The sequence below is a fragment of the Antennarius striatus genome, chromosome 1 (assembly GCF_040054535.1).
Source record: "Antennarius striatus isolate MH-2024 chromosome 1, ASM4005453v1, whole genome shotgun sequence".
Lineage (NCBI taxonomy): Eukaryota > Metazoa > Chordata > Actinopteri > Lophiiformes > Antennariidae > Antennarius > Antennarius striatus.
In genome coordinates this window covers 28650025-28771920 of record NC_090776.1, presented here as the reverse complement: position 1 = coordinate 28771920, position 121896 = coordinate 28650025, and the positions used below count along the sequence as shown (strand labels likewise).

Here is a 121896-nt window from a genome sequence, read left to right as displayed (position 1 = left end):
ATACATTTCGAAACATCCTTTTACTATTTTAACTTTACAGATTTTGGCAGCTTTTAACTTCCATAAATACAAACATCAAAATTATCAAACTTACTTTTAAAATGAATCTCCTTTAAAATGCACATTTTTTAACTTTTCATCCACATAGTATTAAATAAATAACATTTTACCTTGCACTTTTACCAAATGACTTTTTCAATACATTAATACATGCACTAGCATTCACGACGTTTTTTTTTTATTTAATTATCTGGAAAGACTGGGAAAAAATGTCAGGAAATGCAAGGTTTTTGTGAGACATGAAAGTATGGAAAGAAATACTAAACTTTTAAGGCAGCTAAAATGATTGAAATGACAATGAAAGTTGTTTTTTTGTTTTGTTTGCCGCAGCCATACCAGAAGTATGGATGGTGTGTTTTTTTCCAGGGCTTTGAACCAGAACTTTTTGCCAATCGGTTCGTTCCGATCAGAAACGGAATTATAACGTTTCCGGTTTTGCGTTCCACCCATAAACTGACGTTCCTGAACCGGTTAGAACACACACAAAAAATAAAGTTCCTGAACCGGTTAATAACGTTCCTTGTAAATATAAACATGTAGGTTGTAGTGGGGGTACATATTTCACCAGGTCCTTTGGGGGTTCGTAGACAGTCCTCGTCTGCAGGACTCGTCTCCGGCCAGCCGCTGAGAGTTCCCGGGGGCTTTCATCCCGGACGCCACCACCCCGTGGTCCGCAGCCAAGCAGCGCCCCCCAACTTCCGGGTGCCCCCCGGCCTACAGGGGGCCGAGTTGGTGTTCGTTCGCCTCGACGCCCACCGTGCTAGAGGACTTCTTCCTTGCTTGTCTCTCGCACCCCCGGGGAACTTCCTCGAACCCCCGTCAAGCACCCTAACATGTAAACGGAAATGCAAATTTCCGCATTTCCAAAATAAAAGTATAAACTTCCCTTACAGAAAATTTCAAAATATAGGCTGTCCCGGTTTCATCATACAGCGCAACAACATACTACAGCTACATTCACCCCCACTGTTCTGCGCTGCATGATGAACAAGGCTCACAATCTAAACCCCAAGAAACATACAACACATTAACAAAAAAAAAAAATATATATATAGTGTCCCAGATATAAGTGCAACTAAGTAATTCCCCCCACTATAACAGTTATTAGCCCATCCAGTCAACACAACTATCCAATTAAGGATCAGGAAAAGAATGAGGTGATCAAACTCACACTTCACCATGGGAAAATGTGCCATATACACATTTATAAAAGCTCCGGAATACAGTTATTAAAATGAACCCTTCTTATACCATACACCTGTACAAAATTAAAGAAAATGAAAGCACGGCAGAACAAAACAATATGAACCCCCAGAGGAAAACCTACTTCCTAATTCACAAACTGAACCCTCTGCATAGACATAGACTGAATGAGTCTATTAACAGGTCTCACCAACCTGCCCAATCTAGTGCGGAGTCCCCCCTTGTAAAGAACCCCCAGCGCCCTCCCCATGAACATTAGACACAGGCCGAACATCACTCACAGCCACAGATCCCGTGAAGTTCCAACCGTATCTGCAGAAACACCAACCACAGTCCCAACACTACCGGGTCACTGAACCGACTCATCAACTGGCAGTCACCTGAGCACGACCCCGCAGACCTTGTGTCCCCATTCCCGGAACTTTCACCCCCCCCACCTTGGAACACCCATCGCCTGCAGTGACACACTGCAGTGTTCACCTGTAATGATTAAATAGTGACTGGGACACCTCCCTGTTCTTTACTGCTGCTGATAGCCTCTACTTCTCTCTGCTACAGTCCCGGTACCTCCCCCTATACCGGTACCTACCGGAGGTGTGCCGGACGGAGCCTCGCGTCCTGTTCTCTGATTGGTCCATCGCTGCCGGCGTACGTAGTGACGTCATACGTCCTGTGTCGGTGGACAATGGTCGGTCTGGAGGAGCGCTGACTAAAATCACACAAAAACATTTCTACACATTTCTGAACTCAGTGAACACATGAGACGCTTCATGATAAAAGTTGATTTCTGAGAAATTTTAAGGCTTTTAAGCGCGTCTTATGGTGTGGAAAATACGGAACCTACATATTTATATTTTCAAGGAACGTTATTAACCGGTTCAGGAACTTTATTTTTTTGTTCTAACCGGTTCAGGAACGTCAGTTTATGGGTGGAACACAACACCGGAAACGTTATAATTCCGTTTTTGATCGGAACGAAACGATTGGCAAAAAATTCTGGTTCAAATCCCTGGTTTTTTTTAAAAAAACAAACTGCTCTGACACACAACCAGAATAAAGCGAGTCTCTGATCCTGAACTTTTAGGTTTTTAAAAAGATGTCATGAAACAGCGGGGCAGTGTAGTTTTTAGTCAGCCTAATGCCGACAGCAGCAAACAGGATTTATTTCTGATGGAGACGAGTTAATCAGTGTTTTTGGTCAAAGACAATTCCATTACCAAGAGACTGTTGGATTAGTCTGTGGACAAGATTATTTTCTGTCGCTTATGGACTGAAACAATGAAAAGCACACTTTGGCCTTTAAGGTCTCTGGATTTCATTTTGTAGGATTTGGAGATTTGTTCTTATCTCTGCTCCATAAAAAAAAAACAACAGATTTATCTGCCTCCACATCAGGAAGTTTTTAGATGCTCTTGTCCATTGTTTCTACATTTTATGGTGAACACCACAAAATCTGAAGTGCAACATGTCAGGTTCATCAGCACTGCTGTTGATTTCTTTAGCGGTATGAACGGTCTTCTCCGGTTTTAAGGATTTTTTAAAAATGTGTTGGTAAAACCCAGACAGATTTATCTCCATCATAACATGTTTTAACAAGTCAGATTATCCTGATGTCACACAAATTGTGAATTTATTCATTTCTGGACTACATCCAAGATACAATACAGTTTAGTTAAAATTTGGTAGCTACCTCAGCATTAAAAAGCGCCATGAGTTCTAGATCCTCTCGTTTCTTGTCAAGTGCCAAATTAATTCTCAAGACGCTCCATGCACGCAGCGCAACATGATCACTGAACTGGTGTGAGGACAGGAGACATCTTTTATTTATGACCACGGACGTGGATATGAGACAACTTGTGACCTGCAGATGACAAATTCATGTTAAAAGATGAAGGGATTTAAGCTGAAAGGCAAAACAATACTTGAACGCACTCAATAAGACTCAAACTCTGTGATTAATTATTTTATTAAAAAAAGTGACAAATAAATAGAACAAAATGCAAAAATATGTTTTGAAGATCTGTGGGGGGAAATTGTCGTCACAAAGGTTCCTGCTCATAGCAACATGTTTGAAGTCAGATTGGTCCCTGGTTTTGTTTGTCATTAGAGAAACATTTCACAACATATAGCACCATTGAAAGGTCATCAGGTCTGGTCAAGCTCCCTGGACCCATATAGTATCACACACTGTTCACATGAATGTAGGACAGACCTGAAAACAATTAGAGAACTGAACTGGTTGTTAGAAAAGGGGCCACTGCTTACAGCTTCATTTTATATAAATATAATATATTAATTTGTACATTGTACACTAGAAATGGCTCTATACCACATACACAACTCAGGTAAACGCATGAATAGAGGCAGCTGGCAATTTTAAACTCAACCAGAAGCTGTGGAAAAAAGTTGAAATGAAGTTTTGTAGCTGCACACCTGAAAATACAAACTTCAAAATAAAAGCATTCTGTGCAGAAACCTGTGCTTTAGTAATTCTGGTCTAAGATATGCACACCGATGCCACCTACTCCAAAACATCTGAAGGCATTGAAGTCGTTTTTACAATCTTAAGGAGTAAGTGACGAAATATCAGTATTAATGTATGTGTGTTTGTTTGCATGAGTGTGGGGGGTTGGAGTATGTGCAAACATTCAGTTGATTTGCAATTAAAACCCTGAATTCACTACAGATTATGCTCATTTTTGCAGCATCTTTGTTAGAATTTTAATGTCTACTTAATTATGTCAAATGAAAGGAGAACATGGACGATGGATGATGAGTGGATGATGAAGGCGAGCTAGCGCACTAGGAGGAGGGTGAGTCCAGCAAGGCCCACGCCAGCAGCAGCAGCAAACAGCGCCGTCTTTATGGACGAGTCCTGATTATCTCCTCTGGTGCTGCAGGAGAACTTGCAGAACCCCTCCTGTGAGGAGAGAGAGGAAAGAGATTAGCTTGTTTACTAGCAATAGAATACATTTACTGTGAGTTTTTAGCAGTATTTACTACACTTCCCAAAGCATTAGCTCACAGAGGAACTTCTTTATAAATCATTTGGTTTTTACACCACAGCCACTGACAGCCCAGGGTCTCTCCAGAACATAAAAATAATGTTAGCCACTTTGTCTGCAGATAACACAGAAGTTATTCAATTGCTTCAACAGCTTCTGCTCTATTAGTAATAGAACAATGAAGAGGCAGATGCTCTTCAGCCCCCCCCCAGCAGCTGTATTTCCCCTTCATGTTTTCAAGCGAAAGCACAGACAGCAGAAAGACGAGTGCACCTGCCCCCAGCGCCAGGTGTTCTGTTCCTTTACAGCTGCTTGTTTTTCTAGTCATGCCACGTACGGCCAAACTCAACGCTTCTTAACCGTTATGTTTACGTCCATCTGGACGAGCAGGTCCCGTGTCTGTTGAAAGCAGCTGCCAGCTGAAGAAACGAGGGGCATGTGTGTGTGTTTTTAAGTGGGTCTTTATTTTTCTGGGAGGGGGGGTGCTGGGCAAGCCTCTTCACAAAGCAGACATTCATCTTAAGCTGTGCTCACTTTCTTGAGGCTTCTGGAACCTGATAATCATAGCTGTGCCTTTACATGCATTTCCGGTCAAACAGACCACAGCAAGCAGTTTAAATATGTCACTCTAACTTCCTGCACACACAACCTGACAACACAGCTTTTTTTCCTGCCCTTTAAAAGAAAAGATCTGACAGTCCAAAATGGTTCATCATGGCTCTGTATTTACACAGCTGAGGGATGTCCTGTTGCAGCACACAACCTTCAGATGTGACCCATGGCTACTCTACAATTCACTTTATCAGAGCAGCCACATAAGAAGTCCAAGCACTTCTGATCTGCATTTACACCAAACAGGAGAAGCCCAGGCAATATTTACTGGTAAATACACATGAATCTTGATATGTGTTTTAGCTGGGAAAAAAATATCTTGTCAAACACGTGGCTTCCAATGTTAAAAACCTCAAAACTTCACATATCACATGTCACAACTTACCCAGCCATCATTCTGCAGCAGCCAGTCTTTCTTCTCCTCCCCCAGGTAGTCTGCTATGGTCTCCGCTAGTCCCCTGCAGTTTCCAGGCCCCTGCGCCAGCTCCTGTCCAGGTTCCAGCCCTGGTTTCTTGTCCTTCTGCTCCTGCAGCTTCCTGGCCAGCACTCCAGTAAAAGTAAAAAGGGAAACGATCCTCCCCCAATTCAAGTGTCCGTCTCCTACCAGTTCCTCCATCACCTTCCTGAGGCTGGAGCAGGGATCCGGCCCGCACTGGTTCAGGAAGGTCTGAACGAGGGAGTGAAAGCGAGCCTGGTGCTGCAGCTCCAAATCATGGGCCAGACGCCTCATGGCAGCAGCTGACTCGCTGGGAGGTGGGGGGGCTGGCCGTGGGCTTGTGCAGCACTGGGACAGGTAGTCCTCTGCCAGAGCCAGGGTCTCTTTCCACAGCCCACACGACATTTTCTATGAGGAAAAAAAAAAAGGGGGGGGGGGTACAATTTACTTCACCTGATACACGAAGACATCTGCCCACAAATAAGGATAAACAATTTGCTAATGCACATTATTTTATAAACCAATCATTAAATCGACAATACAGTCAAGGGAATTCAACATGAATCACTCAATTTACACTACAGTCATGATTTATTTTCTAAAACTGAAGGGGCCATATCTATTTTTGGAGAAGCAGTCATGATGCCTTTGTCCAAGTAATCCCATTCGACCTCTCCTTTGTTGAACTAGACAGACTACAGCATCTGGAGGCTGTCAATCCATGTAGAGCTTAATGGTTGTTGGGGTCAATGCTGATGGCAAATACAAAATTTAAGTGATTATTTAAATCTGTTAATGTTAATAACTCAAGTCAGATAGCCAATTTTCGTTAAAAACGAATAAAATGAGGTTTGCCTGTTTTCATGACAAACTAGCAGGGAGTCAGATGCGTTTGTAAACCCTGTCAGTTCATATTTAATGAGCACAAAACCTCAAGATCACATTGTCCCAACAATATATTCACTTTCAAATGACATAAAACAAATTTTCTTGACACTACATACTTGACCATTTTCTATTTCAATATAGCTAACGGATAATTAATTAGCTTTTCCAATTTTTGCAAAACGAAAAGAAAAAAAACAAACAAACATTGGTGGATTGTTGAAATCAATTCTGTGTCACCAACTCGAGCTAACGACACAGCTAACGTTACCACCTGCTAGCTTCACCGCTAGCTCGGTTAACGCCGCCGGTCGATCACTGAAGCCGACTAAAACACTTCAGAGGTGGGTTACAGCGATAAACAACCTCCCGTTGAGGAGTTCAACCGAACTTTCAGCGGGTTAGCCGGCTCCTTCCTCTGCTAACAAGCCGTTCATCTGTCACCAGAGCAATGGAGGACACAAAGAACCACCTCCTCCCGGCTGGGTGAGAGCTAGCTTCATCCATGACACGTCTACACGACATTTAAAACCGTTTCCACCGGGGATGGAAACATTTTTATCAGCCGCGGGTCTTAGAATTTCTAAATAAATGCACAGAAACGGCTAAAACACGTTCACACACACGCATAAAACGGATAAAATCCTACCCTCCCAGCGGTACCAGACAGCTCTCTGCGCGGACAGACAGCGGAAGGAGAACCTCGTCACGCTCGCAGCTTCCCCTCAGCACGCGCCTCATTTATGCCGTGGCTCCGCCCCCCCCCCCGACTCGCTTTGATCTCTCCCCCAAAAATCCCGCAACACCCCCCCCCGCCTCCATTCACCGGAAACGACACCTGAAAGCAAGAAAGCCCCCCCCCCGCACCAAACGTCACAGATTTTTATCACATAAAGTTTGATGTATATGAAAATATATGTGTGAGTACTTTTTTTTTTTTTAATACGAGTTTGAATTGAATTGTTATCGATTCATGTGACGTCATCTCTCCGCCGCATGTATAAATATTTAGTGAGACAAGTCAAACGCGCTCTCAGCCTGAAACCTTGTTAATGGTTAATAGTTCCTGTTTGATAAATTACTAAATTTGGTAAGAACCTTTTTTGTCTGTGAGCTTTTTATTTACAGACTGCCACCACATTTCTCAAGAAAATATCAATTCATCAATAGTTATAATAAGTCAGCTGTTGCCCTGGTCAAGGATCAGGGTGTTTCATAAGTATTGCGAGCTAAAGATAAAGCAATATTTATCACTTTCTCACATTTACTTAATTAAACTGAGTTACTTGTTTCATAAATACTGTTTTCATGACATGAAGACGTGGCTGTTATGAGCTCCAGAGGCATGAGGTGATGTAATTCAAATAACTGGAGTCATGCAACACATTTATAACATGGTAAAGTCATATATTCCATGTTCAGTATGACTTGTCTAAATCGTTGTGTTCACGCAGGATTCCCCTCATAAATGAAAATTCTGATTTACGGTCTAGTTTCATTCATCACTGGTCTGACTCCTTTCACTCTCACAATGTGATGGTCACACTTTCTAAATACAGATCGGTTCAGTGATCAGTTTAAGGAACTGAAAAATGCAGTAACTATTTGCACATGAATGAATGAATGACAGTAACAAAGGGTTCAGGGGTTTTTTTTTGTAGATATTTTGGGTTTCTATGCATGCCTTTACCAATCCTATCTTTAACTTGGCACTTCCCTCTGGTGCTTTCCATCTTTAATTTCTTTTCATTTACCCTGGCATGGAATTAATATGTTCTGTTTCCAGGACATTTTTGTGGTGCTTTTTACCTCAGTTTATATTGTATACAGTGGTGTATCATTGTGTACTAGGTAAAGTGATCATGTGGATAAAGATTTCTGACCTTTGAGCAGTGATAGAAAAAAAGTCAAGACGTGTATCATGGGGACATTTTGATCAATACTGCCCAGAGAAAACACAAACAGCTAGAAAAAAATCATGAAAATAGGGAATATCATCTCAATTGTTGTTCACCTGAGATAACTAGATAGATAGATAGACTAAAGGCCTGACTTGTAATAGAAACACTTTTAACTCATTACTGTGGGCAACACTACATCTCCATGATTTGAAACTCAAATGAGGCATACTTTCAATTACCGTACACAATATTTTTTTTCTCAAAATAAACCATTCATACAAACTTAATGATTATTAAGATCTGTGACTTAAGTGATTGATTTCTAAAACATTTAGTTTGCTGTCATTTAATATATAATTTGCAATAGTGTTGAACAGAATAATCAATGGCATGATACCTGAAGGCTAACATCTCTCTTACATTTTAAATGAACTGATCTAATCTTAAAAACATGAAATATGCTTTCTCAACATGTCCTAGGGGAGTACAGGCGTTCCTTTTTGAAGGCTGATGCTTTAGAGCGCCCCCTGGTGGTGGAGGTAATAATGACGCTACTGCTTCAAGTTTCAACTGTGGGCACTTGAACCCAGGCAGTGGTTTTAAGAGAGAAAATGTAGGACAAGTGAAATAATCCGAAACCTTTAAAAAATGATTAAGGCAGATGAACACATTTGGACACCCACACATGTACTGAAATTATCTTTATTCTCCTCATAATAAATATATCTAATCATTTGAAGTTAATGAACATTGAAAAAGGAAACACGGTGTTACATTTACATGTGTAACATCTATAATAGAGAGCCACATCCACAGTAACACACCTTTGTGCACATCTACAGATTTGATTCTGGACACGTGTGGTTCTCACAGGACAGCTGAAGCACATCATTCACAAGACATACTGGTTCTGTCTGCTTGGCCAACATATGGGAGCAGTCACGTGCTGCTGATTTTCTTCCATTCACTTTGGATTTCGAGAGTCACAATCACGTCAGGCTATGTGAGAAATAACAACATATAATGTATAATAATTACATGACAATCAATCGTCAAGCTAATGATAATGATTAGGAATCCAGACGTGAATACCCTAAACTTATGACACGACGATATATTCTCATATATATTCTTCAAAAGAAGGTTATTGTTGTCTGTGTGTCAGACTGAATGTTTGAACAGTCATGCAACAGTGTTGATTTCAGGTAGAGTCTTGCAGTGTTAGTAGTAACATGATACATGGTGCAGGGTTTCCTGGATCACAAAACGGATGAGAATGCTAGGCCCATATCTGCATGAGAAGAGTGTGAAGAATCATCAGAGCTCAAACATTAATCTAGTATTTTTCAGTATCACTCATGAACTCTAACAATCACTGGTGTAGGAAAACACCTGCTCACCCGTAAGGTGTTGTCCCAGGAGGCAGAGCAGAGTGCTGTGCCGTCAGGCGACACTCTGACTCTGCTGATGCGGTTCTCATGACCAAACAGGACAGAGGTACGAGTTCCCTTTAGAACATCCCACACATTGATGGTGTAGTCGTTATAGCCAGCGAATAGCAGGCGACCTGGGGACGGGAGGAAGTGATTCACACAAACAGGAAGTGGGGAATTTGGAATAACATGAAGTTGAGTCAGATAAAGGACTGGCTGAAATTGAGAGACGTAATTTCACTTCAAAGCAAAGCAAACTCATTGAAACTCCTCACCGCTCATAGAAAAGTCCACAGACGAAGCACCAAATATGATGCTGTCCTTCTGGTAGACGGCTACCTCACGGTCCGCTCGCAGATCATAGAAACGGCACTGAGAAACAACAAGAAACATGAAAGAAAAACACAAACTGGACCCATGTTCATTTGACATTGGTAAGTTTAGCTTTTGAGAAGGTTTACAGTCAGTGTGACAACATATCAGCAATACGGTCAGTCTTAGGTTGTTAGAACACATAACTGGAGCAGGAAAATGGAGCAGCAAAAACACACGTTTAGGAATATCCCCATCCCCCTGATGATCTGATGAAACTTACTGTGGCATCATCAGACGCAGAAGCAAATGCGTCTCCACTGGGGTGGTACCTGCACACAATGACCAAGGGAGAAGTAAATGTATGGTTGTACCAGTCAGATTTCTATACAGGAGAAACTGATTCAGTTCATCACAGGATTGAAGATTTGCCTTTGTTGTTTTGATTTATAGTTGAAGACTTTGAGTATTATCCCTTAGATAATTCAGTAGTTGGCCCTAAACTGCAAACAGATCCTCAGATCTAGAGGATTGTAAAGCTGGGTTGAAATTGTTTTAGAAAAGATTACGAGTCTTTGTGCTGCTATTAAAATAATAACACTCTAAATTGATTTTTACTTTTCCCCACTAGCATGTTTAAGCCTTTCACTGAGCAGGGCAGAGCACATATATACAGGCTAGGCTATTGATCTGATATTTTTGAGAATGTTGCGATTGGGAAATGTATTTAAAAAAACAAACAAAACCAAAGTGGATCTTTAATAACAGTGGAGCCCTGATCTAAAAAAAAAGTACAAAAGTCAGTCATTTGCTGGGTCCCATTTATTAGAGACAAAACAATTGAATGAGAGCAAAGCGCCGATGTTAAACATGAATAGACGAGAGTGACTGCAAGGTTTTTGTTCATGTTTAGGTTGTAGTAAAACAAATTAAGTCTCCATTTGTAAGATATCTGTAAAGGAGGTACAGATAAAACTACTGTTGCCTCTTCAATTGTCCCCTTCAAGTGTAGAGTTCAATCCAACACTTCCTTAAATATGATTTTCTATAAAAGTAGTACTTACTTAACGCAATTGACGTCCGACACATGGCTTTCAAAAGACTGAATGTTCTGTCCAGATCGCATGTCCCACACATTGGCTTTCTTATCACAGCCCTGATAAAGCACACACAAACACACACACAGGGGCATTTAGAAGTTTAACAAAGAAAATATTGTTTTTCTGATCTGATGAAGTGGATCATACAGATAACAAACACAGAGACACTACATGTCTCTCACCCCAGAGACAAATGTGTTTCCGGTCTCAGATGGGGCGAGGTCAAGGGATAAGACATCAGCTGTGTGACCATGGAAGCTCTGCAGCAGCTGCCCACTCTCCACATCCCATAAAGCACACGTGCCATCGCCGCTAGAAGTCAGGATCTGAAATATGCAAACAAATACAGTCACAATTTGCTATCAGATTTTTTTTATAACCCAAATGAGGTTAATGTCATCTTGCGAGGATGAATGCTTTTTATTTAAATGTGCAAAGATGTCTTGAGGAAGATGTGGAGATTAACTGAAAACATTGGCGCTTTGACACTACAGCGAAGTCAACTTTAAAAACAGAAAAAACAGACATGTGACTCTGATGGGTGATTCCTGTCAATGAAGATTATACTAAAGGGGGAAAGTAGGCTGAGTCAGTTTTTCTGACACTTTTGTGATCAAAGAAAGATCACAGTTTTAAAAAAGGTGGTAATGAAAAATAAAGCGATGAATTTGATCTAAAGAATGTATGAATGTTACCAATACTGACACAGTACACATGAATGACTTCTTATTTTTTGAAGCTTTTGTTCCCTTCTAGTTGAAATACTTCAGTGACGGGCTTTGCTTTCATTTCTTAATTTTTACACAACACTGATAAATGAAACTGCTAAAAATTGATGGGAAAGAACTTTATTCAAATAAACTGACAAGGGAAAAGTTTAAGTTTATCGAAACTAAATGACAGGGTCTGACACTACAAGAAATAGGACAGCATCATGAGGACGAGAGTCAGGACCTCTCATTAAACAATGAAGATTTTCACTGTACATCAAATATACACACACACAAAAATACACACACAATTTTAAAATGTCAAATGATTATAGGAATTTAGACATGCCTGCAGACATGACAGATCCCTGCTGTCTGGTGGATTAAAGAGCTCCTGCTGGATGACCTCAGGCACAAACACACACCACATCCTGCCTGCACTGTAAGCAAGCTCCAGTTTCAACATGAATGCAATTATCAGAAAGCCACAATTACTGACACCATCACGCAGATGGCCACCATTGATCTTAAAGAGAGCCTTTGCATCCCTGGTTTAGCTCACCAACACCTGGTTACCTGATATTGAATAACTGCAGGGAGGTTCATTCAACTGCCTTCTAATCCCACATGTACACAAAAGGAATAAAATAAAACTCACAACTGTATGTCATCCAACTCTCCTGTTTACAGGCTTTAAAACTTCATTGGTTTAAAGGCTGTGAGTGTTTTAATGTCCTTCGTGTGAGTGCATGAATTGCCGTGTAACAGAGTGTGTGAGAGACATGTGTCACGGAGAAAGAGAGAACTCATGCATGTGCGTGTCTATGTGTTAAATGTTCTACCCTCAGGTCAGGCTGCTCCACTCTTCTCCAGATAAAAGCCACTCAGTGTCTATTAATACACCAAGGATAGAAGACCATCACCCCCCCCCCCCTCCCACTGTCTCTTTCGCCCTCTTCTCAGCCCCATCATCCCCTCTTCCTCCCTGTTATTGTGTTTTTCTGCTTTCCTGAGGGCCAGAGTGGAGAGTAAATTTTGAAAGCTGAAAATGTCAACACTATCTAAAGCTTTTAAATTAGTTCCCTAACTTCAATCTATCTTGTGGGATCGTCACATGCACATCCAAAAAACATGTAGTTGATGGTGACATATTGACAATAACATGTAAATAATATAAATAGAATGACACTCTGCAGAATGGATACCTCTGCCACAGTCACACCATTCTTCACTTGCCCACTGAGTTTGCCTCATGTATAAAAACTGTCACTTTACCCTGAACTACAACATCTTTCAGCTCATGCTGAAACCATCCTTGTATCAAGCACAGTAAATATATGAAATACAAATATTTTTGTAAGATTATACCAATGGTTGTGATTTAGAGTAAAGTATGGTCCAGAGACATGCATCATGTTGGTCTCAGGATATGCAAAACAAAGTTCTCTGAGTAAAATGATCAATTCACTTGCTAATCCTGCAAATAGTAATGATCAATTATTGAATTATTTTTAATCCTAAGGTAATATTTCTAATGGCTAAACAGCCACAACATTCCAGTGCAAGGAATGGAGGATTAGGAAATAACACAGCGCTACCTGTGGACAGAGGATGCCATTACACATTGTTGGTAATCATTGACTGTCAACTTCAGTCAGGAGACACCTGAGCTCAACATCCTGTCCCCACTCAGAGCCAAGACTGGACATTTACTGTATCTGTTTCAAATTAAAATCCCTCTATAGTCCCAGTGTGAAGACCCTTTATTTTTTAAATTGTCTTTTTATTGTGGAAAATTGTAAATATCTTGTTGGAAACCCCCTCAACTCCAAGGGTCCAGCACTTGCATTGTAGATAGAAATAATAGTAGTCCTCAATTTATGAACATTTGACTTGCAAACATTTGACTTACAAACATTTGTTGTTTTTTGCTGTCTCTGTGAGCATCTCAGAACGTAAGCTTCCGGACCTCGGATACTTTACCGTTTATCATGGATGTTTAAGTGAAGGCTAGTGATGATAGTGATGAAAGTGGTCACGATCTTTCTGATAACTCTGCCTCTCACCAACAATTATTCCCCCTCCTCATCCTCTTCCTTCACTCCAAAAGTAGGCTACTTGCTACGTGCTATAGTACACCAATTGTGTTTGTATGTTGAGGACTACCTGCATGCCTTCTTTTCTCAAACTGCATCAAGGGATTCCCTATTTTATGATTTAATAACAATGTTTATCTTTAGAAAAATAAAAATGTAACTCAAACCCATTTTCAGTTAATCTAGTTTGTGGTGTGTGGAATGACAATCCATGCTTCCGTTTCTTTTGCGTCACCCCGGACAGGAGCTTACCTGCATGTCAGAGTTGATGAAGGTGCATCCTGATACATAGTTGGTGTGCATGGCCACGGACTTCTTCTTTGCAGCCAAGTTCTCATTTTTGTCCAGCGAAAGTGGGAAGACTGAGCATTTGTTATCCAATCCTCTTTGGAAGTAGAAGAGAATATCTGCAGTTAACCAAGGGGGTTTAATACTAGTGGAAGGAATGATTAATTTTCAATCACTATTTAACAATAAACACCACCATTATTATATAGGATTATAATTTCTATTATGTGGCAGCTTAATTTATCAAATAAAAAGGATTCCCAAGAGGAATCTTTTACTACTCTGGTGTTACTACAAGTCATAAAATTCAAAATGAGTCTACTGTGCAGTCATTTTAAAAACCACATAACTGAGATAGAGGCAGAAAAATAACCAATCTGTCATTAATAATCAAAGAATACATGACTAAGTGAATATCTTCAGAATATGCATAATTTATTTTAAGTAACAAACCTGCTAATTGGTGGTTATTGTGACAGTGAAGACATTCTTTAAATCCCATTACTCACCCACATGCGACAGCACAGCCTGAGGGAGCGTAAGCACACGCCATGACCCATGTGCACGGCAGTGCCACTCCATGTTCCTGCAACATAAAGACATACACATAAACACAAATGCATGAAAAAGAAAGGAAAATAGAAGCAATTTATTACCGCGGGAAAATGCATAAACCAGCTTCAGTCGTAGACATATATAGAAATACACAGCTGCTGGATGAGTACTAATAGGGATTATATTCTATGAGGATAATCTATGTGGATATGTCTGCTCCATTAGCAGGCATGAAAGTTCAAACAGACTGACATTTAAGTGCACTCAGGCACAAACACTCAAAGAGTCATTACAGGAGACAGATGGCTGTATAATCTTAAAACTCATATCAATATGAACCTGTTGTGTCTCAGAGGAGCCTAGCAGTAAAGGATGACCCACCCACCCACTCTACACTAGTGCATATGGTGGAGAACATGGGACTTAGAAGATGCAAAGGAAGCAGTAAACTATAAGCTTTACATGGCATAACAGTAGATAATAAACATTTAAACATTAAACATAAAAAAAGTCCTTAATTTTCAAATTTCCAATAAGTTATTAAGAAATGCGTAATTTCTCTTACATTGGCACAAAATCACTCCAACTCACCTTGTTAAGAGTGAATGCATCCCACACAATCACATGTCCATCCTAGAAAGAAAAAAAACCTTAATTACAATCAGGTTACATCCAAGAAAGATGAGAAATGTTCTTAATCCACTCTCTATTTACGTTTGTATGGTATGTTTAAGAGGCAGCTAAATGCAGTTAAGGCAACGCTAAGAAAAATGAAAGATTATAGTCCAGATCTGAATATAGTGTCATAAAATATCGCAATCTATGAATATAATTTGAATGTAATGTGGTGTGTTGTTCATGTAGCAGCTGTGTACCTGTGAGGAGCTGACCAGACGCCGTTTGTCTTTACACCAGTCCATACACAACACCTTGTTCCCATGACCCTTCAGCACACGCTTGGTTTTTATAGACAGACCACCCAACACATCGATCTTCTCAGCCACCTGATGCACTGATGTACACACACACACACACACACACACACACACACACACACACACACACACACACACACACACACACACACACACACACAGGGTTGACTTTTTATTTTTTTTAAATGACCTCTAGCATTGGTGGAGGATGTCATCAGATCCATCATTTAAGTCCCAGTAAAACCAGTTTTACATTTAAACCCATGTTGAATTTCCAGCCAGTATCCGTTGTACTTTCCAGACTGCTCCAAAAACTTATGACAGTAAAATAACACGACAAGTTTCAAAAGAATAAACAATTAAAACGCGACAACAGTAGTCGTAACAGGGCCGGATACACACGTCACAAACGTCCTTAGAGGGTTTGTATGTCAGCTTCCGTCCGTCACACGGACACTCACGCTCCACGTCGGTCAGCTTCTTCCGCTCCTGGTCCAGCTTCTTCTTCAGCGTCTCGCTCTCCAGCTTCAGGGAGGCCAGCGTCTCCCCGCCCTGGAGCCCCTGACAGGCCATCTGTGACGGGGCAGAACGGGACAGTGAGGGCAGGAAGGTGGGCAGCGGTCACTTCATCCGCCGCCAGCAGTTTGAAATCACTCGTCGCGCGCCAGACTGGGATGCCGCGCGCGCCAGACTGAGGTGCCGCGCGCGCACCAGACTGGGATGCCGCGCGCGCGCCAGACTAGGCTCGAGCTCCTGCTCTGCCCCCGCCCCCCTCCCCCCCTCCCAGCAGGTTGGCTCACAGACGCCAGTGGAGCGTTAGGAGTGAAGAGGCAGTGACGTCAGACACTGACTTCATCATAATCAGATGAAGATGTTTACCCACAGTGTTGCTGATTCACCGTTTAATAAGCAACAGTGGGTGGGTTATTTATATTAAACAGTAACACACAAATATGCACATTTGATTAAAAAAAAAACCCAAAAACCTTGTTGTTACCAACACGTTTTTTTAAATGTTATTTTTACTTATAAATGAAGTCCATGCGCCGCTACTTCTGAACAAAAGCATCGAAAAAATTTCGACTTGACATGTCATCCTCCATCTTTATAGTAAGGCAAGGCGAGTGGAAAACAAATGAACGGCAGCACTCGACGCGCTGACTATACTGTATAGTACTGTAGTTTGCTGTCACTTCTTCTGTGACCGACCGAGGAAGACGAACCCTCTACCGAATCTCTGGGATCACCAGCGCCCCCTACCATGAGGCACGAGAACTGCGCGCCTCACTTTGGTGCCTTTCCAAGCGGTTCCAGGACCGCTCAACTCAAGAAAGACGTTACACACATACAGTTGTTGACAAAAAACAATGTACATTATATACATTAGCTAAATTATGGAAATTTAGTTCATAGAGCAAACATGTTTGAACATTTTAATAGCTCATATAGAGAGATACGTAACATTAAGGTTTCACTGTATAACAGGTCTCAGTATTCCAGTAAGTATGAAAATTCAGCAATTTTGAGTAAAAATAACCCAAAATTGGTGACGATAAATGGAAAATAACTATATAATTCACATCACTGGATAAATATAACCATTTAATTTATTTTTTCCATTTTCCATTTTTGTCTTTTGTGAAGGCAGGTGAGGCACGGCCTCACTTGCCTCCCCTGACTGCACGTCACTGAGTAGAGGTAAGCCTTTAAACACTTTTTTTGGACCATCTTTTTTCTGACAACTTAACATGACCCTAAAGCAATTGAACTTTATGAATAATATTTTTCTACACACACTGTGAACATTCTCAATGTTTTATAACAACAAAGTCAAACCCCTCTTGAGTAAATGACACCAAACATGACAAATTCATATTATTTCATTTTCTACAAAATTAATAAAAAAAATTTCAGACCAAAATAATTTGACAAACAATTGATCGTTTATGACATTAGTTAATAATTTCTAGCATAGCATAAACATGTAACGTAAACATAACCAGAGTGTTCTGCAGCAGATACAAATAGCACGTATTATGGTTTTTATCCTGCACAGACCTGTGCATCTCCCCAGGACCATTATTTAATGGAATGTATTTGTGTCCTTTGAGTTGATAATGTGTTGTGTTTGCAAAGACAAAAAACCCCACACAACTTATGTCATCTCATGAAAAAACGCCTGACTGCTTCATTGCAGATAATCATCCTGCAGTTTCAAACAGTATTTGGATAAGATGGATGGATGGATTTAATTGCTAGTGTTGTTAGTCGGTGTGCAAGTCCCAATAAGTAAAGACAAATGTAAGGAATAATTTTGTTTGTGCTTGTGTTCACGCTACTCCACTCAAATAATCCCATATATGTTCAGCTGCTGCTAACAGTCTGTAATAATGTAAAGGCTGCCTTATAGTGACTGAGACCAAAAGGAGAACCTCACATACCATTTCCACACAGAAGGAGCAGTAGTTGATGGGCTCCGTCTTAATGTAGATGTTCATGAGGGGACTGGCATTCCCACAACTCTCACAGGGGCCAAAAGTAGCTGCCACAAACGTCTGGTCACACATGGCTGCAGATAATCACAACGCACACGCTGTGGAAAACACAAACATTAAGTTTTTCAGACAGCTCATTTCACGTTTCTGTGACCAGTTGTAATTTCTTGGTGTATGTGTGTGTGTGTGAGAGTGTGTGTGTAAGAGAGAGAGAGAGAGAGCAGATAAGCAGTTGGTAATCTAGACTGATCCATCACTGAGCTCCGGAGGAGAGAACGGTGAAGATATTCTGGGAACTGCACCAGAATAGTCCGTCTATACATAAAGACTTATGACGAACTTTCCATTCCAAAAACACACATTTTATTCAGACAGTACATTAAACTGTACATGCGTCACACCATTTGAACTATTGTCTGTCTTGTAATAGTTATTTCTACCTGATGAAAACAATAATCTGTTAATTGCATTGTCTTTTCATGTGGCTCAAGTTGTAAAAATATTAAAAATCAGAAACATATAATCTCATTTCGATACTAAAGTTAATTGTGAATACAACTTTATTTCTTCAATTCATAACAGTGCTATATACAGTATACTGTATATATATATTTATATATATATGTATATATATACATTATATATATGTCTCATTCAGGATGTACATGAGAGAAATTGTGTAATAATGTGAGTCATATCACTGGAACCTGGATATTTATCGTACATTAAATATACAGTATTTTGTACTTGTGTAATGATTTCAAAGGATCCATAACTTTAATCTACAATTTAATATTAAACACATCAACATCCAGGCGTTTCTTCCACATTAGCAGCCATATGAATAATAAAATCTTACCTCTGAAGAAAATACTTTCCTCTCAGGTATTCGTCCTTGGAAACTGTTGAGTTTTCCCAGGGAAGAGGATTGAGACGACGAACAGAGAGGGAGCACTAAGCTTCTTAGTGTTTAAGCTGTGACTCTGCTCTGCGTTTACCTCCACACTTCATTCCTCCTTACCTGCAAGGCCCACAGGAAAGTAGTCATGTTCAGGCTAACACAATTCAGTGTTGACTTAATAATAAGAAATCCCAGGATTGTCTTTCGATGGTAGTGTAGGTTATTTCTCTTTTTAATATAGTGACTATTACACAGTGAGCATTTTAGCCATTATAACAAAAAAATCTCATAGCACAATAGTGCATGTGTTGTAATTATTTTTTTCATGAAATCTTATTTAATGTAACATCTAGAGCTGATTACCGTCAGTCTCCCAAGTGTTGCTGATGATGAAACAGCAGTAAATGGTTTCCTTTTGCAGCTTCTCCAGTACAGATCAGCGCTGTAGCCTCACTTTTACTTATCCCACATAACACTTCATTTGCACACACATGCAAGCATACATTCACTCATAAACACACACACACACACACACACACACACACACACACACACACACATTACTTCTGCCCTGCTAATGATAGTTGATCTATTAATTCTCACATGTAAATGATAGCTGATCCATTTGTACTTTTTAATACAGGACCTCTTCATCAGGTCATGTTTGAAAATGAGATTGGTTGTCAAAATTTCACCTGATAAAAGTAAAAAAAAAAAGTTCATGGTCAGACATATGGATTTTTAAAAAATTATTTTTAGTTACATGGGTAAAATTGACCTAAATTGACAGAATAATAAAAATGGAGGGCAAAAAAAAAAAAAAAAATCTCCCACAGAAAACCAGAGTGTTGAATTCTTTTATTTTACAGATCTGACAATTTATGTCAAGTTTGTTAGTTTCTTAACAGTGATCACATTCACTAAGCACAGCTACCAGAAACAGTCCAGTTTATCCAACGTATACAACCGTCAGAGAAGAGATGTTCGGTACCGCCTTCAGTGCGTTCACACCAGTACCACTAAGCTGGGGTGAAGAAATATCTTTTTACTTGTTTACAGTTCTTAAAATGTCACAATCAACATTAATGCTAATGATGAGAACAATGATCATTTATAATGACTATGCCACATGATACAGCCAACTCTCTCTTCCATGTAAAAACTGCAGAGAGAAGGAATGACATTTCCTCCTGACTGGACATCTCAAGAGAAATCCAGGGGAACAACAAACACAGCTCTGCTCAACAATATGAAGCCATGAACAAACGGGTTCTTTTCTTCCTTTGAAATTGTGCCGCTCTTCCTGCCCTGTACTCTGAATACATCAGGCATAAGGAAGATCCCACAGAATCAACTCTTTACCTGTGATATGCATGACCTGAAAGCAAAACAGTACAAAATATAGCCATTTAAGAAAGTAAAGCTCCCGCACGCACCTTAGAAATGTGGAAGAGGACGTTTAACGGATCACAGTTCAGTAAAAAGGTGATCCGTCATTCCATCACTTTTCTGACTCAGTGGCTTCTTAAGTCTAAAAAGTGCAGTTTGAGTGATGGCTAACCAGTGAAACCCATCTGTGATGCTAACTGCAGGCCAAAAAGGATCATATTGAACAATTTAGATTCACTTTACAATGGGAAAAAACACTGACAAGAACAAAACAATGCCACAATATTGATCCTGTGTTAGCAAATAATTCAGATAAGGCTTTGTCCACAATAAAAATCTTACAATTTCACATTTTAAACATTCATGTGTTACTTTATTCCTTCACTTACTGTACTTTCTTGCCACAACTTATATATGTATATATGTTCTCTTTACACAAACAATAGTACCTAGTCAATCAACACATAACACAAAATGCAGATTGAAACGTGTGGTCCCCAAATTCCTTTACAAGTGGAAAATAAAATTTAACATAGCAACTTGTTTAATCCACCAAGTCAAATTCCTGTTTGAGTGGAAGCAGACTGCTTAGTGTGGCTTTAATGAGATATTTCACTTTGACAGAATGTTTCTTGATCAGTGTCTTGATCTTTGCTTCCGTACTCGTTTGGCTGCCTCAGAAGGATGATCAATCAAATTTCAAACAAGTAAAGCACAGAGTCAAAACATTTTGAAAACCTACACTGGGGAAAATATTCTTTCAAAAGTGAAATATCTTTTTTTTTTTTTTGACAAGGTAAGGTCGTGAAGCAAAAAAATAAGGTTCAGGTGAGGGCAAGAGGCAAGTCTGGTTGACTGTTCATACTAATGGCACAGCAGGAGGCAAATAGGCAAAAACTCCCAACATGAGGCAGTGACTATAATTTAAATGCAGAGGAAAGAAAGTTATTTTGGCAAATCCCCTGAGACTCAATCAATGAGTCCCAACACCCAGGACCTGATAAAGATATCTGAACCAAAATGTTTTGTGCACCAAACAAAAGAACAAAAGGCTGATGTAGCTGGTGCTGTTGAGAGCTGGATGTTTAGTGTTTATTGGTACTAAAATCCTCTGGTTTATTTGCCGTAAAACAGGAAGGCATAGAGAGAAAGCATTGAAGAGGGATGAAGAGGAACTGGTCCACAAAATCGCGAAACTTCTGTTAGTGGGGAATAAAGCGGACAACAGTTCTGTAAAAGCTGGACAGGTTGGAGGCAACTTCACAGAAACACTCCCCTCAGTGATGCACGGTTTGACAAAACGCAGGCCTGTGAAATGATACCACACTCATGAGAGTAAAAACACACGCAAAGTTCTACCAGAAAGGACAGCGAAAGATCCTGGTGATACAGCGGTAAACAACATTTAGTGATGGGGAGTCAGAAAGTCTTTTTGTACTAGCAGCCACAGCTATAAACAGAAGAGTTTGAATCTCACACCTTCTAAAGCTCTCCTCCTCCTCCTTAACGTCTATAACGTCTATGCTACACACGACGAACTGACATCTCCTTAAGACACTAACACTGTGCTGGCAGTCTTTAAACTATTCTCCATCATTTGCCTCGTATTGACATAAATAGCATTCAATGGAGCTAAACTAAAGGCAGCCACTACGGAGTTATTGAACATGTGCTCTGCAAAGAGAAGGCTGATCCTAACTTGGGATTGGATGTGAATGCAATAAATAAAATACATGATATATATTAGGAATATTTATATTTATTTATATATGTATAAATAATATAGTACAGACAATAAGCTTTGTCATGGCTTGACTGTGTTCAGAGCGAAATGACAGCATACAGAATGAAGCCTTGCCCACATGAACTCAAATGGGGTGGAGAGAGTTAAACTGATCACACATCTGGCTTCACACCAGGACTAAAAATTCATTTTGACTTTCCAATAGGGAGCCTAAATATCAAGCTAAGTGTCAGTGCCTTCATTGGACGATGCCTCTGCGTGTCAGTAAATATATTCTCACCGGAGAAAGAGACGACGACGCGAGGCTCTACCTTAACGACTAGTTTATACACAGAGGAGTGGGACGAGGTGACCGGGGGTGGAGACCACTGGGACAGACCCAGCTGTCAGCGGAGAGCAGCTACTGGACATGTCGGTCTAGACCTGCGGCATCTCTAAGACGAAGAGGTTTATACAAGCGGGGGCTCTGCAGCTAGACTGAGATGGGTTTGTGTTTGTGCATTTTGTCAGAGAGGAGGTGCATGTGAGTGTCGACGTGCACGTGAGCATGATCTATCATACAGATGGTTGTTGACGGTTCAGCACGTGTTTGGATGTATAATTTTGCATTTGATGTGATGTCAGGTGAAGGATAATGTAAAGCGAGCTGGACGCTGTGTTTCAAATCAGCAGCTCTTTAAAACATATCATGACATTTTACTGCACATAATCGCTTAATCAAGTTAATAGAAATGTATTGTTGGAGTGTTTAGACACGGGTGAGGAACCCCAGGTTGAGTGAGCTGGGGATCTGGATGGTCTCCAGGGCCAGGGAGGAAGGGTTGAAGGGGAAAGTGACCGGATAAATCATCTTTGTGTCCATCAATAACTGGGGACTCTCACAGCGGTCTCGCAAACGTGTCTGAGGGGAGAAAGAAGAGAGTAAATGGAATGGGAATTTTTGACATCTTTAACATTAATTTTGGAAGAAAAAACAAATACCTAAAATTGGTATATGGTTCATAAACGGACATTCTTCATGACTAAAATAACTTAAAAAGATTGAAAGTTTTTTTATGCATTAACTGAATATTATCAATTTAAGTCATTATAAAATTAAAACGAAAGAAAAATTCAATCCACGCAATCGTTTGTAGGGCGTAACGTCTGCACTTTTTTCTACAAGTTTTCTAATCTTTAGACTGTAGAGGTGCAATTAAAAGAAGAGAGTATCAACACACATGGGATGAATTACCTGTATAGTTCGTATGAATGCGACTGAAACTCTTTCCTCAAACTCGTTGACTGGAGTGTAGAGGTTCAGGACCTTCACAATCTGAGAGACACAACCCGGTGCTGTTACTCCAACAAAACAAATACTGTCCGCATGGAGGCTGTGGGTCCTTAGCTTAGAATCAGACCGAGTGGTATTCGGGTGAACGTGATGTTTAACGTGACGGCTTACCTGAGCAGTGGTGAGAGCCTGGCACATGGAGCAGATGGCCTCAGCATCCTCATCGGTCTTTTTCTTCACCTGCAGTAGTTGAGCAGCTTGGATCAGAGGCTCCAGCGTCTCTTTGGCTCCGCATGTCATGAGACCTTTATCTCTGAGCCACTCCTCCAGTTGGCTCACATTGTACCTGGACACACACATCAACAGTTACTACTGAAAGAATGCTATTATGAAGGTTAACCTTTAGCAGGGATGTCTCCTACCTGATCTGCATGCCTTTGCTCCAGGAGCACATGTCCTTGCGCAGCAGCAGGTTGTTGAGGGTGACGGCTCCGATGATGTAGAACTGTTGCTTCACCACTTGCTTGATGAGCTCAGGGTCGGTGCCGTGCTGGCACATGGTGGAATGGAAGGCATTAAGCTGCCGCAGGATGGAGTCCAGGGTGTCGGTGCCCTCATCTGCGATGCTAGATGTACGTTTGCGGAGACCTGTGGGCTTAACCCCCGACACGCCCTGGATGGTCTCGTGTTCCAGCATTCCAGAGACTGTGATGAAAACAAACGCATGCTTAGTACTTACTCGTGTTACGTTCACAAGCAAACATAAATCCATACGTGCACAAACCTATCATGGGCTGGAGGATGTTCTCCATGCATTTGATCAGCTGTTGGTAGATCTGGATGGCCAGGTCACTGATCACCTGTCTGTACTCGGCCAGGTCGAAGTTGGTCAGACAGTGTTCATTCTGCCTGCTTGTGTTGTGCTTCATGAAGGCCTGTGACACACAACATACAGGTCATTCACTCTTTTGTCCACAAGCTTAAATCAGAACACTATCCCAGCTAGTATTTTCTTCTTTTCTAAAATATATAAATGTTTCTCAGTTTTATTTATATGGAGTCCTTGCTGCAAAGGGAAACAATGGCTCCTTTTAGAAAATTTGAAAACGCCTGGTCGTCTGACACGCCGATAGCCCTCTTCATGACTATCCGTGTCAGTGCGTTGGGAGTGTGGTCTCACCTCGTCTCCGCTGTATTGTTTGAGACAGTGCAAAAAGCGACAGGTGTTGGCGAGCCAGAAGGAGACCGTCTCAAAGTCGTCTCCTCGTTTCTGATGGAAAAAAAAAAAAGAACAGAGCAAACTGGGATCAGTACACCTCGTGGACTCAGACACCCGTGACATGGACAAACAGAAACACACAGACAGTATCCACACCTTCAGGATCTTTTTAATACTGTTGATGGTTGACGTCAGCAGAGTGCGGACCTTCTGATCATCGTTGAGATAGTCTGCGTGTCTCAAACACATGAACAGGATGTAGGATGGCAGACCTGGGATCAGATTGACGGCTACGCCACGGGGCTTCAGCTCTGCGGAGGTAACATGCTTTTTCAGTGATAGACTGAGCAGAAACTTAGTCATACAAAAGTTTGTGCTTGTCTGTGTCAAACCTTCCTAAATCTGCTACCATACAGGGACCATAAAAAGGTCCTCTCATAACCTCTTGGTATTCTGCATCTTATTTCATAAGAATTTCTTACCCAGGATGAGATTCTTGACCAGTTTGAGCTCATCCTCCTTTTTGTACTCCAGCATCCCCTGGAAGTCTTTCTCCCGGCGTGGAATGTTGACGGGGTGGATCGGCTCGTCCACCATCTGTCCTGGAGATGTCTGGCCTTCGGTTTGACCGGCTGCCAGAAAACACATGATGGGACAGTCTCAAGCATTACATCCAAATGTAGCACCAAAACTCACAAAGATAGATTCTCAAGCCTGGTTTTTTCTACTTGAAAAGTTTGTTATTTACCTCCCAACTCTCCAATCCTCTTGGAGTAAACCTTCAGCTGCTTCTTGAGTTTGCGTATGGTTCGGTCCTGTTTCTCTAGTTGCTCCATTAGATCCTTACAAAAGCCAAACATTGGAGGTTCGGGGTCAAGAGACAGACAATAAGAGAAAGAGAAAGAGAAAGAGAAAGGTGACTTCTTGCACAATCACCCACCAGTGGTAAAAGGCGACACTTTTGTGAATATCACTCAGCTCAGAAAATGTGAGTCTGGGAAACGAGGTGGAGGAGTGGGTTTTAAATCAGCGTGAAAGCTGCTCTGGTGGTTTGTATCAAAGGAAGAGATGTTAAAGGACTTCTAACATTTAGGAAAAGAGAAGAGGATGCTGAGCTGCTTCGACTTGTAGGACTAGAGCTGTGGATTAGAGCGACGCAGTTTCAATCCAAAAAACACAACCTCAGTTAGTTCCAACACATGCAGATAACCGTGTAGACACACACACACACACACACACACACACTGTTTCTACATACAACCATCCGTCGTAAAATGATGACTCGAGCCTCTCGGGATGCTGTGGGGTCATCAGGTACCTGTCAGGTGACACCATCCACACTAATGAGTGTGTGTGTGTGTTTCATCCATGTGTGTGTGGCTGTTTCATCCATTTATTGTTTGGCCAGGCAGGAAGAAGATCCCAAAAAGCTAACTAGTTTTTATTTTTCAGCAAAACATAAATGTTTTTTTTTTTAAATTTGGGTGTTAAGAGTGGAAAAAAAAACTTTCACTGATCTTAATCAGCGTACCAGGTTTTCGTTGGTGAGTCGAGTGATCTCGTGCTGCAGACTGGCTTCGATTCGGGCCTCCGGAGGCAGCTGGAGGTTTTGGGCCAGGAGTTGCTGCTGACGGTTGTTCTCTTCCTTCAAATTCTGCAGCTCACTGCGCAGCGCCTCCACCTCGCCGTCATAAGACCTCCGTTGAGTCTGCAGCTGGTGTTCCAGCAACCTAAGGACGGGAAGACACATGAGCAAAGAAGAGAGAGAGCCACACAGACAAGAGAAAACGGAAGTGGTGCACGGTAGGGAGGGGAAGAAACAGGAGGGGAAATAAAGTGAATGTTAGAGTGTGAGAAAAAGACTCTTTACAGTGAGACAGAAGCCAGGGTTTTTATCACAGGACAGCAGCATGCTGAACCCAGGCTCTCTGAACACTTTCACAGCTGGAAATGAAGCCGCCTTGAAGTGAATAATACCTTGTTTTAATATGATTTCACTGTGTTTTTGGCTATTTTGAAGCAAGAAAAAGAATCTTGGGTTTAATGAAGGTCTACCATTCATCATGCAGTCAGAGGAACGATGTTAGTGACAGATTCCGTTGCACAATGTTGGCAGTAAAATTGGAAAATCAAAGCAAAGACGATAAAAAATCTGAAGACGACATTTTACTCAAACATCCCTCCAATCACTGCACAACATTTTCACTTGGGATATATGTTATGGAGAAGATGTCTGACCTTCAGAGTTATCAAAAAAAAATTCAAAGATTCAAGAAAAACATACTTGTTATTAAAACGAACAACTTCATATCATGATTGGTGAACGTTTGGCAACGCTAGACTGCAGTTTGCCAAATATTCTCTGGATAAGATGATCACCATTAAGACTCATCTTAAAAAATTGAGTTTCCATGGAAACAAGAAAAAAAATAAGTTAGTATAAATATTGAAATATCAAAAGGCACATCCATAGATGGATCAGTAAATTGACAAATGGATTACTGATGAATGGCCATTCAGATCATCATATAGAAAATTCTGAGAGTGAGAGAGAGCGAAGATGAGAACAGGACTCAACCCTTCCTGTAAAAAAAAAAAAAAAGCCCAAAAAAATCATGCTCAAAATTCACACTTCAATTAAACCTGGTGGTCTCCTTTAAGCCCTGATTAACCAGCCACAGCTCTCCATCTTCATTCAGCTTATGGAAATCTGGAGCAGCAGATCTGACCGACACACAACACAAAGGGGACATAAACAACACAAAGACAGAAGGGGGAAAAAATGTAGGATGGCAAAGACAAGAATGACTTTATCTGGTTAGGGGCAAAGGAGCGTGGGCTTGTGAGGGAGGTTGAGAGGTACCGACTAGATACAGTCGGCTCTCCTCCACCCACAGTTTGGGCTCTGGAACCCAAACCCCTTGCAAAGCAGGGGGCTGGTGTGGGCTTGCTTATAGCCCCACAAACCATCGAGGGTTCGCAGCCGAGTGTGACGTAAGTGGGGTGAGGGCGAGCGCCTCCGAATGGTTTGAAATTAGCGGAAACTTTAAACCTGACAAGGACAAGACAGCAAGAAATGAATGAATAAATAAATAAACAAACAATTTCTGTGCACCGATGTTAATTTCCTTAAAAGTGTTCCATACATCTCTGGATGGATGCATCTGAACTTTCATGCAGGATATAAGCCCAACTTATTCCACAAAGCTGAAAGCAGAGGCGTCCTGTCACAGCGACACACTTGGCTGCTGAGCAGACTGGATCCTTTTGTAAATGTAATAACAGAGGTTGAAAACACACGTTTACGTCTACACATTTTTAGCTCATGCTTTCATGCTGTACATGAAGTTTTCCAGTATCTCCGAAAAAACGGAAACACTTTTAAATTCAGCTTTCTTGTTCATGCTGAACTCGACTCCAAAGCCAAACACATATTTTTTTTATTTCAAAGTCTATGAGAGCGTAATGAAGACCTGTAGTGTGGCCAAAAAGCAGCTCCATCGTTCTGCATGCTGTTAGGCCGGAGAAGGCAGAGCTTTCATCAGCGCTAACATGTAGCCATCTGCTTCAGTAATATCAGCTAAGTCAAACTTTTCCCCCACAGTGTTTGGTGGCAGCATGGCCATGCATGGTGTTGTCCATGATGCATGAGGCCACGTGTCATTGGTTACCTCAGCCTACTCAGGAGATCACTGACTTCCAGCGGCTTATGCATGAACCTAGGAGATCTGCACAGGATAAAGCAGCGTTCATGATGGAGCTGGGATTGGAGGGAATTTAACTGTGATGAATGAAGGACTGGGCTGGGTACCGGTGGGGAACAAAAGTACCTGTTGGTGTCTTTGAGGCAAATGCAAGCCTGTTTGAGTTCATCAGCATCCTTCAGCTTGGACACGTCCGCAGCATAGACGGAAGGATCAGTCATGGTCTCCTGGAGACAGGAAAAAGACAGACACATGAGAGAAAGTAACGTCGCAATTTGAATTTTTATGTGAACAGCTGCTCAAGGTGGTGCATCGTGGATCTTATTTCCATAGTTTAGGTGTCTGCATGAAGACAAGCAGTGGTTTTATAAGTTCACCCTGCTGTGAGCAGTCAGCATCTCCTGCTGACTCCCTGCGTTCACCAGCGTAGCTGCTGGCTGCCGCCGTCCTTTGACTCTGACAATCATCAGCTGGTTGGAGCCTCAGGCACAAACGGTGACAAGCCGTCAAAGCGTGTCTTAGCAACAGTCGTCTATCAACTGATCACATCACCGAACAGCAGCGCCGGCGTGGAGAACAGCTGCTCCGTGATGTGAGGCTGGTTGTGATCATGTGTTTGAATGAGGAGGGTTCATGTGACCAGCGGCTGACAATTTTATGAGAAGATGGGGCTTAGTTTCTTCGCTACATCGTATCTGATACTATAATATAATGCAGCAGAGGATTCATTCATTCATTCATTCATTCATTCATTCATTCATCAATGTGAACTCAGTCTCTATGGTGTTAGACTCAAATACCCTAATGAGTCATGTTCCGACGTTTTTTGTTTTTGTTAATTCAAGTATGTTCAAGTATGATTTTTGTTTTACCGTCGTCTGCAAGATGAATGAATGAATGAATGAATAAATGAACGAATGAATGAAAGTTTATAAACCCGAGCCTGCCATTTCAATCGATCGTACAGAGGGTTTTCGGTTTTCTGTAACATCAGTGCTCTGAGGTTTGAATGACAGCTTTTGCTTTTTAATGCTGTTCTTTTTTGACTGTGTTTATTCCATCTGTGCTCAAGAGCTTTTTTTTTTTTACATGACAACATTCTGACATTGGCTGCTCTCACAACTGTACACTTCAGATTTTCCCTTTCACTGCATTGGTCATTTAATTGAGTTAATGTCCCACCTAAATGCATTGAGATGAGCTGGAACAGAAAGTTAAGACTAGGACCTAAAAAAAGATGAATACTTTCACTTTGCATGGCACAAATGTGAGTGATGTTAAACATGAAACCTGCCCTCCTGCTGATTCCCCCTTGAAACTTTACATACAAGACACACGGTAGAAACGTTTACTGAATGTTGATGCGTGATGGGATGTTTCAAACCATACCTTCTCTTCCTGTGGAAAAGCATGGATTGAGGAGAGAATGTGAAGACAGGAGAGTTAGACACACTGAGGGTACAGTGGAAACATTAATGTTAATTAATTAATGTTCATTAGCTATCTGTGACATATCAAAAACAAATCATGTTGGGTGTGAGGATCCAAAGTGGCCTTTAGCCAATACAGACTTTGGTTTTGTTCCTGCATTACTTGTGGTATTGCACGAACAAATAGACAAACAGACAAAGGTCAAAACACTCAAATGGAAGAAGTTGGACGTAAGCAATCAGTGTGACCTCCACAAACAGTATATGGTGATTCAAAATAACCAGCGGCACCACAGATGGGATCACATGTTCAGCTGTACGTGGATAACGATGGACAACCAGGTTGTAAAGTCTTCCTTTACCCTGTGGTGCATGGCCTCCTTCTGGCTGACAAGCTGGGAGCGCAGGATCAGCACCTCCTCCTTCCGAACCTCCAGCTCCTCAGAGGAGGCGCTGAGCTGCTCCAGGAGCACCTTGTAGGCTGGAGAGCCCGGTGCTCCAGCGTTTGCAGCGGCGTCCTTCAGGAGGCTCTGCCTCATCTCTGTCAGGTCATGTTTCAGCTTCTTGTTCTCAGACTCCAGCTCCTGACGCTGGGAAGAGTAAGAGTTACTTATTGGGGTATCCTGGTAATGTCAACAAGTAGGATGTGTTCCTGAAGCCGTGGCGTAAATCACTGTACAGAACAACTGAATCTGGATCAAGTAACTCTCTGGTGAAAGAAAATGCACAGGACTTTTTCTTGTTTCTACCTCTTCTCCCCCGACTGCTCACCTTCAGGGACTCGTACTCCAGCTCAGCGCCACGGGCCTTTTTAAGCTCTGCGTCGCTCTAGAGCGAAATGAGGGGAAGAAAAGGACTTTAGGAAATAAAAAAAATAAAAAAATCAACTACAAGCAGCACTATGTATTCTGACAAAGTGACAAAATACCAACCAGAATCTGTTAAACTCCTTAATTACTGTAATTAATAACTCTTCAATCGATCGAAACTATGAACTCTTTCCACTATATAATCACAACATATAATCACAACATCACAACTGTTTAAACACTTAAACTATGAGCACAATGATAAAAAGGAGTCATTATATTATTATTATAATAATAATAATTGTGCTTACAGCATTATCTATTGTGGGTTTTTTTTAAAAACCTTTAACCCACTAGAGGAAGCCTTGCGGCACCCGTTGTTTCATAATGAAGTGGCTGTTAGAATTACCCTCGCTCTGGCCCGCTGTAACTGCTCATCTTTGTTTTCTAGCTCGTTGTGCAGCGACTGATTTTCTTGCTCCAGCTGCGTGATTCGCTTCTGCTGCTTGAGGGTCAGCGTGGTGTCTATGCCTCGGGTCACATCCTGCGGGACAGGAAGGAATGTTGGGATTCAGTAACATGAAAACTGTTTGTGAAAAGCTGTAAAAGCTCTGACCTCCATCACAATCAATAATATCATTCAGTTGAATTACAGCAAAAATTTTGCAACAGTCAAAACCTAAGAATATGACTTCACTCCCCGTCCTTAGTCTTACTTCTGCGGCCCTGGAACCTTCTTCCAATTCGGCGTACTCTGAGTTGTAGGTGTATTCGGATTCGTTGCTGCTGTGGGTGGAATCTGTTCTCCTGTGGCCAGGCTTGGAAATGTTCTGCAGAAGAGAGAGAAAATCAGCCTTTTTACTTTTGAAAAACAACAATTTCTTATTAGCATCTTTACATTTCAAGTGTGTTGACTGTCAACCATCTGCTTTCTGCTTTTGATGATGCAAAACGCTGAGGAATGGATTAAATTAATTGAAGCATTAACTTGAAATCCAAATACAGCTCCAAATTCTTTCATCATTATTGTGTCAGTCGTGTCGCTCACCGAAGACGCCATCACTTCTTTCAGGTCGTCGTACTTCTCCTCCAGGCGTAAGTGTTCCGTCAGGAGATTCTGGTAGCGGGATCGCTCCTCGTTCAGATCCGTCTCCAGCTGCTGAGTCTCCTGAGCGATCGCACGGACCATTTTCTCTGCCCGGACAAAGAGAGGAAGTAGTTAGAAGTAGACACCTTGTGTCCAAGGACACAGATGTCACTGATCCCACATGGATATCTGGATAGACCATAAACTAACGGATGTGAAAATGAGCAAAACAACATCATTTGTGACAGAGTCAAGCTGTATGCCCCCTTTGGCACACATAAAATTTTTTGTATGACTACATGGACGTGTTATCACCGACCACCATAAATAATGGTGATGTTTCCATACCTGTCATCTGCTGACTCTGTTCCTGAATCAACCGGTTCAAGTCGTCCTTCTCTTTCTTCAGTGAGCCATTCTGATCCTTGAGGTCCGCGACCATCTAAAATACACAAAATATACACAAGACAAATGGAGCACAAACAAAATTTAGTGGCTACCTTCCTAAACACTAGTCTGATGCCTGTGCTCACCTTCCTGAGGGCAATACTGCCCTCTGAGCCCACCATGTGCCCCTTTCCCACTGGTTCTCTTTGGCTCCTAAATCAGGGAAAAATTGTTTTCCTCTGAAGCCAAAATGCATATTAACTATGGAAAAAAAAGCTATTTGATGATCTAGATTTCTAGGAAACTAAAAAGGGGACTAGTTGGGATTACTTTGGATTAAAATTCATCTTTAAAAGTCAAAAACGACTTCTGATGGTCAAACAGCAAATAGATAAGATAGAGGATAAAAGATGAGAGACGGGGTTTTAAATTAACTACATATTCTACTTGTTTCATAAAAATCTCACCACAGTGAAAAGTACAAATGCGCCGTGTTCCACCAAAACCTAACAACCTAAGAAAAGTCTAAAAAAGAAGTTTTGAATTTGCAACCACCACGTATGGAAATGTTGCACAAACTTAGACAGATGAAGATGAAAACACTGATGCATTTTCACTGTTCACGAGCAAATGGAAGACGAGGACAACTACAGGCAAATGATGGAACAGGCGTCCAGGTCCCGTCTTACCGTCTCCATTTCATTCTGGTACGTTTGTGCCCAGTCTTCAATGGTCTTCTTCTCCTGCTGTGTGGTTTTCAGTTGCTTCTTCAGCCGCTCCAGCTCCTCCAGCAGCGAGGACAGCTGGTTGGTTTTGTTCTTCGCCTCCTCCTCCACGCCGTGCAGCCGGCTGAGCTCAGTACGCATCCGATCGGTCTCCGTCGTGTAGGAATTCTCCAGACCAAGAAGCTTCTCGTTAACCGACCGGTTCTCCTTGCTCTGTGGAGAAACAGATTATAATAGAGAGGTCTCAAATTTATATACGTGTGAGTATGATTCTAATGGGAAAAGTGCAAAATACAGCCGTCTTGTGGGAGAAGTGTTTCACACAAACAGGAGAAGGTGCCGAGGGCGAGTCTCTAGTGCCTCTCTAGTGGTCTAGAAGAAGGTGTTAAGGACTCTTTTTGTGAGGGTCTGTTTTGTGCCGTCTCTAAAAACTGCTGAAACTGAGTCTTAATTTGTGTGTGGGAATTTCAATGGTCATATCGGGTGTAAGTCTGACGGATATGAAGGCGTACTCGGTGGTTTTGGTTATGGTGAGCGTTAATCAGAGGGAGTACGAGTTCTGTGCAGACTTTGGAAACTCCGTGTTGCAGAAGAGGGCAAGCCATCTGGCTGCATGTCAGTCTGTATTCAGTTGAAGTCACATGGTGGTTGCTGAAAGTTAGCTTTGTGTCCGTGGGTGAAAAAAGATCTGTGGCTACTCAAAGAAAAGAATTTGGGGAAACCAGCCTTGGTGGTGGCGTGACCCAGTCAGTAGCTGAGAGAGTGTTTGCAACGATTGTGCTAGAGCTGATGATGACGACGAAATGCAATTTGGATTTGTACTCCAAAGCCAAATCTAATGAGAATTCTAACCTGCTCATCAATCCTCCTCTGCAGCTGCATGATCTTGTTCTCCATGCCTTTGTTGAGCTTCTTGAAGTGCTCCACTGAACGAGCCTCGATCTTCAGCTTCTTCAGCTCACGCCTGGCCCTCATCCTGCGGATGCAGCATTGCAGGTAGACGATGGAGACAAGACAGCGCTTGTACCAGCACCGAGCCAGCCATCCACGGACACGCTTCTGAATGATGACCACCTTGTGCTCCCGTAGCAGCTGCGGAGACAGAAACGGTCGAGGAGATACAACAGGAATTAAGAAAGAAATCCAGAAATAAATCTTAAGAAGAGAGGAAACGACAATAAAAGCACTCTATGTCTTGTGTAAAAGGAAGATGGATCGAAGGACAAAACATTTTGCAGCAAGTTGAGAGGTGTGTCGTACCGCCTGGTACTTCTGCCGGGCCATGTAAGCTCTGAGGATTGTCTGCATGGCCAGAGCGGCTGCCTGTTTCTGTCTGTAGCGTTTCTTCTCCACGTACATCCTCCGGTACTTCTGGATGATGGTGGCTGCCCGAGTACGACGCAGGAATTTGACGAGGCTGAAGATAATATATACATTTCAAAAAAAATTTTCTCGGCCTTTGATTTATTTGATGACAATTCTCAAACAAGTTATTTAATCAGCCCACTCACCAGCGAGCCTGGTACCCTCTGATGAACCTCTGGATGGTGATAGCAGCGCTGCGCATGCGCAGATACTTCTTGCGGGCCAACCAGCAGCGGATGGTTTTCTGGATGCGAATGCAGGCGGCTCGCAACTTGTCTGCTCTCAGCTTCTCTAAGTAAGCTACCTGACCAGCCCTGAAGAAGATCTTGGTCTTACCAAACTGATATTTATCCTGGTCCTACAGTCAGAAAGAAGCACGGGTCAGGGACAAGAACAACAATAAGATGGGAGGGACACGCAGGAAAAACAAAGGCAGCATTAACATTTACAACGCTGTAAACGCGAACATCGTGACCGACCTCAACTAGCTTCTCCAGGACATTCTTGCACGTCAACTTCTTGTCATGTAATACATCTTTTTGCTTCATCAGCACTCTGTACCGGCTGAAGAATTCCTGGTATGTCCATCTGAGAGACAAACATGAAAACCATCAGAAAAAGGCCGCGATCTAAACATTTATCTACCCCCCCCCAACTGCAATTCCTCCAACATAAGTTGGTTTTGCTTGTATCTATTTCACACACATATTCCCACTTCTCATCCCCAATAGTGGCATTCATTTCCAACCTCCACTTTTCTTTTACATCGAGAGCGTTCCAGATATCTGCGATAACAAACGTCTATAAAGTTTTGCGACAGTTTTCAGGCATTGCTCGTCTTTGATGACTTTTATCCAAAACAGTTCAATAGGGGTATGAGAACGTTCCACTCTTTATGAGTGTAACTTCTAATTTGAAAAAAAATTGTGTAGATCATTCGACCTTATGTCAAAATGTTCTTGTAATTGTGTAGATGATCTTTAAACAGTTGATCGACAGTAACAAGTCCTTTTTCTGCCCAGTCGTTGAACCCAGCATCTAAGCTACTTGGTAGGAGTTCCACAGAGTTCTGCTGTCCCAATAGTACAATTTCAAATTTGGGAGACTGAGCCCTCTTAACTTTTTTTGGGTAGAAAACTTGTTTCAGTTTGATTTTTGGTTTCTTTTTCTGTCATATAAATCAGGAAATCATTTTCTCGAGCATTTTAAAAGTTATTACCGGGTTCCAGATGGGCAGTGATCAATACAAATATAATAACCTTGGGAACAGATTCATCTTGTTTCAATTCGCCTAAAAAATGAGTGGCAAAATCTCTCATCTGACCAAATCTGATTTTATTTGAGTTATTAATCTACTTTAATTTTCTTTATATAGTTGAGACTTTTCTGGAGTTATAATTTATGGAGTTTCATTATGCTAATTATGTAGTTTATGCGACGTCTTTGTTGGTGCCAATTTTCGTCACTATTATGTGAGCAGATGTTACCCCGAATTTCCCTTAGGATTATTAAAGTATATATCTATCTATCTATAAATACGATCTAATTTCTAAATCATCAATAGGGGATTATTAAAGTGGACTTTCTTCTTTCTTTCTTCTGCTAGAATTTCCATTTGCCCTCTGCTAAGCAATGTTTCAAATTCTCAGTGCTCAAAGATATCAAACACAAGAGGAATCATGAGGAATCAGGTATACATCAGTACCTGGATGGGAAACCTGCAGCGGAGATGCGGATGGTTTCCAGGACACCACAGGCCCTGAGCTGCTGCACAGCACGCTTGGGATCAAACCTGCCAACAGCAAACGGTCCTGTGAACAATAGTTCACTAGTAAACACACACTAATAAACATTAATAAAACAGAAGAGACTCACGTGAAGGCCATCTTGAAGTCGTTAGGTTTGATGCAGCGTACGTAGTGCGGAGTTGTTGCATTCAAAGTCTCCATCAGCATTTGCAGAGAATTACGAAACTGTAGGAGAGAAGCTTTTATCATTTTCATCACAATTATCTTCATCATTTCATTCTGAATTAATGCATGAAATGCAACTTTGGACACTTATTTGAACAATATTGAATCAACATCAGAATATTTTAAGATGGGTACATTTGTAGAATGTATTATATGGATCTATAGAACCTAAAAAAAAAGAGAATTCAGGACAGGATAAAATGTTGTTTTTTTTAAAATTTTATTTATGATCTAAAATCTGAATTTGATCTCAGAGCAGTGTCCAGATAGCTTCAAAACACAACAGAGAACTCCATCCACCTGGCAGCCGACAGTCTTCTTGTGCTCCTTGCTGGTCTTCTCTCGGCTCTTGTCAGGTTTGATGCTGAGTCGGGTTCGGCCTCCGGTCCCGGGAACCTGACCGGTGGGGCTGGTGGCTTTCTCTTCATCTTGGAACAACTCCACCAGCAGGGCGAACTGGGAACAGAGGCCACCCACAGTCACAAACGGAACAGCTGAGGGCAGCATCGCACAAAGCAGGCGCTGTTGATTTACTGAGATTTAAGTTGCAATCCACTGTTAAATGAAATACACTGCATGTGTATTAGTTAAAGGTCATCTCTAACAATCTCTCCTTACTGTGCATGGCACGCATGTGGACTTCTCATACCTACTGCATCAGTGGAGACACAACAACATCTTACATCTGGATGTTTTCCACAACTTTTAAACGCTATTTTGAATGCGTCCTTTTTTACATTCATATTAAAGTTAACAAACGTGTTTTTCAGCCAGTTGCAGCGACGTGAGTGCTAAATACTAAACACAGAGACAGCTGGAAATCTGTTTGATATTTTTGATATTAGATGAGTGAGTATAGTCGATTGACTTGTTGATTAGTGTTGGTTAGATCTGTTGCAACGTTTTAAAAAGAGAAAAAAAATTTAGAACAGGTTTTGTTTCTTTCATATATGACAATATGCAGAGGCCATATATGATGTATTTCGCTGTGGTGTTACGGCATAAACATTATCATGAATAAGCGTAGCCTTTAGTAAAGCACATGTTCCATATAACACGGAGGTTATATGAGGAAGCTGCAGTGCAGCCTCTGCTTCAGGTCCTGCGTTTCCATGCGACTTCCATCTCCAGGAGCATTCTGTAGGACAGCGGCTGCAACAAAGAATCTCAGCATCTCCATCCATCCATCCATCCATCCATCCATCCATCCATCTTCCACCGCTTATCCGGGGGCAGCAGCTTCAACAGGGAGCCCCAAACGTCCCTTTCCCCCCCACATCCACCAGCTCTGACTGGGGGATCCCAAGGCGTTCCCAGGCCAGTGTCGAGATGTAATCCCTCCACCTGGTCCTGGGTCTGCCCCAAGGTCTCCTCCCAGCTGGACGTGCCAGAAACACCTCCCTAGGGAGGCGTCCCGGAGGCATCCGCACCAGATGCCCAAACCACCTCAACTGACTCCTTTCCAGGTGAAGGAGCAGCGGCTCTACTCTGAGCCCCCCATGAACAGCAGTGTTTCTACCTTATCTCTAAGGGAGACACCAACTATCCGCCTGAGAAAGCCCATTTCAGCCGCTTGTATCCTCGATCTCGTTCTTTGGGTCATGACCCATCGCTCATGACCACAGGTGAGGGTAGGAACGAAGATTGAACGGTAGATGGAGAACTTTGCCTCTCGGCTTAGCTCCCTCTTTGTGACAACAGTGCGGTAAAGCGACTGCAATACCGCTCCTGCTGCCCCAATTCTCCGTCCAATCTCACGCTCCATTGTTCCCTCACTCGTGAACAGGACCCCAAGATACTTAAACTCCTTCACTTGTGGAAGGACCTCATTCCCCACTTGGAGAAGGCATTCCACCGGTTTCCTGCTGAGGACTATGGCCTCAGATTTGGAGGTGCTGATCCTCATCCTCGCCGCCTCACACTCGGCTGCAAACCGGACCAGTGAGAGCTGCAGGTCACAGGCTGATGACGCAAACAGGACCTCATCATCTGCAAAAAGCAGCGATGCAATCCTCAGGCCACCAAACTGTAACCCCCCCTCACCACGACCAGCCTCGATATCCTGTCCATGAAAATCACAAACAGAATTGGTGATAAAGAGCAGCCCTGGTGAAGGCCAACAGCTACTCGGAACAAGTCAGACTTACTGCCACCCTCTGTTTTGCCTCCATCACAGCCGAGGCTGCAGTCCTTCTGGCCTGTCGGTACCCTGCAACTGCTTCAGGAGTCCCCAGGGACAACACGCCCCTGAAGGCCTCCTTCTCCAGTCAGACGGCTTCCCTGACCACCGGGGTCCACCACGGTGTTTGAGGGTTACCGCCCCTTGAGGCACCCAAGACCTTGAGACCACAGCTCTCAGCTGCAGCTTCAGCAAAGGAAGCTTTGAACATCAACCATTCAGGTTCAATGCCCCCAGCCTCCACAGGGATGCACGAGAAGCTCCTTCGGAGGTGGGAGTTGAAGGCCTCACAGATGGAGTCCTCCTCCAGACATTCCCAGTTCACCCCCACTACTCGTTTGGGCTTACCAGGTCTATCCAAAGGTTTCCTCTGCCCCAGAAGAACAATGGAGTCCCCTGCAGGGATCCAATCAAGGACCCCATTTAGGGACCCCAAGAAGGCCAAATACGCTTGGATCCAGAACCGAGGCTATGCGTGGAGGTCAGCCCCCCCAGATCCAACTGGTAACACTCCACCTCCAACACAAGCTCCCGCTCCTTCCCCGCCAGTGAGGTGACATTCCACGTCCCCAAAACCCGCTTTTGCCGCCCGGGTCTGGTAGGTCGTGACCCCCCTGTCGTCACTGCCACCCATATAGCAGCGCACCAGACCCCATCGGTCTGCCCTGCTGGTGGTGGGTCCATCCTTCCTTTCTCCTTATTCACAAGAGCCCACCATTTTTTTTCTCCCACAGTGCATTTAGTGCTCCACATGCAACAAACAAACGTATCTTCAGTCTCCTCAGTGCTGTTAGAGTGAGAAGAAGTCAGTAAAAGAAAAGAAACAGAAAGGGAAGGGCAGGAAAAGCTACAGGTAGACCAGCGTAGGAAGAACGCCTCTGTTTACCTTCTGCTGGCAACGAAGGGTTGTCATGATGAGGACAAAACCAAACATACATGGACAACATGTGGAGACAACAGGACAAAAAAAAAACACAGTATGATATTGGATGCTTAAAGGAAAGACTCACGGGTCCAGCTCAGAATCATTCTTACCCACATCAAAAACTGTGATACGCATCTACAATTCAGAGCAAACAGAAAATAAAGGCAGTCGGGGCTGAAAGTGAAGCTGAAAGAATGGAACGTGATTTGTCTCTGAACATTTTATGACGTATTTCCGCCGAGTTCCAAGTCTGCATGAAGTATAAAGTACACTTGTGTTTGCACGTGGGGATTTTATCTGCTCTTCTTTCGATCACATCCCAGGTCGTGATAAATATAACAAGTAAATTTCCAATCAGGCCTTTCTTGAGTGCACTGTATTGATTAGATTTGGAAGCAGATATCAGCAAAGAAGTGAGACTTTTCTGTGTCTCCTGCAGGCCCCAGTGCCGGCTGAGCAGTGCATTATATGAATTATAATGCTGGGACACGTAAATTGTGTTCTTTAGCTTTTTTGTAGTTGCTTATGATACATAAGTGATCTACAGACAAACCTCAGAATAAGAACGTTACATGAACGGCCTAAAATTGACGTATGTGCAAAGCAATGAATAAAGACAAATGTCACATGTTCCTAAAAAAGAAAATGGCACACTTGATGAATAAATATAGCTTTTGAGCGGTGCGTCAGAAATGAAATGCGACGAGGGGACAAACAGAACTCTCTGCTCACTTCATGGGATAGATAACACAGGCGGGTACAAGGAAGGTCTCTGTCTTCAGGCCAGTCACCCTTCAAACAACAACACTGTGGTGTAGAGGGTTTGTCAAAAGAGCATTAAGGATTTAAAGGCTTTTGACCCGTGCGCCGATCCTGAGCCATAACTAACACTTATGTGCTGTTAATTTGCCTTCATCTGACTAATGCAGGCTTAATGGCGTGTATCAAGAGTCCGCCACAAATTCCAACATTAAATTAATGATCCATTAATAAACATCTACCATTTATAGACTTATTGATAGCAAAACAAAAAAACCCCCATTAATGGCTGAACACTACATGTATAAAGGTTGAGTCGTACATCACCACATCAGCACTGAATTTATTTTTGGACAAGCTCAGAGACTAGTGATAAATAATCACACACATCATATGTGGGGTTTGTTTAGCCAGTGATGTAAATTACTGTGTGTGTGTGTGTGTGTGTGTGTACCTGCATGCAGGTATTATGATAATTCGTGTCTAGTTCCTCACCCTGCTGGCCTTCATCACATTGATCTGCTCTTCATTCACCGTGTCCTTGTTCTTCTCCAGGAAACCTTCACACTGGTATTCCACCTGACACACACACACACACACACACACACACACACACAAAGCAATACGCTGAATAATATGCTGATTTTCCACCTCTTTTATTTTCATTCATTTCATTTATTTTATTTCCATTTTCACAGGTATCACAAATGCCCAAACAGACGGCAGTGAAAGAAAAAAAAAAAAGCCTCAAAACCCAACGCTTTGGAGGGTTTGGTGATTAAAAACTAAAATCCTCAGAATCCAATCTATTATGAAGGGATAAAATGGGCACTTTACTTACTGAATTAGTTAATGTATTTTTTTTTAAAAAATACAAAACAATTACAGTAACAATTTAATAAATTATTAGACATGTAGCCAGAAATGAAGTTGCTCATGCCCACCTTATCAGCAAAATGCTGGATGATGAAGGCGCGGTTGGACATGCGTGGTTTCTCAAAGAGAGAGCAGGTCTTCAGGTGAGTGTTGTAGAGTTTCTGAGCCCAGGAATCATCCGAGCCTTTTGGCATCTGTTGAAGAAATAGATGAGTAGAGACGTGTAAAAGTTTGCTTGTAAAACACAACAAAACTGAACATTTCAATGCTCCCAACATATTATTGTGTTATTATTATTATTAAGACTTGAGAAGTAATTTCATCTTGTGCAGTTAAAGTCAAAGATTTGAAGACCAGATCGCTTGAAGGACTGAAAAGATTCCTGGTCCGTCTTTCTTTTTGACATATCAAGAAACTTAACAAGTGTGTGTAACATAGATTATTTAAAACATTACAAAAGTATGGAATGAAGTGGAAGAAAGGTACCCGGCACTCCTCATCTAACAGGTCCAGGACTCCCATCTTCGCCTCTATGAGGTTGATGCAGGGCTGATTGTCATAGAAGTCGATTAGAGTCCAGGGGATCTGCTCCTTCATGTACTCCTCTTGCTCCAGCTTGAACACATGCTACACACACACACACACACACACATGTACGTGGGGGTTGAGTTGCACACGTCATCTATCCATGCAGTCAGTCACATGTGACACAGGTGAATTTGCCATCAGATAAACCACACGCTGCTCACCATGTTGAACTGTTGCTGGAGTTTTTCGTTGGCGTAGTTGATACAGAACTGCTCAAAGCTGTTGATGTCAAACGTCTCAAACCTGGAGAGAGAGAGAGAGAGAGCAGAGAACAGCTGGATGACACCGAAGACAATCACTTAAATGACCTCATTACAACTTAGGCCAATCATTTCTATTGTTTTTTGGTTTTAATAATTCCCAAAGTGACTTCCTGTGTGTTTTAGATACAGGACAACGGCGAGACATCACCACTACATTTAATCACGGTGTTTTAATGAATTCGCAGACATACCCATAGATATCAAGGACCCCGATGAAGGAATGCTGTTTCATATTTGTGATTAAGGCTTTGTTGACGTGCTCCACAATCCAGTTGAAGAGCTTGGCGTAGATAAGTTTGGACAGGGCGTCGCGGGCGTTGGTGGCCTGCAGGCGGGGGATGGTTTTGATGTAGGTCTCCGTCGCCGTCTTTAGCTTCCTGTGGCACAGCCACTGAGTCATGTCCTGGTAGGTCACACCCACCAACTCACAGAATGCTGCCAGGTGGTGATTGTTGGGCTACACACACACACACACACACACACACACACACACACACAAAAAAAGAGACTCTGATCATCACCCCAAGTCACCCAACAGCTAATGGATAATGAAATACGTCATGTTTTATTCTTGTACTGTTATAGACAAGATAGAAAGCGAACCAGTTGGTGTAAAGCACCAATAAAATCGTATCTCATGAGCTGGAAGGAGGGGTATTTAGCTGGGGTGGTTGAGTGACAAGCCTGCAAAACCAGGATGCACTCCTATGGCAGCAGGAAAATTCCTATCTGTAACCCAGTGACACATGCTTTCACCAAATCTATTCCCATTTTCTGACTCCCCAACACTGTTTACACCACAAATTAAAAAACACAATACGTAATCTGAAATATGGTGAAAAAAAATTAAAAAATCCCAAAAACCTGAATGGTCCATATCCAGAAACCTGAGAAACCTGGTAGATTATCCTGTTCACATCTTCAGGGCCACGTTTTAAGAAAGCAAAAGTATGGATGAATTATGACCTAAACTGTTTAAATTAGTTTAATTTAAAATTCAATCTGTACACTGGGGTGACTGAAGAAAAACTGCAGAGTAGAGGACAAGGAGGTAGTTGGTGTGACAGAAGAGGATGCAGAAGACAGGGGTAGATGGAGGACACTGATTCGCTGTGGCGACCCCTGAAGGGAAAAGCCGAGTCCCGGGTCCCTTAAGTAATTTCCCCCAAAACAACAATAAAAAAGAACCAGACAAGGAATTACATCCATAAGTATACGAACACAAACCAACATGTTGAAATGTAAAGATAAAAAGTCATTAATGTCGTCTCTAACAGTAGAAATATTCCCCTTACAGGAATGACGCTGCTGTCGGCGTCTCTGTCCTTTATCTCCACGTTTCCCAGATGAAGAATCGCAGCCAAAACCCGGAACAACCCCATCTGATAGGACTCATTGATACCTGCCAAGGGAAACACAGACAATACTGTATAGTTAATGGTAAGCTGTGACTACCACTACAGTACCATCATTAGTCTTTAGTGGTAGCCGTAAATAGGGATTCTATTCTTACATTCTGTGTGGTTTTTATTTTATTTTATTTGTTTACTATTCATATTATTTTATTTTTTTACTATTCATATTATATTACAATTACAAATATGCGTTTACTTCAATGTGAAGAGGCGTGTGTTACCGAGCAGTGTGAAGGCACTGCGAGTGTTGGAAAGCTCCTTGGTGTCGTCTATACCATCGATAACGGGGCTGCGGCCCTGCATGGTGTACAGGAAGTTGTTTGCGTTGCCTGAGCGGACAAAAACAAAAACACAAACACAAACACAAACACACAGTCACAACATCTTCCATCCACTCTGTCCATGCAGACCTGCAGTGGAAGAACACGCTCCTGTATTTCTGAAGCATAAGGTCTACCTGACATCTACGGTAGTTGGCCCAAAAGGGCCGACTAAAGAACAATTTATTACTTTATTTTTTATTTTATTTATTAATTTTATATTATTAATTAATTAATTAATTAATTAACTGTTTATTTTATTTATTAATTTTATTAAATTTATTTATTTATTAATTTATTAATTGTTAACAATTTATGAATTGCTCATTGCATAAGTGAGGGGGAATATCTTGACTCGCTCAAACAATACAGCCTACATAAACTCTCAGATCCACCGACACGCAGACACAATCTCATTATTTTACAAGCGGCTCAGGTTTGTTTAAGAAACGTAGAACACTTCTGCGTAAGAACGTTCGTCTGTTCAACTGTTCTGGAATCAGCGTCTTAATAAACACCACTGTATTAAGACGCTGAGATGATGTGACAAGCACACCATTTACTGAGACAGGAAGCCTGTATGAGAGGAAAAGACAGCAGCTGTGTGCGTGTGTGTGTGTGTGTGTGTGCGTGTGTGTGTGTGTGTGTGTCATGACTAGGATGAGCAGGTGCAGACCCACAGTGGGAGTGCTCTGTATGAGAGCCTGTTCAGTCACAGTCAATGACTTTGGCGCATCTAACCCGATGTATAATCTGATATCTGGCAGCGCTCCTCAGAAACCTTCATGTGGTTCATTTCCATCGGACGTGTGGGGGAGAGAGGTTCTCATAATATAAGGATTCCTTTGTGGGTCCAGATCAGCAGCAGTTAGGAGACGTTGTTGCTAACATGGTTCTCATATGGATGACTCTATCAGGAAACACGTAAATTAAAATTAAATTAGCCATGACTCAGAGATGATTTTTGGCTTTCCTGCTGGGCATAGAGTCTCTCTATTCACTGCTCATTTCGTATAAATAACGTATTTGCCAAGTGGATGAGGTAAGTCAATATTCATACGGGGTCGGCAGCTTGCTCCCCCCTATAGCGTGACATTAAGACTGGCAAACTTGTTTGAAGTGTGAGTACGTACGGGCGTATGAATGCATGACAACACTTACCCAGCTTCAGACTCTTGAACTCAGGTAGATGGGATGAAGCACAGAGCTGATAGAAGATATGGTAATTCCTCTCGTCATCAGCCTGCAAGAGAGCATAAAGATCATATTGTGCACACGTTGACCTGCACCAGGCTCAACTGACCTAACCGAGCACGTGAAGACAAGACTTACCCTCTAACGAACCATTTTCCCTGGGTATAAGCCCCACCAGCGTCTGAATAAATGAGCTCTGTATTTAGAAAGTTCAACGTCTCAACACTCGGAAGCTCCACTGGAACAGTATTTAATGCTTTCTCAAAGTCATGTCAACAGATATCTTTGAAACACACGTTCATTTTACGAAAACAATATGTAGCCTGTTTATTTTTTTTTATATTAAAAAGATGACGCACACAACCCTCTTCCTTATGTCCTAAATGTGTGCACCTGCAGCTGAAGATAGAAAAAACAAGCCGATAAATAGGTGGCACTAGAGCCAAACGGGTGAAAAATGTGAGCAGGGAACTGATCATGTTTCTACACCAATATCCTCATTCCTCTAAAGCTCTGTCTGTGACTGTGGAGTGTGTGTGTGTGTGTGTGTGTGTGTGTGTGTGTGTGTGTGTGTGTGCACACTGGTGTAAAACATTCCTCTTTATCTTGACACTGCCCTACTGGTTCCACCAGTGAACAAATACACCCGCTAGATATACAATACAGTTATATAAGAGAAAAGTAGGCAAATATCATCTGAACAGGAATGGGCAGAAGTGTGCAAACATGGAATGAAATAATTCAGAAAAACAAATTTAAATCTATTTGTCAAGCTGCTTTAAAAAAAAAGAATCGGATGAGAAGGATAAGGAACAGATGATGATTTAGGGAGGAAATTCTTTGTCCTGGTGTAAGCCAGCGTGACAGATGGATTGTGGGTAAGGGGTCTTTGTTTCCTCATCCTTTTCTTTGTAGACAAGGAAATTACTGCTGCATTCTTCTTCTGCTCAAACGAACACCAGGGCCAGACAGACCGTTGGTACTGGTTGTGATTTTTATGACTCCTACTGAACACATTGCTCGTGCTAGTGCATGTGTGTGTGTGTGTGTGTGTGTGTGTGTGTGTGTGTGTGTGTTCATGTGAGTGCATGTGTGTCTGACTGACATACCGATGTTGATAACAACAATAATGTCTTATAAAACAAAAAAGACTTTTTACACGACTACAGGTAATGCTCAACATACGATCAGAGTTAGTGGGGGAGCTCGGCCATCTGTTTGTCACCACTAACACTATCTTCATTAGTCTTTGCTTTAAAAAAAATAGTGCGTATATTATAGAAACGTTAGCACTACCTAATGCCTCCAAAATAACTAATTCATATAAAAAGAATGACTTTCACCTGAAACACCACTCGTGATTTCTCCAGCAGATATGTTCTCATGTTGGCACCAATGATATGGTAGCGGTTGTCGAAGCCGATCTCAATGTATTTTCCAAAGCGGCTGCTGTTGTCATTACGAGTTGTCTTGGCGTTTCCAATGGCCTAAGAGACAGGAGATAAATCAAAAAATGCACACACAAAAAAATAAAAAAATATCGTGATGAAGGTTTTTAATTAGATGGAGCAAAACGGTGTTATTATTGAAATGCAATTTGGATTCAAGTTGACATTGCACTCATCGTTGAAAAAATGTTTTAGACACGAGCATTTTAGTAAATTGTCTTGTTTTCCACGGACATGACTCAGGTTTGTCAATGGGGTTTTCCAACTGAGCTACCTTTTCATTGGCCAATATCTTTAGCCTTAGTTCAATAAACGTAACTGATCAATGACCCTTGTGGTGAATGGTCTACAGATGGGTGTGGCTGCAAGCAAACACACACACACACACAACCGCTGATACACCCCAGATAAACGACAAACTGGCATGAGAAGAGTTAAGTCAGACTTTTGGGTGAGTTCAGACCAAACACTCGGTTTCTTCATTGCAGACAAGGAGTCTTTCAGCGGCGCAGGTATTCCAGCCTCGGCCTGCATCGCTCTCTCACACACTGGTGTTTTTGCAACACGGGAAAAGCTGATGCAACCATCTACTCTGCATCCAGGCTTCGAGGCTGACGTGACACCACTACAAGGAAAATAAAGGTTTCTATTCATTCTGCAAGCTTGTCTGTGATTGGCTTGAGGTAAAAAGCGGTGGTTGGGAGGGCAAGAGTGGAAGAAGGTGGAGGAGGGGAGGAAATAGTGACATATGGGCACAGGAAAGTCTCCAACTCTCACTGTGTGTGTGTGTGTGTGTGTGTGTGTGTGTGTGTGTGTGTGTGTGTGTGTGTGTGTGTGTGTGACTCTGCAGGAAGTAATGCAAAATTCACGGAGTTCAGGATATGACCCGTGTTATTGCAGCACCCATCAGCTCAAGAGCATAAAGGCAGTGTGGTTGAGAAACCGAAAACTGAAGAAAACTGATAATTAGGATGAATTTTGATATCAAAAGACTTTCCCCCTCACCTCCATGATGGGGTTAGAAGCCAAGACTTTCTCTTCTATGTTAGCCTCGCTGGCCGTCCCGCTGACTGTAGCAAAGTATCGCATGGCGTATTTGGCTGATACCGTCTTTCCTGCACCGGACTCCCCGCTCACAATGATGGACTGGTTCCTCTCATCCCTTACCGGGGTTAAGAAAAACAAAAGCACACAAGAGAAATATCTTTCATGAGCTAACTTAATCATGGTGAAGGCGTATCTGTTCTCCTCATAGACGAGTCTTTACATTCAGTGGTGATCAACATAGCGACTGGTGAAGTCTGGGTATCATGTGCACTGGCCAGGTGAAGTCAAGACACTAGATGTTATTCCTTCATGTAGATTATAAATTTGATTCATTGTGCAGCCCTACAGGAAGTAGTGTGACTGTGTGTGTGTGTGTGTGTGTGTGTGTGTGTGTGTGTGTGTGAGTGATTTAAAAGTCAAGCAGCACAGAGACAGTGAGACCACCTCGAGCCTATTTCTGGCTCAGCTTTGACCTACAAACCCCGAAGAGGGAGGGCTGAGCAACAAGGAGACTGGAACCAGCCACACAAACCTGGCCATCTGTTTGTAAGCCTCCTCTGCCACAGCAAAGATATGTGGGTCCATATCTCCCATGTTCTGACCGCTGTAGGCGTTGATGATGTCTGTGCCGTAGATGGGCAGCGTCTCATATGGGTTGATGGCCACCAGAACGATTCCTGTGACACAGAGGTGAAACACACAGATTTTTTCTTTCTAAACCGAGCAGCCGGAAACCGAAGGTCCCCGTTTAAAACCACACAACCTCCGATTGGTGAGGAGAACACACGCTCTGATTGGACAGCGGACTCAAGCAGGTGGAGAGCTCACAACAGCTCAATTACACAGTTCCCAAAGGAGTAATGATAAAATTGCTTGTTGAACAGACACAACAATTAAAAAATAAATTACATTTTATTATCTGCAGCATTTCATTGATATTAAACTATCTGTGTTTTACCTGATTGTTCAACTTATTTAAAGATAAATATTCACGTAGGAAGAGACACAGACATGCTTTTTACAGAGACAAATTATCTGTAACAGACAGAACATTATAATGGAGCCAGTAAATAAAACCAGAAAAAAATTGTATATGTTTTTTTTGTACCTGCTAACTGCAGGTACACAACCAAAATGTCATATGTTGAACTGAAATTTGCTCATTTAAGATTATTGGTAAAAAGGAATGTTACTAAATCTGTTTCACTGATCCTCCATCACTATTTTTTTTAATATTCATGAAATATTCCTAGTTAATGAAGTTAAAACAGAGGATTTCACGTTAGATCACTGATAACTCACGGTGGATCCTCATTGGTTAGTTACAGCCCCACCTACCACAGTAAGTGTAGATGAGCTTGGAATCGACAAAGCGGACTTTGAGGTTGTGCAGCACGGCCGGCTCGTGGAGGTAGCTGAGCGCCGTGAGATCATTCTCCCCCACCAGGATGTCAGGGTTCCGCAGGTAAGGCAGATTCTTGGTGGTGGGGTCCAATGTGTGCTGGATGCTCTGCAGACGAAACAGGAGAGTTGCTACGTTCATACTCACTGAACAATGAGACTGATGGGGCAGCTTTTCTCATTTCAGTTTAGAATTTTATAATTAGGCATATTGCATTAATCAACAATTAAAAAGAGCCACCTCCACAAACCCTAACAAAATGAAAGAACTTGGCCTTAAATAAGCAGCATGATTTTGCTGCTATATTAACATTGGATCATCAAAAGCAATATAGAAAACGATTTTCCAGCAGCGTGCATAAATTAAAAAGAATAGTGCAATGAGCTGCTGGCTGTTTGCATTCTAAGCATTCGGTTACTGCCATACATCTAAAACACTCTTTGGGGAATCATTGCAGGCTGTTCTCATTTGTGTAAACTGTTGATGGTGAGACCATCAGCCATGAATGAGTCCGAGAAGGAGTGACCGCAAAAAATGAGCAGACAGGAGTGACTAATTCCTTCCCACGCCATCGTCTTTTTGTTCTTACTGTTCCATCCTCCAACATGAGCTGCAGGGAAGAGTCGCCATTTTTGTAGTCCTTGGTCAGCTCGGCAGACTTCCACACATCCTCTGTATCCGGGATCCACACCCGCGCACACTGAGAGACAAGAAAAATGAAATGAAGTGTTTTTATATTTTAGGAGTTTGCAGGAATTGTACACGTATTGCATCATTACGGAAGATTAAAGTGATGCTTAAACCTCGGCTCAGCACTGATTTTGACTGTTAGAATAAATATGACATATCATAATCTTTAAAATTATAAAACTTTATTAAAAAAATAAATAATATAAAATAAAAATAATGATATGATCTGGAGATTCTACTGATAAAACTTTACACCTGAACTAGACAAGCTAAGCAGGATGACCTCATTAAACACTGGGCACTTTTATTTTATTTTATTTATTATATTATAGGCCACTGGAATTAATATGGAATCTATATCATGGATATGCTCCAGTATTACCACTTCTTCACAAACAGGTACAAGTCTCAATGGACAACGGCATAAAAAGTGTATTTTTCACTATAGAACAACAAACCTAAATAGGTTAGCATATTTTATTAAATATCATGATATTGAAAAAACTCCAGTGTGATCTTCATTATTAATTCATGTCAGTTTGTTAAATTAAAGTGGATCGTCCTCAGGTAACTGCTTTCAGAAGTTAACAATACGGATGGGAAGGTATTATTTTTCATCAGAACTTCATGGGTTGAATGCAGCTGTGGCCAGAGATGTAAAAGCACACACGTGAACCAAAAGCCCTTCACTATAAATCTGTTTCTTACAGACTTGTGACCAGAGGGAATCAGCTGATCAGCGACATTTGGGGGGAAAGCGGTGATGAACACTGGCGGTCACATGGATGAGGAATCCAGAACACCGACCTAGAGGACGAGGGCGGTAGTGGGATTGTGTTTTCATGTCGCTGCAGCTGGGATTAGTTCGTATTTATTTTATGTGAGCTTATTTCACTCGGGTCCACGAGAGACAAAGTCAAAAAGGAAATGATTACTTATTAGAAAAGATTACAAGTACCGTAATCCTTTTCTTTCTTTACAAAAAGCGTCATTCAGGGCTTAAGATGCACACATACATGTATCCCAACACAAATCAGGATATTAACGACTACGTGACCCGATTCAAGTAAATGCAAGTAAAAGACAGAGAGCCATTAATGCGGAGTCTGAAAGATGCTTTCTTGATGAAGCCACAGACGGCCGAAGCACATGACGCTGATGATCCATCTGACTAGGATTCCACCGCTTCCTCTGGTTTTCTTGCGTAAACTGCTGGGGATGGTTTTAAGGACGCGAGAATAAAAGGGTTCAGTGTGTGAGGGTCTCAGTGGGAGAGAGAGAGAGACGCCAGCGAATTCGATCGTCCGTTCCATCATCAATCATCTGAATAGTGACATCATCGACCTTCCACTCACTCTCTTTGTGTTGAGGAGAGAACAAAGAAGAAAAGATGGAAATCAGAGTTAAGGCATTGGAATGATTTCTTAACTCCATTTCAAACAAATCGCCACCAACAAAATACTAAATGTGTGTGTTTGTCGTCTGCGAATCCACAGCGTGACCGGGAGCGTTTCTCTCCAAAGGCCACAGGCTATCCCAGTTTATCCTTTATTGACGTGATCACGATGGTTAGAGCATACAGGGTGGGATAGTTCCACCACTTTACACAAAGAGAAACACACCCTATCAGACACACAACAAGGTCAAAGGAAACACACAATCAGATTAAAATGAATAATGGAGGAGAGAATCAGGATCGACATCTCAGTCTGTTTTGTGACCGAAAAGAAACCTGGACGTTAATTTAAAATGCTCAAATAAACACACACCAACATGTTTCACACATACACACTCACACACACACACACACACACACACATAGATGTCTGATGTGAGAAACAGATGTGTGTGTGTGTGCGTGTGTGTGTCTAGAATGAGAATCAAGAAGTGTGCCAAGTAGCAGAAGAAATTCTCTGAGGTGTGATCCAGCTCTAAACTCGATGTTGCTATTTTAATCAACCACACACACACGCACACACACACACACACACGCACACACGCGCACACACACACTTAATCCTTTACAATCAAACATGCTGGACTTGCGATGAGTCAGAGATCGGCCTCTCAGTCCGCCTAAGGGAGGGGTGGATGGCAGGGAGGCTGGTGTGTTGGCTGAGGAAGAGAAGGGGGATGAAGAACACACACACACACACACACACACACACACACACACACACACACACACACACACACACACTTGTCTACTTCCCCCTGCACGCAGTCAGAAAACGGTGATCTAGTTAGCGACGGATAGCGACACGTTCAGTGTGATCTCGCTCCGATCACACCTTTGATTTGCTTCTTTTTTTTTTCCAGCCAAGAAGCACGAATCAAACTAATCTGTGATTCGCACAAACTGAAGAGGGAGACGTGAAACCTTGACCTACTTACATAGGTCAAAGATGAAAGCTAGCGCTCTGACCTACTGATCCGGGTCCTGAGTGTACAAAGCTGAATTTTGACCTCGACCTAGTTGTCTCAAGGTCAAGGTCATCATCTCATTTTCATCCCCTTTGTGCTTTAATGTTTCATCTATCTAACGGTTACGAAGAGATTTGGTGGACGGACGGACGGACGGACGGACACTGACAATCACAATACATCAGTGCTTTGAAGCGGGATGTATGGGAGACATCATGGAACTATTTACTGACATGGCAGCATCACAGATACAGAAACAGAGCACAGATATTCAGACATGTCTCATACTGAATGATAAAAGTCTGTCAGCAGCTCTGCTGGTGAAAGTAGATGACTCCTGCTAATCCTGGTTTGAGACAAAAGATTAAAACCAGATTAGACTAACTCAGGAATTAACACCACCTAATCTTATTGCAGTCAACTACACCCGGATTTCAATACATTCTCACATAGCGACGTGTTACCATGACAGCAGGTATTGCTTACATGATGACATGTAAGCTCATATCCCCTTAAATATAGGTTCAATTTTACGAGATGTACCCCAAAAACTGAAGAAATCGGGAGTGGGATTTTCAAACCACTCTACATCGACAACGCAGGTAGAAGACCGAACGTTGTGGAGGAGCTTTGTCTGCCTCTCATCCATCCCACACAAAATACAGCTGCTACGTGCATCCTGACGGGGTCAGGTTTCCCCGCTGATAGGAGGTTCAGTCTGCATACCTTTAAAGGGGAGCTACACCTGTATAAGAGGTAGAGAATAGCTGCCACTGCTTACCATCAGCTCTCGATCCGACAGCGATGCCTCTGCAAGAGACAGACTGAGGTTTGGAGGTTGTAGAGATCAGGACATTGGGAACATGTGTGTGTGTGTTTGTGTGTGTGTTTGCGAGACGTCATGCGTGCTGGGGGTGTGGGGGCGGGCATCCTTAAGATGTGTTTACAAATCTTCAAGCCAACTACAGATTAGAGAGACGTCACCTTGCAAATGCTGAGCTCAGAGTTCAGAGGAGACGCCGCGTCCTGCCGTGACGCTCTCAGCGTTCACGCCCGCCAACACCTCAAGGTTTATCAGAGAACTTCTTTCTGATGTCAATCGGCTGATTTTCTTTAAAAAAAAAAAATAGAATACATCACACAGTGTGTTTGTATGACCTGTTGGACAATGGGTTCACTTTCATCACCAGCGAAAAGGACGTGGGATGTTCTCTGCTTTTTACGGCCCAATCCCCTTTAATTCAGTCAAGCCTTATCCAGAATCAAAACGACAGCCCTGTTACCATCAATTACAGAGCAGATTAACCCTACGCAGAAATTCCAGATGCATCCTCAGTTTTAATTGGATCGACACAAACTAACAGATACTGGTTCCATTGTAGAAAATATCTATAATGTCTGAGAAAATGGAAAAATAAAAACCTAGACCCGCTTTGTAGCTTCTGCCTAATCCTGTCGATAAACCAACCATCACGCAAAAAAACCTCCCTGGAAAAATAAGAGGCAAAAAAATAGAATGATGTCTGAGACTTTGAGGTCAAAACGAAGTCAAACTTATTATCATCGTCTTTCAACTTTTTTTTTAACGTGAATCAAGTGGAAACACAGCAGATTAAAACTTAAAAAGTTAAAAACGTTTAGCATCACAGGCTGGCAGAAAGTAAAGAACTAGACGGCTGCAGCGGTGCGCAAAGACTGTTTTGCTCTTCTATTCCCAGCAAAGCCGTCATTGGAGTCCCAGACTGCCGAGGCCTCATCACATGATGCCGCTCATGTGAGGATCGGCTGTTTTTCTGCTCAGCTGGACAGACACAGCGTGACGCCAAGACATAGACATCTCAGAGCCGGTGGAGAGCTGGGCTAAGAAACCCTGCCGACGCTCACGGCGTGACCAGCAAAACCCAACGTCCACTGGTTTACACGGATCAGAGTTGCTCATTAAACTCTGATCCGTGTCTTTCATTGTCAGTGAAAGACAATCAGCATATTGACATCCTTTTGTCTAAAAGATATATTAACAATAAAATTGAAAGAACAAAGATAATTGGCTCTTTGGCAAAATTTTGATTCTCTTTGCCGCTACATACAGTACGACCTGCAAAAGCCAACAGGCAACCTGTTGAATAATTACCTACATGGTCTTTATAGCTGAAGAAGGATAGCACGTAGCTGGATTATTGTTCAGTGGGATAAAATATAGTTTCTCCATTATTTCCAACAAGGTGGCGAGAGAGATAAAGATGACAAAGACAACCAAGCTTAAGACAAAGTTGAAATGACGGCAACTGATTTCTGAAACGAGGACTTTACATCAGTTAGAAAACAACAGCAGCAACAAAAAAGCCAGGTCTTGTTGGTTCTGGTCACACAGATGCAGAAGCAGGGTGTGTCGGGACCGGGTGCCGCTTGGCCAATGGTGATACAACAGCATCAACACAAAAACCCAACCTTAGAGATCACTAACAAATGAAGAACACAAAGATGAACAGCTTGTCTGAACTCAAACTCTTTCAAAAGGTAATTTTCTTGGAACAGTCTCAGAAGCGTTTCTAATGCCATTTGTCCTCTTCATCAATGAATGGATGAATTGGGATGAATTTAGCAGAAGATTAAAAGAACTTACTTGGACATACATATACTCCAACTCCCGGTTCATCTCGTCTCTTTATCAAGTCTCGCAGTTCATGGTTTTCTGGACGCCTCCAGCCACACAACACAAGACCAGACTGACTGAGCTCTGAGCTGCACGTCGCTGCTGAATGAAACCTTCCCATTGTACCCGCAGACACGAGTAGCGCTGACCTACGACTCCCACAGTTCCCTACCCGGTGACAGACGACTGGCCGCTCCTGTTGTCTATCAAACATCCGGACTTCCTTCTTTTTAATCACATGAGCTGTGAGGCAGACAGATGCTCAGATCAGGAAAACATGACTTTCCCACAAACCACTGCTTTGGCCCCCAGTAGAACAACTGTCTGACAGAAGCATGGTGTGATGGAACGAAACGGTTCTTTAATTTCCTTTGAGGAAAAAAAAAAATTAAACTAAAAAAAAAAAGTTCACTCTGTTAATGTGACTGTTGTATTTTAAATTTTACAGGTTTGACAACAGACGTTATGGTAAAATATCAGATATTATCTATAAACTGGGCGGTCGCCCTCGGTGTGTTTGCTTCTATATGACAGGATGAGCGACTACATGCCAAAGCAGACGCAACATGACTGCGCAATTACTTTAAGTGGGTTATCTCAGTAATCTAATGCACATGCTTTAAATTACAGCTGGAAAGAAAATAAAAACAACTTAGATAAAAATGCTAGGCTTGGCACCAGCAGCGGTTCCATCTATTACTGTAGCACATAAGCATCATGGCTATGTCACGCAGCATATCTACATAAACTGCTATTTACAATGTCCTGCATGTTGGTATGCTAGAAGTTCACTACACAGAGTACAGCCGAGGCTCATGGGAATGGTATTAGTGCTGATGGTGGCTTAAAAGGGAAGGTTAGGGTGGTCACAAAGTAATCATCCTCTGGGGACCATGAATATCTAAAGAAACTCGCAGTGCAAAACGTCTAACAGATGTTGAAATATTTCAGCGAAGCAACATCAGAACAAGTGATGGGCCAGCAGGTGTTTCTTCTCTCCGCCAGCTGCTGACGGAAACACCTGCTCCTCTCACATGACCGAGGGCTGAGCAGCCATCTGCACACACACACACTTCTTCATCCTGACTCAACTCTTATGGAAGGTGAATTACAAATTACTATCGTGTTTTACTGTTTTCACATCCACCAACTTCTGCGAGCTTCACTCCTGATTTGATTGACGTGGTGAGCGTTGGTCGAGTGGACGAAGTAGACGTCTAATAAAAGAATGTGTGGGTTTAAATAGAATCACTTAATTTTCACAATGTTTTATTTCGCCCTTCTTCTTCTTCTTCTTCTTCTACGACCTATAAAACCCGCCTTCACGTCTGACTCACCTCTCTCTGTGCTGGAGTTCAGAGCCAAATGTAGATTGGAGCAGAATCTCTTGCTGTATGTGCATTTGTGTGTGTGTGTGTGTGTGTGTGTGTGTGTGTGTGTGTGTGTGTGTGTGTGTGCATGTTTCCAAGCAGCCCAGACCCACTCAATAAGCATCTACACGGCTGACTCATACGCACAAAGTGCAAAGTGTTCAATCCCTGTGCAGGAAAAAGAAAATCACAGGGTGGGACATGATATCAGCTTTTTAAAAATTTTTTAAAAATAAAGTATGTCACAATAGCAAGGTTTCAAAATAGTCTTTCACCTCAATTAAAACGATGTTTATTGGATGAAATTGTAAATTCCTTCTTTGGGACACTCATCATGTGATGAAGCCAAGTTGAGATGAGAGCAAAAAAAAAAAAACCAAAAAGAAAAAACTACAAACGTGAACCTGGTCTTCAATCAATCTTTGGGTACGTTTGGGTCCTGGATTCATTTCTTCCACTAGAAAACAGTTTAACAGAGCAGACAATCCATCCACCATGGCCACCAAGAACTGAGTGATTGCAAATTAAATTCTAATGTCTTAGCAAAATTCCTTCAAATTCTAACATGGATATCGCATCATTGCACCCAAGCTTAACGCCTAATCTTTCGCAGATAAATTAAAAGCATTTGTACGATTCTTCCCAGGATGAGTGTGGTACAGAATGAAGACTTGTTCATGCCTGAGTGTTTCTATTTTGTGATTATTCTTCATGATTATTGCACAAATGTTGTTAAATGTGAATGTGTGCAGGGATAAATCTCAAAGTTTGAAAAAAAAAAAAATCAATCGACTCATCCTCAGCCACAGATCCAGTCTGATCGGATCTGCTGTATATAAACACACACACACACACACACACACACACACACACACACACACACACACACACACACACACACACATACACACTTCGCTAACTCATCATGTCAGGTGGCATCTTCCTCATCATCAGGACTCACACGGTCACGTTTCTCCTCCGTCACAACCTTGTTCAGGCTGAATGCAGCTTCCAAAGTAGGGGGATGGGTGACTCATCTCACACACCCTCCTCCCTCACACACATTCACAGCACACACACACACACACACACACCTTTTGCCTTGATTTGCAATAATAGAAACACAACCGCAGCAGCCCTTCGATCTTGTGAGTCTTGAGTGAGCCAGTCCTTCCAGTCAGCATTATAACATTCCCATCTGGGGGTTTGAAGCTGATGCTTCTGGGCCTCTGCTGGTGTCAGCATCCAGGATGCTAAAGGAGGCTACACTCCCTGGATGCTGCAGCATCTCAGTGATACCCAGCCTACAGGATTCGGCTCTCATCCTACGGAATCGGCTACAACAGTAATAAAAATTTAATTAAAAAAAAAAAAATCATTGTCATCGATCAATTTAGATCAGGCTGCCTGGTTTAACATCAGATTTGATTTGAAAATGCGACAAGCAGAGCCTCCATGATGGCTGGCACCGCCTTTGCATCATTCGAGTAGGGGACTGTGTCAAGGTCCAAAGGAGTGGATGTCGTTTACAGAATATGTGACCAAATGCATGATGATGTCAACAACAACAACAACAACAACAATGTCTTCTGATGGAGTCAGTGTTGGGAGAATCTGTCGCATCTACACCCACTCCGCTGGTTTAACACACACGAACACGTTTTTGTGTTGTTGTTGTTTTTTGTTTTTTTGTTTTTTTTTGAACAATCATTTTCATTCATTCGTCATCAAAACCAGAGTTGCTTTTCAAATCAACAGTATATTTGGACACGTCCTAAACACGTAGAGGCTGGGGGCTGCTGGACCAACACATGAACGTACAGGGTTCTACCTTTGTGTACAGCTCTGACGCGGCCATGACCGTCGCTCGCTACGTCCTCAGTCCGATCTGGGCTAAATGTCCGCCGGGTCCGCTCGCTGCATCAGACCGGGTTTGTGTTTTCATGTGGCGGAGGATGGAATCCTTCACGCTGCGAGGATTCAGAGGAGAGATGTGCCTCCTGTCGCCATGATAACCTGAAGAGCTGAAGGCTGCAGCTGAGGTTTCGGCGTCTCACTTTGCATTCTGGGTTTTTATTGGATGGAACGATCCAACCGAACGGAGAAAGTTGCTCCGGCGTGGGAAAGTGTGCCCCCTGGTGGTGAAGAGGTGAAACTACTGCGGCTCAGAGGACGCCGTTATATTAGAAGGGGAATTGAACTTTATTGAACGCCGTAGAAATTATTTTTCCACTCTAGTTAAAAATGTAATTTTTCGCACACACACACACACACACACATACATATATATATATACATAATAAAATTTGAAGAAAAAAAAAACATTTGAAAAAAAACAAACATTTTGTCCCACTGTGGGACAAAATGGAGAATGCAAAATAATGTGGGGTGGAGCAGCAGGTAGCTCCATCAGAGGTCCCTAATGAGCAACTTGTAAAGAGATGGTGCCTTGCTCAAGGGCACCTCAGTAGTGCTCAGGACGTTAAGTGGCACTTCCCACTGCCAGTTCACACGTTTTTGGTCCACATGGATCTTGAGCTGGCCACCCCAAGACCTAGTAGACTGAGCTACTGCTACCCCATGAAGCCTATCAATCAATCAATCATTTTGGGTGTTTAAAACCCAACCGTAGGTGTTGATGCTGTAAACTCATGTAAATCTAAAAGTTTTTTAAAGGGTCTTTTAAACAATGAAATTGTGTTTTTCATCTTCATAAGCCTGTCTTATATGGGAAACCATTTCGTTATGCTGCGTTGTGTGAGTGGAGTGTAGTACTCACACACGTAAACCTGTGACTGAGACAACTAATTTTTGTTGACTAAAATCCAGAGAAACAGACTCGTAATTCTTACCTGGATACCAAATGTAATCAAACATTTGGCACCGTTTGACCAACCAGAATTTATTAGTTTATTTTGTAAACTGCTGACACAACATACTGATCAACGACAGTATGTCAGAGCCCTGGCTCTGATCTTTGACCTATGCAAGTAGATCAGGGTAAAATTTTGAATTCAGGGGTGTCGTGGGATGTTGCAGTCTCTCACTGCATTGGTTCTTGTTTTGTTTTTGTAACACTTTAATATGAATCACATGGTGCAAATTGTGAATATATTGCGTAGCTCTTTGGGGCTCCGTATTGCATTGAAATATATAGAAGTGTAACATTTCCTAACAAAGTCAACATAACACAAAAAAATCACATGTAAATATTTGTGCAAAACTATTTTATTTACAAAACAAAATGGCACCAAGTGACAGCAGGGCAGCCGTATACATGCACAGCTCACACCGATGAAGCTCTAGCTTAGCAGACATCCTCATCCAGTCAGTAAGGACCCAGGAAAAGCACTTTCAGATAAAACCATGACAGTTTATGCATACAGACTGAAATTCATAGCATTACTTGATCCCAGTTGTTCCCAGTATTATTTTTAAACCATAGATTTTTCTCACATAGCACACAGAACACAAAGAGTGATCCCTACTGACAGGAGGTTAGAGTTCAGGTTTCATACACTGCTGTAGCTCTCTTGTGCACTGACGATTAAGTAATATCTTTAAATAAGCTTTGGCCTGAGGAGGGTGACTGTTGTCATTTAGGGCTAAAATGCATGGCTAGGATTGTGCATCGTTCAGAGATGAACAATTGTGAATCCTTTCTTTTCAGTTCTTGACCCATTTCAATTCCAATTCTCTTGAGAGGCTGAGTCGAAACAGTCCTTGTGTTTATTTCACAGAGGAGAAAGGTTTTTCTGCCATTCTGCATAAAGAATGCATCATTTATTATGAGTCATCGAGTTCCCACACAAACTCTCAAGAACTTGTATTCTGATCTGTGCCTGGTTAAAATGGAAGGATGGACATTTCTATATACAGTATTCTGTTCCACTGTTCTATTCAGCCCTGCAAAGAAAACGAAAACATTAAAACACCAAGAAAAAAAACCCAACAACAACAACAATAAACAAACAATCTAGCGTTATCATTACTTCAGGTGGTGAGAAGATGGCTGCATGCTAACTAGCTTAGCTATACTTTTTTTAATTTTCATTTAAATGTCAGTGCTTCAGTCTCAGAAGGGATGCAGCCTTTGCACCACACCGCTTTCTTCTGAACACCACTTAAACTGATGTTTAAGTGTGCATTTGTGTTTTGTTTGGGGTTTTTTGGAACTGATCGAGCTGGCAATTTCATTTTCAGCTGTTTATCAGTTGAAAAGAAAAACAAAAATTAAAATAAAGTTCCTTAAAAAATACAATTAAAGAGTTTTGGAAGCGGTTCTCGACGCACAACCCTACACAGCACATGACAAACAGCTACAATTTTCAACATTCGAGTTCACACTGCCCCAACACACATCCATTCTTTTTCAACTAACGCAGGTAGAACTTTTCCTTTTTTCAAGGTGTCTTGACTGCACCGTCAAAATGCAACCCAGTGTGTGTAGATAGTGCATAAGATCTTCAATATCAATTAAAATGTCTACGCTAAATACACGTCGGTGATTTAAAAGCACGGATCAGTGAAGTTGGCCTTTGGGGACTCTGCATCACACATGCAATTTCAGATGACATTCAGGTGTAGTCCTCAAGTACAGCTTCCCCTCACCGATCATCATTAAATGGTTGATGAAATTAAAGCTTACTCTCGGCAAGAGTTAGAATAGAGATCAATACAAAGATAATGTAAAATACTCTAAAAGAAAGGCTGGTGTCTGCCCCAGTGCCACAAAAGAAGAAATAAATACACTACTCACAAAAAGTTTGGGATATTTGGCTTCCAGGTGAAATTTCAGGATGAAACTAAAAGGCATAACCTTCACAGGTGAGCTTCACAGACAAACCTTTGGTGGGAGTGGGGTTTCAGTGTGAGTAGGTGTGTCTAGTCAATACAGAAACGTCCTATACTCTGTAAATGTTACGGTGACAAACTCATACTATGTGAATAACATTAATTCAGTCATTCTGACAATGCTTGAACTACTGCAATGTGAACTTTTTCCTTTTTCAATAATTTTCACCTGAAACCCAAACATTCCTAACTTCTTGTGAGTAGTGTGTGTATTTATATACACACATGTGGTGTGACGACCATATGAAAGCCATCCAGCCATTCAAGACACACACTCTGCTGCTGTTCGCTCCCGTTTACAGCCCATAAACACGGTGACACCAGTCATTGATCAGCTGTGAGTCAGAGGTGTCTCCAACCTGCTCATCACTCACCCCTGAATGTCGTGTATTTCAATGTACTCTACATGTGAGTAAAGGGAAAATAAAAATGAACATGGAAATATACGAGACCAATGAAAGAAAGGAAATTTAGGGGAATAACAAAGGACAAAATTAGAAGAGGAGGTAGTTGAGAGAGGGCCCAACGGGGAGGGACAAAAACAAGCAGGATATGAAGATGCCAGCTAGCCAGGTGTTAGGTGTAGGTTCCAAATGGGTGGGGTCCAGAGACAGGGGACAGGTGGTACTGTGAGGGGAGGGTACAGACTTGAGTGGGGAGGGTTCGGGCTAGGTGGTGCTTCAAGGGTTGTCATCAGCCTGCTAGTTTACTGGCTACCAGTGACGGTTTCCTCTGGGGCAGATCCTGAGGGGTGGGAATGTGGTCCCCCGTGATCTCAGTCTTCTCTGGCGCAGCTGTGGGCAGCTGCTTGTTCTTTATCTTCGCTTTAGCCATGTTGTAGTCGCCAGAGTCAAAATACTTTTGCTGTGGAGAAATGCACCATTAAAATGTATGTATAATCTATATCATTTACAATGAAAAATCTACATATTTCATTTCAATACATGTGATTGCTAGGATAAATCAACTCTTTTTAGCATGTATAAACCAGGTTTGCTGCTAGAGAATAAGAATACAGTAATCCCTCGCTCATTCATACTTCAAGATGCACAGCTTCACTACAATGAACAATGGATTTATTAAGAACAGAAGCCTTTCCTTGGCTTTTTAAAAAAGCACCGTATTCATTACAGAATGTTGTGGTAACAATCCGCAAGCACACAGATACACAGACCACTTTAGGATGCATGCCTGGAAAGTAGTAACTGTGAGTCTTTTCAAAATTAGCACCAAAGAACATCACCACTTGTTCTATCACAACTCTGCTCATATTTTTAGTATTCTGAACAGCAGCTTGTTCAGAGATGGTGAAACAGGCTGGTCATGGGGATTATGAAATGAAGTGCTCACATGGATATGTCTTAAACAGTAAATGCTCTTTTGTGTAACATCATCATTGTGTAACACATTTTTTTAAGCTGCATAACCACTACCATCATACGTGACGATGATCCACATCTTGGTGGTGTCTCTACTTTGCGACTCTGACACTGTTCACTAATTTTTCAGTAACGCCAACTAAAATTTTGATGCATTCATCATATATGCCTTTCTACAACACATTGCATGTATTCTTATTAGATCTCTATGTGCACATGCCTTCCAGGCTTGTTTTGCAGAGGCTAATTAAATAACATTCTTTAAACACTACAGAGGATATTTATTGCACAACCCTAAATCATGAGGAATTTTTTTTACTGTCAACCTGCATTGCTTCCATTTCAGGAACAAAAACTGGTGATTCTGAAGCTTGGCACACAGAAGACAACTCACCCCCTTCTGTAGCCGCTTGCGGAGCAGATCAGAGCCCCCGGGCTTGTTTCCTAATTTCGGGTACTTGGCCTTCAGCTTGGCTTCCTCTGCCTTCTCAGGACTGATCACATTGGCCTGAATGTCCTGAAAAGAGGTGAAGGAGATACATTTCAATCTGAAACATCATGGTTACTGTAAAATGGAGAAAGGGACATTAAAGAGGCGACTCCAAGAAACCCACAAACATCTGTCTCCTGATGGCACTGCATTAGAGAATTCCTGACTGCTGTTCATATTTACGAAAACCTTACGTTATGAATTCAGTTTTTGCAACAGTACCTGGCTGACCCGATCAAATATGGCTAGGCAAACAATGCTAGCACATTCAACACATGCTTAACCCTTGAAAACCGGTTAAAATGGCTATACACATTACCTAATTAGGTCCAAAAAGAGCCATCTCATAAACGTGTAAAAAAAATGTAATACAGAATTTTTTCTCTTTCAATGCATCAAATCTTTTCCATTACTTCAGCCCTATCCATAGATATATATTATATTTTATTATTATTATTATTATATATGTTTATATGGAATTTGCCATTAGAACCCTGTTTTTCTTCCAATGGGAAAAACACAAAATATGGAATATTTCCAAGTTAGTGCACAGTTTAATACTTCTGATAAAGATAATACAACTATTGGATGAATTGATTTGGGGGTCATTGTCCTGCTGCAGACAATGAAGATCTAGTTTCATAAAAACATGGCAGCATTATTGTATATTACATATTATATATATATATGCTTATAGTATATGAAAAATATGTGGTTATAATGGGAGTCAATGGGAGCATTTTTGGCCCAATCAGGTAATGTGTATACACAGTGAAAATCTGCTATTCTATACACTCCCATTAAGGAATTAAGGCATTAAGGAATCCAGAAAAGAAAATTGAAAGAAAATTAATGGCAAAATTCATATATTTATCCTTTCAATTGACTGATTTATTGGGAGAGACACACGTAAAAACAACAAAAATGTCCTTTTTTTGGACCAAACAATTCTTGAGGGTTAACAGCTTAAACCCATATTCAACCTACACTGCGGTGTTTTGCCATATAGTATCAGGTTTAATGTAAACACTGTAACCTGTTCAGCTAGGTATAGCTTAGCTAAAGCTAAGCAATGCCAGCTTAGCTTTAGCTGGCATTGCTTAGCTTCAGCTCGGGCGGTTATCTAGTGATAGTTAGCAAATAGCAACACACATAATTGCGTGTAACAAGACGACATATGAAATAACATCACCGTATTGGGCTTCACACGAACCAGAACACACCAGTTTGTCGGCCATGGATCGTTCGGAGCTAGCGGCTAAGCTAACAGTCAACACTGTGTTCCAGCGGGGAGTCGTGACAGCTAGCTTAACGAATGACGAGCCGCTAGTTCTAGCGACACCAGACATACACCGTATCCTTTCGCCCTATTCACCAAAATGTTAGGCTGGATAAAAAGTAAAATAAATTCAGTTCTAGGTTCCACAAATTATATGAAATATAATATTGTGACAAGAACTCTGCATTTTCTTGACAGCAATAACGAGCGCGGGGCTCCCATGCTAGGCTAGCAAACGTAGCGTTAGCTAAAACAAAAGTCATCGCTGCTGCCGCTGAAAGGCTGATTCTACCGCGGGTACCTTCTCCTCCACTGACGTGTCCTCCGCGGTCTGTGTCTCCTCGTTTTCCATCGACATTATGTTATCGTAATGTCAGACACAGGATTGCCAACTGCTTTGACAAATGATCCACAAACAAATCCCCCTGTTCTGGCTGTCCGTACCCACGCGAGTCCCGCCGAGCCCACAGGCTTGGACGGATCACCTCCGCGTCACCCGAGCGGCAGAATCCGGATGAAGATAAAGACACAGGCGCGATTCATCACAGCTGACGAGGAAATAAAACTTCATAAAGCTTCGTTTAGATGAATCTGGAAATTATTGTTTCTAAAAATTATTGTTCGACTTTTTTTTTTTTTTTTTCATTATCAGTCTAAATATGTTTTATTTTGAAAAGTGACTAAGTTCTGCGCGGAGTGACGCACAGACAAACGCATGGTCGGTGCCTCTTGACAGCTCTCGGTCACGTGACATGCTATCAGCTGTGACCCCAAAATTAAGCTCCCACAAATGTTCACAAACATTTGCCAATGGTTGTAAAACATCTCCATAATCTAATACTGATTAAAGAAGAGTTGTAGAAACAAACCGCTTTGTTGGGCAACATTTATAGAAATTTCCTTGTCATCAGCATTAAAGTGCAGATTCGCATCTGTCACAGGAATGGTCAGATCATGAAGAAGAAGATGTACTTTATTGATCCCCTCGGAGAAATTACATCACATCTATATAAATAACAGGAATACATGTCTATCTTTGTTTAGTTTGCAGAGAAGATGCTAACATCTTCAGCAGAAGACCCCCAGAAGTGTCCCAAAGCTTTCCTTCAATGAGAATTCTATCAGATATGGTGAGAAACAGTCACCTCTGCTTGTGAATGATGAGCATGTTTAGAATGGTGGGAGTTCTAAAGTCTTTTTTATTTACAGACGTCAAAGGAAAACAGAGAAGAAGAAGTTCTTGCATTTCTTTTTTGAGGCAAAGAAAGTATTCACATCAAATATGACCATGTCTCAGTCTGCTGCCCAACAAACTCAGCCTCCAACTGGACGAGACCACAGTCTAAGACAGCTTGTTTTTATTGTGCGCTATGTGAAAGACAACATGATAAAGGAAGATTTTTGATTATGTAAACCTCTTATAATAACAACTAAGGCAGTTTATATAAAGAAACTTGTGGATTACTTCTTTAGAGACAATCTTTCATGGGATATGGTTTCTGCAGCTTGTTTGAACGGAGTCCAGTCATGGTCGGCAGAAAGTTCATGTTGTGCACCAGTAAAATATATAAATATGTTCTGAATTTGAAAAAAAATAATAATCAGATTTTATTTTTCCAGTTTAGAAGGGTTGGTGAACCTGCTTATGAAACTAGTGGATTCAGAACCTTCAACAAGGCATTTAAAATGTTTACTAAACACATGTGTAAGTACTTCCTGTTACGCACTACTACTGTTTTCTACTGTGACCAGGCCGCAGCCCCTCAGACAAGCACTACTACGTCACTGGCAGAATACCGTGCGCGCTCACGACTCACTTCTTTCGTGCACACGCCACGAGTAAGGATCAGCTTCACTGCGCGTGACGCTCCGATCAGCTGTTCGTCCTCCGCGCAGCGACACGAGTCCAGGTTGCAGGAAAATAGTCCTCAGATTCGGTCGCATTGATTAACTCACTACATTTCACAATTCATTCCTGCAGACACACCAATAATTTCTTCTGTGTGACGTCAACTGTGACGTCAACTGTGGCTGCGCTGCCCTCGTTACTAATGAATTACATCACAGATTAACCTTCAGTGCGCCTTGTGGTCTGATTCAAAATATATGTAAATTACAAAAAACAGTTTATAAATGACACAGAAACGTTTATGATCAACAATTGAGGTCAACATTTAGCAACATTCAAATAAATCTGCATTTAAATGTGGAGAGGCTCTATAAAAAACAACGGTCGCCATTTTACCCATTCTTGGCCAAGTAAGGTTAAATTTTTAGGAATTTTGAGTTGTGCATTGTAAATTTCATTTATTTTCTCTTTTTAATACTTAATGTATTTAATCAGACATATGCATCTTCATTTTATTGCATGGCATAAATTCCAGAAGTAGAAAAAATAATGCAAATTAAAGCTCAACATTTTAAAATTATATTATTCCTCTGCTTTGTAGGAGTTGCAACCTTTCGTACTGTACTGCAAATGATGTGGCTGTTTTCAAATGTCTATGCTGTTCTACACAGGATATTTATCCCTTGAGAATATTATCATTAGGGTCATAGTTTAACGTAACATAAACATGTAGTCATATTTCTTGAAGACATGCCATTTACAGTAAAATTAAAATATGTAAATATTGTTTCCCATGACAAACCTATTTCTCATTTAAAATATTTCAAGTATTTTTTTCTTTTACAATAGATTGAAGTCACCGATGGTAATTAACAGCACATACAAAATTACATTTTGCTTATAATGATGAAATGGCATGCAAGATTATTATGCGATGTTATCAAAACTGAAATACTTAAAAAGATTTATCAGGCATTACGTCGCCTGTTTACAACTCAGAAAACATACTGATTTACCAGTTTTTGTGTAGTTCAACTGTTACCCTTTTACTTAAAAAAACGAATAATAATGTTGGAATCTTTGGTCATTTCATCCTAATCATATGGAGATGATGCTCTACATGAAACATAATGATATTATGATGAACTAATTTCTGTCTCATGTGAAATGCGTGGAATTTATATTATCATCCCGGAATTCTTTTCATACTTTCACTTTCCCGATCTTGAAGTCATTGTGTAGGCTTTAATCGTTGGCAGAGAGATGGCGTATCATCTTAGATATGTTATATTTTTTGTCATTGCAGGTGTGAAAGAACAGGAAACAGGAAGAGTAAAACAACAGAGACAAAGCAACTTTCAAGATTGCTTTAGAAGATATATATATATTTTTTTGATCTGAATATGTCAAAAATACATACTATGATAGACAGTTTGCACTACATGATCTTAGCATGACTGACATTACAAGTAGTAACTGAAATATTAATTTAAATATTAAATAAACTGTTGGTTAAGTAAACTGAAAGTGAATTTGTAAACACTAAACTAAGGTTAACTTTCCTATTGCAACACTTCAAATAAAGTGGTTTTGTAACAGTACAAAAGTATTAGAATATTACTATTTTCTGTTTCATTCCAGTTATGAGAAAAAAAATCCACAGTGCACTTCTGATGTTCTGCTGTGATGCTGTCAGTTGGATATACTGTAGCTTGATTGCTTGCTTGACTTCTTTACTGGACCATGGAAAGAATTGTTTTTCCTTTTTATGAGCGGGAATGGCATTGTACAAAAGTCTTCCACCTGCTTCTTCCTCCATATGCACTCCCTCCACCCTTAAGAATCACTGGGTCAAAAAGTTGAATTCAGTTTTAGATAAATCAATCAAATTTGATATCATTAAGAGGCCTTTTTAAAAAAATTTAGTAAGATTTGCACAAACAAATAATTTGTGAAGGAGAAATCCAAATAACATTGATTTGAACCAAGAAATTCAGCCTAGATTCTGCTAAAACAATTGAAGTGTCTATCTTCCTACTTAGAACTGCTGGTCTCTTTTTTTTTTCCTGCCAGTCGCTGGAGGGAATATGCACCAGAGGAAAGGAATCACCCATCAAATCTGATAAGGCCTTCTCACCACAGAGAATGAGATCTGAAACATTCTCTATGCCTGTAGCCTCTGACCCAACCTCTATGATCAAACGTGTTCTTGACAAAGAACAAAGTTTCATGTCAAGGTTATGGACATCTATGCCTCCCCTCGGTCTGTTCTGACTACAGACTAGAAGAAGGGTATTATTTGGGCACTGGTCCATTGAATGTTATGGACCACCATTCCTAAGTCTCTTCTCTTTTGGAGCCTTCTGAACAAGCCATGAGACGAGTCAGATTCTATCGCTGACATCGAGGTGCGACTGTAGCGTCCGTGTTGGAGGTGGGAGAGATTCAGGCTTCAACAGCGAGTGGAGAACGGTGGGTCAATGGGGGACTCTGTGAAGGACTGGAGCTCATAGGCAGCACCGCTGTCCACCTCCATGGACTTCCTGGAAAACAGCAGACGGATGTCTCTATGGAGGTAGATCTTCCCAGACTTTGAACTCTGGAACCTGGTTGATGGTCGGGAGAAAAAGAGAGAAGGAAGACAAGGGATGAACAAAGGAGGAAAAATGTAGATATTCTAATTCCAGCCTGCTCCAGAGAGGAAATGATGATTTTAGCATACCTCAGATGTATGAGGTAGCGCAAGGTGCGTCCATGGCTGAGGGGCTTCCTGTTGTTTTGATTGTTTGTGTCTCGGCGGACTGGAACAGAGAAGGTCCTCTGGCGTAGGAAGGTCTGGTGTCCAGCTGGCATGGCTTGTAGGTTGTACATCACAACAAACATTTTCACCACCGTCTTGTTGGGATTGAATAAGGTCTGAGAGGTATAACATGAGAGCACAGGGCCAGTTTCATTGTGAATGCATTAGCCGATACTGTAAACAGACATAAAAGATTCATCAAATGAACACCACACAGTAGACACGACTCCCGCGAAGGGTAGGTCAGGGTACCCTGAAAGTAGTACCTGACAAGTGCATAGCTTTGACCTTTCTGGGTTTTGACCATAGATCAAAGCTAGAGCATATGTAGATCAAAGCACAAGCTATGGTCTTACTCAGACTGGCCTTCTCCCTCGTCTTTCTACAGTATCTTATCCGGACCTGGGTTTCTCAAGGTCAAGGTCATCATCTCATTTTCATCCCCTTTGCCGCCCGAGTAATGTGCTTTTTGTTTCACCTTTCTGTCTGCAACGGTTGTGAAGATATTTGGTGGACATACCAATGAACGAACACTGACAATTATAATGCGTCACCGCTTTGAAGCAGGATGTAATAAATTCATTCTGTAATATGATTTGTTTTTTTGCTCTGTAACCACTAGGGGGCATCCCTTCCCCTTTCATTTATTTGTGTCTTGTTTTTGCACTGCATTCTCAGTCCATTAACAACAATGCAAAGGTCTTATTGAAATAAGAAAAGTTGCAACCTTTCCACTTCTTGTGAAAACAAAAGGCTTCCTCACCACTTGAATGGTTCCTGATGGAGGTACACGGTAGCCCCTTTTCCCCAGGGACTCCAGGTTTATCACACCCTGTGAGAACATGTGAAGCAGATTCACACAGGCTCCCACACACATAACAACAGTATGTGTAGATCTCAGCTCTCAAACTAAATTATTAATTGACCAACAGGGGTTAAAAGCAATCTCACCATATACGGTGAGGGAGCGTTGTCATCGGAGACACTGTAGAATGACACGTCGACTGGTAAGGTCAGGTGACTGGGGCAGAAGGACCCACTCGCTCCGACCTCTGCTGTGAAACCCTCCACAGACCCTGATGGCTCCAAACGGTGGTTCAGCACACACTCCTAAAGAGACACAAGTAAACTGATTTTTGTTTTGTTTTTATTTCACATTTTCCTCAGTGACTATTTTCTCATACATAAGACAGTATCTGTTTTGACCTTTAACCTTTTCATCCAGGACAGAAACTCAAATTTTTCATTCAGTGAGTACTTTTTTAAAATTTTTTATTAAATCTTTGGCATCAAAAAGCAGAAGGTCTTCGTCCAGCTTCTGTACTACAGCCTGACAGCCAAATCAATTCCCTTCGTGAGCGTTCAGTTTCATCTGAATTGCTTCAAGACAAGAATTGGCAAGTCTGATCGCACACTAAAACAGAAAAAAATAAAATGCTGGATTAAAGAAGGTATGACTTTGGGAGTGTTTGAGTGTTATACCTCAAAGTTTCCCAGCAGACTGAGACTGGCAGGTGGAGCACTGGCACTGAACAGCTGCTGTGACTCATCTGAGTACCCCTCTCCTTTTGGACACACCCTGAAGAATCCACACACACGCACACACACAAACACAAACACACACACCTGAGCAACTTGTTTTCAATGATGGGATTCTAGAAGAGTATTATTTTGACGAGCATCTGTGGTGTGTAACCAGACATGTAGGGTGAGATAAACTGGATCTGATCTGGTGACAGACATGAACTGTCCACCTTAAATACTAAATTGTGCTTCTTCACCCACAGCAGCTCCCAGCTACGTCTGCCAGGTGCAGACGGGAACATGAAGCCCCATGCACTTTCCAAACATTCTTTTGTTTGCGACAGAGTGCAAGTAAACCCAGCAGTACATGCCACATACTGATTTTCTATTTTTGGAGCCATGTAGCCTCTTTTTCTTGCTCTCATTCTCTCACTTAAAAATATCTTGGGTTTCCCAAGGGGGACATTATATGAATGGCTGCCAAAGTGTATCCTAGCATTTAAAAAAAATATCTGTCAGACTTAAAAGTTTGAGAGGACATTACTATCCAATATCAATCATATACTTGAAGTTGTCCTCCCTCTAACCCTATCCATCTACTGACAATAATGCATGTTCTAAAAGGAAACACATTACTGTACTTCTCTTCTGTAAATGCACTATTTGTACATTGATGTGTCTTAAATGTGTGTCTGGTTGTTTCTTCATTACAAACTTGTAACTTGATTCTTTCAAATCATAAACTTTAAGAAATTAGAAGACAGGGAGAGAGAAATAAAAAGAGGCAGGGCGGGGGCTTGAGGATGTTTGTGCTGTTTGTAACATTTTAATTCAATAAACAAAAATGCTTCACATTGTAACTTCCCCACCACGACTCGACTGTCAAACTACTTAAATCACTATTTTGTGTGTGAAGTCAACTTGTTGTCTGCCATTTTGAGCAGAACGTGTGTGATTGGAGATGCAGTCACAGTACAGCAGATCTTCAGCAGGTGGCAGCGTGAGGAATAGTCAGCTAAACAGGGCCGATGTGAGCTTACAGCTGAAAACAGGAGACTTATTGTCTGATCTCACAACACAAACAATTCCTCAGAAAAAACAATCCAGATCCAAGGCTCTATCAGCTTGTGTGGGTTTAAATACAGAAGCTGAAGCAAATCTCTCCATTGCAGATCCCAGGTCAGGAATAATGAACTTGAATCTGCTTGATGAATACCAGACAACACCAATAACCAACAACTTTAAACAAAATGAAAACGCTAAAATAAAATAAAATAAAAAAAGGTATCAAAATGAAAACTTGCTATGCTGGCACTTACACATAGTAACAGCTGAAATGTCTCGAGAAAGTGAGAAAAACAAGTCAGTCTTCTGATGAAAAGCATGAGTAACTTGACCCACACGGAACTATTTTAAGCAATTGATGTAGGAGGCAACTGTAGAAAGAAATATTCTCAGTGCTCCAACTATCATTAAAACTGTATGGATATACTCAGTTGGAACTTATTATTCGAAAAAACGATAATCCCAGGTGAGAAACCGTGTACCTTTTCCCGGGAGTCCAGGGCAACCCTTTACAGTCGACCAGAGACGTGTCCAGGTCAAAGTAGCCAGAGTGATTTTTCCTCTGAGGAACCTGCAACAGAAAAGATAAGACACGACTGACACAGAGCAACAGTCATGGGTTTACGCTTAGGTGTGTGTTTAGTTTTGGAAAATCTTAACTCACCAAGATTTTAGATTATAATTTTATTTTATCTGTTTAAACAACCAAAGGGTATGAAAGACAAGATAAACTGGTTCAAACATTTTGACATCTTGTTTGAAACTGTCTTGTTAGTGATAATCTGCATGAGTACGATTGTTCACAGGCCCGGAAACTGATGACCCAACAGTGTGGTAATCCAGCAAACTCAGTGAAACATTTTGCTGTGGCTGATGAGGCACACATGAGTCACATGCCTTACCACACGTGTGTGTGTTGTACATTAACTTAAATAAACACTCAGTTACCCAGCAACAATAAAAACATCTGTCAGGTATTTGAGTCTTTTGAAGGCAAACAGTAACGTTCTCACTCCATGTACCGGTCGGTGAGGGAACTGCTGAGGACTTGAAATACACATTATGGAGTGTGTTGTTATGGAAAACAACTGCAATCTCACAAACGATGACGCGTCAGTGAGTGTTTCAGAGTGTGGCTGTGAGAGAGCCTGAGCAAGGACTGACAAATGAGTACAACTTGGTATTTCACTGTATTGGTAAGTTGGTGTGTTTCTTACAGGGCTTGACAGCAGAGGCAGGCCGGTGCGGGGGTGAAAGGCCTTGGTCGCCGTGGCGTCTAAAGAGTGACGGTTCTGTTTCTTCCAGCTGTTGCTGGGCCGCAGAGGAAGGGGGCTGTGTGCTCGCTGGAACACAGACAGAGCGAGAGACAGAGAGGCAGCTTGACGTGAAATCATCCGAGTTTGTAAAATCATTGTCCACCTGGTACCAAACACTGATTGAAACTAAGCAGGATTTGCCAAAGAGCAGGTTCTTACCCGGCTGAGATTGTAATGTTTAAAAAAAATCAATGGCTAATTGTTATTTCTTTTTTTTAGCATTTTTTAATAGAAAATTTGGGACTTCTGGGCAAAATGTGGAATGAACGACTCATAAACTCCCGATATTCTGAATAACTCAAAATAGTTGGATCCACATACACCTTCATAATACAACTCGCACCCAGGACGTTCCAGTGATGTTACCCTTACCAGGACAGCAGCAGCAGGAGTCATTTCTGAAGTGCTGGAGCATCCGGACTCTGTGGGTGCCTGGTTCTCGTCCTGCTGGTTCTCGTCCTGCAGGGAGGGGGCCTGCGCCGCTGCACAGGTCTGCATCTGGGACTGGTTTTGAGGCTGAGGCTTGCTGTGGTTGTGGCGTCTGTTACAGTTCATGGCTGGGCTGGCATCATTGCAAGTACAGTTAAAGACATGGGAATTACTTGGGCTGTTCTCTCGGATGGGGGAGGTGGAGGGGGCTTCGTGACTACTGGCTATCCTGACTTGGACCTTTCCTTCCCAGGGACTTTGTAAACACTGACCAGTCTGGGAGTGGGGCTGGTCTTTGAACGGTGGTTCTTCAAGTGTAAGGTGAGCACCGTTTTGTGCTGGGGGAGAATGGCATTCGGCCCCCGGATCGATTTGGGGCTTGTCTGTACAAATGGGTGAGCGTGTGGCGGCGGTGTGCGTGTTGCCTCTTCGCGGTTCGTGGCTGGGTATGTGGCCGTGTGCGTAGCCGTTAGTGGCAGTGTGTGAGGAAGCTTGTGGGATGTGTGTGGTGTGTGAGTATGTGCGAACTGTGTGCGTGACCGTTGTTGAGTGTGTGTGGTGCAGGGGACTGCCGCTCCGGCTGTGCCTCGGGGAGAGCGAGGGGACGGACAATCTCTCCTGGATGAGTCTCGTGATGTCCTGCACCGCCTGAGCGATGAGGGAGCTGTCTCTACACTTCTCCTTCTCCTCTCTCTCCCTCTGCCCCTCTCCGTTCCTCTCGTCCTCTCGGTCTCTCGTCTCGGTCATTTTTAACTTCCTGCAAGCTGTGGGTTTTGGTGAGACGCTCTCCCGTTTGCTGAAAGAAGCTTCAGTCACGGGGGTGTTGAAGGGACCGGGCCACACGCGTCCCACTGATTCGTAAGGTGGTACCTCAGGCTCTTTGGTCTTACTGGCAGTTATATCGTCATGGTTACTACCCCACATGGCTTTAGGAAGGTTATCAGAAGCAAAAAGTCCGGGAGGGAGTGGCGGCGCTGTGGGGTCGCAGAAGTTTAGCCTCTGTGCGATGCGGGCGATAACTTCTTGTCTTTCCTGCAGCAGGGAGCCAATCAGAGGGTTTGTTTCGGAGGCAGAAGGTCTTGGGGAGGGACAGCGTGGCGGCTCTGAGAGGGAAAAATTCTTAAAAGCTCTCAGTGGCTCAGGGACGGTCACCTTTGTCTTCTCACTGCTGTTGGTACCAGAACCATAGTCCTCTACTGGTGGAGGGTCAGAGGAACCATTGAGCGCCGAGTACAGCCACTTCCCTGCTTTACTTGTGGGGAGTGGGGAGGGAGAGTTGGAGCAGGAGGGTGTGGGGGAGTGAGAGGACCTGTGGAACAGTGGGGAGCCCTGACGTGTGGGGACGTGTGGAAGTTCTCCGTTCTGATATGAGTGGTCTTCCCCAGGATCCTGGGTCTTCTTGCTGTAGGGAGGTGGCACTGCAGAGTGTGGAAAGCTGTTGATGGGGATGTTGTTGATGGGGAGATTAGGGATGGCCAATCCATTGAGCATTAGTCCAGACATGGAGTTGGAGCTCTTGCCGTACATGCTGGAGCTTTGAAGGAGGTTGTTGGGGTCTTGGCTCTTTTTCGACGTGGGAGGGCCACCGTGGCTGTTGAGATTTGGGTGGAAGCTGGGGGTCTTGCTGTAAAGGGGGGGCAGGCCGGTGTGGATGCTGCAGGCTAGGGTGGGATAGGTGGGCTGGCGAGGGAGAGACTGGACGCGAACCTGCAGCGCGACACTCTGGGACACATTGGGGATGGGGAAAACGTGCTCTGATGGTGGTTGAGAAAAATTCCATACCAGCTCCTCATCGGCAGCACTGATCCTGTTCAACAGGGAAACATTCCATCAGCACACCACTGATAACTCTTCCATTTTCCATCACATATCCAGGAATTGTCAAGAGTATACACAGTTTCAATGTAACTTCCTCTTATTCAAATTCCAAAACAGCTCACTAGGCAAGACCTGAACCTATATGAGAACATTTGAAAACAGCATGGATTCGTAGTTTCCTAAAGCTTTACTAATCTTGACGGAAAACCCTCTGACCCAGCAGTGTTAAAATCAACACGGTGTGTTATGTCGGACCTGTACAGGATGTTTCTGGGGACGATGCCATGAGAGGCACTGAGCCAGGCGCTGAGCTGGGAGAAGAAGACATAAGAACGAACAGCCAACAGAAGAGTCTTCTCCTCAATGAAGCGATCTCCACTTCTGTTAAAAACAGAGAGGTACAGGTGGAAATGTGTTAATGAGAGCAGTTTGGGTATGCATTCAATATCACTGCACATGTGACTTCCAAAGTAGGACAATGTGTCAGGCTAATTAACCCTCTGAGACAGAGGCCATTATGTTTTTTATTTCCTCCTGGTTTATGTCTACTCTATTCTACAGTGTATTTTAATCTTCTCGATGTCTGTGAATGGTGGAAAAAAAAGAATGCATGCAGATCGATTATGAAATAGGTCATATTTCAAAGAAAATATAGGATATATGTGTGACCTGTCCTTTTCTTTGCACTTTGACTCCTTTTTTCTCCCATAAATGACCATCGTTTAGCTTACTGGTAATTATAATGATATGAAAAAATGCAGTAGCAAAAAGAAATAAACCATCTGTAGCTATATCAGCACAGCCATTAGCATCCAGTGTTTATTCATTCTTTTTTTTTTTTTACTCATATCCATTTTATTTGTCCTTTTTGATTCTTGGATTTATTTTTGCTGCAGTAAGCAGTTTAGCAATAACTCGAGATATGACTTCAATCTGTTCTGTAATTGATCTCGTAAGTCAAACAACATTTCCCAATTTAAAATAACTAAATTCCTTTTAATGCATTCCAGACTTGTAAAACATGTGGGAAAGAATGAGATGCAGTCCCTTCTGACGCTGTCCCGACGTACGACTTGTATCTCAGATTTTGCTTGTATGTCGAACAAAAATATGGACAGAGTGACGGCTTGTATCTCAAGTAACTGGTATGTCGAGAAGCTCGAATCTCGAGGTGCTACAGTATTAGAAATCATCAGACCCTTTAACAAAACCGTTTCAAGGTGGGACTGCGGCACCTTCGTTCCATCTCATTGTTGCATATAAACAGGATGAAGCTGTAATGAAAGGGGTTGTATTGTTTCACTTCTGTGATGGCAGCGGAACGTAGAAATTGGCAAATATATAAAAACCATGCAAGCCAGTGAGGAGACGACATTTTATGATGGTGGATCATGTGTGGAACGCACAACCAGAAGATATAAAAAAGCAGTTAGAAGAAGTCAAAAGTCAAAGAACAAGAAAAACAACAAAAAGTGTTTTCAATCTGAGGGGACAGCATGAGTTCCAGCAGCTCTTTGCACTCTGAACAGACAAAATTCAATACAAACTATGGGACAGTAAATGCAATAATATTCCATTGTTTACAAAGTACTGCTTGATGATAAAAGGACATGCAAACGCCGCTGTGTTTTATATCACATTTGCTTGTTTGCTTTGTTCAACACAGATAACGGTGTTGTAGAGAATCGTCTTCGATGCTGCGCTCTCGCATGAGTAAAAAAATGCTATAAATCAATGAAAAGTTATGATCATCAGGGACAGTGATGGATGAAAGGAGGAGGCTTTATCCTTGGCAATAAAATCATGCATACTTATTTGATAAAAAGTAGTTAACTTTGTGTGAATATGGCTGAAAATCACTCAAAAGACAAACGCGCACTTTTGTGGCACAGCCCATATGTGAATGTGCCTTACTGTCTTGGAACTGGCTGTAGGGTCCATCTCTCCAGCAGCAGAGCATCTTGTTTGATGACTGGGTCACTGATGGGGTCGCTTGGGGGGCACTCATCACCATAGCAACAGTCTGGCAGAAGCATGACCTCAATCATGATGGGAATGCTGTTCTTCCAAAGCAGGATCACCTCTGATCGGGTTCGCCTTGCCTGCCGGCACTGGACACACAAAGGTAGAGGGTTAGCGCTCATTAGTCAATGACAACCCTTCGACCTTGAAATTTAAAGGCAACACAGATAAAAACCTGAGAGAGCCTCAGCTGGAGCATCTATGACCTTATATAGCTCACAGAAAACCTAGATCACCACAGTCAAAACATTTCAGTCTTGGAGGTTGACTGCACCATAATATACAATGCTCTAAATAGCTGCTGCGAAGGTCTTTATTTCACAGTATAATTATAAAATACAGTGGTACCTCTACTAACGAATGTCTCTACATACGAAATTTTCTACTTAAGAAACGCCCCAACAGGAAAATATTGTCTCTAGTTACGAAAGAAATTTTGAGTTAGGTAAAAATACAGTATGGGCTGATACTCGCAGCTCCCACAGGTTCCTGAACGCAACATTCTTATAGCTGCTCTGGGACCTCCACTTAGCCAATGAGGAGGTCCCTTATTGGCTAAGGATGCTGCATAGGTGTCTATGCAGCGCCCTCGTGATTCGGCCCCCGACCCATGACGTGTTCTGATAGTTTTACGAAGATATATTAACATTTTGAGTATTCGCTATGGACCCCAAGAAAGTGACGGAGAAAAGAGGAAAAGAAAAGACGAAGAAAAAAAGAGGTTTTGTTGTCCGTACAAACAAAGCAAGAGATCATAGAAAAGCATGAAAAAAGGATGCGTTTGGTTGATCTCGCCAAAGAACATGGCCGTAATGCAAATTTCTTCCAGATCCAATTAATTTTGTAAGTAGAGGTACCACTGTATACCATTACGACTTTTATTACCTGTAATAATCATTAAATGACATTGGTATCTCATTCATTAAGCGGGTCTCACTTAATTCTCATGACTTGCATTATGTAAATGAGGCAGCAACAACTGCCTTTTAAAAATTGAGACAAGAATTTGTGTGTGTGTGTGTGTGTGTGTGTGTATTACCTGGGGAAGTTTGTCGCTGCATTCGTGCTTGTGAAGCGGTGGCATCGCTGACTGGGCCGGTGGACAGTGCAGCCCTTCGGTTCTCCCCTTCACAGAATATTCCGGCGTCCTTCCTTCTGTAATCAGCAAGGTCAAGAACACCAGGAATTCCTCCGCGTCATACTCGAAAAACTCCTCCGTGGCATCTAGAGAAGGCAGAGAGGGCGGGTCGTCTTTTAAAAACAGGGGAACTCCTCCTATTTACCTATCCTGAGACGAACATTGCTCACAGCAGTCAACAATCACGGACAACGAAACCCGAATCGTCCCAATCAGCACATGAATGAAAGGCTTCATTTACATTTTTATCAAAGCAGATAAGGTTGTTGGACTCAGGGATGACTGATTCATAGAAGGCCCCTGGGACAGAGGAGGATGACTTATCCAGTTTGACTACTTCAGTGGCATCGATTTATATGTTCCAAGTCAGCTGAGCAGTGAGGTGTAGCCACACAGTGTTTGGTTAGAAACACAAGCAGTGACACGATTCTCCCTCTTTGACAGTGCATGAACAAATGTTAATGGATTTGCCCCTGATGAAACTCAGAATAACTAGAATAATTGACAGCTAACACTGAGCTGAAGGCCATGTTCAGATTTGAGCTCATGCTGAGGCAGTTTGTTCTGCACATTTATTAACACAAGGAAAATTTATAGGACATTCTACTTGTGTATTAGATCACAAGTGTTACTTAACTTGTGTCTGCGGTACGTCTTTGTCTCCTCCCACAACAAAATCTGACTTTGTGTTTAAATTGGAGCTTGGATATAAAGACAGGGAACATTGAGCAGGAGGCTGAAGAACTATTTGGCTCCTGAACAAAAAAAACTTGTCAGCTGACCTGCAACAGGTTTGGTGAACCTTGTAGCTTTCAGCTGTCCTTAGAGCAAACTAACAAAAAACACTAACCCGTCAAAACTGGCTGGACTGCAACTTCAATCCTCTTCCCCGAGCTGAGCAAACATTAATTCACATTTAAATGGTAATTTTTGCATGTTTGAATAATTTTTGAGAATATAAGGCCCTTGTGGAGCTAGAAGTACAAACACAAAGTCTGTCCTCCTCCCACCAGAGTTTGGCTGGTGAAAACGGTCTCAGTCTCAGCTGCCTCTGCAGTGTGAGTGTGTGAGCAACGAGCTGCTGTTTTATGTGTGTGTCTGTGTGTGTGTGTGTGTGTGTGCGTGTGTGTGTACAGATTGCAGTCAGCCAACCAGTCACACACATTCCTTTCAGGGAACTCCTCCTACATGCCTTTAAGCTGCTGCTGCACGTGGTAAGAGGCGCAGTCCAACACAAAACATGAGGCGGGAGGGAGGGGTACAGGGAGGGAGGGGGTCTGCCAGCCAGCTGTAGGCTGAATAAGCGCAGGTTGAAGGAGATGGAGAGGGAGGCTATATTCAGAGACAATCTCCTATTCTTTATTGGCTGCATTTGGAAAAGGCTTGAACAAAGGGATCAAGAGACCGATCAGAGGGAGAAATATACGACGGTCAAAATTCAAGGTCACAGCGTCCATTATCTTTACAATGATGGTTCGCTTGAAGGTGTTGGAAATACAGCAGGGGGCTGTGGTTAGGATGTATAGCCAGTACACACTGGAGATTGTTCCAGTTCACTGTTCTATTAGGGGGATGTTGGCTAAAGGTGACGATCCATCTGGGAGGAGTGTAAGAGAAATAAAGCATGGAGGGATGGATGGATGGAGGAAAGAAAGACTGATTGAGGGAGCAACGGAGAACAGCCCTGCAAAGTACATAATGTGCATCAACCCCCCACTTGAACAATCAAACACACACACATAGTGGGTGTCAGATGGCGGCATTCTAAGAAAGACAAGCCCACAAACACAGAAACCGATGGGACACAGACTCGGTGACACACAAACAGCCATCTTTAAACGCAGGAGTCCAACAAAAACAGACACATCGAGACACACGTGCAGGCAAGACAAAGCTCCAGTGATGGAGGCTGTGGGTAGGGGCCCAGCGTGCGTACGCATAGACGAGATTTGTCATTTTTTTAGGGCGTCGTGTCTGAATAGAAAGAACATTCCTATGAGGCTCACTCACTCACACATAAAACGTGCACACAGATACAAAGAAGCAGCATAAATGGAAACCAATCAACATGCAGGACGACAAGGAAAACAGTGAAGTAGGAAACCTGTGTTTTACAAGGACACTATTGGTATTGCTGTTTTATACGAGGATTTTCCACACTGCCCTCATGAAACTTACCACACTCATCAATCATGGTGTAACATTCCATATTTTATTAGATTAGGCAAGTGGCACGGCAAAAAATAGTCCAGAGCATCCCTTAGCAAATTTTTAAAAAAGCAGCTCCCAAAGTGCATTTCACCTTAGACATGGGTCACCAATTACCAACCCCCGTGCCAAAGCTGGGCTCTACACAAACACACACGCGCGCGCACACACACACACACACACACACACACACACACACACACACACACACACACACACACACACACACACACACAAAGCTGCTGTAAAATACATCTGACAATATGTTCAACAAACCAAGAAACAGAGGTACACGACAGGCATGAAGGGGGGAAAAAAAAGTACAGTATTTTCCGCATTATAAGGCGCACCTAAAAGCCTATAATTTAATAATAAAATGTTATAATTCCAGCCTTTTCTGAAATTTCAAGAGCAGTCACTCCTAGACAAAGGTGTCTGGTGTGCTGCATTGATTTGCAAGTGTAGTTGATACCTGAAACAACACGTCACGGGGGGGGGGCTTGCGTATTCTGTCTAGCAGCGATGTGCTGTGAGATTAACAGCAGTGAGACACTGACGTTAAAGTCAGTTCTGTGAGTAAAACAGCGTCACAGTTGCCAGTAAATTAGCAGCCTGAGATTAAAAACTTGTTAAAAATAGTTTAGGACACACAGCAGAAAATAGCTGCACCTCACCTCCGACTGGACCACCGATCGATCGAAACAATAATAAACGAAGATGAACGTCGGAGCTTACATATCTGCTTCGAACTTCAGATCGGGAAATAATCCGCCCTGTTCGAACTGAGTGGTCCACTCGGAATGAATTCAACCAGTTTTTAATGTCAGGTTTTTGAATATGCGCGTTGACTTCTTTCTAAGATGGCAAAGTGATCAAGTGATTAGGTTTCCTTGATGAGGCTCGGAATGGTTTCAGTGACATAACAATAGCCTTTCACAGTTGACTAAAGGTACTCACAGTCATGAATGCTCTAGCTAGTGGACGGATAGTGCAACTACAGCCACTAGTTTTTTAAATCCATTTTAATATTTTTATTATATATGCCTTATAATCCGGGGCACCTTGTAGTGCAGAAAATATTGTACTCTGAAGCGAACGCAGAAAAGCATGCCTTCATTCTACCTGCAATGAGCTCTACATGGCCAGTGTGCATGAATTGCATAGAATTGGTTACAATTGTCAGAAGTGTGAATATTCAACTGCATTATGAAGCCAGACACGAAAACCTGGAGGAAAGTTATCTGCTGAAGACTGAGATAAGGATATTGAAAATAAATGAGCTCAAAGCCAGGTACGAATGATGTGCACCGGTCTTCTCTCATTCCTCATGGCACAACAATGAGCATACTCATGTGGTGCATTATGGGAAAACATCACAAGCCTTTTACGGATGTGGAAAAGCGTGTCTGCAGGACAACTCTTCTAGATGACAATACAATAAACTTTTATTGAATAAATTAATGCTTCTGTATTTATTTCTTCTTAGAGTAAACCCAGCTGTCCCCCTTGCATTCAGTCAGTAAAGTGATACATACAGTACGCTGCCTGAACTGCTTGAGAAATGCAAGGAGATAAAGATTCAATCTGGAAATCGTCATCAGGCTTCAGCCCTGCTGGCTTTGTGAATCCAAATCCAAACACACAGCACACGATAGAACACTGATCTTTCTCTTTTTCCATGGCGTGTGACCTCTCGTCCATCTCCCGATATGTGATGTGAATTATGTAACGGGTCGGATTTAGATACAGGCATCTTATTATTAGACCTGTGACCGCCTGCCACCAAGTAAAGCTGGAGCCCCACCTCCAGATCATCTGGTTGTGCCTGTGACACGTGCACACGCTGTGACACACACACGCCTCTCAGCTGTGTCCTCAACGCAAAAGATCACGATCAAGTCATGTGTGATGGAAAAAGGCTTCTGGGGCAACAGCACAGTGGTCAGCCCTAATAGCCAACACTGTGTTTATAGTGAAACGGTGACACACTTTTTGTTTAATTATTACCTGAAGGCTGTCAGACAGGCGAATGAACAAGTCAAACATGATCCTCTTTCTGTTTTGTTTTGGGGGGTTTTCTGATGTGTCAAATACACAACAGCAGATCAGAGTATATCATTAGATTACAACCAGACTACATAAAAATCTCTAAAAGAATTAATAACATTTTAAATTATGCATGATCTTTTTTCTGGAGCTGATGATGGACATGGTCCACGACCAAACTAGTGTGTTTCCTTTAGACACATCTTCCAGGAGGAGCTGCACATGTGCAATAAGGAGCAGGTGCTGACTGGAGATAACAGCCAATGGAAGGTGATAAAAAGAAATAAGGAGTCACAGATCGAAGAGTGATTGTCTGTCTGAAGCAAAATCATATTAGTAGCAATCTCCCTTGAATTTGGGATATTTCTTGCAATTCCTTTGTTAATACAGTACTGTATTTGAAATTAAAGTAACATGATTGGATAATAAAATTCTTATTCACCAGTATCACAGTTTTATATGCTCCATCATTGCAGAAAAAAGCATGAATCTTTCAAGTGGTTTTGACGTGAAAAGTGAATGTAAATTCTGGGTCTTTGTCAACCTTTACTGTCCATTTAGTTGTATAAATGCTATAAATTTGTTCTGTACATTATTTTTATTGAAGTTGTTTTCAAAATTAAATGTCATAAATTGGGCTATTTTAGAATTCAAATTCTAATGAGAGGAAATCATAATAGAGGTAATAATAGATTACGATGCTATTTTTACAACTACATCCCTTAGAAGGACGCAACAGCAGGAAGAACTGAACGTCTCAATGCCCAACACATCCACACTAAAAAGAATCCTCTGAGACAGCACGTTGTTACCGTCCTAATGAAAAGAGAGGAGTCAACACCATGAAATGCAGAGCAGCACACAGCTCTCTGGCAGGCTGTGGGTCACAAGTATAATACATAATTGAATATCTAAAGGCACCTTTGAACTATTATGGTACAAAGCTAAACCGATTTGCTATTTGTGTACATGTGTGTGTGAGTTTGTGTGGGGGTCCTCTAAATAAACCACCAAGCTTCAAACCAACAAGACAGATAAAAGAAGGCAGACGGAAACAGAAAGACAAGGATGAATGAACATATTTTATTTATATTTAATTGAAGTCTAATATTAGAGCTTGGAACTGCTTTTACCAGTTAAAATGTTGACATGGGAAGTAAATAACCGCCAATAGGCTGGCTACAGCTGAGGCTTTAATGAATAAGACTTTAAAGCCCCTAATTGCTCCAAGGGGGTTGAGGCAATTTTCTCAAGATTAATAAATGATAAACCTGGGATGGCATTCAGAGACATACCTACTTGTCTGTAGTTTCCTGGCCCATGACCCATCCCTCCCTGAAATTTCCTTGAACTCTGTTAAAAAAATGCTGAGAAATATCTCCCCATGCAGCATTGCTTTAAGAGACTTGTATCAAATTTTGATGTGCTCTTCCCGAGGCCATGCCACATCCGTCCACCATGTTTCAGGTAAATCTGATGTGTAGTTTGTGTGTAATTCTGATGATGATGTCCAAAAATGTTATTGTTGGACCAATATGCATGCAAATGCATAAATATATAAATGGAACACGTAAACAACAGGGGTATACTACATTAGAACAGCAATTTACATTCTTAAATCTACATGAGCAGGAATTTGCATTTTCGTACGAGATGCACATAAAAAATGGACCAGAGTGGCCACATCTGCTGATCTGTGCACCGACAAGGGATGAACAAACAGAAACTAAAGTGTAATCCCAGTTCTTTGGTGCTGTTACTGGTTCTGTTTTCTGGTGTGGGGCCTCTCAATGGAAACATTCAACAGCAGTTTGGTGTTCTTACTCTTTGCCAATTACAAGAGTCAATATCCATGTAAGATGTAAGCATAGCATAACCATTAAAAATACAATATGATGCAAAGCATAAGGCTAAGTCGTCAATCGAAAGATGACTACAGAGGAATGGCTATCGTCAAAATATTTTCTGTACATTACTGATAATATGAAACATATCACAACGAAAGGGGTATTACCATGGCAAGACATTTGTTTGACTGTGAATTGAGTAAAAGCTTAAATATCCTTAAAATTCCAACATCGGAGGGAGTCACACTGCTTTTTCGGAGCAACCAAGCTGTTTTCCTGCTGTCCTGCTTTTCCACGGTGATTTTGCAGCAGCTGCACCAGCAGAGAGGAGCCTCTGACTGATCAGGGCCATTGGCTCGCATTCTCCTGCACATAATTCTTCCTGTCTCAGGTGACAATCTTACGTTGGAGTGAAAGAGTGAAATTATAAAACTGCCATCTAGTTTTCAGGGACCTGAAATAATAGAGGTCTTTGTGTATAAATAATTACAAATTGATACATTTGTTTAGTCGATTTATACAACATTATGCAACATAACATTTTGATCAAGTGCACACACAGCAGCGTTCCTATAATGAATACACAGAAGTAGAATGTGAGATTACACTGACAGTTCTGCCGTGTTAAATCTTATTGCAACGCCCCATGAGATAAATACAGACAAAACTTGATGGCCCACATTTTGTGTTCCTCTCACGATCTAATTTCAAAGTGTACAGTCAATTATCAGATGTCTTTGTGTTGATGTCTGCCAACTGGACCCATGTTTTAATTGGGCTTAAATGGTAAATGCTTGAAGTCATACAACATGAGTGATAAAAATAATTGCAAGTCTGCAAAAAAATTGTTCCAAGAGGCACAAAGTACTTTTTAAAAATGCTGACGCATACAGTATGTCCTGCTGTGCTCTTTTGATATGAATTAGTCAGCAGGTTATGTTCACGGTCTAACATACTGGTACCCCCTCATCCAAAAGGATTACACAGTCAACATGTAACAATATGACAAAATTACATAGGACATTGCCATATAAGCCACTGCTGTGATAAGCTTTTAAAGGCTGCCTGCTGCTAAATGTCAGAAACTCTTGGCAACTGCATTTTTGGCCAGTTCTGCATTCTGACAACTATATTTGGTGACCAGCTGGTCTGCAAACTGAGTGAACTGCACCTCCTTTCCCTGTGTATCTGAAAGATCACAAATGCTTGCTTATATATTACTGTACACAACATCTCCATAACAAGAGTGCAGTTCCAAACATGACCTATGTCCTCACACATGTGTAACAACAAAACTAGCAGAGCTAAATAGGGGCTGAATCAATATGTAATAACTGACAACTAAACTAGACATTTTTGTCTATCAATACTAACAACAATACTGAACATAAGACAAAACCAGTGAGTGGCAATTTTTGACAACAGGCCGAGGACGTGTCTTGTGGTGTCAGTTTGTGCAGTCAGATGGAAACGGTGTTGCCATAACGTGATTATATTGTGTGCTCCAGTTTCAAGGAAATTACGTCCATAAGTGAATTAATGCTAATTAGGTACAGCTGATGCAGTTTATGAGGTCATCATAATAACTGATCACAATGTCGGAGTTATTGTCGGTAAGAATAGAAATTCTACAAAATAAATAAAATATAATGTTTAGCAATACATGAACTTGAAAATACAGCCAAGCGATTGTTAAGTGCTTAAATATTGCTAAATATCCCTCGAAAGCAAAGACTGCAAACAGATTTCACTTACGATTAACCATGTGGCAGACATCATTATCCATTTATACATCATACATTTTTCCCTTTCAGTCCCAAAATAAACTGAAGCGTTGTAGTAAAGCAAAGACCCGACTGACCCGGGCCTACTGGAGCGCAGTGATCGACGATCACAACCATTACCCAGTGAAGAAAGGGAGGGGAATAAATGAACAAGTGTTACCAAGGCAACAGAGACCTTGTGCTAAACATGCCCGTCACGGTGATTGAAGAGTGCCTGTGCAGAAATGAGCTGCACCAATATGCTTCTTTGCATGTGACAGGGAGCCTGACAAGTAAAAAGGGTTTGAAGACCATTCCTGATCTTGCTGTTCTCTGTGGGAGGATCAGTAAAAAACTGAGGACATACAACACATGCTTGCTTAGTGTATTCTCCACTCATTGTATAGCACATCCCTTTACTACACACTGCTAGTCTCTGTAACATCACTGCAACAATCATGTTCATTTTGTGTATGTAGGTGGTAATGCTGTTCCAAGTGTGTCTGAAAAACATTTTATTTTTGTCTCCCGCTCTGTGGGAATGCAGAAGAGGACTGCCACAAAGGTTCAATAATAATATCGGGGTCGGCTGTGTTTCCAGAGTGTTTTTATGGCATGAATCAGGGGTCATTTCCAGCTCACCTTTCCTGTTTTTGTCTGACTGGTGCTTCAGCTTTAAACATTGAAAGCAGTGGTGCAGTTTGCCAAGAAACTGGTATATTTTTGCCTGAGCCTGAGAAGAATGGTCAGGAGCTAGACCAAATTAATGTCCATGTTGTAGGATTAAACAGAGTTGACAGCAGAATGCATTGTTGGCTATCATCACATCTCATCAGCAAACTTTTGTCTGTCAACAAATAGTAAAACATTATGTGGCAGTCAGACTTTACATTGGTTTGGTTTAGTTCAAGAGTCTACCTTTCTCCAAAGTTTTCCTCCCACTTGATTATTCAACACTGTGGACTTTGGATTTACAACCTAAATGTGTGTGTGCGTGGGGGGGGGGTGCCCCACTCTGCAATACAAAGGGCTAGATTCACAGCAAACAAGCTCTGATTAGCTGAGAGGCATCAGAATAGTTCCAGTTGAGAACCCTTCAGTGTTTTGTGAACTCAGCTGCTATTATTCTCCCACTGCCAACAACACACAGACACAGACACACACACAGAGGACCTAGGACTGACGCACCACCTTGCCTTCTCTCACACCCATTACTTTCAGCCACAAGCCGAGCTATTGTTTGGATGCTGCACAGCTCACATATTCGTGAAGTCACATGGTAAACTAGTTCTGAGCCTCTGGAAAAAATATTTTAATAGGTGTAAGCACATAACAGACAAAAATTATATCTGCTCATGCAGAAAAAGCAATTTAAAGCAATGACCCAAGACCTGAATCAGACAGCAGCTATGTCTGCCAGTCAATCATTCTTTCCTTTGGCTGCTTAAATCTTAGTTGGTAAAATTGTAAGATTCCTGCATAGATTTTAAATGGCTATTGAATACAAAAATAACCTATTGTCCCCTTCTTTATGGTATTTAGTCACTGAAGTGTAAGCAAACTCGAAACAATGGCAGCTTATCATGGTTAGTAACAAGGTCAAAATGGCGAGGAGGAAAGACACCAAAAAGGAACATTTATTACAAATGTCATATCCTCAAGGATATACTAGATATACTATAATTGACGACCCTCTCATTCCTTCCACAGCCTGTTTTCCCTCCTTCACTCAGGAAGAAAGTAAAGCATCATTCCCTCAAGGGCTACAAGGTGACAGACCAGCTTTCCCCATGGTAATCAGACTTCAGATGAATGTTTGTATACAATCTACATTTTCAATTGTCAGTAAAGGTAATCCTCAACATTCCTTCATTCATTCATTGTCTTATCCGCTTCTTCCGCTTTTGCGGGTCATGGGGGGGCTGCTCAAGTCTATCGCAACAGATTTACAGGCGAGATGACTACACGTACAACTTTATCTACTGACATTTTAACATTTGCATGAATCTATTTTGGTCTCACTCTCACTTTCTGTTGAACGCATACGTGCACGCAGGCCCTGAATCTACATACTGAGTTACAGCTACTGACAACAAAGATGTGAATTCATGTCCCAACACTGATGGGATGGTGCAAGGTTAGGACTGAAGTGCAGCGTGCTCTCTTCATCTTCAACAACCGTAGCAACTGAAGTCCTTGAGTGAGGTCCTTAAATCCCTTATTATTCAGTTGAGTTGTTCTGCATCTAAAGTGGGAGGACTGGAGTGAAACTAGAAAGAAAACTGTTTGCTATAAATAGTCTTAACATTAAAAGACTCGTGAATACTGTTAAGTATTGGCAGTCCCAAAGATATGAACATCTGACTTCCGAACATTTGTAGATACGAACAACCGCGCACCACCATGTCCGACTACTGTAGTTCCCCTCTCTGCTGCAACCCACACCAAGCAGCATAACATTAATTACCCAAAGATTAAGATTTCACATTATTTTATTTTTATTTAATTTTTAAAAATGTTTTAATACATTGTTATAATTCCTGGAGGGAAATTTCAATAGAACTCAGCAAATATACGGCTAAATGAACGGTTTGCTCCGATATCATGTGGCTTTCGACTTATCATTTACAGTGTACTGTCATACTTTCCCACTCATCTTTGCTGAAATGCCAGAAAGTTTATGTTTAGTAGTGCTGACCTACGGTTTGTTGTAAACCCTGCATTACCCTTTCTGCCCTTGTACATACTGCAACCAGGCCCTTTAAGTCTGTTACTCAGGCAAGAGTGGTCCTTTACAAACCTTTTGTCTCACTAATACGCGTTATGTAAGGTGGAGTCGAGTGAGTAAAGCAGCATTGAATCAGGTGGGCAAAATGGGAATTTCTGAACTCAAGTTGAATGAACATTCGTGCAGGACTGTGCAAATGTTCACTAAAAAAATGTGCTACTGCCATAACCATCATTTTTAATTTAACGTTCACATTGTTAATTGAGTATTAGTGGCAAAATTAGTAGAATATTTTACATTCCATTAAATGTAAGTGCATAGAGAGAAAGAGTATCCCTGATATATACTTATCTCCTCTAAAGGCAGCATTCAACATTTAATCTTCATTGTAACCATTTAAGTCACAGTGAGCTGACTGCTGGTAGTTGTGCAACACTGGGGCAGCAGGTCAAAGCAGACTCTCAGTAACCCGAGTCAACCTGTCCAGCATCAATCAATCCACAGGCCTTTGACCTCCCTTCTGCTCCCATTGCCAATTTTCAGAAAGCAACCCAAGCAAAGAAACTCCAAGGCCACATAAAGTGTTTCAAATTTAGTATAGGCAGTTGGAGGTGGTTGGTGACTGATTAATCAGCCAGGACAAAGAAGGTCAATAGTTATCCTTGGTTTAGCTGTACACAAAAAGGCAACAATCAGCTTTTGTCTCCCTTCTCTCATCATTCATTATTGTACAATACTTCCTGCATTTATCATTGAGTACATTCTTTTGTCAAGAATTCAGGAACCCAAAATTACAGTGACTTGACCTCTTACATTCAGGAACACCATTCTTCAATAGCAGTTCACGTAAAAATTTTCATTACATTTTAGCTGAGTCTATTGGAAAACAGCAATTAAACCCAGTTTAACAGGATAGACTGACTGTCTGCTGGTTTGTTGTGAGGCTGAAGTGATGCTGGCCTGAGATAATAGGGGAACTGACAGTTGTTGGTACGGAAGTAATGAGATGACACACTACAGGCAAAGAATTGGAGTTGTTGTGATAAGTTTAGTTTCAAATTATGTTAACCCCATGCTGGTCTTAATAAACAATATGTTCAATGCCTTCAAAGAGCCCCTCGAGTACTCTGTTAATAGAAACTGGGGGTGCTTTTGTGTATGTGCAACCATGATTATGCTAATTTAAAGACATGGTTCAAATGAAAGATTCATAGATTTTAACTGGTTCAATTTTCTCTTGATTAAATGGCAGCCCCCTCCAAGCAATCCTTTTATTGTGGCTCTGTTTTCCAATTATTCCACCTGTCCCTTTTGTATAAAACGGAAACTAATGCTGGGATTGCCGTTGCTCCATCTCTGAGCTGACAACAGATTTAAAAACGGATTTTTTGTTGAAAAAAAAATTAGCGAAGAAAGAGGATGCAGCAGTTGTGTGATGCTTTGATTATGTGTTGTATATATGAACAACTGGAAATTTTAAAAAGAATCTAGGAGGCATAACTCGCTAAATCAAATGAGATTGACAATAACTGAAAATATCTGTCAAGGCAAGACAGCACAAGGTTCAGGTGTACATTGCCTTTTGCGCAGGAGACAAGATCAACCACCTTGTAATAGGGACAGCAAATGCTATTATTATTGCCATGTTAGGTCACGGACCTTCCCTCTTCTGCTCACATAACTCTGGAATTTTCTTCTACACAATATAAGCAAAGCTACCAGCAGAAAGAAGGATCATAATTGCTCAACCTCAGTGTAAAAAGTATTTCTTTTTGAATTGAGGGCAACGGTGGTATTTCTCACTGTAAAGCCGCTTCACTCGACCCAAAGCACACAAAATGTGACAAAACCCCTACCATGAAATAACCAACAGGTCCAGATGGCTGTTTCTTCCTGTTCCTGCGGGGCTAGCTACTGGTTGGCTATAAGGAACCGAGGGATGGGAAGATGTGACACGCACATAACCAAGTGAGATCACTTGCTCAGTGGCAAACTGGCAGCAGAAATATAACCCCTGCTGCTGCTTTCACCTTCAGCCAGTCCAGCACTAAGTAAGGAGTGTGCAGATTTGTGTGTCAGCACTAAGCCTTATAGCTGCTTTCATGTTTCTGTGTTTAGATTAAGTATTATCCTGTGCTTGCGTATGTACGGTATGTATGTGCAAACAAAGTGTATGTCAGTTCACTTGTGTATGAGTACTCATAGGGTTTGTGTGTTAAATCAAGTATTCCTGTGCCATGTAAGTGCATAACTGGGAGGACTGGGTACCTAATCCCATGTGGCGACTAGGTAAGTCTAGGCTACTTACAGTCAAACCTGTCACAACAGATTGATTGAGGCTGATAACTCTAGAAGCCAGGACAGGAACCCACACCTGAATGCCAGCCTGGTACTGGGATTAAATGTGAATGTCAAACTCTAAATCTTGGTGTGGAAAAGGGATCCAATATTCATGTTTGGTATTGCTGAATCAAAAATCAACAGCGGAGTTGTATTGAAATTGCAGTAAGGTCAAAGTCTTAGCTTGACCTACACTAGTTGATGAAATAGTTGCATACAGTAAGCTTGTGTCTCTGTGTGAACAGAAAAAGAAACTGAACTGCTGACATAAAATGAAACAAAATACAAAACTGTGGTTTTTAACGTATCTGCTTCTCTTTTGTTCAAACATGTAACAAACGACAAAACCCATTCTGAAATCAACCAACCAGCACTGGTATTAATGAAACTGAACAAAAACCATAGGGAACAGACATAGAAAGAATAAATGAGGCAATAAAGACACAGAGAAAAAATGTACAGACGGTGCCTAATTGTGGGAGGGGAAAAAAAACAAAAAGAGAACCTGTTATGGCAAGTTTCTTCTATGAGCTAAATCACAGGAGAGGAGGAGGTAAAAACAATACAAGACTGGAGAGCTCTTACACAGGACAACAGTGTGTGGCTCTGTATTATCCGGGGCTCTCTTGTCATTGACAGTGTAAACTCTGATCCTCTGGCATGAGGCCGGGACGTTTCAGGGCAGCTGTAATCTGGCTGAGCGCAAGCAAGAAGGCAGGCTTTTGTGTGTGTGTGTGTGTGTGTGTGTGTGTGTGTGTGTCTGAGAGAGGGCTGGAATAGTGAGCGGATATTATATCCATCATGAAATAATGGCTCTGAAAAGACAGTGCCAAGAAACAAAAACACTTTATAACATAAGAGATCAGGAGCACAGAGCGGAAGCCTGCCAGCTGACTGTACTCTCCACATGACTAACTCTGACGTCATCTGCGTTTATGTTGTTACATGTGAGGGGCTGAGGGATGTGGTTTAGAACAGAGGAAATACTCAGTCACAATTTTTAGCTCTGGCTGTATGTTTCACTGCATGACTGTATGGCAACATTTACAGTGTCCTTCCGAGTTAAAGTCCCTCCAGTTATTTGCTTGGAGGACCACAGCTGAGTGCAAACAGTCTATTTTATGGCGTACAAAATTCCACTGTGGTTTTAGAGTAAAAAGCTTTCCTTTCTATATGTGGAAACAAAATTGTGTCTTTACAGACAGAAACAAAACCCAATTCAGCCAGACTTCAGCTGAGATGGTTTGAAACTCGATATGACCGTCTCTGTTTTCACCAACTGGTGTGAACAGGTCCTGTGTTTTCCATAGTTGCTCTTTATGGAACCTGTAAAAGCTGTCAGTTGAGCCACATGCTACAACATCGCAGGGCTCGCCAGAGGCCAATAGGAATTGGTTGCACGCTCTCCGCCACACTCGCTCCCTCCTCAAACCTGCATACGCTCACGCACATACATCATCCTGACTCACAGATCAACACAGAAAAACATGGGGTTCAGATGACTGCTTGGGCCCCTGAGTTGATCAGAAGTGCTCATATTCTTCCTTTGTTACAAAACATACATCCTACAAAGAACACATGAAGAAAATTTTGCTCATCTGAAGTCTTGTTTGTTTTTTCCAAGGATTCTGAAAACTACTTCTCATCTGGGGTTACAAGACACTAAATATTGGCTACTTTTAATTTTGTCTTTAAAGTGATTTTTTTAATGGACATTTTTGTTTTTCAACTCATCAATCACTCAGTTTGACTTTTAACACCTATGTGATCGAAAGGTTACGACCCTGTGAGCGTGACGGTTTTAGCATTAGTTTAGATATACATGTCCAGACTTGTTCAGTTCTCCTTATCAAGCTTCTATAATTGGGCTTTCTTAAGCAACTTAAATTTCAACACAAGAGATGACACTGCCCGCTGTGGTCATCCCAATCTTTCTGTGGTCCAGGATAATAAATAGCTTGTCTGAGAAGAGGGAGGCGGGAGAGACAAAAGAAGGAAGGCACCTGTGTTATACGTAATCTGGTATCTTCTCCAGAAAAAAGTACAACATATTCCAAATAATGATATCCCCTTGGTGTCTGCTACTCAAAAATGGGGCCACAGCTAAGAAGTAGTTTATACTGCAGCTCATTTTATTTATTGAAACATAACATCAGCGTTTCAACATTACATTGTGACAGACTCACTGTAGTAATGCACCTTAAGCCTACAGTCCTCATTCTTTTGGCTGATGCAAGACAAATATCTAGACAATACTCTGTTTAAGCATTTGATTGTCAACCGAGTATGCCAAACATTACTACCACATACAACAACAATTTTGTTGTTTCCTCCCTACAGCTGACCCAGCCTGCAGTGCTGCATTATCAGGTTATAATTACATTTAAAGGTGCCAGTCACTGTGCCCTTTACCCTGGAAAATCACATCACACACATGTCTGGGTCAGAGCTTCTATTTCAAGACTCCTACAGGCAAGATAAGGTGAGACTGGGGTTAAAAAGCATTGATCCACATAGGGTGCATGTTTACCATCTTTTGTTGAGTACAATCTTTTGTTGAGTATTGTGTACGAAGCCAAATCCCGCTCAGGCCAGTGTGCAGACTGCGGGTCATATAACCTATGCAAGCACATTGACTATCACTTATTAACTTCAGCTGATCTCATCATGACTGAAAACAGTGGTCCTTCACTGCTTCCAAGTATGATACTGTTGTGTTGTTGACAACAGATCAAGTCACCAGTTACCCTGGATAACAAACAACCACAGAACCATCAATGACAATGTGAATTATTTGGCAAAAACAATCAAGGATTTTATAAAAATCCTTAACATTTATGGTTCAAGGACAGAGGTTAAGGTGCTGAAAGGCCAATTGTAAATTAATGCGCTTACATAATTACCATAATCACACAGAAACAAACAAAGCCCCAGTCGTCACACAGGGTGTCCCCTGTGTTCCCGTTTTACCTCCTGCTGCTGACGCATTGACATGTAAACAGGTTTCACAGCATAAGGCAGGAGCCCTGTCCCCTCGACAGGGAGGGGTGTTCTTCAGTGGCACTGAGCAAGAAACACTCAAAACAAGACCTACTGGAAAAACGGAGCAGCGTCTGACATGAGATGACCCCTTCAGCTTGTTGTTGTGATGCAAAAATGAGCAAACGGAAACAGATGACATACATGTCATCCCCCCAAAAACTGGAGCATCACTTGTGTGCACACGTCCTCAGTGACCTGACTCAGACGTTGTTGACTCACATTGACCAACTGTTACATAATTCAGTGACCAGATTTCTCTCTCACACGAGTGGGTTACGTACAGTGTGCTAAAACCGTACAGCTGGCCCACAAACAATCAAGTCAACGGATGGTGTGTGTGTGTGTGTGTGTGTGTGTTCGTGGGGCTCCCACATACCTCGCTCGGTCTTCATGTTGTCCAGTGTCATCAGGTTGCCTTCACGGTCTCCTCTTTCCGAGTCACACACGGCCTCAGCAGCAACACAGCGACGACCGGACCGCAGAACCCCCCCAACGACCGAGACCTGCTGCGTTTAGCTAAGCGACGATATGAGCTGTGGAGCCCGTGTGCTGGTGCCAGCTGCCCCCTAACCAACAACAAAGCGCTGCTTTGTTAGCATGCTACTGTATGCTTCCATCGACTCGCACTGTATTGTCCGACGGGCTGACACAAAGACAGCTGAGAGCTAACACCACCGACAGCGTGGAGTGGTTGTCAGTCTGCCTGCTAGCTAGTAACCACTTCGATTACTAGTGGAAAAAATTAGTTTATCTCGCAAGCTGACCGACTGTTACACTCCGCTTCAAATCCCACTACCTGAACCACAGTTGCGTCGCGACGCATTTCCCCGTGCTTTAACTCCCTGCTCGTCACAACCACACAGCCACAAAACGGAGCTGCTAACTCAGCAGTGTTAGCTAGGTCGGGTAGCAACCGACTAACTTTATCGCGACTCCACGGCGAGGCGATAACGATCTCTCGGACATCCCAACCCACCCACCCCCACCCCCACGGCGGCACAGGTAGCTAAAGCTCCGCTACGACCTCACCAGCTTGCTTTTGTTGTGTTTGCTACCAGAATGTATCCGGTTATCATTCTTCCAGCGATAATCGATTCGTACACGGTCGACTTTCTACCCTGTCGCCATCTACTTCACGTCAGCAACGCCACCTGTGTTGACTTCCTCATCGATCGTCATTAAAAAAAACTTTTTTTTTTTTTTTTTAACACAAATTGCTCGAACGACAGCAAAGTTAGCTGCTAAAGCCAAAACCTGCTCATTACGAATGTTACCAGACGCAGATTTGATGTAAGGAACAGCCAGTTCTCCGGTCGTGATGCTTTACAGTCTTGCCTTTCCCCTCCTCGCTTCCCTCCCCGCGGCTTGTCAAAACAGATCAGCGCAGCTCCAGTCACGTGTCCCAACAACAGCCCCGGTCGTCACCTCCCTCCTCTCCTCCTCCTCCTCCTCCCCCCGCCCCCCCAGCCTCGCATGAACTCTCTGCTTCCTCAGCGGGTGAACTAGTTAACAGGAACGCGTTGACAACAAAAGAAAATTCCACCTCAACTCGTTCCCCTGCGGTCCTTTAATGTCGACGACGTTTAAGGTCGTGAAATGAAGCTTTCAAACAACGATTGGGTTACTCTCTGTTCGCTGATTGGCCAGCGGGCTTCGGGAGAGGCTCACGTGCGCACGTGAGCGTTCGTTTTCCCCCGTCGCGTCTCGAGCGGTTTGTTCTGGTAGAAGTAAACAGACCGCGAGCTCTGTATGCAAATTTAAATGTGACGTCATGATGATTACGGATGCAATTTAAGGAGTTAATGAAAAATGAGCCAGATAATAAGGCCGTCATGAGATTTTATTTTTAAAACATTTAAGGAATGTTTTTGCATGTTTAGTCACAATGTCACTATTTATTTTTGTTATGATGAAACAAACAAACAAACAAACAAACCAGAAATGGAATTTGTTTTGCACTAATTGAGTAATGGTGAAGGAATGTAAAAACAAAAAAAAGCGATTTACATCTGATATATTCAACCTTTTATTATCGGATTCTTACAAAATCGCACACTGTATTAGCGCTCTCCCCTGCATGATATAAATTATATACAAAAGAAAAATGTAAAAAAAAAAAGAAATCCCTTATCTCTAAATAATATAGATTGTGGAAAAAAAAGTAATAGACCCACCTGGATCTGAACCAACTTTGATAGGATCTGTTCTGATGTGATCCTCATCCTCCCACCAGTTTTAATTGAAATTGTTTTTTGGATTATCCCATTGAAAACTTAATCCTGTTGAAACACCAACTGAACATACACTCATGAAAAAAGAACCTTGATGGTTTTTAAAAGAACATCTAGACTCCATTTCACCATGTTTCATTGTAATGTTGGGACATATGAAAAGATAGAAGGATGGATGGATGTATGGATGGATGGATGTATGGATGGATGGATACATACATACATACATACATACATACATACATACATACATACATACATACATACATACATACATACATACATACATACATACATACATACATACATACATACATACATACATACATACATACGTACTTCCCCCCTCCTTCGTGGGGCAGCAGTGGCTCAGTGGTAAAGCGGCAGAGCGGTAGAGCGGGTCGTATATATATGTATATTGTATTGTTCTTGTTGTTTATTATAGACAGATTATAAAGTGGAATTTACTTTGGTAAAATAGTCTTATTGGAATATCTTGGATAGACTATTAAAAAACCCTACAACCTATTGACAGTGGAGCCAGACGCGTTTTTTTTTTTTTTTTTTGGAAAGATTTACTATCTGACAGAATGTGCTGTGAACTATTGGATTTTTAGTTGCTTGATTTGTCCTTTGCTGATTCCAGAGAGATTACCAGCGATTGTAAGGTAATAAAGTCCAGAATGACAAAACAAACACAAATATTTATTTGGCAACTGAGCAATTTTAAAAAGCTGGTCTTCTGTCACTCTTTTACACCAAAATAAAGTTTAATTGAGAAGTCAATTGATGTACAGTCTACAAATGTAAAACCTAACTAATATGAAAAACCGCATGGGGACCTATAAAGAATTTAGTACAGAATAGTGATATGAGGAAAGCAGCACAGAGGTGGTTGATGGTGGCAGTCAAGGGTCAAAGTTTACACATCAGAGTCCTGTTTAGTAAACAAAGTTATCAGCAGACTGCCCTTTGACACGTTTATAGCATGAACCACAGAATGTCACAGAGGTCACTCCGTTTTTCCTCTACATCTTGCTCATAGATAAAACAAGGGATTTGACAATAACCCACACATCTTTATGTTCAATAAATGAGGACCTGTTGAAGTGAAGGTAGAACTTACACAAACATCTGTTCCACTTTATGGTGATTTGTGATAGTTTAGGTGCTCAAACTATTATTTTTCTGTTGACATGAACTGTATCTCTGCAACCAGTGACTCACAGGTCAAAATAATAATAAAAAAAGCTTGAATTCAGAATAAATGTACAAAACTAGAATTATTCAAACAGTGCAAAGCAATGCGATGAAACAGTTAAGATACTTGTTAATTTTAATCCATCCTATAATAGAGTCGTGGTGTTTAGTGTGAATTATCCAGTTAAAGTTAGTAAAGGCAAAAAAAGAAACGAGTCCTTTGGAAAGAAACTAGGTGATATGGCTCCATCTAGTGGCCAGATAATAGTAATGGAAGATAAGGAAAGACAAATAGACGCTCAATCACACAAGTCAGCTAAACTGCGTGTTTTGGAAGCTGAAGGAAGCTGGAGAGAACATACAAACTAATTTTAATTTTAAAGTAATTTTAAACATGGTTCTAGTTTTTGCCACAAGTGTTCAGAAGCCCAAATTTGAGTAACAAAGATTAAAGATTTCCTTTTGAAACAAACTAATAAATAATGACATGTGACACTCCACACTAAGAAAGTAGATTTCTTACACACATAATTATAAATTCAGTCCGAAGAGCAGATTTTATCAGTATATTTTAGCTTCACGTGTTTATGTGCAAGAATTTGCTTTCAGAGCTTGAATCGGTGCAATCAATATAATCAATGTACAACACATCAGTGGTGGATCATGGATCACCCACATATAGATTTGTTGGGTTTAACACCACAATCAGAGATAACCAATTGAAAAATCAATGTTCTCAGCATCTTGTTGAGATCAATCAATAAAATTACCTGCTGGTTGAAAAGTGAACATCCCACCATTGCTTGATTCATCTGTGACTATACCTATTTAAGACTAAAATGATGATCCATACATACTTCATGTTTTTGGTTTTTATACTATATATATATACATATATATATATATATATATATATATATATATATATATATATATATATATATATATATATATATATATATATACATATATATATATATATATATATATATATATATATATACATATATATATATTTATTTTCTCTCATGACAGGAATACAAAGAGGTGGCTAATTTAAGAATAATATAAATTCTTGTGAAACTGATGAACACATTTGATCCCAAAAAAGACAAATCACAAACACCAAAAATAAAATAATAAAAGAGTCTGGATTCAGAAGATGGAAATACCAACCATTTATTTTCTACTTTTTTGACTACAGAAATGTTAAGACATTTGAACACTGAAATAAAAAAATTAAAAAAAAAAGCTGGATGACCTCATCACTTCATCAATTGCTTGTCAGTTTTCACCTTTTTTTTTTCATTTGCTTAGCAATCACAACAGATGATATTGCACGGCACTGAGAAAGCAGTAGCAAAGCCTTGGAAACAGTAATGACAAATCAAGTCATGAGACATGGAGTTATACCTCTGAGAGTAATCGCAACAGTATTGCCTCTATGGCACACATGTGCGTGTACACACGCACACATGCATGCGCATACATGCACACACACAGACACACTTACACACACACACACACACACGCACACACACTGAAAGCTGGAAAAGCATCAAAAGGCAAGAGGGACGACAAAAGAAATAGCTCAGGGCAGGCAAAAGCGATGAAATTTTGCTTGTTTAAAATGCAAATGTGAGATGAACTACGACGATAATCTATTCCTGAATATCTGTGAAAACAAATATGCTTGTTTATCAAAACCCTTCAAGCATATTTGTATATAATAGCTGGAGAACACCCCTCTATGGGCAAGAAACCAGTTCCCCAGTGTAAGAGATCCAGATGATTGTCGTAGGCGCTGCGTTACTGTTGAGACTTGTAGCTGAGCTACTCCTTATATGGGAACTCCTTAGGGACAAAACAGAAATGTGGGTAAAATGAATCCACAGTGCGACATCTGTTCATTCTTTAATGCAGGCCTTTAGAGCTTGGAATAAAATTTCTTTCTGTGACATACTGACTGCATAATGTGCTGATGTGATCTGTCATGGATAATTTGGTAGTGACTTTCAGTCCTTGGAGGCACTGTGCTATCTGCATGACAGAGAGGGATCAATACTAACTGTAAAACCTCCAACAACCAGAAAAATCATATGAAGATGAGTAATAATGGAGTAAAGATGGAAGTAACACACACACATATGCCCATACGTTCTCATGCACAGGAAAAGACAGGAGCGATTCAGGTGATTGCTCCTACAGACACTCACTGATTCCTTGGAAAGGTTCTTTGCAGTTTTATTAGACTTTGCTCATGGTCATTACACGAGTACGTACCAAAAGAACAGATACTAGATGGAGTGAGGCGGCAGTGCTACGGCAATAAAAACAGACCCAGCTCCGTGGCACAGCCCCTGGCAGACCTGCTGCCCAGCCTACACTCCATCTCACTCTGTATATGAGACAGCAAAGTGAGCGGGACTTGCAGCCCTCAATTCAAATGCTTCAGATTGTACATTGAACAGGAGACTCCCAACATGGTAGAGTAAGCTCATCTACATAGCCCTACGCCGTCTACATTCTATACCCGTGCGAATGGCAAGTCAAAAACTCAACAGGTCTACCTCACAAATGCCAGTGCTTTTCAACTTTGTACATTTTTTTTTTTTACCCCCCATTTTTGGTTTGTTTTAAAAATCTTTGGATGTGCAGTAATACCCATAAAACAGCTGTTCTTAAAAAGTCAGAAAGAATAGAAAAAACGCTCACATGTACACACTGCTTCTGCCAGCTGCTTAACAAAGTAGCTCCTGTATAACTTTGTCTGCACTGGCAAATCAACTGTCTGGGTTCCTTGCAGTATTTAAAACACACATTGAAATGCCGGCAAGGATTTAGCTGAAGAAGAATACAGACTACGCCTTTGTTATACCTAAGCGTGGGGAAAAAAAGGCTGTAACATAAGACTGTATTTTTTTTTGTTTTGATTTTTGTTTTTTTTCAAAAGCTACTATATACAAATCTAGAATTTCTACAAATGCATAAATTAAAGCAGTGGTTAACCATTACAAAAATGCAGTCAAATTAAAATCACAACACAGAAGTAGAGAAAGTGGAAAATAGGAACACAACATCACAGCAGTTGGTTTTACCCTGTAAAAGCAATAGTCTGCCATCATGATCCTGGCATAACCCAATATCTGATAAAAAATACGCTTCTCCCTCCATCCCCTAAGTTTCATACATCAACCCTGAAACTTGTCTTCCGTGACTGAACAGAGCAAAAAAAAAACACAAAAAAACAACAACTCCAAAAGAGATAATCATACAGCTTTCTGAAGCAACAACAACAGTAACCACGCAAGTGGAGTTCTGCCTTACTCACAGATAGACGTCTCAATGCAGAACTCAAAGGAATTATTACTATGAGGTATTCAGAGACATTGGTAAAGACATGCACGGCCACAGTGCTGGACCTTTCTACACACAGCAGAGAGACAAGGGAAGTTGGGGAAAGGAGGGATGGAGGGGGTGAAAAGGGGAGAAACAAAGACCTTTGGTTTAATCTGTAGAACGGGACAACAGAACTTCCTTTGGTATGTTTTCATTGCATGGTTGCGCCGGCGAAAGCACCACGGTGTGATTAATAAGAAAAACCTTTTCCATTTTTCTCCAGTAGTGGCCCTTCTACAGGCTGAGGTATTCACAGAGTCAAAGGTGAGAGGTCAACAGCGGTTTAACACTTTGGTTCAAGCAAGGCACTCGTCCTGGGAGTTTTAGAAAGATTGCAACATGTCTGTTTTCTGCTTTTCTGCTACTTTCAGGAACATGTCTGCCTATAGTTGAGTCAACACTTCTGCCCATGGCTGTGTCAGTTTGTCTATGCTATGTAAAGATGTCTGACCTGGTGATTATATATCATTTATAGATACACACAAGGAGGCAGGGGAGAGTGTATTCATCAAATCACAGAAATTATATGTAAATGAGTAAAAGAAAACCCTTAAAACATTCCTATTGTAACAATGTGACCTTTTGCTTTATTACGTCGGACTTGTTTGTTAATAAAGATTTGAATTTCCACACTAGCATCGCTCACAAGCACCATGATTATGTTGTTGGCGAGTTTCCTGCACATCCTCCGGCAACCTGCACGGCAACTTGTGTGTATCTATTGCAAGATCAGCGTATTTCCCTATAGCTACATCAGCATGACTACCTATGGAGCTGTGATCAGAGAACAGATGAAGCAAGAGCACGCATAGCCGTGGAGCATGGGTTGAGTGCAGGTGAAGGGGGAGAAGGTGGTAGAAGAGAGAGAGAGAGGCAATGGGGGAGGGGACACAAACAACATCCTTCAACTCCACTCACAGAGGCCGTGCAATGAAAAAATTCTTTGGTTATCTTTGGTATCTTCAAAGTGATAGAAATCACATATGGAACTTGAGTGAGGTAGCATCTTTGGTTCACACTATAAAACATCAGCAGGACTCCACACAATTTGTCTCTTGTTGTCTTTTTGGTTGTTTCTTTCCGAGATGAAGAAGAAGCTCTTTATTGCTTCTCCTTCAGCACTTGTTCTTTTAAACGTACAGCTGGTAACCCTAACCACGTGGAAGATGGATGGTGGGGAGCCAGCTCAGTAGAGTTAATGTTACACCGTCTTGATCTGGCCCTGTGTAGTGCTTTCCCCCCTTGTGCTGAAATGCATAGCTTACGAGGAGAGCGGAGGCGGGTGTGGGAGGGAGGGATTGGCAACAGGCAGGATGGGCGCTCTTGAATTTCAGGTGATGAGCTGACATCGCTATATAAGTGCCTCGAAGTGATTCAATCAGTGACATCATTCCCCCCGACCCAACATCTCAGATGATGGGGATTGGATTGTTATTATCGGAGGGGTGACAGTTTGTCCTCATAAATCTAAAACATCAGAAGCCGTCTCCCTCACAGTGTCAACAGCACACAGGGCGCTAGGGCGTGTCTGACAGCTGTTAGCTATAGGTGCTGGTATTAGAACACATCATCTGTTGGCAGAATCTAAACATGCTTACAGGAGCAGATGCATGACTAATGATTTATCTTTCACAGGAACATTGACAGAGAAGATTTGTTGACGAGAAGCTGGAAATTTAGTTTTGATTCAAGAAAACATTGGAATCACAAAACCTAATGTTCAGGGTTGAGGAGTAACATTCACTTCATTCTGGATCCTAACCCACAATGTCAGGGAAATAATGGAGGAAATGAGGTAAGAACACTCTTGAGATGATCAAATATAAAATATATTCTTTGGTAGACTTCATAGCAGGTTCTTAAGTGGTATGATTTCTAAAGAGAGGCTTCAGGGTGGAGAAGGCTTTAAATTTTCTTTTCTTTTGTTTCAATAAGTCGATGTTTCAGCATGTTGGAAGAAAGCACTACCGTGTGGGTTGAGGTTTGTGGTTTGGTTTAGGGGTTGGGATTGTAGTTCTGGGTTAGCAATCTACACATGGGCATATCCCTGTCTGCCTGGAATGTGTGATAGAAATACAGACAGCTGGAGAGGCAGACAGTCCGTCGCCATTGATCCAAACAAGGTCGCTCAACAATCCACTTGACTCCTGTAGGATTTCTTTTTGTCTATATATTTGATTGGCTAATCCCACTGGAGCTCAACATTCTGGCTGAAGATTAGACTGCCAATAGGCTGATTAAACCTCCATTTAGTAACCCATCATTAAAACCAACCAATCAGATTAAGGATACGGATGGTGAATGATGGACTGATACTGGGCAGGGAGGTGTGGGGTGGTGTAGTAAAGCTATAGACCAGTGACAGTAAGCATGTGTGTGTGTGTGTGTGTGTGTGTGTGTGTGTGTGTGTGTGTGTGTGTGTGTGTGTGTGTGTGTGTTGAGTGTCAGAGAGAGAGAGAGAGAGAGAGAGATAGTAATAACAGCAATATGTTACACATTAAAGTGTTGCTGAAACAAACATTTCAAAGCAGGTCAAACAAGAAGTCTTTGGTTTGTTTTTTCATCTTTGGATACTATAAATATCAATATAGTACAGGTTTAAGGGCAAAATGTTGCTTAAAGGTCTTTTTTAAGTTTCTCTTTGTTTCTCTTAAGTTTTAAAGCTTTTCCACCGAGGTTGAGTCAGTCCATGTGTTGGTCCTATCAGTCTGTCCTCAGGCTTTGGTGCAGGCGTTGGGCCCAGAGTTGACCGAGTGACCGGAGCCGTCGTCCACCCACTTATCTAGGCTACGGCGGCGTGCGTTCATAAAGAAGTTGCTGACTGTGGCCAGTTCTAGGCCCAGCTGCTGGGCGATGGTGACCTGCAGCTCTTTGGATGGACGCTTATTCTCCTTGAAAATGGCATGAAGCGTCCGCCGCTGCACATCTGTGAACACCAGCCTGGGCTTCTTGGACATGTTTCCCCGCTCACTTCTGCCATGGTCTTGTTCTTTACGCTTACACGCTGTGGAGAGTTCAGGAGAGATAAAAAATAAAAATAAACTTGTTGTGAAAGCATAAATTGGTTTTACAATCTCCTGTCTAACAGAAAGGCAATCAAGGATTAATTTAACATAGAAGTCTGCTTAATTTTTACATAAAATGTCCCTGAAACAAACCTTTATAGAAGATATCTATGTCTGATATTTAGTATTTTCATATAACAACCAAAAATCACCACAATCTACAGATTGTGTTGGTAAAAAAGTTTATTTCATTTTTAAAAAATTGACAATTACAACAAGCTATTTGATGTTTTTTATTTTATTTTATTTTAGAGCGCCACATTTAAATGTATTTGTCAAATATTACTGTTGTAACAATATTGTCTATGAAATGTAGAAAATTGTTAAACATTGAATTAAATGACTTAACAATTTAATACCACATTAAATTTCACAATGCTCCTGGAATTTTGCCAGTGAAGGAAATGTTTCACCACCAGAGCTACTTTCAAACAGCCATTCTGCTTTCCAACCTGTGAAAAAACAACAGCTGTGTATTCCTATGAGGCATCTAAACATTTAATCAACTGACTTGTACACCAGGTCAACTCCCCTTTGTTTTAAATTGTGTTAAATAGGCCTGATCATTATTTAATATATTGAAAGAAAATCAAACTACAGTACATTGGGCTTTTTCTGCCTCAGAGCAGAGACCGTTCGGACGGGTTTTGAGCGGACAAACTGCAGCGGGGGGACAAGGAGCGCTGTCCGTGGTGCTGATGTCAATGGCATCACTGGAGCCAACGACTACAAACCATCTAACACTGAAGGGAAGACCTTCACCATCCTGTGGACAGCATATGAAACACATCCTCACTTGATTTCTTTGATATTTCATTTCATTTTTAAAACAACAACAACAACAACAACAACAACAACAACAACAACAACAACAACAACAACAACCCTACCACTACTGCCAAAATCGAAGCGCATGCGTGGACAAAGACCAGGAGGGGGCAGACGTGGGCTGATGGAGAAAATCCCACATGGACCCCACTGGGGAAATTAGTGGACAGCGTTTTTTTCCAAACCACAAAGCAATTCCTAAATAGGGCTGATTAATTTTTGCAAAATGCACTGAGTGAATAAAACCATTAATTATAGGAAACGCCAAATCACAGTGATGTAAAAGATAACAAGTCAAGTGAACTAAAGAGATTCCTAATATGAAACCAAATGTCGAAAATATTGTCAGAGGGAACTTTTTAATTTTTATATTTATTTTTTAACAGTATGATCAATTTTGTTTCATTCAAATTGCCAAAACTGGGCCTCTGGGTCACTTTGGTTTTGACGTCATAATTTCTCTTGTATTTTGTTGTAATATTTACATAGAAAAACAAGTTCAATTGGGTAGAAATTGCAATAAACAGAAGAATCCAATCAAAACGACTGAGTCAATCCCATCTTGTCACCCCCCCCCCCCTGTGCCTGATGAGCGCTGGAGGCCGAGGGAGCAGCGCCCAGTGCGCATGACCATAACCCAGTGTGTAATAGCGGAGTTGAGCAGCCCGGTGTCTCCAGTGCTGGTAAATATTAACAGACAGACGGGGCTCCTGGTGTAAAGGCGGCCATAAATCAGCTGAAGCGAAGGCCACTCAGACAGCAGGAGACACCATGAAGCGCTCCAGTCCCGCCATAGGTACTCGAGCAAAGAGCAGCTTTCCCAGGACCGGGGAGGAGGTGGTGGTGGGGTGGGGTGGGGGGGTTTAACAACAGCCTCATTATCACGCTAATCACACACACCTACACACACATACACACTGCTGCTGCCCTCGGCTAATCATTACAAACACGCAGATAACTCCACACTCAAACAGACTGCACACAGTGGGCCACTGACACGGGGTAACTACGAGCCTGGGTTTCATAATCTCACAGGGCGCACAGGAGAACAACAAACAGACCCCTGTGTTAACATACTGCAAACATTCAACTGGAAAACCGACTCACTGACTTTTCTAAAGAGAACATGGATCCAAGTTAACTGTATGATGGAGGTCAGTGTCAGTCTGAAATATGTAAACACCAGGAGAAGACACCAACATTTAAGACTGTCCCCACATGACATTTATTTACAACATGGTCTTTTATTTCTCAACTCTTATTATTTCTGATTTAAAGCATACAATAGAATTAATGTCTATCCTATCTTATTCTATTCTATTCTATTCTATTCTATTCTATTCTCATATTTAGATCGGTAATTGATTACGCGTGAAAAAGAGAAAAGGCCCGAGATTAATTTCAGAAGGCTAAAATCAATAAGAAAATCACATCTACCACAGGACACGATCACATAGCTGGCCTCCTTCACCTGGGAGCGAATCAGTCGATAAACGAGCTTTCAGCGTCATCGCACCAAAATAATTCAGCTTTAAATAGTAAAAAAAAAAAAAAATTCTCCAAACTACATTTAGAAAAAAACAACAAAACAAATAACAAAAAAAAAAATTGAGACAACAACAGCAATATATATATATATATATATATATATATATATATATATATATATATATATATATATATATATATATATATATATATATATAAACTGTTTTAGGATGACTCTCACGTGGACAGTCGCAAACATTCACTACCCACTCTTGGTGAGGCGCCTTCCGCCTCAGAGCAGCAGCAGCTCGACTTTTGAAGAAGTCAGAATAACCCACTGTGGTTCAATAATCAGTCCAGAAAATGTTACAGATCCACTGGACGTCATTCAACGATTTAGGCCTCGTTGCACTCCCTATAATTGACTCTGCTTTCCTCGGGGACAAATTAAACAGACATCTATCAGTTAATTAGTGAATCCAGCGTCACTGGTGGTATTGTGAAAACCTAAGCTCTATTCTATTCTATTCTATTCTATTCTATTCTATTCTATTCTATTCTATTCTATTCTATTCTATTCTGAAATTAATTTCACTAAAGTGAGAGACAGTATCCGTTTCACAGAACCAATACTGTAATGCATGGCTTCAACTTTATAGACATTTAACTTTAGTACATGAGAACACACTTCTCCCTCGCTGCACACATCAAAGACAGCACCAGAAAAAGCCTGATCGGCTGCTTCTACACCATAATAAACACATTCTTAACGATTTCTGGGCGAGGGATCAGCTTACGCACACAGCTCGGAGGTCGATATTTTGAGGTAAAATGACATGAACACTTGTTTCACACAACCCTAAAATCTGTGTTAGGATCTTACAGAGATGCGCACTGGTATCAGGCCACACGTTTGACGCAGGAGCACCGTGTTGACGAGGGACTTGACAACTTCAGTGTCTTTACAGGGGCTGTCATGGCGTACATCTATCAATTAGGAGCATTTTTTAACAGGAAAAAGGCTCGGTATAGTTCATCAGCACGTTTGGTTTCTGGAGGCATGATGTGTCATCATTTCTATAGATCAACCACCATCATTCTAGACAGAACATTTGTCCTAAATGTTACTTGAAACTTGAATTACAAATATAGCTGGAAAGCTTTTATAAATCCTTTTTTTTTTTTTTTGCTCCAACCCCCATTGCCCCATTTTTAAATATGGATAGGTAACATTCAGAGCAAATGATTCTGCACTTGTTTTTTTTTGTTGTTTTTTTTTACAACACATTCAGAAGAGAAAAAACAAAAAAATGGGCTTTACCAAGGCTCCGCTCACCTGCGAGCCTGAGCGCACTCATGCGTTGGAACTCAGGCTCCTGCAGCCATTTCCACATTCGGCGGAAGGTCTCTCTGCCAGACTTCAGCTTGGACCAGGGTTTGGGGTTTCTCAGCAGATCCGAAAGGGTCCCCTGGGACCTGCAGAGGACCCGCTGGGCAAAGATGGCCTGAGGGATGCTGTAGCGCTTCAACTCCGTGGTGATCCTCTGCGCCACCTCTTTGGTATTCACCTCCTCCATCTGGCCTCCAGAAACGCCACCTCCCGGACCGCCGCCCCCCTGCTGCCCGGGCCCGGATGCCTGCTCCCGACTGTTTCCCAGCCCTTGGCCGTGGCCCTGCGCGCCAAGGTGAGCGTGCGGGTGGTGGTGGAGGCCGTTGATTTGCACCATGCCCGCTGAGGAGCTCATGTGCTGCTCCGAGTGTCTGCCGAGCATCGCCGGGTGGTGCGCCTCAAATCCGCTCGGGGTGAGCATCTTCTCACCGGGTATGGCGGCACCCGGGTGAGCGTAAGGAGGGATTCCGGCTTGGTTGGTGTGAATGCTGGCCAGACCGGAGCCAGACAGCGGGGAGAGGCTCTGTCCCATGCAGGGATCCTTATGATGATAAGCGGGGTACAAGCTGTTCATAGGCGCCAGACTCCGGTCCTCCCGCATTAACGTGAAGCTGCCGCTGACGCTCCCGGGGAGTCTTTGAGGATGAGGGTGAGGATGGTGGGGATGATGGTGGTGATGGTGATGCGGGGCAAACTTGTCGGATACAGTGGAGATGGGAGGTAAGGGCTGCAGGGGGGTCAGGGTGGTGTAAGTGCTGCTTGCACTCATACCAGGGGGGGCTTCACACATACTGATGGCTGGATGCAGGTGTCCGGGATGATAGTCTCCGCTGTCCAGCAGGGTCGCCATGCCCATAGCGCGATGGCTCAGACCCCGGGGGTTCGGGCGGGAATGTGGACTGTGGCCACTCAGCAGTTCACCGTGACCGGTCACAGACTCATGGCTCACTCCGTGCAGGTCGCCAATATTCTCCATCGACAGTGCGTTCATGATCCGGGTAGCGCTGGTGACAAACCATCTATCTGACCTACCGAAGCAAGTTGGTGTCCATGAAGTTCACAGGTCCAGTACAGTTCGGATTTCTTTTTGTTCTTATTTTTCTTTCAGCAGCCTCGTTTGCTTTTGCCTTCTGTCTGTCCTAATATTCACCGAGAACAGTGGATCTCTCTCCCCCCCCCCCTCCTACCTCTGGCGCTTACTTTGCAGAATGGAAATTCCTTTTTCGAATCCTTTGTTTTTAGATATATTTTTTTTTCCTATTTAAATTTTTTTTTTTTTTTTTTTAAATTTTCTTCTCTTTATGATTCAAGCCCCCCCGCCGCCAACCAGCTGTCCTTGCGCTCCGGTTGGGTGCCGCGCCATCTCTCTTGTTGTGTGTGTTCAGCCCCTCTTCCACCGCAGCACAGACCCTGGTCTGCACATGCGCACTGCGCGCACCCCGCTCCTGCCATACGCTCTCCCTCTCTCTCGCTCTCTCCCTGGGTCTCTCTCTCAACAACACAAAGCCACTCCCACCGCCTTCTTCCTCTGACGTCACGATCTTATTAAGGACGAGATGCATCAAAGCACCTGCTTAATGCTGAGCTGTTCAGCGACCTTTAGCTTTTGATTGGGATACTATCAATGAAAGCCGAATTTGTGCTTAAATCATCACGTATATACCAACGCAAATGTGCTGGAAACAGTTCATAATGTTGTCTTGTTAAGAGCTGCTTAAAAAAAAAAAAGTAAATTCATTAGGACTCTAATGAGCTCAGTCCTCCTTAAATTATTAAGCGCAAATGAAGTAAACTTCCGGGTTCATTTGGAGTTGATTTTTAACTCGGGAGTTCTGGCATTCAAAACATTAGATTCTCCAATGCAAAGACAACAGAGACCAGAAAACGACCACGACCCCCCCGCCCCCCCCCCCATAACCTCTCTGCCAAATATGTGGCGGTTTAACCAAACGAGGAAGATTTGTCTTTTGATAGAAGAAGATGAGCAGATGTGGCTTTTGTTCAACCATTAGGCTTAACGAACCAAGCCCCAGCATTACGTGCGCGCACACACGCACGCACGCATGCGCGCGCACGCACACGCGCACACACACATTGTTCACATTCATTCAAGTTTATTTCCCTTTAGACAAATTATAAAATTGTCACAGGTCACTCAAATACTTGTAAAATAAAACAACACGTGTGATTTCTTGACACAACGGAATATTTATTTTTTCTCTGCAGATATTTCTAAGCCATACAAAGTCTACACTGTCAAAAACACAAACAAAGCACCTTCAAAGAAATTAAAAAGCAATGGAAGAAATGACATGCTGAGGCAGAACAGGGCTGATTGTGGTGCGTTATGACACATTAAACCTGCAACCGGATAAATGTTGGCCCCTACTTGTGTGTCAGGGGGGGTTTGGCCTAATAGAGCGGTAGAGCAGGGCGTCCTCAGTCCGCCGAGGTGACAGATTGCAGCGGTCAGTGTCCTGCTGGACCCCCTGCTGAATGAGGGACATGTCAAAGGTGACGCTTCAAGACTCCCAAAGCCAACATCTGCGGGGGGACAGATTAACCTTTCAGACTTTTCCGTGTCCAAGACCTGCTAGGGGCCCCGCATCTGTCAGGGTCCCCACAATAGACCCAGCGCTCGGTTGACTGAGTTGAACAAAAGAAAAGAAGAAAAGAGAAGAAGTTAAACTGTCTCTAATGGGAAGTCAATGTCAACGGCGTGTGTGTGACGTGTGTCGAGACAAAGGGACACTAATTCCTTGAAGTGTGGCTGTCCAACCGTGTGGGACATAATGGACTTGGGAGTCAGACAAACAGGGCTGACAACAGGGAAACAAAAACACTGGAGAGTTACGCACAAATCCATTTTAGATGGTGTAATTTGCTCCCAAAATTGTCAATTTAATTTCACTGGGATTAAATCTGGATTATTCGTGGTTAGGACTGCATTAAAATTGAACATATTATATATATATATATATATATATATATATATATATAATTAAAACTCGTCGTCGAACCAACTTTTTGATACACAGTACATTATACAATTAATTCTGTTTGTGTCGCTGCATGCCCGAGTGGACTCGGAGAACGGCGGCTGTAAAGGACAGGGTTTGGCCTTACATGGCAGCAAACCTCATCTACACATTCTCATACGGATCGATAGACTCCTGCCACGTCTCAACAACCAGAGCTCTGTGTTGATGCACGTTGGCTCCCTGTACCCCCACTGTACCGAAATACAGGCCTGGGCCCAGGACCCGACCACATTTATTTGGGACCCGTTTTTTTGTGTGTTTTTTTTTCTCTTTCTCTCTCAAAAGGATGCATTTCACGCAGGATTCAATCAAATTGTTTTAAAAAAGAAACACAAAGAAATGTAGGCCTCCTCTGCAGAACTGTGTGTTCGCCCCGTGGATAAAAAAAACAAAAAAACAACAACACACACCCCACATTCTTTCGTTTTCGTTATAGAAAAACAGGCATTCTTTTAAAGCAAAATTCAGAAATAACTGGAATGAATGTGCCAAATTACGTTTAGGTTCCGCAATTATTATTTATCAACTGCATCAATCCTGTGCAGCCGAAGCAGAGACGCACAAGCAGAGGACCGTGGGGTCAATATTTCGCCAGGGCACTGTAAGGATTTTCAAAACGACAATGATTTGCTCCAAATTTTATAAACGAGACGACTTGAGTTTATCATGCAGCCTATACCGAACGAACCTGTATGAAAAAAAAGGTTGTATGTATACAGAAACTAAATTAGCCTTCTTTAAATAAATCCCATTGCTGGTGTTTTATTTGAGTCATGATCTAATTTATTGATTAAACTTAAAGGTTTCATGTTCCATAAATATTGCTGCTTTGGAAATCTATTGTGTGATTCTTTTTTTCCCTCTCCAAAAAGCAAGAATATTCGTGGAAAAACAGGCCCGAAGATTTGAATAATAAAGTATCTGAGAAGAGATGTAATTTTTCGGTGACTTTTCAATAAATTAACCTTGCAGTGTTTGAAGCTACAGACTTTAAAAGCACATTGGAAGAATAACGCCTGAAAACACTCCACACCACGCCAATCAATACTGAATAAAATTAGAGTTCCTGGAGGAACTCAGGCTCAGGTCTTTAATATATTTTAATAGCAAACTTAAAAATAGGCGCTATTATACTGTCTTTGCGTTATTTTCGGTCTGTATTATAAAGAGTTTGTTTATCATGTTTTATTTAAATGGGGCGATTATATAACTTCCAAAGGGAATTGCTTTTTTTATGAATAAAGTATTAATGAACAATAAACACATAAGTCAAATTACTAAAGCAGTAGGTGTCGTTTTAATTTGTTTTATACTACGGGGTTGTAAAAATCAGCAAGCGTAAAAAAAAAAAAGCAGCATAAATAAATAATCTGTATTTCAGCTCCATTGACAAGCCGTTGGCAGGCAACAAGCCAAGATTACATTAAGAACTAAAGAGGTATCGCCTTGCTGAAATCCTTAAATCCCGCATTAGACCATTTAAGACGAATTTGGGTGCTGTGAATCGAAATATTTGAAGGACACACCCAAAGCAGGAACTTATAAACGTTAATTTAATGATGAAAAAAAAAACTTGGATTTCCAAATCGATTATGGAAATCACTTGAGTTTTCTTCTTAATTAATAAAAATGCCATCATGGCCGAGCAGCAGATGCCAGACCTGCTGCCTTGCTCAGTGGTAAATCAACTGCCTCTATCCTTGTGTTTTTCCGCGTCACTTGCTCTGATTCGTGTGCTCATGTGAAATTAATAAGACATCGCTTTACATTAAGGTGTCCATATGCCGCCTAATTACGTCCTGTAACTTTGGTAAGACTCCAATTAGGACAACGAAACCGTGTCAACGATAGCCAAACCAGCCCCAGTGTTGGTCCAAATGTGCTCTTCACATCCAAATGACGTCAGACTCAAATAGATTTGTGAACTTTAGTAATTAATACTAATAATAGAAAATGTGGAAAATAAAAAGGGTCTAAAGGGCGCTAGAAAAAAATAATAAAGTTTGGTGCTCTACTTTTTCTCCTTTGACAATAAAAGGCATTTTAAGATGAATAATTTGTTGCAATAAAAATATATGTGATGTTGTGAATTCACAGGCATCATTTGACAGAATACAATTAATTACAACGTATATTTGACAAAAATGACGAACAAGTTCCAGATTATGTCCTTAAATATTAGACACTTTACTACAAACCAGAGCAAATTGTTAAACCTATATATATCTCAGTATTCTACTTTATTTCAGGGATATATTTTCATGAATAAATCAATGATTTATAATTGTTTATTTGTTAATTTTTTTATTGTGTCAAAAATTATTAATATATTTACATCTGATAGTAGTAAGGGGTGGGGCCTCTTTCAAATATAAGACGTGACAACATCAGTTTCTTCAGCTTATACATTTAAATTCAGCATATTGTCCACAACTGTAGTTTCAGATAAATGCCTACATAATAAGTTTTTATTTTGTTTCGCAAAACAACCAATGCTGATTTCGATTCTGCCTATATGTGTGCGAAAATATGTGTCCATGTACTTCCTCTATCAACTCCTTTCAGGAGTAATTACTGTTAATATTCATGTCTTACTTTTGGAAGCAAGTTTAATCAAACGAATCCTTAAGAAACAGCAGAAAAATCAACCAGTCCTTATAGTATAGCCTATATACCGCGGTTTAAACATTGAATTGTAATTCTTGACGACCTGTGTGACCATATATTGAAGCCATCATGCAGATGTCACAGCCTGAAATGTGTCTGTAAGTGAGGGCGCAGAGGAACTGTGCGTCAGGCTCGGACGGCACACCTTCGACCACATTCTCAACAGAGTGCAAGGGAGCAAAACTCCACTCCCTCTAAGACACACACACACACACACACACACACACACACACACACACACACACACACACACACACACACACACACACACACACACACACACACACACACACACACACACACACACACACACACACACACACACGGAGCGTCCCACAAGCGCGCACACTTTACCGCAGTATCCTGTCATGCCTCCCTAACAGCTTACTCCGGTACAGGCGCGCATAGACAGATCCTAAATGCAAATTCATGTAAATTCTTTTTTTTTTTTTTTAACTCCATCATACAAACAAACAAAAATAAATAAATAAATAAATAAATGAAGACGATGCACTCGCATCCGCTCTTCTCCTCCGTGTGCGCTTTCCCATCCCGCCCTGTCCCTCGCCCTCCACCTTCGTCGTTCGGCTTCTTCTCCAGCGCTGCCGGAGTCCTAAATCCCGACACAAGTAAACATCCTCAGTCGTCTGGGCTCCCAAACGCGAACGATCCGTATAAAACCTTTCTTTCCCGGCTCCGGCGCGTTGCTTCTCTCCGTGCTTTTCTCGATGCAGACGCATTTGAATAGCTGGCCGGTGTTGTTATGAATCCTTGCTCGCTGGAAGAGAATCAGTATGCAAATTGTTTCAGTATCAATCGAAAGGTTCGATCCGCCTGAGCGTCAGCCCCTTTGGCACAAGAGGCTCCTTTGCTGCATAAATGTTTATAATGATCTCATATATTAGAACACAGACAGAGGAGGAAATGCTGGGTTATTATTAAGTTGTTGCTAAAAGATTCTTTAACAGGATACATTTACATTTGTCATTTACATTAGTTAGGATGTGTGTGTGTGTGTGTGTGTGTGTGTGTGTGTGTGTGTGTGTGTGTTTGCGGCATCTAAATGATACAACTCAGACCTATTACATTTTAGAGTTAGTATTAACTCAACTTTAAAGGCAGACACAAGTCTTTCCATAATATCACATGTCCCTGCTGGTTTTGCATTTTAATGGGGAACTAATTTTGACAAATTTGACATTTTTTTCAATGTCACATGTTATGTGACATTGAAAAAAATAATTTTGATTTTTTTTTTTTCATCTAGTGTATTTGTTATGTTTGAATAAGCCTGGAGAACAAAATCCAGTTTGGAGGAGTTGTAACAGTGCTGACAAAAATGAGTCAGAATAAAAGTTTTGTGTTAGAAGGGAGAGGAAATAAAATTTAAAAAAAGCAATGGGTTGACATGTAAGAGCAGATTACTGGGGGAGGAGAGCAGGAGGGAAAGGAGAGGGAGCAGAAACACCAAAACACCCCCCCCCCCAAAACCTGAGTGACTCCCTGTATGGGGTTCTGAGAGTTAAGGCAACCAAGAAGAGGACGACTATGATGAAGGAAATGAGAGCTGGGGCAACAAGAGGTGAAAGGGATGGTTGAAACAGGGGCAGGGAGAAGGAAAGTGTGGTCAGGAGGAGATAAAGCAGAGAGTCCGTTATCCATCTGTTCCAAGGTTAGGGTTTGACCAGCTGAGGGGGTCAGAGGTGAAAGGTCATTGACCCACTGGCCAGAGGGCTCTGCACATGCAGGTACACACTGGGGACAGGATTATAAAACACATAAAACAAAAAGAGGATGCTTTATGTTTGTGCGCAGAATGAGAAAACATTTCCTTCTCCAAAAAAACTAAAACTAAAACAGGTATTTGGCTGAAACAGGTGACAGTATTAATACACTTTATCCCTATTGATGCATAATTTAAATGTTGTTTGATTTCAGATTGTGGACTTTACTCAGAGTGTTCAATGATAACAAAAAATACCCATGACCTTGTTAGCGATGGAGTTTGCCCTGTTATGTAAATCTGATTACATTTTAATATTGAGCAATTCAGGGACTTTTGCTAGAGTGGATGTGTCCAGTAGAGATTAGACTGACATTTAATTTATTTATTTCCGGTTGTTGAACTTGCATAACAATTAATAAAAAAAAAAAATCATAATGAGAAAATAAAGAGAATCAAAATCTGCTTTATTGTTGTGAAGCAGCAGCGTTGCAATTATTTGTCCTACGTGGTGGTGAGACTACAAACATTTAACGAAAGCTAATTGTAAGAGAATCAAATGAGGTTGCAGTGATTGCAGGGGGGGGGGGGCAGCAGTGACAGAGAGTGTCTCCTCAAAAATAAACGCTCAATATGGACGGATGTCCCTATTTAAATTTTAATAACTTTCTGATCAGGTCGGTCCCTCTTGATCAGTTAAGATCATCTCATCCACTTACACCAGAGGAGGTGCCATATTTAATAACAGTCCAAATGTTCATAGTGATGTGTGTGCAGCACACAGTGTGTGATGATTTAACAAGACACTCAGCGGTTAGGTCAAGAATCTCTGTCCTCTCATTGTGCCTGAAAATCTATACTTCAGAAAGAGGATTATATATTTTATGTCAACAAGAGACTGTCCTCTCTTATGTGTGAGTAGCTTCTTTTCACATTTTTCTGATAACTATAGCTATAATCTATTTAGCAAACCATGGAGACCATGTTAATGACTTTTTGGTATTTGTTTCTGAATACTAGTACAGTTTGACTTTCTTTTTTAAAACACTTCTCTAATTCTATTTAATAACTTTTTAAATTTCTAATGCAGAATTCTAAGACCTGGAATTATATGATGAAAGCACGTTGTCTTGAATTTCCATAAATGTACAAATTCATTCAACTTCATTGATTACTGGGCTCTTGTTTCCTGGTTCAATATTGTGTTAGTATTGACCCAAAACATCCTTGTGTGTCACCGCCTTAACATGAGGAAACACATGACAGGTCTATTTAAAAAATTTTTACCCAGAGATATTAATTGAATTTCTTCTAGTCATATGGTTTTAGTGTGCTGATGAGAGCCTGTCTGTGCAGGGGAGCACCTCTGGATGAACATACATCCAAAAAATGTCAGAATAAATGCTTGTCACATTTTATTATGTGCATTTATTTTATGTTGAATACGATTCTTTACATGGTGAGTATAGTGGCACTGAAGGTGTTTGGGGGTCTGTGTGTGTTTGGGGGGTACGGAGAGGGATTTGTATAGAAAGTGACTGGAGTAAGGACAATGATAGCTGCATCTGAGAGAGGATTACACAGGTTCCCCCTGTCATCACATACCTGCCATTATGGGATTACCGATGCCACTTCCACCTCCTTCATTCAAAGCTCTGGTGCTGAGCTAACCATTCAAAATACCACCATATTTATGTAGGCTCAAAAATCCTACAGGTGCTTTACACCTGTTTTGGTTAAAGCAGCCTCTTTCAGGGTCCAGACTGAACGCACCTGTGGTGTGTAGATAAACATGATCTTTCTGCAGCCTCTTTGTTTACCTAATTATTAACAAATTGTAGACATGGATGTGGTAAAAAGCAAAATCTGTACCCATTGTGTAAACAGAAATACACACAGAAGCCACATAAACATAAGCTTACTGCAAAAACTGTGGATGCATAATATAGAGACACATTTTATGAGATCAAAAAGTGAATGGAGCTACGATTGTGGCTCACAAAGCACAGTCACACCCTGCTGGTAACAGTTAATACTGATTTGGCACAGTCTCTGGTGATATCTATTGTTCATTAGTCATTGTTATACTGCTCTGATGTAGCTGTAATGGGCTTTAGATGTGTCAACCGGCTCCATAAAGACCCCTGTTTAGTAACAGCCACAGCTTAAATGCTCTTAATGTGCTGCCGAGGTGTGGGGAGGGTCCAGGAGCTGTAAATCACAGAGACATGTATGTATGTGTGTGTGTGTGTGTGTGTGTGTGTGTGTGTGTGTGTATTGGGGAGGGAGGTTGGGTCAGCAGTGATATTGGAGGTGAAAAAAGGAGCAAGTGGAGAAGAAAGGAAAGGGAGAGGAGAGAGGAGATGAAGGGAGAGGGGTGAGGAGGGAGGTGCGGTTCAGGGACAAGGGGAATGGAATCTGTGTGTGTGCATTCTGACGATGTAGGGAGAGCGTCGCCTCCAAACTAGACGTGTTTGCACAGGACAGGTTCACATAGTCTCTTATATAAGTACACACACACACACACACACACACACACACACACACACACAGACACACACACACACACACACACACACACACACACACACACACACTCTGGTTTAATCCGCTGAATGTCTTGTTCCCAGTAGGGACAGAGCAAACAGACAGCAGCAGCTATCAGCCTCTCCATTGTATTCATCTGATCAGTAATCTTCAATGGTTAAATCATTATCCATCCGCCGCCATAGCAGAGGGCCAAGCAAACACTACTGGGCTGTCACCAGGCAGTACCAGTCTTTAATATTTTACCGACAACACACACACACACACACACACACACACACACACACACACACACACACACACACACACACACACACACTGAAACTCCTCAAGTGTTGCATTAACTTTCCCTTCATGAGCATCTCACAGGACTGCATTGACAGGTATAAAAAAAACAAAACCGTACCCTCATGATGTTCCTTCATCGTGTGCGTGTGTACCGAATACTCTCTCACACACGCACACACACACACACACACACACACACACACACACACACACACACACACACAGACAAACAGAAAGAGTGAGAGTTGTTGCCATCTTTGGGTTGGAGGGGCCTCCATCACTTCCAGCAGGATACTGGGGCAAATCTAATTGCAGGTAAATGTACAGTGCTGCTCTCTGTGGCTCCTGTGTGGAGAAGATGGGAGGAGAGGCCCAGCGACATGGTTAGTATTGGTCGGGATGACTGATCGGCCCTCCCATAACTACATTAGACTGTGGAGAAGTGGCTGGCTCCTTTTCCCTCCCTCTTACACACCACGGATGCTATCCAATTGCCTCCCAATTCCTCCGCTCCTTCAGAGATGGCAAAGGGAGTACGACGGGGCTTTGGTGAGGCCTCTTGTGAGGGGACACTAGCCGTGACCTGTCCCTGCCATGCATCCCTGTGTATCGACCTCCGACAGAGAAGCCCGTGGTTGACTGGAGCATATTAGCGGACCGTTGCGCTGGAGGTAGACCAGGCCCAACAGAGGGGTTCTGCCATCTTAGATCTGATCAGAGGTTATTAGCAGTTAAGAGCCGCTGCGGATGAGGGGAAGAGAGACATCATTTACAGGGTCAGAGCGTGGCTGCACAGAGCCAGCTGGGCAGTGCACAAACTCACAGAAAAAAAACACACATATAAGGCTCTGCGCGCGCACACACACACACACACACACACACACACACACACACTGGACGGTTAAGGGGCGGCTCATTACTCAGTGAGAGCTCAGGTTTCCAGTGTAGACCTCTCCATTAGACCCCCAGTTAGTGAGAAATGAATGGCTACAGGTTCTCCGGACTCATAAACCATCCAAACATCCTCAGCAGGAGAAAATGAGACACGAGTAAAAGGAGGGAGGGGATCCCAGAGGTAGCGTGTGTGTGTGTGTGTGTGTGTGTGTGCGCAAGAGAGGGTTGTGGGGTTCTCTGGGTCGTTGAGATGGAAATGTCCAGCTGGCCGGCCGTCTGCTGCCTGACCTCTGAGCTCAAGGTCAAAAGCCTGGGCCCCCAACCAACAGACCACTGACCAACACACACATACAGTGTATATTTAAACACACACACACACACTGAATATCTGTATATGTGTATTTATGTGTGTACCTCCAGAGAGGGAGAGGAAGTGTGCACTCTGCTGTGTACAGTACATGTAATTGATCATTTAATCTGGCTGACATCATAATCCCCGACGCGTGTTTAACTAACTGTCTGACCAGCAGAGGAGACGAAGGGCCAGAGTAATTATTTCATTTGGATATATTAAAAATGAAACAGCACTCACTATTACCTCGGCGCCACGAGTCACAAATCAATCCCATCGGGCATCAAAGAGTGTTTGCATGTATGATAGGGTTAAAAAAAAAAAAAAAAAAAAAAAAAAAAGGACGTTGTGTGTTGATTATCATGTGTTCACATGCGTGTTGGAGGAACATGCATCGATAGGTTGCACCTCGGAGCGGTGTCGGCCATCACACAATCCAACCTGCAGTAGGAGTGAGGTAAAATGGAGACTGGTGCATGTGTGTGTGTGTGTGTGTGTGTCTGCTTCTGTATTCATCTGCAGTATTACATTGGTGTATGGATCTGCAGGAGGCCCATAATGCTAAAGAAAAATTAACCACAAATCAGCAATATTGCAAGGGAAAATAATAATAATAATAAAAAAAAAATCATCGAAGGGATGAGAAAATGAGGGGGACATGCAGCGGACACAAGGAAAAGACAGATCGTTTTGTTTCAAACTGCGCATTCAAAGCCAATTGTTAAAAGGACGGAGTTCCTCACAAATGGCAATCAAATTAAATGGCAGCTGAAACAAAGAAAAACGGACCCATGCATGCGTCCTTGTGTGTCTGTGTGTGAGTGAGCGCGCACATCAGGGTCTTAGGAAAATTATTGTTATTGATTTAAGGCGGAGGAACGTGGAAATGTTACCAGATGGGACATTTAGCTTTGAGTGGCTTCAGATGAGACGAGTCATTCTCCAAAGGCCAGGGCAAAGAGATGCAGCTAAAGCACATCAAAAACACAAACGGCTGTCCGGACCTTCCCTCAGGATGAATCCACCATTCCCCATCAAATTCTGAAGTGTATTGATTCATGAGCACAGAGGCTTCAGCCAGTCTCCTGAATTCACGATGTCTACATTTACTAAAACAGGTATTTAACAATGATTATTTTTTTCATTAATCATTATTATTTTTTTCCTCATTAAAATCCACATAAAAACACACTTGGCCAGCAGCTTCATGTGCAGTCACTAGGATTAGTTTGGAATAAACGACGGTAGACAATAACCATCACATAAAATAGCGACCTGGGAAATGTTCCACAAACTTTTTAACGTTTTTCACCCCCACACACACACACACACCCACACACACTTCACTGGCTGGCGTCATCCTCACTGAGGTGGGTCTGTCTGGACGCGATGATGATGATGATGATGATGATGATGATGATGATGTTCTAACCAATGAGGATAAATGTGGGGTAAGTTGTGTTTTCAGAGCAGACCATTGTCAGTGACCACTGACCGCCGTCTGTCTGTTCCTGTTCAGGTTAGGAGACTCTCAGTAGAGCTCTTCACATTACAACAACAGCTCAATAGACACAAACTCAGCATACTGCTGCACACACACACACACAGACACACACACACACACACACACACACACACATACTCTGCATATAAAGATGCACATGCCTGCACATAGACATTCATTAAAATTAAGTGCACCTTAAAACATCTGGAAATATAAATACACACACACACACACACACACACCCACACACACACACACACACACACACACACACACACACACACACACACACACACACACACACACACACACACACTGGCAGTCTGGTGTTCTTCAAGTTAATTTGACACAGAATCGATTCGGTCCCTCATCATCTCAATAATGATAGAAAAGATGCTAAATGCAATAGAATCTCTGAAATCTAATATTTTGGGGTCAAATCGTTTAATGAAGAGCAATCTGACTCTAGACTTTCACTGTTCATACTCTATGCCATCCATTAAAATGATGTTGTTGTTTTTTCCAGATGCGTTGCATATAAGTTTATCTTCAAACAATTCTTCAAAATTGTAATAAAAGAGTTCGGTGAAAGAAAGGTCAGAATTAAAGACAAAGCAAGTTAAGGTTTCCAAATTAACACCAGGTAATAACACTTGTTTCATGTAAGTTACACTCAGTATAAAGACACACACACACATTTTTGATTGATGAGTGAAACTCTTTTATTGTGTATTTGATTAGATGTCACATTGGATGGTCTGAACATGAAAAACTTAAGATGCAGTCGATACCTTATATTAACCTTTAGATGCTCCGTGCAGCCGCAGCAAATTTATAGGCTCAATGAAACATTACAACCATATACAACAATAGTGTAATAGATAAATGTGACCACATTAGCCTACGTAAAAGAACATTTCTGAGATCTTGATATTAAGAAACACTAGAAGCATGCTTGTGCATTATTTGTGACCAGGTACAAAATAACCCTTTGACTGACATTTATTCCTGCAGAGGCTGATAATGACTGTGATTGTGTGTTTGAGCTGCAGCTCAGTGAAAAAGGGACCTTTGAGTTGTTTATTTTCACAATCACGTGCAACAATCATACTTAAACCTTACATGAGAGTGCTTTGGGGTTCCGTTTGTGTGTGTTTCCGGAAGTGTGCTTATGTTTGTGTCTGTGTGATTACCCATGTTGTTATCAGCAGCAAGCCGCCATTCACTCCAGCTGAAATGAAAGGTTCTGTCACAAAGCAGTTTCTTTGTTTCCATGGTGCTATGATTCTGTCAAAATCCCAGAGAAAACAGAGGGGGGAGCAAAAAAAAAAAAAAAAAAAAATCAATGTCCCCCATCACCAGCAGCAGTCTCAGCCTTGCAGGCACTATCATGCAAGCTCCCTCACTAGAAAGTACATACAGAGACAGTGGGAGATAAAGAAACAGACAGCAGGTTTTTGTTTTTGCGATGTAAATCTGTGATGTTAATGTGATTAATTCACAGAAAGTTGTGCACATCAGTATATACTGAATATTTTTAATAGCAGGAGGCAAAAATCCCGAGAGGCGTTGAGAAAAGATGTCTTGCGTTTTTCGTAGCACTGATCTAACCGGTAAATTCAAAACACCTTGTCAATATATTTACCAGCTGCAAGTGAATGAGAAGAGCAGGCTGTGTAATTTGCTCTCATCTCTCAGCAGGTCATTGTCATTAGAGGATGTGTCTGTTCTGGTAGAAAAAAAGGTCAACAGAAAGA

General features: G+C 41.8%; 6 protein-coding genes across 15 annotated transcripts; all 6 read right to left on the bottom strand.

The window, feature by feature from the left end:
* Positions 1–3213: 3213 nt before the first annotated feature.
* bcl2l10 (BCL2 like 10) lies at positions 3214–6961 on the bottom strand. Its single transcript, XM_068313955.1, has 3 exons — positions 6851–6961; positions 5266–5724; positions 3214–4183 (listed from the first exon to the last, which is right to left on the bottom strand). The coding sequence occupies exons 2-3, from the start codon at positions 5719–5721 to the stop codon at positions 4058–4060; spliced, it is 582 nt and encodes a 193-aa protein (XP_068170056.1). The 5' UTR covers positions 5722–5724; positions 6851–6961; the 3' UTR covers positions 3214–4057.
* A 1837-nt stretch (positions 6962–8798) lies between these two features.
* On the bottom strand, positions 8799–18986 carry gnb5b (guanine nucleotide binding protein (G protein), beta 5b). The gene is made up of 13 exons (XM_068312750.1): positions 18886–18986; positions 17973–18124; positions 15993–16104; positions 15472–15608; positions 15188–15229; positions 14551–14627; positions 14006–14138; positions 11130–11273; positions 10912–11003; positions 10131–10179; positions 9811–9907; positions 9503–9669; positions 8799–9393 (listed from the first exon to the last, which is right to left on the bottom strand). The coding sequence occupies exons 2-13, from the start codon at positions 18096–18098 to the stop codon at positions 9382–9384; spliced, it is 1188 nt and encodes a 395-aa protein (XP_068168851.1). The 5' UTR covers positions 18099–18124; positions 18886–18986; the 3' UTR covers positions 8799–9381.
* A 787-nt stretch (positions 18987–19773) lies between these two features.
* myo5aa (myosin VAa) lies at positions 19774–57630 on the bottom strand. 8 transcript variants are annotated; one of them, XM_068324477.1, is made up of 42 exons: positions 57417–57630; positions 49038–49148; positions 48385–48556; positions 47579–47723; positions 47005–47161; positions 45895–46038; positions 44519–44600; positions 43259–43366; positions 42918–43024; positions 41814–42079; positions 41521–41602; positions 41258–41398; positions 40840–40965; positions 40391–40474; positions 36333–36488; positions 35935–36032; positions 35765–35851; positions 34539–34647; positions 34206–34417; positions 33955–34111; positions 33547–33786; positions 32659–32907; positions 31931–32024; positions 31544–31689; positions 31212–31325; positions 30905–31039; positions 30458–30514; positions 30049–30276; positions 28383–28483; positions 28224–28280; positions 27196–27276; positions 26084–26282; positions 25811–25870; positions 25301–25394; positions 25035–25184; positions 24709–24863; positions 24514–24603; positions 24118–24268; positions 23756–24038; positions 23505–23679; positions 23295–23375; positions 19774–22961 (listed from the first exon to the last, which is right to left on the bottom strand). In XM_068324477.1, the coding sequence occupies exons 1-42, from the start codon at positions 57441–57443 to the stop codon at positions 22809–22811; spliced, it is 5664 nt and encodes a 1887-aa protein (XP_068180578.1). In that variant the 5' UTR covers positions 57444–57630; the 3' UTR covers positions 19774–22808. The 8 variants fall into 8 exon arrangements, with proteins under 8 accessions (XP_068180578.1, XP_068180741.1, XP_068180501.1 ...); XM_068324640.1 differs by having other exon boundaries at positions 57407–57424; XM_068324400.1 differs by lacking the exon at positions 57417–57630 and adding an exon at positions 54186–54384.
* A 1165-nt stretch (positions 57631–58795) lies between these two features.
* Positions 58796–64103, bottom strand: arpp19a (cAMP-regulated phosphoprotein 19a). Its single transcript, XM_068320007.1, has 3 exons — positions 63889–64103; positions 62213–62335; positions 58796–61303 (listed from the first exon to the last, which is right to left on the bottom strand). Exons 1-3 carry the CDS (start codon positions 63943–63945, stop codon positions 61133–61135), a joined length of 351 nt encoding a protein of 116 aa, XP_068176108.1. The 5' UTR covers positions 63946–64103; the 3' UTR covers positions 58796–61132.
* Positions 64104–66800: 2697 nt separating this feature from the next.
* On the bottom strand, positions 66801–94906 carry atosa (atos homolog A). 2 transcript variants are annotated; one of them, XM_068339864.1, is made up of 12 exons: positions 93899–94905; positions 77450–77634; positions 76303–76499; positions 74644–74769; positions 72514–74377; positions 72043–72168; positions 71308–71396; positions 69719–69815; positions 69188–69346; positions 69000–69068; positions 68159–68352; positions 66801–68042 (listed from the first exon to the last, which is right to left on the bottom strand). In XM_068339864.1, the coding sequence occupies exons 1-12, from the start codon at positions 93927–93929 to the stop codon at positions 67889–67891; spliced, it is 3291 nt and encodes a 1096-aa protein (XP_068195965.1). In that variant the 5' UTR covers positions 93930–94905; the 3' UTR covers positions 66801–67888. The 2 variants fall into 2 exon arrangements, with proteins under 2 accessions (XP_068195965.1, XP_068196042.1); XM_068339941.1 differs by lacking the exon at positions 69000–69068 and having other exon boundaries at positions 93899–94906.
* Positions 94907–98122: 3216 nt separating this feature from the next.
* On the bottom strand, positions 98123–108803 carry onecut1 (one cut homeobox 1). 2 transcript variants are annotated; one of them, XM_068323105.1, is made up of 2 exons: positions 107055–108803; positions 98123–103356 (listed from the first exon to the last, which is right to left on the bottom strand). In XM_068323105.1, exons 1-2 carry the CDS (start codon positions 108112–108114, stop codon positions 103067–103069), a joined length of 1350 nt encoding a protein of 449 aa, XP_068179206.1. In that variant the 5' UTR covers positions 108115–108803; the 3' UTR covers positions 98123–103066. The 2 variants fall into 2 exon arrangements, with proteins under 2 accessions (XP_068179206.1, XP_068179214.1); XM_068323113.1 differs by having other exon boundaries at positions 107070–108803.
* Between the last annotated feature and the right edge of the window lie 13093 nt (positions 108804–121896).

Excerpts from the sequence above, each read along its gene's own strand:
- bcl2l10 (XM_068313955.1), bottom strand. The coding sequence starts at position 5,721 with ATGTCGTGTGGGCTGTGGAAAGAGACCCTGGCTCTGGCAGAGGACTAC. Across the intron at positions 4,184-5,265 it reads TGCTGCAGAATGATGGCTGG|GAGGGGTTCTGCAAGTTCTC; the intron begins GTAAGTTGTGAC and ends CTCTCCTCACAG.
- gnb5b (XM_068312750.1), bottom strand. The coding sequence starts at position 18,098 with ATGTGTGACCAGACGTTTGTGGCAGCTACTTTTGGCCCCTGTGAGAGT. Across the intron at positions 11,004-11,129 it reads GAAACACATTTGTCTCTGGG|GGCTGTGATAAGAAAGCCAA; the intron begins GTGAGAGACATG and ends GTGCTTTATCAG. Across the intron at positions 9,908-10,130 it reads CTGCGTCTGATGATGCCACA|TGCCGTTTCTATGATCTGCG; the intron begins GTAAGTTTCATC and ends GTTGTTTCTCAG.
- myo5aa (XM_068324400.1), bottom strand. The coding sequence starts at position 54,218 with ATGAACCGGGAGTTGGAGTATATGTATGTCCAA. Across the intron at positions 36,033-36,332 it reads AGAAGACTGTCGGCTGCCAG|TTTCGTAATTCTCTGCAAAT; the intron begins GTGGATGGAGTT and ends TCTCTCCTACAG. Across the intron at positions 34,112-34,205 it reads AGAGGGTACCAGGCTCGCTG|CCTCGTCAAATTCCTGCGTC; the intron begins GTGAGTGGGCTG and ends TATTATCTTCAG.
- arpp19a (XM_068320007.1), bottom strand. The coding sequence starts at position 63,945 with ATGTCGATGGAAAACGAGGAGACACAGACCGCGGAGGACACGTCAGTG. Across the intron at positions 62,336-63,888 it reads ACACGTCAGTGGAGGAGAAG|GACATTCAGGCCAATGTGAT; the intron begins GTACCCGCGGTA and ends ACCTCTTTTCAG. Across the intron at positions 61,304-62,212 it reads GCAAGCGGCTACAGAAGGGG|CAAAAGTATTTTGACTCTGG; the intron begins GTGAGTTGTCTT and ends ATTTCTCCACAG.
- atosa (XM_068339864.1), bottom strand. The coding sequence starts at position 93,929 with ATGACACTGGACAACATGAAGACCGAGCGAG. Across the intron at positions 74,770-76,302 it reads CTACAGCCAGTTCCAAGACA|AAGTGGAGATCGCTTCATTG; the intron begins GTAAGGCACATT and ends TGTTTTTAACAG. Across the intron at positions 68,043-68,158 it reads CGCTACCTCATACATCTGAG|GTTCCAGAGTTCAAAGTCTG; the intron begins GTATGCTAAAAT and ends ACCATCAACCAG.
- onecut1 (XM_068323105.1), bottom strand. The coding sequence starts at position 108,114 with ATGAACGCACTGTCGATGGAGAATATTGGCGACCTGCACGGAGTGAGC. Across the intron at positions 103,357-107,054 it reads CGCAGGTGAGCGGAGCCTTG|CGTGTAAGCGTAAAGAACAA; the intron begins GTAAAGCCCATT and ends AACTCTCCACAG.